This window comes from Nelumbo lutea, chromosome 3, assembly GCF_056320005.1.
Source record: "Nelumbo lutea isolate HS-2025 chromosome 3, American lotus-T2T, whole genome shotgun sequence".
Lineage (NCBI taxonomy): Eukaryota > Viridiplantae > Streptophyta > Magnoliopsida > Proteales > Nelumbonaceae > Nelumbo > Nelumbo lutea.
In genome coordinates this window covers 23387237-23531415 of record NC_142686.1, presented here as the reverse complement: position 1 = coordinate 23531415, position 144179 = coordinate 23387237, and the positions used below count along the sequence as shown (strand labels likewise).

General features: G+C 38.1%; 6 protein-coding genes and 1 long non-coding RNA gene across 9 annotated transcripts in view; 4 read left to right on the top strand and 3 right to left on the bottom strand.

The window, feature by feature from the left end:
• The window catches only part of LOC148863628 (N-terminal nucleophile aminohydrolases (Ntn hydrolases) superfamily protein), a 54458-nt gene extending 10354 nt beyond the window's left edge, over positions 1-44104 (top strand). The window contains exons 3-12 of one of the 2 annotated variants that reach the window (XM_088980588.1): positions 17871-17991; positions 18176-18260; positions 20600-20681; positions 20867-21005; positions 32228-32391; positions 33184-33347; positions 41921-42044; positions 42121-42225; positions 42364-42412; positions 43770-44104. In XM_088980588.1, the coding sequence (XP_088836714.1) occupies positions 17871-17991; positions 18176-18260; positions 20600-20681; positions 20867-21005; positions 32228-32391; positions 33184-33347; positions 41921-42044; positions 42121-42225; positions 42364-42412; positions 43770-43783 (1047 nt within the window). In that variant the 3' untranslated portion in view covers positions 43784-44104. The remainder of the gene's footprint in view (positions 1-17870; positions 17992-18175; positions 18261-20599; positions 20682-20866; positions 21006-32227; positions 32392-33183; positions 33348-41920; positions 42045-42120; positions 42226-42363; positions 42413-43769) is intronic. The other variant, XM_088980587.1, reaches the window with a different exon arrangement.
• A 7742-nt stretch (positions 44105-51846) lies between these two features.
• On the top strand, positions 51847-58433 carry LOC148863627 (NADH dehydrogenase [ubiquinone] 1 beta subcomplex subunit 10-A-like). Its single transcript, XM_088980586.1, has 3 exons — positions 51847-52213; positions 52332-52371; positions 58155-58433. The coding sequence occupies exons 1-2, from the start codon at positions 51928-51930 to the stop codon at positions 52352-52354; spliced, it is 309 nt and encodes a 102-aa protein (XP_088836712.1). The 5' UTR covers positions 51847-51927; the 3' UTR covers positions 52355-52371; positions 58155-58433.
• Positions 58434-59352: 919 nt separating this feature from the next.
• Positions 59353-59988, bottom strand: LOC148863626 (uncharacterized). Its single transcript, XR_016110618.1, has 2 exons — positions 59857-59988; positions 59353-59700 (listed from the first exon to the last, which is right to left on the bottom strand). It is a non-coding gene; the product is annotated as an uncharacterized LOC148863626 (long non-coding RNA).
• Positions 59989-73428: 13440 nt separating this feature from the next.
• Positions 73429-93801, top strand: LOC148863625 (KH domain-containing protein At4g18375-like). 2 transcript variants are annotated; one of them, XM_088976891.1, is made up of 8 exons: positions 73429-73676; positions 73883-74599; positions 87286-87726; positions 88669-88914; positions 89061-89336; positions 92858-92913; positions 93001-93100; positions 93306-93801. In XM_088976891.1, exons 2-8 carry the CDS (start codon positions 73934-73936, stop codon positions 93471-93473), a joined length of 1953 nt encoding a protein of 650 aa, XP_088833017.1. In that variant the 5' UTR covers positions 73429-73676; positions 73883-73933; the 3' UTR covers positions 93474-93801. The 2 variants fall into 2 exon arrangements, with proteins under 2 accessions (XP_088833017.1, XP_088833018.1); XM_088976892.1 differs by having other exon boundaries at positions 73505-73676; positions 73916-74599.
• Positions 93802-97143: 3342 nt separating this feature from the next.
• On the bottom strand, positions 97144-99151 carry LOC148863624 (zinc finger protein CONSTANS-LIKE 16-like). Its single transcript, XM_088976890.1, has 2 exons — positions 97876-99151; positions 97144-97625 (listed from the first exon to the last, which is right to left on the bottom strand). The coding sequence occupies exons 1-2, from the start codon at positions 98965-98967 to the stop codon at positions 97371-97373; spliced, it is 1347 nt and encodes a 448-aa protein (XP_088833016.1). The 5' UTR covers positions 98968-99151; the 3' UTR covers positions 97144-97370.
• A 6424-nt stretch (positions 99152-105575) lies between these two features.
• LOC148863623 (protein FLX-like 3) lies at positions 105576-121950 on the top strand. Its single transcript, XM_088976133.1, has 4 exons — positions 105576-105844; positions 120642-121184; positions 121387-121532; positions 121654-121950. Exons 2-4 carry the CDS (start codon positions 120652-120654, stop codon positions 121773-121775), a joined length of 801 nt encoding a protein of 266 aa, XP_088832259.1. The 5' UTR covers positions 105576-105844; positions 120642-120651; the 3' UTR covers positions 121776-121950.
• Positions 121951-129582: 7632 nt separating this feature from the next.
• Positions 129583-135477, bottom strand: HMT-1 (Homocysteine S-methyltransferase family protein). The gene is made up of 7 exons (XM_088981085.1): positions 134669-135477; positions 134440-134496; positions 134019-134224; positions 133708-133837; positions 130446-130649; positions 130266-130337; positions 129583-129930 (listed from the first exon to the last, which is right to left on the bottom strand). Exons 1-7 carry the CDS (start codon positions 134855-134857, stop codon positions 129787-129789), a joined length of 1002 nt encoding a protein of 333 aa, XP_088837211.1. The 5' UTR covers positions 134858-135477; the 3' UTR covers positions 129583-129786.
• Between the last annotated feature and the right edge of the window lie 8702 nt (positions 135478-144179).

Below are 144179 nucleotides of genomic sequence, written 5' to 3'. Positions count from 1 at the left end.
GGACAACACCATATTATAACAGATACGAAGCAAGATGTTTTTCAAAATATTCCCTGGCATTGTTTGATCTGAACACCTTTATTCGTATCCCAAACTATGTTAACACCATCTGATGAAATTGCCTTACCAAGGATGGTACCTTATCTTGGGATCTCATTAAGTAAATCTAAGAATATCGAGAAAAACCATCCACAAATAAGAGAAAATATCGATAACCACCCATTGAAGGAACATGATAAGGTCCCCACATATCAAAATGAATAACATCAAAAGGAGATGAACATCTTTTTTTACTAGCTTTAAAGGAATGTCTTCAATGTTTTCCAAGTTGACAACCTTCACACTCCAGACTTGACAAATTAACAGACTCAAAAAGCTTTGGAAACAAGAAACTCAAAGAAGAAAAAGATAGATGAACTGAACGATTATGCCAAAGCATAATCTGACTCACAGGCCCTGAATCACTACCCCTACTGACATGATGACCCTTGTTTCGACTGTTGCTATAGTAGTCCGAACAGGAAGAGGAGAAAAAGAAGAAGGGTCTGTCGAAAATCTGATGGTTACCCATTCAGTCGACCCCCTTAATCTATATTACGTTCTAATCATAGTTACAAAGACAGAAATGACCTTACTTAAGTGTGGGGCAGAGTAACTCTAATAACACTGCCACATAAGCAAGTTACTTAATAAACAGAAGAAGACTAAACTACCCCTATTCGGCACCTCTTAACACTCCCCCTCAAGCTGGAGAATATATGTCATATAATCCCAGCTTGTTACATAGATAGTTCACTTTCCCTGAGTTTAGAGCCTTTGTAAACAAATCTGCCCACTGGTCATTGTGCCCACATGTTCTGTATTTATCTCTTTGGCAAGAACCTTCTCTCTCACAAAGTGGCAATCAACCTCTATGTGCTTTGTTCTCTCATGAAAGATAGGATTGGATGAGATATGTAGTGCAGCTTGGTTGTCACAGTACAATTTCATAGGTTTATCCATGTGAAACCCAATTTCTTGTAGGAGATTCCTCAGCCACACTAATTCACAGGTAGTGTGAGCCATGGCCCTATATTCGACTTCAGCACTGCTTCTGGCTACAACCGTCTGCTTTTTACTCTTCCATGTCACAAGATTTCCTCCCAGAAATGTGCAATAGCCTGTAGTAGATCTTCTGTCACTCAATGAGCCTACCCAGTCTGCATCTGTATACCCAACTACTTCAAGTTTTCCTCCTGGTTTATACAATAGCCCACGGCCTGGAGCACCTTTCAGATACCTCACAATTCTAAGGACTGCACCCCAGTGAGGTATACGAGGGTTCTGTATGAATTGGCTCACCACACTGACTGCAAAGGAGATGTCAGGTCTCGTGATAGTCAGATATTTCAGCTTTCCCACTAGTTGTCTATACCTTCCAGGATCTTCAAATACTTATCCTGTATCACTGCTCAACTTAACATTTGGTTCCATAGGGGTCTCATTCCTGTTTCTTCCAATAGATCAAGGACATTTCCTTTGGCACAGATTCACACATTGTTTTGACCTGGCAACCTCTATTCCCGAGAAATACTTTAATGTTCCAAGGTCCTTTGTTTGAAAATGATTTTGCAGAAATACCTTTAGTTTGCCAATCCCCAATTTATCACTACCAGTGATGACAATATCATCCACATAGACCACTAATAAAATCTTCCCAGCTTCTGAGTCATAGCTGAACACTGAGTGATCAACCTGGCATTGCTTCATTCCAAAACTCTTCACCACTTCGCTGAACTTCCCAAACCAAGCACGTGGAGATTGCTTTCTTCAGCCTGCACACTTTACCACCCTCCCCCTGAGCAACAAACCCAGGTGGTTGCTCCATATATACCTCCTCCACTAGATCACCATGGAGGAAGGCATTCTTTATGTCAAGTTGAAGGAGGGGCCAATCATACATAACTACCAAGGAATTTAGGACATGAACAGAACCAATTTTAGCCATCGGTGAGAATGTCTCCATATAGTCCACACCATACCCCTGTGAGTAACCTTTAGCAACAAGTCTGGCCTTCAGACGCTCCACACTACCATCTGGCAAGTATTTCACAGTATACACCCATTTACAGCCCGCAGCATGCTTCCCAGGTGGAAGAGTAGTAAGTTCCCACGTTTGAGTATGTTGAAGAGCAGAAAGTTCCTCCTCCATTGCTCGCCGCCATCCAGGTGAACTAAGAGCTTCTTGAACATTGTTAGGTAGGGAAATAGAAGACAAAAGTGAAACAAACTGGCGATGTGATGCAGAAAGACGAGATAATGGAACAAAATTGGAAATGGGATGGAGTGTGGAACTACGTTTACCTTTCCGTAAGGCAATGGGTAGGTCAAGATCTGAAGGTTCAGCAATAGGAGCCATGGGAGGATCCACAGATGAGGTAGAAGCTGGAGGAGGGGCCGGTGTCGTTCGACGTGTATACACTTGTCGGATCGGTGGTCGTTCAGTGGTGACTTGCACTGGATGAGGAGATGAGTCTACTCCAACAACAACCTCTAGAACTGAATCACTGACAGGAAGAGGAAGAGGAGGTAAGGGTGAGGACAAGGGTGCTTAATGACTGGAGAAGAAGGGGACATACTCAAAAAATGTGACATCGGGGCAGACATAGCACTTTCGGGCAATAGGATTGTAACACTTGTACCCTTTTTGAGTCTGAGAGTAGCCAAGGAAGACACATTTATTTGAGCGTGCATCTAGCTTGTCTATTCCAAGACTCAGATTATGAACAAGGCACACACAACCAAAGACACGAGGAGTTAATGGAAACGGAGATAAAGTGGGAAACAAGATGGAGAAGGGGGACCGACCATGAAGAATAAAAGAGGGCATCCGATTAATGAGAAAACATGCAGTGAGTACAGCATCACTCCAAAACCATTTAGGAACATGCATGTGGTGAAGCATAGACCGAGCAATTTCAAGAAGATGACGATTCTTCCGTTCAGCCACCCCATTTTGTTGAGGGGTAAAAGCACACGAGGTCTGATGAATAATGCCATGCTGTTCTAAATACCGTTGAAATGCAGTAAGAAAGTATTCACGACCATTATCTAAATGGAGAACTTTGATTGGAACACCAAATTGTGTGTGTATTTCATCATGGAATTTTTGAAAAATGGAAAATAATTCACTTCTTTCTTTCATTAAGTAAATCCATGTCATTCTTGAACAATCATCAATAAAGGAGACAAAATACTTGTACCCATTATAAGACTATTTTGATCGGACCCCAAACATCTGAGTGAACCAAAGAAAAAGGACTCAACATACAACACTCAACTCTTGGACTGAAGGACACACGACGGTGTTTACCAAACTGACATGACTCACATTGTAAAACTGACAACTGACTCAATGATGGAACCAACATCTTGAGGACCTTGAGAGATGGATGTCCCAGTCGGCAATGCCATTGTAGAGGAGTAAGGGAAGTCTGAAGTGCAATTGAAGATCCACCGCCATCAAGGTAACACAATCCACCAGCTTCATGCCCCCCACCAATCTTCTTCCCCGTCTTGAGATCCTGAAAAACACAAGTGGAAGGAAAGAAGATAACAGAACAGTTAAGAGTTGTGGTTATTTTACTAACAGACATAAGATTGAATGGAAACTTAGGTACGTATAAAACAGATGATAAAGGGATAGAAGCCAAGTCAACATTACCAACACCACAGATGGGAGATGAGGACCCATTGGCAAGTGTAACAGTTTGTGGTGTGGAGGTTTCAACAAGAGAAGAGAACACACCTGGAGTCCCAATCATATGATCTGAGGCTCCATAGTCAATAATCCAGGAAGGAGTTTTAGATGACATGCAAGCGATACCTGATTGGGCATATGTGGCAGTGGTATGCTGTGAAGTAGTTTGAAGGAACCGTTCATACTCATCACGCGGAACACTCACCATCTCCCTCCCAGAAGTAGATATAGATGTGGAAGGAGTTAGGTCTGCCGGTTTACTATCACTAATAGCAACCTCGCCTGCTATAGCATGATTAGCCCATTTAGAGGGAGGGCCATGTAGATCATAACAGAAATTCACTGTGTGTCCATCCCTACCACAATGAGTACACTTCCTTGTAGAGTTATTTTTTTCCTCTGCCACGGCCTCCCCCTGAGTCACGGCCACCCCTACCAATCATGGGATTGCCACGGCCCCCTCTGGAATGACCTCCCCCTCTTGTACTATGTCCACCACCTCTAGCTGTCACAAGTGCTGATCTATCATACTGTGTGAGGTTCTCTATCTGGCCCAAAGAGATTCTACGAAGTCTTGAGAATACTTCCTCAAGTGTAGGAAGAGTAGAGCCCCCCAATATTTGAGCTCTAACTGGTTCATATTCCAACTTCAGCCCCACTAAAAATCTTGTAACATCTAGCTGCTCCTTTTGCTGTTGTTGAACTTGAATATCTGGAGTAAGGGGATGATAGACATTGAGTTCATTCCTTATATTCTTCATGCAGGCATAGTACTCTTCTAGTGTTTTGGTTCCTTGTTGTAAATCGAAGTACTCCTGATACAGCTGATATACTCTTGTTGTGTTATCTTGTCCAGAATATAGCTTCTTAGCATGCTCCCATATATCCTTAGCCGTATCTAGGAACATGAAGTTGGCACTGATTTTGGGTTCCATACTATTCCACAGCCAAGTCATGATTTGAGCATCTTCTTGTTCCCAATCATCAAACCCTGGAGAGTCAACCAGTGGCTTCTCATCTTTAACATGCTTTGCTTTCTTCTTTGCCTTGAGAAAAACTTCCACGGATTTAGCCCATGGAACATAGTTCTCCCCATTTAGCTTAATTGAGGTCATTTGTACTCCTAGGTAGTCAGAAGAAATTACTGCACTAGGTTTCTGATCATTGTAGCCATCTCCTATTGCTGCCATTGTACCTTTTCACGGTTGTCTTTAACTTTACTTCTCAGCTACAAGCTGATTGATGTTGTTCACAGTTTGATATTTCAGCCCCTATTGCAGCCTCTAAACACCACTGCTGACTTCACACACTTGTTCTTATTCACACTACTGCTGACTTCACACACTTATGTCTCACATAAGCATCAGTTTACCATTCACTAATCACAAGTAGAGGCCCTCTTACAACCACTCAAGCACCACAACACAGCCAAATCTGCTGCACCCAGTTCAGACTTATTTAACACACTTAAGAGGGCATTACACAACCACAAGGAGTTCGGCAAGGTCACTGCATTCTACCTTATACCACTCGGCTACTGCCCTACAACAACTTACTGCATTCTACCTTATATTGTATCAAGAGGGCATTACACAACAACTTACAGCAGCCCTACACATTCGGCTACTGCACACACAGCCCTTCCTAGGGCAACAATGAACCTAGTTCTCTAGGTTCTACTCAGTACAACAGCTTCTTGTAGGGTTTCTACCCAGAAATAGAAGTAACACTAGAAGAAGAAAGAACCGACCTTCCTTTGAGAATATCAATCAACCATTCACTACTGAAGTCACTTTCCTTGTTGAAGAAGGTTATGCGCAGCAGAGAGACAAGTTGTACTGTTTCTGACCTAGGGTGAACTAGTTCTCTCCATCGACTGATCAGAAACAAAGGTGAAGAGTCACGAACAGTGCTGAGTTGCTTTACCAACTGACTTAGGTCAGGAGCATTGCTCTGATACCATGTTTCGACTGTTGCTACAGTAGCCCGAACAGGAAGAGGAGAAGAAGAAGAAGAAGAAGAAGAAGAAGAAGAAGAAGAAGAAGAAGAAGAGAAGAAGATGGGTCTGTCGAAAATCTGATGGTTACCCATTCAGTCGACCCCCTTAATCTATATTAGGTTCTAATCATAGTTACAAAGACAGAAATGACCTTACTTAAGTGTGGGGCAGAGTAACTCTAATAACACTGCCACATAAGCAAGTTACTTAATAAACAGAAGAATACTAAACTACCCCTATTCGGCACCTCTTAACAACCCTAATGAGGAAGCACATCCAGGAGGCAGATTCCATTCACTTTACGACCACTCCCAATCGTCCCCTTTGAATCCAGATCCTACAAAATACAATGGCCAGGAGAAAAAATTATTGAACAGTTCAAGTTCTTAGTCAAACTACTAACAAATAATAGGTTAGTATTCAATTTGGGAACATGAAGGACAGAGGGAAGGGAAATGGAATCATTAATCTTGACAGACCCCTTCCCAGCAATGGGAACATGAGATCCATCAGCTATGGAGACTCTATCTCTGCCATAACAGAGCTGGTAAGAGGAAAAGATAGTGAAACTATGGGTCATGTGCTTTGAGGCTCCAGAATCTATAATCCAAGGAGGCCCCTTCTTACCTGCAGTAGAAACATAATTTGTAATGGCATGTGAACTACATGTGTCAGCAAAGGAAGAACAGTGTGCTCCACCAGAATCACCTGTACCTAGTTGTCCACCTGTTACTAAATTAAAATTGACTGTATCCCGCTGATTTAGGAATTGCCCATATCTCTTAAGTTCGGCCCCCACTGTAGTAGCTTCAACAGACTCTAGAGTAGTTGTAGTGGGAGGGGCTGGTATGTCACTAGTGACTGCCATGTGAGCATTTCCCTTGTTTTTGAGTCTATTCGGTACCAGATGAGGATGAAGCTTCCAGCAAGTATCTCTTGTGTGCTTAGGCTTCTTATAGTAGTTACAAATCAAATCATTTTTGTCTTCCTTCTTGATTTCACTGCCACCCCAGTCTCCACTTTGTTTAGGTCTCACAGTGCTAACCATGGCTGATTTATCAAAACCAAAATTTTTCATCATCACATTTCTCCTGCTCTCTTCCCCTGACACAAAGGCATATGCCTGGGAGAGAGTAACACTGTCCCTGAAAAGAATGTGTTGTCTTGCAATATCATACTCGGGATTCAGGCCAACAAGAAATTCAAAAACCCTATACTTCTCTAAGAGCTTCTGATAGGCAGCTGCATCCTTAGTGGTTTCCCAAACAACTGTCTCCAGATGGTCAATCTCTTGCCACAGGTTTTTAAGGGCTGAAAAGTAAACAACAATAGGTCTATCTCCATGCCTTGTAGCAATAATCTGACTTTTCAACTGATAAGTCCTAGCAACATTCTCCCTCTGTGAATAGGTTTCTGCAACCCCATCCCATATTTCCTTAGTTGTATTTGCCCACAAAAAAATTTTACTTATATGGGGCAGCATCAAATTACACAACCAAGTCATCACCATATAGTTTTCTTGTACCCACCGGGAGTTGTTAGTTTCGGGTTTCACTTCTTCACTAGTGATATACCCTAACTTCCTACGAGCACTAATGGCCATATTTGCAGATCGTGACCATTCTAAGTAATTTGAACCAGCCAACTTAACTGTAGTAATGGTTCTAGCCCCGAGAAGGCCTCCGACACCTCCCACTGGTCCCATTTCACTCTCGGGCTTGTTTTCAACTCCGTTACCCTCCATAATTATTAAAAAGGGGGTAAAAGGTTACTGTAATATGCAAGAATATCAAATAAATCACTTTTGGTACCAACGACACCCTTTTGGTGCCCTAGATGGCCCTCCCATAAAAGATTCCTTTTCTACGGGATAGGAGAAGAGAGAGAAGAGGCAACCGCTCTCTCCAGAAACCTCTAAAACAGGTAGGACTTGAACCGCCCCCCACAGAAAACTCCAAGGAACCCTAAAAAATTAGGGTGCCACTTCCTAGGTCAAAATTGAAGAGTCCAACAGAAACATGACTCTCCCCCTTTCTTCAGTTTCTCCTGATTTTGATGGGAAACCCTAGAGCTACAGGGTAAACAGATCCACCAAAAAATCCAAAAACTGGGCTTAAGGAACCTTCGGCCTGCTCTGATACCAAGTAGAAATCACTGATTGAGTTTTAGATAAATTCCTTGTGAAGAGAAAGAAGAAGGTGAAGAGTTTCAGCAGTAGAGAAGAAAAGGAGTAGGATGTTAACCAGAGTTGAATTGGTTCTGGCCGCCAACCTCTCTTTGTATTATATACTCAACTTAAAAGAATAAGAGATTACAATAATGCCCTTAGTAGGGTGGCTACTTAAGTAGCTGAATAGTTACAACTTAAAAACATAAACTAATGGGCCTAAAGGCCAATAACTTCCTAACTTAACAACTTAAAAATAAGAAATAAATAACTGGGCCCAATAACTAGAAATCGGCCCAACTCAACAATAAGAAAGCTTCAGAAATTTCCTCAAGGTCCTTCACTTCTCGTTGCCCAATTTTTAATTTTGTTATAATATTTCTTTTCCACCTACCAGATGCATATATATGGAAGAACCTAGAGTTATTGTCCCCCCTCCTTTAACCATCTAACCCTAGATCTTTGTCTCCAGTGAACTTTCTCTCCTTACTACCTTTTCCCATTCTTTTCTTAGCCCAAATCTTCTCCTTCTTTCATTCTCATCTAGATGACCAATCTGCTCCTTTTGGTCTAAATCATCCAACTCAGATAAGAGTGCTGATTTCTCTTCCTTAAAGGCTTTAAATTCCTCTTTGGCCCATTCTTTTAACTTCCTTTTTACAAATTTTAATTTTTCCAAAATTCTATACCCTGGCCAACCTTCTGTCTTACATTCCTCCCATCATGAAGCAACCATTTTGCAGAAGTCTTTGTGTTCCGTCCAAAATTTTTCCAGCCTGAAAGGGGTTTTCCCTTTAATCTCCAAATCTGTACTTAAAGTGATAGACCAGTGATCCGAGTTACATCGGGAGCGGATATCCTGAAAGGTCAGGGGGTTATGGGCTTCCCAATCTGAAGTAATTAGAAATCTATCAAGCCTACAACTCAAGGCATTCTCCTACATGTTCGACCAGGTAAAGTTACCATTCCTTAATGGGAGGTGATGCAGCCTGTGTCTGGAAATAAAATTGGAGAACTCCCTCATGCTTCTATTTACCCTCTTCCCCTTTGAGTGTTCCTGATTGAATCTCGTGACATTGAAGTCTCCTCTCACACATCAGGGAAACTCATCACGTTCATGCAAGGAATCCAGCTCTTCCCAAAACCTACTCCTATTTGATGGATCATTAGGGCCATAAACTGTTGTTAGAATCCAGGTGAAACCATCTGCTTTGTTTGTGAAAAGTATTGAAAGGGAGAATTCGCCTCTATCTACTTCCACTCCTGAAACCACATCTTCTCTCCACATGAGAAGGATCCCTCCTGAAGTGCCTATGGCTGGAAGGGCAGCCCAATTTCTGCCTCTTAAACCCCCCATATTACTCTAATTAACTTCTTGTCCACCTCTTCTTTTTTGGTTTCTTGTATCAGAATAATGTCAGGATTCTCTCTTCGACGGGTATATTTTACTAAGCTTCTCTTTATTTCACCACCCAGCCCCCTTACATTCCAGCTCAGGATCTTCATCTTAAAACTCTGTTTGTCTTACCCTTACCTATTCTTCTACTCCCTTCTCCTGCGTATTCCAAATTTTGATCAGCTATACCCCATTGTAGCCTCTTTAATTCCCTACTCGGTCCCTTTTTCAACTTTTTCTTTGTTCCTGATAACTCCCGATCAACTCCCTTACCTCTTATGTTGTTCCATTCTTTACCAGAGGCCTTGCCAGATTCACATTGCTGGAGACCTAATTTCTTTGCCATCTTTGTGGCTTCATCAATATCCTATTCCCTCCTAGGTCGACTAACCAATTCCTTAGACATTGATGTTGGACCCGAAACCTCCACATAATCACCTTTGTTTGGGAAATCCATTAGGTTGGGATATCTGGCCACCTGAACCTAGAACACAAGGACAACAAGGGTGGCAATGAGAAGGTGAGTCACGATGATGATAGAAGCAAGAAGAAAATTCTGGATTTGGCAAGGGAGTGGAGTTAGAAAGATTTGCGAACCGGTTTTGCGGTAAATTTCTTCCTCGTCCAGCCTCAACTTTTGTTGGTGGAAAGAATCCCGTAATCTAGATCTACCAAACAGACGTCTTCCAACAATTCTACACTTCTGGTGTGTCCGGAAGCACGCCATTAAACACTCCGAAACGCCAATTTAAACATTTATAGAATTTTACCGATTCTCAAACAACTACTAACATAGTAAATGGGTGAGAACGGGCCGTATCCACAGGGAAGCGAGGGAAAAATTAATATTTTCTTAGATCCAGACAAGATAACACAAAGGGGAGTTGCAAAAATATAAAATTAATTAATTAAAAAAATGGAATTCATTAAAACCAAATTCGAGCAGTATTGAGAATAACAAGTGCATAAAAATAAATAAATAAATAACAGGAACAACTATGTAGGTTGTCAAGACTGTTGTTTAGTCTTGATCACTAAGAGATTTCAGATTCGATGAGAAAAGAATGTGAAGATGTAGAGGAAAGAGTGGTGGAAGAGCAGTAGAACACAAAATTTTAGGAGAAGAACAGAATGTCAATATTCTGCTGCCGCCACTTTAAGTTAATATATATAGGTTATGCTAGTTACATGAAAGGACATATCTGCCCTTGGTGTTTACATCATAACTGTTAACAAATAACAAACAATATAAAACTGAAACCAGAAATAACATAACAGAAAAATAACCACAGCTGTGACTAGATACATTCTACCCTACGGACAAAGTGGGACCACAGCTGTAGGGCCCACATCACTGTTCTCTACACTCCCCCTCAAGTTGGGAGTATATGTTCATCATTCCCAACTTGGATAGATCCGCCTCTAGCTTCTTTCTTGATACGGCTTTAGTAAGAATGTCTGTTAGTTGCATACTGGATGTGATGTAAGGGAGGCATACTTCTTGAGATGAGACCCTCTCTTGCACAAAATGACGGTCAACTTCAATGTGTTTGGTTCTGTCATGTTGTACTGGATTATGTGCTATATTAATGGCGGCTTGATTATCACAGTACAACATCAAAGACTTTTCATACTCAATACCCAACTCCTCAAGTAGAGATCTTAGCCATAGGATTTTAGCCACTCCATTGGCCATGGATCTGTATTCTGCTTCAGCACTTGACCGGGAGACAACACTTTGTTTCTTACTTCTCCAGGAGACAAGGTTTCCTCCCACAAGGGCACAATATCCCGAGGTAGACCTCCTGTCATCAACACTCCCAGCCCAATCTGCATCAGTATAAACCTCCACCTTCATGTGATTGTTGTTCTTGAAAAGTATACCCCTACCTAGGCATCTCTTCAAGTAAACTAAGATTCTTTCTGCCGCAAGAAGATGTGTGGTTCTAGGATAATGCATGTACTGGCTGACAACACTAACAACATAGGTAATATCTGGCCGAGTGAGGCTGAGATATAGGAGCTTTCCTACTAGTTGCTAGAACATAACTTTGTCTTCCGGAGGCTCCCCACTCTCGACACTAATCCTGTGATTCTGTTCAATTGGTGTATCTGCAAGCTTGACACCTAACTTCCAGTTTCTGCCAACAGGTCTAGGACATATTTCCTCTGAGATATAAAGATCCCCTGTTTGGATCTAGCAACCTCAGTACCCAAAAAATACCGAAGTACACCAAGGTCCTTCACCTCAAATTCTTGGTGAAGAAGCTGTTTAAGAGACTCAATCTCATGGCTATCATTCCCTGTGACCACAATATCATCAACATATACTGCCAACAGTGTCAAAGAGGACTCCACCCTCTTGATGAATAGGGTATGATCTGACTGGGCTTATACATATCCAAACTTCACAAGTGCTAGTCTAAATCTATTGAACCAAGCCCTAGGTGACTATTTCAAACCATACAAAGCCTTGTTGAGCCAGCAGACCTTCTTACCTACTTCTGCATCATAGAATCCAGGAGGCAAACGCATGTAAACTTCTTCCTGCAGATCTCCATTCAGAAAGGCATTTTTCACGTCCATTTGGTATAAAGGCCAGGTGTGACTTGTTGCAAGAGACAAGAGAACTCGAATAGTAGTCATCTTGGCTACTGGTGCAAATGTCTCCAAGTAATCTATGCCATAAGTCTGTGTAAACCCTCTTGCAACTAACCGAGCTTTGTACCTCTCAATAGATTCATCTGCATTATGCTTCACCGTAAATACCCATCTGCATCCAACTGGTTTCTTTCCTTTTGGCAAATCAACTACCTCCCAGGTGTTGTTCTTCAACAGAGCATCCATCTCAACTTGCATTGCATCTTTCCATTCAGGGATGGATAGGGCTTCTTGCACTGCTCTTGGAATAGGGACATTGGAAATGGAGTTAAGGTAGGACCTATAGGTAGGAGATAGACGATCATAGGACAAAAAATGGGAAATACAGTGGGTTGTGGATGTGGTACAATGTCGTTTCCCTTTACGGACTGCAATTGGAAGGTCAAGATCATCTGTAGGGGAAGTCTCTGTGGGCTTTGGGACTGAAGTATCTGGACCTGGAGCTGCAGATGAGATTGGAGCTGGTCTGGACTGCTGATGATCAGGATCAACCTGCCTGCACCGCCTGTGATAAACCCTCAACTCCTAATCCCGCTAACCACCCTCACCATTGCAGCTTTCCCTCAACTCCTGATCCCTCTGACCACCCTCACCATTGCGGTTCTCATCACCCAATGGAATAGGTAAAGGAACTGCCCCACTCTCACTGCTCTCCCCCTGAAGACAAGAACTCAAACCCCCACTCTCACTACTCTCCCCCCGAGGGGCAACCCGAGGATAATAGGGTGTCCCCTCAAAGAAAGTGACATCCATGGAGACAAACTTCCTCCCGGAGACAGGATCATAACAGCAATAACCCTTTTGAGTTTGTGCATAACCAAGGAAGATGCATTTGGAGGCTTTGGGTTCGAACTTGGAAGGATGGGGTCCGAGAAACTGAACAAAGTAAGTGCAACCGAATGTCTTAAGGGGAATAGAAAACAAGTCCTTATGTGGGTGTAGAAGCGAAAAAGGAGATCGCATATCAAGGACCCTGGAAGGGACCCGATTAATAAGGTATACCGCCGTGAGGATAGCATCCCCCCAGAAGCGAATGGGGACATTGGAAGTAAACATGAGGCTTCTAGCCACTTCCAAAATGTGCCTGTTCTTCCTCTCGGCAACTCCATTCTGCTGAGGTGTATGAGGGCAAGAGCTCTGGTGGATAACCCCATGATGAAGAAGATAAGAGGTCAATGATTTGGCAAAGTATTCCTTTGCGTTATCAGATCGAAGAACTTTGATCTTGGCATCAAACTGGGTTAGAATCATTTGGTGAAAATTTTGGGTCAGGGAAGGTACCTCATCTCGTGAACGCATGAGATAAACCCAAGAAAAACGGGTATGGTCATCAACAAATAACAAAAAAGTATCTGTACCCACCCATGGAAGGGATATGATAAGGCCCCCAAACGTCAGTATGCACAATATCAAAAGAATTATCACTCTTTTTATTACTCAATAAATAAGGGTTTCTAAAATGCTTAGCAAACTCACAACTTTCACACTGTAGTTGAGATAACTCAATAAACTCAAACAAAGTAGGAAACAAACTCTGTAAAGATCGAAAAGACAAACGACCTAATCGGTTATGCTTTGGCATAACCGGACTCACACTCTGAGAAACAAAAGACAACTTCTCTACTGACTCTCCCTGACGGAACCGCTCCCCGAGCAGATAGATCCCATTCGTCTCACGGCCAGTCCCAATCACCTTCTGCGTCTCCAAGTCCTGAAAAACACATCGATTAGGGAAAATGGTTACTGAGCAGTTCATATGCTTGGTAATACTACTGACTGAAAGAAGGTTAGTATCAAGCTTAGGCACATGCAAAATAGATGATAGGGACATAGTATCTAAAATCTTGATGTCACCCTTCCCAGAAATAGGAACCAGGGAGCCATCAGCAATAGATACCTTATCTCTACCAGAAGACAAATGGTAAGTAGTAAACAGTGAAGGCAAGCTAGTCATGTGATCAGATGCACCTGAGTCTATTACCCAACAAGGCTCAGTAGTACTTGGAGCTAAGGCATGATAGGCTGAAGCTCGAGTACCTGAATGGGCGAAGGCAGATGTGACAGGGGCTGATGGAGGCTGTGGTGGCTGAGCTGAATTTCCAACCTCCTTTTCTAGCTGTATTAGGGCAGCCCGAACTGCAGCTAAGGTCTCCAAAGATGTTCCTTTTGTGCCAGATGAGGATGTTGAATCAGTGTTCATGGCTACATGAGCAGTGCCCTTCTTGTTTCTTAACTTTGCAGGAACCAAGTGAGGATGCAGTTTCCAACATGTCTCTTTTGTATGTTTGGGTTTCTTACAATGTTCACATACTACATCTTTCTTGTCTTCCTTCCTCCTGTCCTTCTCTGAATCACCCCCTGATTTGGGTGTAGCCGCTACAAAGGCTGATACGGGTTGCATCATAACCTTCCTTCTAGTTTCTTCACTGTGTACAAATGAGTAGGCCTGAGAGAGAGTCACACTGTCTCTAGTCAAAATCTACTGCCTCACAATATCATATTCAGGGTTCAATCACGCCAGGAACTCAAACACTCTGTTTGTCTCGATGTGCTTTCTATGGGTTTAAGCATCTTTGGGACTCTCCCACTCAAGAGTCTCTAAGTGATCAATCTCATGCCACAGGGACTTCAAGGTAGAGAAGTAGACTGATATCGGTTTCTCTCCTTGTTTAAAGGTGTTCACTTCACATTTCAATTCATATGCTCTGGCAACATTAAGGGGTTGGGAGTAAGTTTCTTTCATAACATCCCATATCTCCTTGGCTGTCTTTGCCCACAAATAGTTCCGGCTAATATGAGGCTGCATAGAATTACACAGCCATGTCATAACCACGTAGTTTTCTTGCATCCACTTGGTATATGTCGGGTCTCCCTTGGAAGGTTCTTTCATATCTCCCAGGAGGTACCCTAATTTACCTCTTCCACCAATAGCCATCATGGCTGATTGGGCCCATTCCAAATAGTTTGATCCATCAAACTTTACGGTCGTAATCTGACCACCCATCTCAGAAACACCACCATAACTGATGTTCCCAAGACTGTCTTCTGAATCTTAGACTCCATTTCTGTCAAGTCTCAAAAACAGTACTTGAGTCACCAATCACAATCAAAACAGTATAGGCCTGATCTGTATTCTCAGTGTATGTGCACAAAACCGAAGTAATTCTGATCTGAAACCAACTAGCTAACACAGCAGTAGCTGTCCGTAGATCTCTAACCCCCTTAGAACTCTGAGAACAGCTTTAAAACAAAACTGATATGATAGGGAAAGTTAGGGTTTTAATCAGTTCTGAAAGGAAGCAATTCAGTCGCACAATCCATACTGTATAGATGAGCTTGCAGTAATAAGAAACCCTAGAATCTGATCGGACCTACCAATCAACTTAAGAGTAGCTCTAGGTAGATCACAGGGTTCAGTCAACCACTAGGGCTTGCCGCAGATCACTTTCAAACCCTAGAGTAGAGAGAAACACAGTTCGGTTCAGGGTTTGCTGTAAAACCCTAGGAAATCGAAGAGAGAAAGAGCTAGAATGGTTCGGCCTTCCCCTCCAGATAGGTCCAACCTATCTTCTCTGAAAGAATTACTGTTAAAAAAGTAACAACTTACAAGGAAAAATAGTTCGCTGCCTTCTAGGGTTACCTAAACCCTAGTCTTCTTTGATCCTTCCTGACCACTAACACTCTGCAACCCTAGCAAGTTTCCAACAACTGCTAGTACCTCTGGCGATCTCCAAGAATCAGTCTGCGACTCCTCCTCTTCAGCTTTCAGTCCTAGGAGATTCTCATGTGGTCGGCCGGTATTAGACTCACATGAAAAACCCTAACTTGGCTCTGATACCATGTAGGTTGTCAAGACTACTATTCAGTCTTGATCACTAAGAGATTTCAGGTTCGATGAGAAAAGAATGTGAAGATGTAGAGGAAAGAGTGGTGGAAGAGCAATAGAACATAGAGTTTTAGGAGAAGAGCAGAATGTCAATATTCTGCCGCCACCACTTTAAGTTAATATATATAGGTTATGCTATTTACATGAAAGGACATATCTGCCCTTGGTGTTTACATCATAACTGCTAACAAATAACAAACAATATAAAACTGAAACCAGAAATAACAGAACAGAAAAATAACCACAGCTGTGACTAGATACATTCTACCCTACGGACAAAGTGGGACCACAATTGTGGGGCCCACATCACTGTTTTCTACAAACTAAATAAAAGAAACAAAATAAAAATGTCTGAGAATCCGATCAGAGGTAGCAGTTTCCAGATCTCTCCTTCCACCTTCAAACTTCTCGAGCTAGGCCTTCCGTCTTACCTGGCCGAATTTCAGATCTGCAGAAGAGAATTAAAACACAAATTAAATCTAATAAAAGTAAATTTGCATGAAGGAAAAATAAACCGAAATTAAAGAACATAAAGTAATTCTAAAACTGAAGAAAAAATGGTTGGGATTCAAATCCAGAGGTGGTAATAGTGGTGTTGGCGAACTGCAAGTAGGAACTCCTCTTGCTTGGGATCATCCTCTTCCTCTACCCTTGAACTTCTCAAGATCAGCCTTCCTTCGTACCTCGGTGAATTGGCCAACCCCTTCTACAGGGCCCCTGGGACCCTTTTTATAGAGAAGGGTGGACACAACTGGAAATAGGGAGAAAGATGGGGGGCGGCAGCTGGGATTTAGCGAAGTTAGGGACGCCCTAGGGTTTCTAATGGATGGATAAGATGGTTTTTGGGTGTTCCTATGGCTGAAAATAAAAGGAGAGGGCGCCCAATATTATGTAGGGCTGAGATTTGGGCGCCCAGAAATGGAGGGTGTAGATTAGAACATCTAGGGTTGAAGGGTTAAGATTAAAAGAATAGGTGGTGCCCTAGATTGAATGGTTGGGATATAAGATGGAGGGAGTGGCTGAGATTTGGAGATGAGGGGCTGAATGGTGAGGATTAGCAGAATAGGTGGCGCCCTAGGGTTTAAAAGCTATAAAGGAGAGCCCTAAAATGAGTGGTTGAGATTAAAAGAGATGGAGGGTGGAGATTAAACACCTAGGGGCGGCTAGGGTTTGCTAAGAGTGAAAATATTAGGTTAAAAAGGCTCCCTAGGGTTTGCTAAGGAGAGGGGAGCATGGTAATACAATAGGATGGGTGCCAACTGGGGGTTTAGCAGATTGGAGGCGCCCTCCTGTTCTCAGTTTTAGATCCTATTGCTACTAAACGGCGCATGGTTTGACACCGGTGTTACAGTCGCCGGCGCATGATCACCGGAGATAACAGTCGTCGGCGCATGATCGCCGGAGATAACTTGCAATTCCTTCTTTCCAAATTTGAGTTTGTAAAGGGAGATTTTTGTTCTTGTGTTATTCTATAAATAAATAGTCATTATAAAAAAAAAATAAAAAGAAGAAGAAGAAGAAGAAGAAGAGTTGATTTCATGAATAACAGTTTGAATAAGTGATTACTTGTTAAGTATTTTTCTCTTCCTCTTGTTTCTTCTTCTAAGTGTTCTATCTCTTTAGTTTACTTTGAACTGCAAGAGTTCTTCACTTTCTTTCTTATCTCTGCCTCATTCCTTGGTCGACAACAAGCTGTATGTTTACTTCTCTACCTTTATCTTCATCCTTAACTACCTAATCACCTTTCTTCACCCTACAAAGCCCAGCACCAGAACTAAAAGTTGTAGGACTCCCTACTTGTCCCACATCAGACCACCATATTGATTTTATCATGGAAAACAATGACATATAATGCAATAGTCTTCTGCTCTTGTGGGACTAACTGTCTCCTAGTGTTTGACAAGGGAAGGGATTTTTCATTATTAAGAGTATCATTATTTTTTTTTCCGGTTTCCTGATGGCTTGTAGACTTAGGGTTTTATTTTGAGCAAGTCAGTTCTAGATATAATTCTTTTTATTTAGGATGATCCAAGCACAAATGCAGGCCGAGGTTCAAATTTGACAGAGGATGGCCATGTAGAATGTGATGCCAGTATCATGGATGGTGATTCTGGAGCATTTGGAGCTGTTGGGGCGGTCCCAGGTATCTTATACATGGAATTACACAAATCCCCATTACAGTATTTGGATTATCTGACAGATTTAGTTGAATAGGTGAATGTATACTAATCCATTGATATTTTGTTTCTGTTTTGTTTTCTTAACTCTGAGTTTCACAAGTTTTTTCCATAGGTTACTTAGCATCCTTCTCATTAATTGTAGATCAGGTGTACGAAATGCCATCCAGATTGCTACTTGCTTGGCCAAGGAACAAATGATGGGACCTTCTTTGCTGGGCCGACTTCCTCCCATGTAATGATTGTTTTGATGTCATCAATACTAAAATCTCTATGAGAAAATTTTTGCTTTTGCTCTAGATGCAGCCTTTCCAGATATTTACATGTTATGATTTATGATACACATTTTCTTCTGGTGGTTATGATTTATCAACTGCCACACTTGCTCTGCAGAACCAATGCAAGCAAAGAGAAAAAAGAGAGAGAGAGATTGGCCTTTTCTTGCACAAGCTCCATGGTTTTGGTCTTTTTGATAAGAAATGTAAATTTTTAAATTTTCTATTGAACCATTCTGCAGTGCATTATGCACCTCTCGGAGTACTATGATATTAATTGTCCAATCCTCTCATTATTTTGGATTTTTAAAGTTCGTTCAGTGGAAATCTGGTTTTCCTTTTGACATTGCTTGGACTTGTGTTAGAGTAGATGTTGATCTCAGTCACCTGTCAGTTATCTGATTAATCAAATGATTTTAGTTAGATGACCTTATTTGTCTATATCATTAAATTGTCTATAAATTTTCATTCTTCTCATCACAACATGGAATTTACATGATTCATATCTTTTTCTTTTAATTTTCAACGCCCATGCAAATGCCACAATTCCACTTATTTGTTATATTCATGCAAAAGTAAATGACTAACCTGTTGACATTTGGGAAAATTTGGAAGCTGTAATACCTTTGTCAATGCACAAGAATTTTAAAATATGGTACAGTATCTGATTTCGCACAGAGTTTCTATTCTTCTGGGAATCATTTTGTTTAAAGATAAATAAAAAATAAGCTTTAATAAGAAAAAGGAGAAAAGAGGAAACAGCAGGGTGATAAGACATCACCCAGCAAAGAACAGACCCACTCTAACATCAAACCCCTTGGACAAAAAGATAAACATCCCTACAATCAAAAAATGACATCCTGAAAATCCCACCCCATATACAACAGCAAAAACCATGTCAAATATGGTGAAGACCCCTTCCACGAACCACCCAAAAAAAAAAACAAAAACAAAAAATAATATGCATATCCAACAACCCTCCCAACCCCTGCCCTTATACAATGAAAAAAATACCATGAACCCAACCAGCCATTTCTGATGAGAAGTGGTACTCAAGCTTTATCCATTTCCTCAGTGTATCCCTTGTCTAATACAGAGCTCTCCCTTCTTATCTGAGATGCTTTTTTTACCTTCTTCCCCTTCGTTTTTAGCCCCATCCAAATACTCCAAACTTTAGCCTGGCAAAAACTTTAGAAACTTGCACCGTTTGATTAATTTTCTTTCTTTGAAATCTTCTTACTGCATTAAGAATTTTCTCCATCTCTGAGGAGGCCTCCCTTCTAGCATTGATTCTTTCTACTTCAAATATTGCATTCTTTTCAAAAAAATTGAACTGCACTCGTATCTTCTCTCTTTGACTTCCCCTTCCTTATGTCCCCTTCACCCTTCAAGCTCACTGTTTCCTCATCCATCCGAGGGCCAGAACCAACCTCTATAGTACCTGAATTTAAGATTCCTTTATCCTTTTCCTTTGACTGAACTCTTGGATCTTCTTCCACCTCCCTGAAGGCTTCCTTTGCAAAATCCCCCCCCCCCACCCAGGAAGAATAAACCCAGGGTCTTATTAACCTTCATTTCTTTGTTCAGCACCAAATCCATATCCTCTACTTTCTCAACTTTGTGAGTCTCATCTATAATTACTTCCACCTCTGAATCTGGAGTTGCATCATCCTCATCGTCTACCTCTTCAACATCTTGTAGAGGTCTATTTCTATATTTTTGTTTCCTTCTGTACTCTTGATAATGACTTCCCTTCCTTTTCAATTTTCTCTAATATTTTCTCTACTGCTTCACTAGCACCCTAGAGATCAGCTTCTACTAACTTGGACGGTTGTACCCTTTTTTAAAGTTGTTCCACTCTCTCCCTTCTTGTATTTTATTCCCCAAAGGGCTCTCTCTTCCCTCTCCTTTTTCTTCCTCCAAAATTTCCTTCTTTTTAAAACCAGCATCTCTAACCCAGTCTTCTCCTTTTGGAGATTCTTCTTCTGCCTGAAGACACTAAACAACCTTGGGATCCACCTTCCCATCTCTGCCTTTTCTCACTGAATCATCTCTTCCTTCTGGCTTGTCCTCACCTGAACCCTTTCTTTAATTTTGATGCTTGGTTTCACCCAGTTAGATAAAGTATTCACTCTTTCCATCATGCACAAAGAATTCCTTTTGCTTTTGAATCATTGGTGCTTCAAAATTTTGGTTCATAAAGTCCCATCTCTTCTCAAGTAATAATTGTCAATGCAAATCATTCTGCACTTCTTTTCAATTTACATGAGACTATACTTGTCCGTTTCCTTTTCTGCAGGTTTTTGGTTGGTGAAGGTGCCCATGAGTGGGCAAAGTCCAAGGGCATCATTTTACCAGAGACAATTGCAGAGGCTGATGTGGTATATTTTCTTTTCTATGATACTGTTATCCAGTAATTTCCATTTTCGTTTTCATTATTCTGCTTAATGAGAATTGTGTTCATAAGTTTTGATCTTACAGGTCCTTTTGGCTGGGATTTTGATTTTTTTTTCGCTTATATTTTCAATGACAGCTTTTACTAACTGGTGTGTGTATGTTTGTTTAGTGGCTAGTAACTGAAAAGGCAAAAGCACAATGGCTGAAGTACAAAGCAATGCTTGATTGTGCAGAAGCTGGGAGCAAATCATCATCTGTGGAACTTTCCTCAAGCTCTCATGAAACTGATGTATCGAAGCCAATAACAAGTCTCTTTCTCCCTCTATCTATCTATCTATCTAAATTCAGTTCGTATATTCAAATTTGAATCAGATCGCATCCATTGAATTCATATCAGATTTAAATTGAATTCAGATTGTAATCATATATTGAGTAGCAATAATAAATAAAACAAAAAATGATCAAAATATAATATATTATTAATAAAATGAACTAAAAATGACTTTGATTTTGTATATAATGAACAAAATAAATTGAAAATAACTTGTATGAAACTTGAAGCTATGACTTGTTAATAAAAACACAACATTCAAACCAACTTTAGTAATAGAAACATTACAAATTTTTAAGTATATAAGCAAAAATATACTTACAAAGCTTAAAAACTGAATTAAATAGAATAACCACCCTTACAAAACTTAGAAACTGAAATCAAATTTCTTCCAAGTAATGGAACATAAGGACATTCTTTTAAAGTAATAGTCCCTTCTCTAAAAACTAAATCTACTGTTCCTATAACAGCAGCTGCAATGGTTGCAGATGTCCCCAAGTAAAGCACGAACTCGTCATAATTCAACATTTCGCTTTCCATGAATAGAAGCCCTAGAGTCAATACACCAAGATGTAGAAGAAACCAACATATTGGTCTCTATAACCTGAGTTTCAAAATTACCTTCTTTCTTCTTCTTGAGGGATTCCAGATATTGAGGACAATTCCTCTTCCAGTGCCCGGTCCCCTTGTAGAAGTGACATTATCTGATGACTTGTCTTTTGTTTGCCACCCTTCCTCTGAGGCCTATTCTTACCCTTTCGTTTCTTTCTACCAGATTTACCTCCTTCAACAAGCATGGCCACCAGCTTGTCCTTTCTAATCAGTTATTCGGCTCCCTGCAACATATTGCCGAGCTCTTGCAAGCTAGTTGTTAGCTTGTTCATGTTGTAATTCATGACAAACTGATTAAAGGATGTGTGCTGAGAGTTTAAGATGGCATCAATCTTGGTGTCATCATCCAGCTTGGAACCAAGAGCCTCCGGTTCATTGATAAAATCTATCATCTTCATGACATGGCCATTAGGGGTGGCAACGAGCCAAGCTTTTCACAAGCTGCTCGAGCTTGGCTCATGAAAAGCTTGGTTCGACTCGGTTTCAACTGAGCTCGAGCTCGAGCCCAATTCACTAGCTCGATTATGAAACAAGCCGAGCTCGAGCCTACTAGAGCTCGGCCGGCTCGAATATATATATATATATATATATATAAATATTATAATTATTAGTTATTATATTTCTTAATTTTTTATTTTATAAAATATTTTTTCTCAAAATCAAGCTTGAGCTCAAGGTTCTGGCTCAAACCGAGCTCAAGCTCGAGCTCGAGCCTTGTAGAACAGTATCAAGCCGAGCTCTAGCCTCGTACTATTTGGCTCGACTCGGCTTGAATCCACCCCTAATGGTCATGAACCGGCTGGTTTTCGGTCATCCTGGTGGTCATCAACAATTTGAGGACCTTTTGTCATACAAAACGATTTTGCTCCTCATACATGGTCTTTAGATTATCTAGAATATCTTTGTTGTTTTCTACTCTGTCAAACTGCCTCTGGATAAAGCTGTCCAGTAAGGCAATGATGTAACATTGGGCAAGAGAGTTTTTCTCTTCCCATTCCCGACATTCCCTTCTTGCCTCAAAGGCTTTATCAGGGGGTGTTCTAGTGCCAGGTTGATGTAACATTGGGCAAGAGAGTTTTTCTCTTCCCATTCCCGACATTCCCTTCTTGCCTCAAAGGCTTTATCAAGGGGGCATTCTAGTGCTAGGTTGGTGGCAATTTTGTTCAATTTCTTGGACGTGAGAACCAAGTTAAGGTTACGAAACTAGTCTGCGTAGTTTGGCCCCTTGAGTTTGTTGTCGTCTAACAATCTAGCAAATTGTCTGTGTACCATTTCTGACAAATAGCACAAACATATTAGTCCATGACCTAATCATTGTTTCATGTTATGTATCGTAGAAAGGACTTTTATCTATGTTCCATTTTCATTTGTTCATCTTTGAGATTTCCCTCTATCTTAGGGACGGAGACAGTATTCATATCTCTGGAAATGTGGGAAATCACATAGGTGCATGGGGCCAACTGTTTCAGCTGCATAACCCCATCACTTTCTGTGAAGAATTACGTATCCACCCATCTGATGAGCTTTCCCTTTGGCCTCCATCAGACAAGGTTCGTTGCCATTTTAGATTAAACCTTTCTAACTACTAAGTGCTGATCCATCATATCGGGAGCCCCAAGATACTGTGTTAGAGTCTTCCATTTTAGGATAGGCCCCTCCCACTAGTCTATGACGCCCCTATCATCCTATGAAGCAACCCCACTGACTGTTTCAGTAAAACGGATAACCCAATTTTATGGTGCATATCCGTCCACCAATTCAATTCGTTTTCATTCTAATGACGAAGGCTGTTAGAGATATCATCTTATGACATTCCCTATCTCATAGCACTTATATTAATCATGAGGGAACAAGTATATCAGTCCTTAGGTCAGCTTTAGGTCTTACCATAGTGGCTCCCACTGACTTTCATAAAGTCATATTCAAATGGGCCCTAAATGAGCTAGGGTTCCCATGGGGTTTCTCTTTGGAGAGGAAACAAGAGAAGGGCCCATTAAAGGGAGATCATACAATGATACATGGACATCATGGCAATGATGTGCATTTAGCCATGATGGGCATGGAGAGCCACAAAGTCTTTTCACGGGCCAAGCACTTATGGCCCATGTACGAATCACATTCACATAGCACATCACACACATAATTGATCAAAATCAAATTAAAACATGTAAAACCCAAATCCAATTAGATTAACACATGATCAACCCACTAATGGACACAATTATCAAATAATATTTATCTTGGTATATGAGCCCAACTACAAAAGGTAATTCGGCCCATATAGCTATCCATGCTGAAATGGGCTATACTTGTTTTAATCTAACTCAAATTAGGTTTTACAAGCATGGGCCGAATTCGTCCATATAATGGCCCATCGAACCCCTTGCCTAGATCCATATTTGATCACTTAATCAGTGATTTATGCGGCTGTAATCAGTCCCCAACCAACCATAGGTTCAGCCCATTAAGGTTGGACCAAAACTATGTCAAATTGGCCTAGGGTTTGGTGCCCAAACCATGCATCAATCCACATGGTTTATGATCTGAAAATTCTCAGTTATGATTCATAATCATATCATCAAACAAACAGCAATTAATCAAAATTAAATAACTAGGACTGATAGTGTGATGTTTGAATCCAATCCGGACAAATGTAGGATCCCAACGAACAACTATCTCCAAATCAATCTCCATCTTCCTCTACAATCTCCGGCAAGACTTCCGATTTAAATAAATAGAAAAACCCTAATTTTCTAATGCTTACATAAGAAAAAACCTAATACATTTTTTCTAAAAAAGAAAACAAATTAAGTACAAACCAAATAATCAAATGGTGCACAATAATCTAGCCATCATCAAAGATTTCAATCTCCATTACACTTTCAGCCCAAGAATTCAATAATTCAACATAGAACAATTCCATAATATATCAGAAATTATAAAGATTAATTTTCAAATCATTGGCCTCAAATCTAAGAACTGGATTCTCAGTTTTTCATTTTGACTATGTCAAATCGGCTAGATTAGTTCTTGTCGATTTGATCGTTCTTTCAAATCTTGTAATCTTAGGAGTTGTACTCGAAGTAGCAAAGGAGAGAAGAGAAACTCTGAAATGCAGTGAATGTCGAACTGTACTAGTCAATCGACCATGCTATTATTTATATATGAATGTAGTACAAAGTACAAGAAATTACTGGGATGCCTTTGATTAGTGATGGGACACTCAGATGACTTAAATCATTAAACAGGATTAGGCCCATTAACACAGGCCCAGTTACAAGATAAGTTAAACATAAGTATGGGCTAATAAGAACTCTTATCAGTCCTTTAGTTAATACATCTGCAATCTGCATATCTGATGGAGTATAAGGCACACAGAGTTATCTTGAAATAATTCTCTCTGACAAAGTGTCCATCAATTTCAATATGTTTTGTCCTGTCATGCTGCACGGGATTGTTGGCAATGTTGATAGCAGCTTTATTATCACAATACAGCCTAAGAGGACCCTCAGTTTTGATACCAAGCTCATTAAGAAGAGTTCTGAGCCATAAGAGTTCAGCAACTCCGTGTGCCATAGCTCGGTATTCTGCTTCTACACTTGATCTAGACACAACATTCTGCTTCTTATTGCGCCATGTGACTAGGTTTCCTCCCAAGAATGTATAGTAACCTGAGGTTGATTTTCTGTCTCCAATAGACCCAGCCCAATCAGCATCAGTGTAGGCTTCATTTTCAAGTCTGTTGTTTTTCCTGAATAAAATTCCTTTCCCTGGGCAAGTCTTCAAGTATCTGAGAATTCTTTCCACTACTCTCATATGAGGGGTCTTTGGTGAGTGCATGAATTGACTGACAACATGCACTGCATAAGTAATGTCTAGCCAAGTAAGGGATAAGTATATCAATTTTCCTACCAATTTTTGGTACCTTTCTTTATCACAGTATTCCTCACCCATTGATTCTTGTAATCCATGGTTCGGTTCTATTGGAGTGTCTGCTGGCCTGCACCCCATCATGCCTGTTTCCTCTAGGAGATCTAGCACATATTTTCGTTGACATATGTAGATTCCTTCTCTTGATCTAGCAACTTCAATCCCAAGAAAATATCTCAGATTTCCCAGGTCTTTGATCTCAAATTCTGAAGCTAAGAACTCCTTTAGCCTCTTCATCTCTTTCACATCATTTCCAGTAATCACCATATCATCCACATAAACAATGAGTGTTGTAAGTTTGTCATTCTGTCTCTTTGTAAACAATGTATGATCTGCACTGCTCTGAATGTACCCCACTTTCTTCATGGCCATACAAAGTCTCTCAAACCATGCCCGGGAAGACTGCTTCAAACCATATAATGCTTTCCTTAGTTTACACACCTTCTTTCCAACATCATATCCAGGTGGGGGTTCCATGAATACCTCTTCATGAAGATCACCATTTAGGAAGGCATTCTTCACATCCAACTGATGGAGTTCCCAAGAGAATTTTGCTACTAGTGACAGTAGAACCCTGATTGTGTTGAGCTTTGCTACTGGGGCAAAGGTTTCCTTGTAGCCAATTCCTTCCTTTTGTGTAAATCCCTTTGCCACAAATCTGGCTTTGTACCTCTCAATTGACCCATCTTCCTTGTGCTTTACTGTGAATACCCACTTGCACCCAACAGCGCCTTTCCCCTCTGGTAGGTCCACCAATTCCCACGTTCTTACTTTCATTAGGGCTTTCATCTCTTCATTCATGGCTTCTTTCCACCTTGGATCAAATGCCACCTCTGAGTACAGAGGAAAGAGCAAACACAAAGGAATGATAGGTAGGGGATAAGTGTGAATAAAAAACATAATCAGCTATGGGATGCTGAGTGGTACAAGAACGAACAGGCTTACGGAGAGCAATAGGAAGATCCAAATCTGAATTGAGTGAGTCAGAATTACCTTGGATTGCAGAGATAGATTGATCTGAGTTCAACTGGTTGCAATCATGAGGTTGAGGGCCCTTCTTCCTTCTATTGTATGTAAGTATCTCTTTCTCTTGCCTACTGGAACCTTCAGAAGCATCAGCTGAATCTGGAGAAGTAACTAGCACAGTGGGAGTCTCACAAGGTTGACCCGGAATGTTACAGCTAGGAGTAGTGGAAGGTGATGAAAGGGGAACAAAAAAGAAGGGAGAATGAGAATCCTCTTCCAACCCACTAGTCTCCCCCTGAAGAGGATTTTGAGAAGACTGGAAATAGGGTTGAGACTCAAAAAAGACTACATCTCTAGTGACATTTTTTCTTGGAGACAGGATCATAACACTTATACCCCTTTTGCATAGGTGAGAACCCCAAAAAAAATCCCTTTGTAGCCTTGGGATCCAGCTTGGTTTTCTTTGGATCCTTCACATGTATGAAGCATATACAGCCAAAAACCCGTGGGGAAAGAGGAAATTCTGGAAGAGTGGGACACAAAACAGAGAAAGGAGTCTTCATACCCAGTACCTTAGATGGCATCCGATTTATCAGGTATGATGCAGTGAGAACAGCTTGAGACCAATATTGCTTGGGCACATTATGCTGGAAAAGTAGAGCTCGAGCTGTCTCCAATAGGTGCCTGTTCTTGCGCTCAGCAACCCCATTTTGCTGAGGAGTGTAAGCACACGATGATTGGTGTAACATGCCTGCATCTTCCATGAATGAGTTCAGGGATCTTTCAAAGTATCCAGCTGCATTGTCTGAATGGAATTGCTTAATCTTCTTATCAAATTGTGTTTCAACCATCTTGCAAAACATCGTAGTTATCCGTGGAACTTCATCACGTCCTTTTAACAGATAAATCCAAGTGCACCGAGAATAATGGTCAATAAAACTGATAAAGTAACGGAAGCCATCAATGGAAACAATGGGTGAAGGACCCCAAACATCAGAATGAACCAAATCAAAAGGGGCTTGAATTTCATTACTAGAAATTGGATACATTGATCTGCATTGTTTTGACATTTGACACACATCACAAATTAAACTCTGACTTGGAATGCCCTTACATAATTCGGGAAACAACATTGTTAAAGAAGAAAAAGACAAATGCCCTAGCCTAGCATTGCCACAGGTGCAGCCTATCTATTGACTCCACACTTTCCGGACTAGTAGTAGCAGAAGCTTGTAGGGTTGAGCTGATATCTGCATCAAAATAGTAGAGGCCCCCATACTCATGACCACTCCCAATCGTTCTCCTCGTCAATCTATCCTAGAAGACACAATGAGAAGGAAAAAAAGTTATACTGCAGTTCAAATTTTTTGTAAACTTTGAAACAGACAACAAATTTAAGGTAAGACTAAGAACATGTAGGACTAATTTAAGAGAGAGATCCTTGCTTAGGTCAACCACCCCCTTTCCAGAGATGGTAGAGAGAGACCCATCAGCTACTCTCATCTTATCCTGGCCAGACAACAAATGATACGAAGAGAATAAGGAGGACATATGTGTCATATGGTCAGTGGCTCCGGAATCACCCAAGAGGTAGAATTAATGGAACTAGTTGCACTAAATGCAGAGGCTGTACCTGATTTGGCAAGAGAGGTGGAAGCTAAAGGATTGTTCTTCAGACGGGCTAATGCCCGGTTGAGAACCTCTACCTCACTAGCTATGAAGCCCAAAGTACTTGGTCCAGAGGAGTCGGCGGCCTGCCTTGTGGTGGAAGAGGACACTGTCTGAGTACTCTGTGAGTTGTCACTACTGTTGTTGGTGGCAAGATTCCCACTTGGTGTGTGGCCCTTATGTTGCCTTTTGTCCTTTCTCAGAGCAGTTGGCTTCAAATGATAGTACAAGACCCAACATTTCTCCTTTGTGTGTTTCTCACCACCACAATGGGTACACTTGAGGGATTTCTTGTCTGAAAAATTTATTTCCCTTAGTGGAGACTAGGGCTGAATGTTCTCCAGATAGTTCTGTGGACTGTGTCTGGGAGTCAACTTGCATCTCCTTTCTCCTTACTTCTTCATTCCTCACAAGGTATTAGACATGGTGAAGCTCAGGTAATTCATCTCTCCCTAGAATCTGTGACCTTATACCTTCATATACAGGGTCTAGGCCTGCCAGAAACTTGAAGGCTCTGCTTTCCTCAATCTGCTTGTCATGCCTCTCCTTATCCTTGGCATTTTCCCAATCCAAAATCAAGTGATGGTCAAGCTCTTCCCAGAGGCCTTCCAGTGTTGCGAAGTATGTTGCCACGGACATGTCTCCTTGCCTTAGGGCTGCAACATCTTGGTTCAGCCTGTAGATTCTAGCATTGTTCTTTTTCTAGTCGTATGTCTTGGATACTTTCTCTCAAATTTTAGTGGTTGTAGGGAAATGATGAACTATTCTGGCCACCCGAGGAGTCATGGAGGCCAGCAACCAAGACATGACTGTGGCATTTTCCTTGCGCCACACGATGTATTCAGGACTGCCAATTTCTGGTTCTTTCTTGTCTCCATCCAAATAGCCTGTGAGTTCACGAGAGGTAATGAACAACCTTGCTGAGACGGACCACTCTCTGAAGTTATACTCATCCAGCAGCACACTTGTAATCTATAAGCTGTGCAGATTAGGGTTTTCCAGGTTTGAGGACCTTGCGACAGGTTTGTTATCTCTAGAGGAAACTTCACCGGGTAGTGAGGACATCCTGACTTCAGTCCTAGAGTTGTTCATAGTGCTGTAGGTGGTTCTGTTTAGGGCTGGCCAAAGTGGTCACAGTGTTCACAGTGCTGGTAGAAGTGTTCACAGTGCTGGTAGCACACTAGATAAACTTCACTTGGACTGAACCAATTTGGGTACAGTAGCAAGTAAAAGTTCGAGGCTGCAACTGTGCAGTATAAGTCTTTACCACTGTGCTGTGCAGGGCTAAAGTAGGGCTGGTAACCGACCTAAAAATAGGGTTATTTACCACTGTTCTGTAAGAGTCGTGCTGGAGCACCGAAGCTGCAACTGTAGAAGAGGCTGTCTTTACCACTATTCTGCGCAAGTCTTGCTGAAGCATCGAAGCTGCAACTGTAGAGGAAGCTCTCCCCCTTTCGGCTAGTGCTAGAACTGCTGAAATCAGTCCTCAACTAGGTCTGTCCTATACAGACCTCTCTTAGTAGCCAAATAGCTACTACTTACTGGAAACAACCTAGTAGGACATCTACTTCTGGGCTTACTTCTCTTGAGTCCTACAACCAAGAGAAACCCTAGGTTTGAACTTGCTTTACTCTCTTACACCCCTAGGTCTTTACTGCAGCAACCTAGAAAAGGAAGAGAGAAGATGAAAAGACAGCAAGAGAAGAGAGTGCACCTACTGAAACCCTAGGTTTGAACTTGCTCTGATACCATGTAATCTTAGGAGCTGTACTCGAAGTAGCAAAGGAGAGAAGAGAAACTCTGAAATGCAGTGAATGTCGAACTGTACTAGTCAGTCGACCATGCTATTATTTATATATGAATGTAGTACAAAGTACAAGAAATTACTGGGATGCCCCTGATTAGTGATGGGACACTCATATGACTTAAATCATTAAACAGGATTAGGCCCATTAACGCAGGCCCAATTACAAGATAAGTTAAACATAAGTATGGGCTAATAAGAACTCTTATCAGCCGAACATCACTCTAACATTCTAACAAATCTAATTCGGTTCATTTCAAGAACTGAACCATGTGCTCTGATATCATTATTGGAAGGGTTAGAATCCATCTTATGGATGACCGAACCATGCTAGATGGTTGGGGAAATTTTCAAATTTTTTCTAACCCTTATGAGAACCGATTTCCTGGTGTTTTGAGAAAATACATTTTTTCGGATTGATCTTGCACTGAACCGAACCAAATTTGAAACTAAATCAAAAAGGGAAATTATACTTGATACAGATAACACAAGGACAGATCCCAAGGTGGAAGTTCACGCCCAAATTAGTCCTAAAACCAACCTCCACTGAAGATGGCATAGTGTATAGGTGAAGCCGGTTCAGCAACATTGTTTTCTTGCAAAAACTAGGAAAAAAACTGATAAAAAATCAGTTCTTGAAAGCCTAGGTCGAATTAGGGTTTCTTGGGAGAAAAAGAGAAGAAGAGAGGACAAGAGAGAAGTGTTCTGGTCTAGTTCACCTTCTTCTTCTTTTATCTCCTTATAGAGCACTCTCCTAATCTAATTAGGAGATTATCCAGGACTGTATTTAGAGATAAGCCTTATCCTCTTAAGAGCATAGGTGCTCCATACCCAATACCAAACCCAGATTCGACCCAAAGTACATGACAACTGACAACTTAATTAATCTTATTAATTTTGGGCCTTAGGCCCATTTGCTTCAAAGGCTCATGACCTAGGGTGTTGCATGGCCACATTAGGCCTGATATTGTATGGCGTGGGACACCACAATGATTTTACACAAGCCCACATGAGTTTGGCCCAACCTTTGAAAGAGGCTAGGCCAAATTCACTACTCAAGGCAGTGAACCCCTGACCCAATCAACATTAGTCCAGTTTGGGCTCAACATTTACACCTAAATGATCATTGGATTCAGCCACCCTATGAAGACCCAAGGATAATGGACTCATGTAAGACAGCCCATCAGGTAATCAACCCTTTAATGGTCTCTTATACTAAACTTCTCAGCCCATAATGATTAAACATTGTCCGAAAGGGAAGGACCTCTCCCTTGGCTACAAGGTGCAGTGCCACACTCTCTGCTCGGATGGATCTCGGGATTAAAACCTTTTTCATAAAATAGTCGTATATATAACATTTAAATACTTTTGCAAAGCCAAATTTCAAACACAAGCAAAATCCACTATCGACAATTTAGGTTTCCATCATAGAGTGTAAACCCTGATATTCACTTTGTCTAACAAATGGGTCGATCCTATCATTATGATCACCCACTCAAGTGAATTCTTAGACTGCCCCAACATACCCAAGTATTTGACCCTTAATGGATCTCACTGGTTGGCATATCAAAGGCAGCCCAGTCCAACACCTAGTACAGTACCATAATCAAGTCTGGGGTTATGTGTAAGTTTTTAGTTTCTCCCATCTATCTCCAAGGTCCAGGGCATAACTGGAAATTGGTCTGGGTTTAGTGCTTCTTCTGGTTGTGCTTGGGGTCAAACCCTAGCAATTGAGACATGCTGCTCCAATTCCTTGGCAGCACACTGGTGTCAGCCTTGCCTTATTATGATGAATTCCCCAAATCTATCCAATGGTTGAGAACATTCTAAACTAACATGAGTCTCTTGAGTGTCCAGTTTAAGGGGTAATACACAGAAGCATACCAATATTAACATGAAACAACAATGTACATACAAACTAATATAAAATATAGTATTTTGTACTCTACAAATTTGTATTTGTACTCCTTCCAAACTGAGCCTAAATCTTTCTAATATCTTCACTTGTATAATCTTTGATGGTTAAAGTTTTATTTCTGCTGCTTGAATTAGTCTGGATGGCAGACCAATATGCCTATTATTATAAAGCATTAGAAATTTTTCAGTTTGTGGGGATGTTGTTGGTTGACTTGTGTTCCATTGAAGATGAAGAACATGAATCTGGTAAATTTATCATAGCTATATCTTATTTCAATGTGATATTTGCGGTTATATTCCAGAAAGAGGAGCTCAACCATTTGATCCAGTGAGGGGAACTGACAGTCAGCCATCTTTGTTCAATACCTCCAAGGAGGACTGCATTATGGATACTGTTGGAGTTATTTGTGTTGATAATGAAGGACATATTGCATCTGGAGCTTCTAGTGGTGGTATTTTGTTGAAGGTGATGGAAGCTTCTTATCTAGGATCATGGATGCCACTTTTTTTCACTTAAATGTTCTCAAAAGTATATTTTTTTCATTGGCTTTTCCTAGTTGACTTTATTTTATTATTTCTTAAACAGCATTGCAGGTTGTGTTCTCCTTTCTGTTTCTCCTGAATGAATGATGAAAACTTCCAGTATTTGTGTTTGAATCTAATTTTTATAGTCTGTCAATCTTGTCTATTCTAGGGCATTGTAAAACGCAATTACATTTTTCAGTCTTGAACACTAAGGCCATTTGTGATGAAATTTAAGTTATTTAACTCATGTCGAGAGAGAAAGGTTCAGATTTAGAAGTTAATTGGTTTTTCCTAAATCAAGGCAATTGAGAAAATGAATAGAAATGAAATACTCATGCCTTCCAACCTCCAGCCGTCCTTTGAAATGCATCCTTGAGGGTTCCGTCAGTTTCTTTCACTCTACTTGTTAAAATATTGGTACTTCAGAGTGGAAATTCAAATTATGACATGATCCAGGATGGTAATTGGTAGAATAAGTTTTTCATTATGGAAAAAACTAATAGGTTTAAGGCTTCCATCTATCTGTTAGACTGTTACTATAAAAGTGATGGATTTCTTTATTTTGAAGGGTACTTACAGGGGTTAAGCATTGGGCTCAATATCATGTAGAAATAACATTAATGAGATTGTTTTTTCACGTAAATTCACCAATACGAAATTGCTTCTCTGTGATGTAAAAGATTAATTCCTGAAGCTTTGAAGTCTAAGCTTAATGCTTAATCATTTCTTACAGGTCAGTGGACGTGTTGGGTTAGCAGCAACATATGGCTCAGGGTGTTGGGCATCCTCAAAAGGTCCCTTTGGTGCTCCTTTTGTAGTTGGTTGCTGTGTATCTGGTGCTGGAGAATACCTAATGAAGGGATTTGCAGCTCGAGAGTGCTGCATTTCATCATCACTGTATGCTTCTTCCCTCTACATAGAAACAATTTTTTCTATCCTTCTGAACCAGACTACAGGTTGCCTGCTCTTCTTTTCTTCTCGTGAAAGTTCATCAATTTTATTTTCTTTGTCTAGAAGCAAGCAGCTATATAGTTAAATGAAAGATGGGAAGGGCAAAGAAGTTCATCATATACATTTTACATAGAAAAGAAAACTCAGGAGGAGAATCTTCATATCAGTTGTCATTACTCTTTTAATGAATAGGTAACTATCTAGTTGGTGCCTGTTGGTTAAGACCTGTTTTAGGTGACAACTGTGCGGCAAACAGGATTGCCATTTTAATTTGAATGTACATGTGGTTAGTTTTATAATGGTGATCGGCAAAGCATTAAACAACTAAGCTTTATTCCAACTATTTGGGTTTGGCTACAGCAGTCTAGCTCTGCCATTTGGCCTTTTAGAGCTTTCAAATTGCACTATTGTCTTAGTATTATCATTATTGGTTGTTGATGCTTTGGTTAAATCTTCTTAATACTTCATCTAATATTGTCACTCTGGCTACCTTAGTTTCTAATTTATTCACTCATTTCTAATCCAGTTTGAACCTGGTCCATGTACAGATACCAATTTACAGGGCATACTTCAAGAAATAATTTAGTTCTAATCTATTAAATTAAATGTAATACATAACACCTTACATCTCTTATTTCTTTTATCTATGTGTAAGTATAGCTCAAACTGTGAAAGTCGGAATGCATTTATGTCCACACATACAAAATCTGCAGGCTTTTAGACCCAAATAGTAACAATAGTAATAGAGTCTTACTTTCATACCAAGGTACTGAACTGGTATTTAGACAGGTCCTAATAGGGATCCTTGTAATTGGTTCAAGGTCTAGCTGATATTGGCAGGTGTAGGCCATAGGGTATGCACTGCCACCCTATTACATAGCTGATCCTATAACTGCCTTTTAAATCTGTTCTTGAATGTGATTGATATACTTTTTTTATCAGTAAATTTGATTGATATACCATGCAACATTAGAAAGGAAATCTCTACTTCATCTGCCTTCATCTCAAAAAATTAGAAAGGTCATCTCTTCTTCATCTGCTTAATTCCGCTTCTATGGTCAACATCCTGCTCATTCTTATTTTCTCATGGATAATTGACCTTAGGTGTTGAAATGGTCTCTTTCTCTTACTTTTATGGATAAAATTTCGCTTGAAATGTCCTTTCTTAGTCCTATCACATGCTTTTTCCTAGCTGAATAAATACTATTTGAATTTCTTGTTCTCTTTTCAATAAACTTCTCATTTAATCACTTAAAAGGACGGGGAATCTCCTGACATAAATTTCAAGATGAACTCCTGGTGCTATTATTTAGGCTCCATTTTTTCCATGTAAAGGAAATGACTTAGGCTCAGTTTGGAAAGAGTAGAAACGCAAATATGTGCAGTACAATACATAAAAAATTATACAAAATACAAGATTTTGCACTCTACATATTTGTATTTGTACTCCTTCCAAATGGAGCCTTAGGGGAAATTGAAACAGACAAAAATAGGTGATAATAGGTGATCTTTTCAGGAAACGCATTTTTCACATCCTTGGTTGGATGTAAATTGGAAAAGTAATGTTTTCTTTTGTTTCCAAATGATCTTAGGCTTTTATTTGTTGTTTTCTGCACTTATTGCAAACAAATGGAGTGTCAATCTTTTAATCTCTGCTCAGCATGTCCTTGCCTTAAGTTTCATCTTCCGGTTCATAAGCTTGACTGTGTGACAATTGGTGCAGCTTTATATTGTCTCCTTTGAACAACATGGTGGCATTCCCATATTCCTCTCTTATTTTCTTGGCCAAAGAAGCCTATAAAAAGAATTTCATAATTAGGACAAGTCAACCTCTCCCTGGTGCATTTTGAACATCATGTAAAAAGATTTTTTTTCAATTCCTTGATGGAGGACAATTTTGTGGTAATGACCTTTTGATCTTCATCATTTCATTACCGATTTTCTTAATAATTACCCTTTTCCTTGGGTTTTCTTGGGGGCATATTTTGCCACTTTTTTAATACAGCCCACCACCTCGTTCTTCCAAATTTTGTTTTTTCTTTGTTGTCAAATTGTCTCCAAGTAGCATTTTTTCTAATTTTAAACTTCATTAATTAATATGCTTGATCTCATATTTCTTTCTACTTTTCTATCTCTTGATACAAAAATCTGGAAGTGATAGCTTATGTTGTGTGATCAGACTCTCTTGACTTTTGAGGCTGGCCTTGAAATGTTTACATATTCATCACTTTATCTTATAAGAAAAAGGTTTACATGATTCCTATTTGATCTACTTTTTTATTGGACCTACATGATCCGCTTTTGATAATTTAAATGCTCTTCTCCCATTGTGAATTTCAAAATCACATCTCTCACATAATTTCTTTCCCTATTCCCAAGATATCCCATGTGTTCTCTTCTTATGCAACATTGTCATTTTCCATATGCTCACTTAAAAGTTAAAACCTGTAAATATTCTTCTTTTTTGAAACTCTGCAATTTATATCATCCATGTCTTTTGAAAATTGATTCTCCATTGATCCTAGGGGCCATTACTTGGTGTAATGGTAAAATCATGGGCTGTCAAGTGTAAGAACATGGATTTGAGTCTGAGAGTGGCCACTTTGTGCAAAAAAATAAAAATAAAAAAAAATGCCAAAGGTTAGGACTTGTTGAAATAGTTTATTTTATTTCTTGTTCATTATTTTCTGTCTTGTTAGGGTCTGTTTGGTCGGTTTAAAGTCTTTTTTTATTTGCTGCTATTGTACTTTATTTACAGCAGGGGCACAAGGCTCTTTTTCCCATTCTTTTGGTCACCCTATAAATATTAATATAATCTGGCACCACCAGAACCATTCCATTGTTGCCAATCTCCCTTCTTCTCTTCTACCTTCTCTCTTCTTCCTCTCTTCCCTTCTCTCTCTTATTTCCAGTCGACTTTATACTGTCAAGATGGTATCAGAGCGGGATTACTGATTGTGAAAGCAGATCGAACAAGACTTTCTTTTTAATTCGACTTGCTGAATCTGGACGGAACAAAAAACTGAATCTGGGCTGAACAAAACTGATCTATGACTGGTACATTCCTTAATTTTTTTCTTCTTTTATCTTTCTTGGTCGTGTACCAAGAGAAAAATCAAATGAATCTAGGCTGCTGAATGTTGTCAGACGTTTGTGTGGTTTATACCTCCTTTTTTCTTGGATCGTGTGATCCTGTACCTGTGAAAAGGTGACTATAGGTCACGGATGACCTATTATCCCCAGTTTTTTGTATGATTACAAGTTGTTAAGGATCTCTCCTGATGGTTAATGTACTTAGACATTCTGGAAGGTTGGTAGGTTGGGACTGTTAACCTGTATAGGTCTGAAATTAGTCTGATCTTGCCTTTTTTCTGGAAATTAGTGCTGTTTTTTGTGCTCAGTTTGAGTCCAAACCGAAGTGTGTGTGTGGACTGCTTACTTGTGTGGAGCTAAGTGTTTTTTTTGGGGGGGGTGTAAGGAGGGATCCTAAGTTGAATGTTGAGACTGAAATTCTTTTTTGACCATTTCCTCTGAGAATTCTGCTACTTCGGGGGTTTCAAGAAATCAAAATGGAGTGAGTGGGGGAATGGATATGAGTTTTCCCATGGTTGTAATTCCCTTTGATGGACTAAACTACCTTAAATGATCTAGGGGAATAAAACTCTACATCACTTCTAGGGGGGAAATAGGATATATTAATGGAAAAGTGAAGGAACCGAAGAATGGAAGTGTTGAATATGATAGGTGGAACCAAGAAAATAGTATGGTGATGTCATGGCTCTTGGTTTCCATGCTACCACAAGTAAGGAAGACATTCATGTGGGCTAAAACAGCTTGCGAAATATGGGAACAAGCAAAATCTACTTATTTAGAGTAAAGGCACTATGCCAAGATATACCAACTACAAGCTGAATCCTCTACTTGCAAGCAGGGGGAGAGGAGTCTCTCAGTGTACTACTCAGATCTGACATCAGTTTGGAAGGAATTGGATCACTATCAAAATGTGAATTGGAAATGTGATGAAGATGCAAAGGCATACAAGTCACTTGTTTCTCAGCAACGGACATTTGCTTTCCTTTTGGGGTTGAACCTTTCATATGAATCTATTAGAGTACAAATCTTGGAAAGTAAAGACTTGCTATCACTTCAGGAGGTTTATGCCTTAGTCCAGTCAAAAGAGAGTACAAGTGTGATGAATTGTGCAAAGGGGGAGGCAGTTGCCCTAACTTTCCGAGGAAGTACATATTCAAATGTCGGAGGCTTCTTTAAGATTGGTGATTCTCAGAAGAGAGTATATGACAAGAGTAAACTTTGGTGCACCAACTGTCAAAAGACAAGACACACCAAAGATACATGTTGGGACCTCCATGGGAAACCTAAATGGGCATAGGAATTGAGTAAGAAGTCAACAATTGATCAGAGTAAGAAACCAATCCAGCAAAATCAGAAAAAAATACAACTCAGCTAATATGGCATCTCAAGAGACTAGTCCCGTGGTAACTCAGGAAATGCACTCTAACTTTGACCTCAAGGAAGAGATTATCAACCCCTTTCGTGACCATTTGGAATTATATGGTAGGACTCTCTGCCAGATGGATTCTGGTCCTACTCCCTTCTACCTCCTTTGCGTCTACATCAAGTAACACTGCAACTGCTTTCCATGTGTCATCTCATACATCTGATTCCCCTTGGATAATTGACTCTGGAGCCTCAAACCACATGACTGGTAAGTCAAATTTATTTCAAGCATATAACCTCTTCTCTGGGAGAGATAAGGTAAGACTGGTTGATGGTTCATTCTCCACCATAGCTGACCAAGGAACCATATCTCTCCCACTCGGCCTTACCCTCTCTAATGTGTTGCATGTTCCTAAATTACCTATAAATTTGCTCTCCATTAGCAGTATTACTCACTCCTTGAATTATTCAATTACTTTCTTTCCCTCTTCATGTGTGTTTCAAGATTTGGCCTCGGGGAAGACGATTGGTAGAGGAAGCATGGTGGATGGTCTCTACATGTTGGAGAATAAAGCTAGTCTTGTGGCTACAAAGTCCTTGAGTTTGTTCAGTGAGAGTCAAGCCTACTTATGGCACAATCGTCTTGGTCATCTTTCTTTTGAGTCATTAAAACTTATGTTTCTAAAATTATTTAAGTCTTGGTTAGTTAGTAAGTTGCAGTGTCAGACATGCCAATTGAGCAAACATTGTAGAAGTTATTTTCCTTTAAGAAATAAAGATCTGAATTTCCATTTCATATTGTTTATTCTGATGTTTGGGGCCCTGTTACTCTACCTACTGAGGCTAGACATAAGTATTTTATTACTTTGATTGATGACTACTCTAGATATAATTGGGTTTACCCTATGCAATCTAGAGATGAAGTGCCCAAAATTGTAAAAGACTTTCAATGCATGGTTTTCACTCAGCTCCAAACTGAAATTCATATTTTCCAATTAGACCACACTCTGTTTATGAAGAAAGGTGAAGGGAAAATTGCAGCTTTAATCATGTATGTGGATGACATAGTGATCACAAGAGACTAGAAGACTAAAATACAGAATCTGAAGAAATTCTTAGCCACTCAATTTGAGGTGAAAGATCTAGGACCTTACATTATTTCCTTGGAATTGAAGTTACCCGCTCTCAAAAGGGAATCTTTATTTTCCTATGGAAATATGTACTAGATCTACTAGAGGATACATGCAAGGTAGGGGTGAAGCCAATTGACTCACCAATTGAACCCAACCATTAGTTGGGAGACTGTCAATGAGAGTTCTTGAAAGATGTGAAGAAGTTTCAGAGAGTTGTAGGGAGACTCTTATATTTGTCTATGACCAAGCTTGATATTGCTTCTGTAGTGGGTTGACTTAGTCAGTTCATGCACAATCCTAGGAGAACTCACTTTGAAGCTGCAGAGAGGATCCTTAGATACCTCAAGAAGTTTCCAGGAGCTGGTTTGCTGTTCCAGAAACATGGACATTTGAAGGTGGAAGTGTATACTGATGCTAGTTGGGCAAGGGTAGTCGATGACCGAAAGTCTACCAATGGGTATTGTAGGAGGAAACTTGGTCACTTGGAGAAGTAAGAAGCAAAGTGTGGTGGCTAAATCCAGTGTTGAAGCAGAATACAAAGCTATGTCTCGTGGAGTTGCTAAAATCATGTGGATAAGAAACCTGTTAGGGGAAGTGGGTTTTGCAGTTAACAACCCTATGTCACTCTATTGCGATAATAAAGCTGCTACCAACATCGTTGCAGTGTATGGCATTTTGTTGGGAAGTATTCCTTGGAAAAGTAAACACTCTAGATAACCTACAGAAGAGAAGACCTTTCCTCTGTATTTCTCCTAATTGGTGTATCATCTGTAGAGCTCACAGTGAGGATTGTTACCACCTATTAATATCTTGTCCCTTTTCTACAAACCTTTGGGCTTGGCTACTTTCGTTGTTTGGGAGTAGTTGGAGTCTACCAACAGGAGTTCACATGCTCTTCAACCATTCTACCTTTTATTGGCCTACAAAAATAGGGAGAATTATGTGGAGATGTGCCTGTGCTGTCTTGATTTGGACTCTTGGGAAGAAATGAATGTTAGAATTTTTCAAGAAAAGGAAAGGAGCAGTCAGGAATTGAAAGACTGTGTGTAAAATAGGGAAATACCTTGGCTGAAGACCTTGGAAATCTTTCATCAATTCTCCTTTAACGACCTTTGGAGAAATTGGCCAGCAGTAGTGAGGTGTTCACCCCTAAAGGACAAATCAATTACAAGCTGGTCTCCTCCATCCCAAGGCTCACTGAAGTTGAACTTTGATGGAAGTAGCATGGGTAATCCAAGATTATTCGGAATGGGGGGTGCTTTGAGAAATGAGAAGGGAGAAATTTTGTTGCTCTACTTAGGTCCCTTGGGAATTGGGGACTCCATCAAGGCAGAACTTTTAGCTGTTGTACAAGGGGTGCAATTTGCAAATCAGTTGGGGGTACAACACCTAACAATCGAGGGGGATTCCAAAGTAGTGGTGGGTTGGTTGAAAAATCCTAAAGAGGCTATGTGGTGTTACAAGAATGAAATGAAGAAATTTAGTTGGTTGACAAGGAATATGTTGGTCACTGTACAGTGGGTGGGGAGATCAGCAAATACTTTGCTAGATGTGTTAGCTAAGCAAGGGGAAAATAGGGAAGAATTGTTTTGGGCTCAGTTGTGATTCTTGCTTTTCTTTCCTAGTTTACTTGTAAGATTCAAGGAGGGGCTGCAGCCCGCGCCTCTCCCTAGGATGTTGTGTGAATTCACTCTAAATCTGCTTCTGAATTAATAAATTTATTATTATTCATCAAAAAAAAAAAACATTGTTGCTAATCCAGTCCTCCATGAGAGGACGAAACACATTGAAGTTTATTAGAGAAAAACTTGTGAGTGGAGAAATGTGCACTCCATATGTCAACTCAGAAGAACTTGTGGACATCTTCACCAAGGGTCTTCATTATGTGCGATATAGTGATTTGTGTGACAAGTTGGGCATGACTGACATCTATGCTCCAACTTGAGGGGGAGTGTGAAATAGTTTATTTTATTTCTTTTTTATTATTTTCTGTCTTGTTAGGGTCTGTTTGGTTGGTTTAGAGTCTTTTTTTATTTGCTGTTATTGTACTTTATTTACAGCAGGGGCACAAGGGTCTTTTCCCTTTCTCTTAGTCGCCCTTTAAATATTAATATAATCTGGCGCTGCCAGAACCATTCCATTGTTGCCAATCTCTCTTCTTCTTTTCTACCTTCTCTCTTCTTCCTCTCTTCCCTTCTCTCTCTTATTTCGAGTCAACTTTATACTGTCAAGAGGACTGTATCCAGTCCACCCCTCCCAAGACCGCAGATAGCTTGGACCGACATTGGGTAGTGGCCTTAATTCTCATTTGATCCTGTTTGTGGTTATATGTGTGTAATTATTTTTTCTCCTATGTTCAAGACCCAGTGGAACAGTATTATTTCTTGTTATATTTTGTTTCAGAGGGAGGTTTTTCTATATCTGATTTGCATGCAATTCATGCCGTTCTATGTCATTGTTCCATCAAAAGAATCATTACTCAGGGACCTTACGATTGCCTGTTTGGTTGAAGTTAACGCTCCAAATTTGGTTGACCATTCAATTGAATGAGTGTCTTCAGTTAAAAGGCTCAGTGTGTTATAGTTGATCTTTGATTTTTTGCTTTGGTTAGCACATGTTTTCTTCATTATAAGACTACGATTTTCCATGGCCTCTGCTTGGTTCTCTGAGTCATCTTGATAGGTGTTGGATATCCACTCATGTCTATGAATAAATTTTATAGATAGAAGTGTGTAATTCAGTTGGGTTGTTTGCACTTGTAAATATGATTTTAATACGTTGTCTCTTTTACCAGTCCGTTCTTTCCTTTGTTGGCTTTAGGGATTTATCAGTAAAATCTGTGTATGCTAGGACAGTAAAACATGGTAACTTCTAGGCTGATCATTGTCCATTGTATTGAGTTATTTAGGATATGTTTCTTTTTTGTAGATCACAATCAGGCCCTGCATCTGCTTGCAAGAAGGTTATTCACTCAGTTGTTCAGGATGACAATCCAAAATGTCCTGATAAAAGTGTGGGAATTCTACTTGTGCAGGCTGATGCTCCTAAAATGGTGAGCTCCCTACCTGAGACTTTTATTTTATTTTATTCTTAAAGACACTTATGCAAGTGATTTTTTTCTGCTTTAGGTTCCAGGAAATTCCTCTAAGCTGAAAGCCATAGAGATTGCTGCTGCTTATTCTTCCTTGTCTTTTGGAATAGGTTATTTTGGAAGCTCTATGGATCGTCCCAAGGTATTACAAGTATTTGTTTTATTCATTGTTTTGTGTGTGCAACTGTGCATCTGTTAAGAAAAAGGGGTTGAGATTAATGCAGCAAGAATTTTATCAATGATAATACAAATTTCTTTTGGTGGTTTTGCATGGGAGTAGAGGGGCATAAAAGTCTTACCCCAAGAAACACATGGAAATGTTATAAAAGGTGACTGCCTTGTATCCTCAAATTTATCCCAACTTATTAAGTTTTTCAAAGTTCATACCAATGTTGCTTGCTTGTTCTTTAGTGCAGGTTTTAGAAAGACCATTACTTTTCCATTTTGAGGCTAGGAACTGTGTTAGTACATGAAGCCAATAAACAATTAAGCATAATTGTCATCACAAGCAATTGACATTATAAGTATCATTTTTGTATTTAGAGGAAGTTACCATTTGTTATAGTATTTTATTTTCTCAAGTAAAATATCTGAACCATCATACCAACAAAAAAATAAAAATTAAAAAGTGGCATGCCTTTATAATGTCTTGATGCATATGATGTTTCTACCTACACGAACTTTTACTATGATCATTCTATATGATACCAGATGCCTGTACATGCCTAGTGTAACATACAATACTTGATGGATATGATATCGGATACTACACAGATACTTCTACATGTATTTTATATCATTAACACTTATAAAAATGTAAAGTGGTATGTTTTAACAAATCATATCATAAAAAGATCTGCACATGTTAGAAATTTAATGAAACTTGGCAAATCTTACATCTTGAAAAATGGCATTTGCCTTCAAAAACTAGATATAAAAACATGATGTAAGCATTACATGGGATACCATACCTATATCCCTGTCCAGGATTTTTGGAAATAGAGAGTTACATCCCTGTTTTCCATATCCATGTCCATGTTCATATCCATATCCAAGCATCATAGCTGATCATGAATTTGTTAAAAGTGGCATACCTCAAACTAAGACAGTGTCCAAGGCTTAGGTCAAGCTGGTCAGACATTCTGGCTGGATTATGAACAAAATGAATCTTTTTCCCTTAGGGTTGTTAAAACTGCTGGATGGGGATTTCTAATCCATTGGATGGTAGAATGTATTGAGGCATACTGCCATCCCTTTTTTTGATTGACACAGTCAAGCAAATGTTTTGACAATATATTAATACTTATAAACCTGTGGGGAGAAATGAGAATTCTTTTCCAGTAATCAGGTGTTTGTCGCTGGGCTACAATCCCAAGCCTGCAGTGCAATATATTTCTATCAATTTCCCAAAAGTTTGGAACAGAAAGATGTGTAACAGGACCCTTTTATATATGCTTCTCTCGGACTGTCAGGCATGCTACGTGGGATTTTCAGAAGCTTAGATCACATTGTAATCTCTGATTACTCGTCAAATATCCTAGTTGAGTGTTCTGAGATTCTGAAATCCCGTACTTCATGTTGCATATTTTATTTCTCTTCAGTTGGGGATAAGCTGGACAGGAACATAGGACATCGTGGACGTGGTTATACTGTTCTCATAGCTTTGTTATTTGTTATTTCCTGCAGGTTTCAATTCTTAGGACTACAAAAAGGCAAACTACCACGAGGATTGACCATTTCGAAGCGCGAATTGATCTTACTATCACGAAATCCTGACTTCCCGAATGGCAAGGTCAATATTATCGCCATTTTAGATTATTAAATCATACATCCTAATTATGTAAAATGGGAGATGGAGGGTGCAACTTTGTTTATAAATTGAAGCTTTGTTTCTTCCAAAGTACGATTGCACACTTGCACTCAGGTGGACCCACCAAGTGTTATGGAAAGTAGATGAATTACCTATTTCTAGATCCATGTATTTTTTTAATCTTTTTTATCAATGCATGTATAATTGGACATCCCTTTATTTGATTGGATTGGATCAAATTCCTTTGCGTTAAAATCAAGTTACGACCCATATCGAGCTCGCATTTAAAAATTTACGGACTCCCAACTGTTAACCGCAGTTTGGACTCCAAAACCCACTTCAATTTCCTTAACCGCCCAAACCACCGCTTCCTCTCTCTCTCCCTCTCTCATTACTATGTTCGTCACTTGTTCAAATGGGTAGCCATTGTTACCTACATTCAAGGTTCACCATATCTCCATAATCACTTCCTACTTGTAGATCTAAGAAGAGGGAAAGAGAAGCCATGATGTTGCAAACCTTGGAGTCCTGTGACCGAAAACCAGTGAGCATGATCGCTGGGGGGAATGTTTCTTGCCGGACGCGCTGCCCTGAACCTGAAATATTGGAGCCTGAAAGAATGCTTCTATGCCCTGAAATGTTTGAAACTTAACATTGATGTAGGCAGCTTGAAACAGAGGAGATCAAATCAGCCCCCACAAGATTCCCCCCCCCCACCCCAACATCCCATAATACATCTCTGTCATGTATTGAAAACATCTCCTGATAATGGCATCATCATTTCTAATATTATCATTGGAAGATGTTCCTAATATATGGTGGGATGTGCTGTTGGACGTTGTGGGGGGTTTTCAATGCAACTCTTGGATTTCTTCCACTTGGACACAAGATAATGGGATACAGGCATACAACATACGTGCACAAATAAAAAAAAATCTTCATTTTGTTGAATGGTTTGAACTTCCTCGGAGAGGGTTGAGCATGGGTGAAGCCACTAGATTTATTGATGAGCAAGAAGAAAGCAAAATTGGCAAGAAGCATTCTTTCAGTTTCAGTTTCATTGATGAGCATGGATGAAGCCACCGGTGATCGCCACTCTTGTTCAAATGGGTCAACGGCAATCACCTGCAAGAGAAATGGAGTGGCAAATAAAATAATGAGAGAGGGAGTGGGTTGGATGAATTAATGAAATCGAAATGGGTGTTGGAGTTCACACTATTATAACAACAATGTTTTAGAAAATGACCCAGAAACGGAACCGTTCTGGCCACCGGTTTTCGGGTGTGCATTGACTAACGTGGGTTTGAGTCATGTTTCTCTCAATTTTTTATTATGAGATGCTGTGTCATTAGTCGAAACCATGGTCGATACGCTCCTGTATCAACGTGTATCAGCCGATACAAGGCATAGTGTATCTCGTATTGGTGCAATTTGATACCAACCCCGTACGATATTTTAGCCCTTGCTCCTATTGGTGAACCCACGAGTGGCGAACGTTGCAACTTCGAACAGTACATAGATGATTTCAGCGAACAGTGGTTCATTGTTTGAGCAAATAAGGGTTTACAGATGGGCACTATCATCATTTTGAAAAATACTCTCTCTCTTCTTCACATCGCAAGGGATATTTGTACCATTCCATTTGTCTGTTAACATCTAATGATGGGCAGGGACCAAGTTGACACTTTTTGAAAGTTTGGGTACTGTAGTGACACGTTTGAAAGTTCAGATACTAACTTGACACTACCCCTAAAGTACAGGGTACTAAAGTGGAATTTTTCCTTTTTTTTAGCATTTGTAATTAAAAGCAACCTAAATTTAGAAACAAATAAGGGCCCAAACTATGCTGGCTGGTTACGTAACCTTATGTTGGTTTTAACATTTGAGAAATTGGACAATGTTGCTAAACACCCTGTTCCGGATCTCAAGGTGATATGGCTTCTGAGGCCCGTAGAAAGGAATATCAAGAATGGGAAAAGAAGAACTCTCTTGCCTGGTGCTACATCATAGCCTCCCTCGACAATCCGATACAGAGACAATTCAATTAGATCGACAGAGACAATTCGATTAGATTGAAGTGTCCAACGATATCTTGGATAGTCTGAGGATGATGTATGAAGAGCAAAATCGTTCTACTCGACAAAAGGTCTTAAAGCTATTTATGATTGCTAAAATGACTGAGAGACAAATGGTTCATGACCATTGTCTAAAGATTATGGGTTACACTAATGAACTGGAGGCACTCGGGTCAGTGCTTGACCATGTCACCAAAGTTGATGTCATTCTAAACTCTTGCCTCCCTCCTTCAATCAATTTATCATGAATTATAATATGAATAAGTTAAATGTTAGCTTTTAGAAACTCAACAATATACTATAGAGCGCTAAAGAATTGATAAAGAATGATAAGCCCATAGCCATGCTTGTTGAAGGTGGCAAGTCAGGCAAGAAGAAGAGGAGAAGAGGAGGGCAAAGAAGAAACCTCAGAAATAGGTTAGCAAACCTAAAAAGCAGAAGAATGACAAGACATCAAATGCTTGTTATTTCTACAAACATATCATCCACTGGAAGAGGAATTGTCCTCAGTACCTGGAGACTAAGAAATAAGGTAATTTCGAATCTTTTGTCATAGAGACCAATTTGTTGGTCACTTATGCTTCCTGGTGTATTGACTATGGGGCTTCAGCTTATGCATGTAACACATTGTAGGGGTTAAAGACAAGTAAAAGGCTGAGTGACGGAGAAGTTATGCTCTACTTAGGGACTTCTGTAATAGTTGCAACTACAGCTATAGGAACTATAGAATTAGTTTTCAGAGAAGGAATAATTGCATTTAAAAATTGTCTTTATGTACTGAACTCAGGAAGAAATTTGATTTCTATATCAAAGTTGTGTTTTGATGGTTATTCTATTTTATTCAGTAATGCGATTACTATCAAACGGAATAACAAATTCCTCACTTATGGAGAACTCGAGAATGGTCTCTATGTTCCCCGTCCTTCTTTGGAAACAAACTTAACCGAAAAAACATTGGAAATAGTCCCCAATAAGAGAACACGGGAAATAATTAATCCCATGTGCCTATGGCATTACCGACTTGGCCACATTAACATAGATCATATCACAAGGTTGGTGAATGATGGTCCTTTGGATTTTCTAACTATAGAAGATCTTCCAACCTGTGATGAAATGACCATTTACTAGGAACCTTGAAAGATCTACAGGTACGCTTGTCCTGATACATACTGATATATATGGTCCCCTGAATGTTAGGACGCGTAACCAGCACATTTAGTTTATAACTTTTACCGATGATCACTCACGTTATGGTTACGTGTACCTAATGAGACATAAGTCAAACATTTGAAATGTTCAAAGAGTTCAGGCAAGAGGTCGAGAAACAGTTGGGGAGATAGATCAAAGCCCTTCGATCAGATCGATGAAGTGAATATCTCTTTGATGAATTCATGGACTACCTAAGGGATAATGGGATTGTTTCACAATTAGCTCCTCCTACTACGCCACAATTAAATGGTGTGTCAGAGAGGAGGAACCAGACTTTATTGGATATGGTCTGATCACTTCTCGTACACTCAAAACTACCTACATTCTTTTAGGGGTGCGCATTAGAGACTACGATATACGTGTTGAACCGGGTTCTAACCAAATCCGTTCCTAAGACTCTATATGAGCTATGGATCGGTAAGAAACCAAGTGTAAGACACTTGAATATTTGGGGTTGTCCAGCACATGTTAAAAAAACAAGTGATGACAAATTGGAATCCAAGACCAGTCGTTGCCTATTTGTAGGCTACCCCAAATGCTCTGTAGGATATTTATTCTATGACTCAAAAGAGCAAAAAGTGTTTTGCAATCAAAATGCCCATTTCTTTGAGGAATATTACATCTTGAACAATCATCATCAGGAAATTGTTCTTGATGAAGAGAGCTCAGGGGTAGTGGGAGATGTTCCATAGGCTCCAGATAATAACCAACCTAGAAAGTCTACTTGGGCATCCAGACCTCCAGTTCGTTACGGCTATGATCAAGAAAGTTACTTGATGGAACCCACAATTAGTGAGGAGGATCCTATGACTTATATGGAAGCTATGTTGGACTCAATGAAGACCAATGGAGTCTGAACTCTAGTAGATCCACCCCCTGGGGTGAAAGCAATTGGTTGCAAATGGATATATAAGAGGAAGAAGAGCTCCAATGGTAAGGTTGAGACTTACAAGGCTCATCTTGTGGCGAACAGGTACACTTAGAAAGAGGAAATTGACTATGAGGAAACATTTTCATCCGTGGCCATGCTTAAATTCATTAGGATCCTACTAGCTGTAGCAGCATATCATGACTACGAGATTTGGCAAATGGATGTCAAAACCGTGTTCCTGAATGGAGATCTTACTGAAGATATTTATATGCAGCAACCGTAAGGTTTTATAACTGTAGGTCAAGAACACATGGTATGTAAACTTAATCGATCCATATATGGACTTAAGCAAGCTTCTAGGAGCTGGAACATCCGATTTGACTTTACCGTCAAATAGTTTGACTTTGAGCAGAATCTGGATGAGCCATGTGTTTACACGAAGACAATGGAAAATAATGTTACTTTCTTGGTTCTGTATGTAGATGACATTCTACTCATTGGGAATGATGTAGGAATGTTAACTACAGTGAAAGTATAACTTTCACAGCAATTCTCTATGAAAGATCTTGGAGAAGCCTTTTACATCTTAGGACTTAGACTTTATAGAGATAGATCAAAGAGTATAATAGGATTATCTCAATCTACTTACATTGACAAAATTATCAAGAGATAAAGCATGGAGAACTCCAAAAAAGGAAATGCCCCTTTCAGGCACGGAGTCACTCTCTCCAAGGTATGTCTCCCAAGACTTCCGAGGAGATTAAGGGCATGAGAGAGGTTCCCTACGCCTCAGTCGTAGAGAGCATCATGTATGCCATGTTGTGCATTCTGCTAGACATTACTCAGGCCATGAGTGTGGTAAGCAGATACCAATCTAACCTAGGACAAGAGCATTGAACTGCTGTAAATAACATACTCAAATACCTTCAAAGGACAAAAGAGTTTTGTCTGGTATTCGATGGTAGTTCACTACAAATCCAAGGGAATACCGATGTAGATTTCCAATCAGATCTAGATGATAGAAAGTCTATATTTGGTTACATCTTTATGATGGGGTCCTGTACAATTAGCTGGAAGAGTAGCAAATAGGAATCCATAGTAGATTCCACAACCGAGACTGAGTGCATTGTCATAAGTGAAGCTGCCAAGGAAGCTGTTTGGACGAAGAAGTTCATTCAAGAATTAGGAGTAGTTCCATCCAGTACATCACCCATTCCATTGTTGTGTGACAACACTAGAACCATTGCTCAGGCTAAGGAGCCACGAGCCCGCTCGAAGTCAAAGCACATTGAGAGGAAGTACCATGTACTACGGGAGATTGTTGGTAGAGGGGACGTCTAGATTCAGAAGGTAGCATCAGTGGAAAATGTAGCAAATCCTTCGACTAAGCCACTAACATAGAAAGTGTTTAAGAAATACGTGGAAAGTATGAGACTCCGACTTGTACCCGATTGGACCTAAGTGCAAGTGGGAACTGTTAGATAATGTATGCCATTAGCTCCAATCAACTTGATGCATTTATTGACATTTATTGTAAATGAATAAAGTACATATTTGATTCATGTTATATTGGTGTGTTTCTATGTAATACCCTTAAACTGGACACTTATGAGAATCGTGTTAGTTTAGAATCTTCACAGCCGTTGGATAGATCTTGGGAGATTTATCCTGCCAAGGCTGACACTGATGTGCCGCCAAGTTGGTTGGAGTGGCTTGTCTTAGCTGCCAGGGTAAAACCTGAGGTACATCCAATGTGGATTTTCTTAAAACCCTAAACCGGACCAAATTTCAGTACTGCCCTAGACCTTGGAGATAGATGGGCAAAACTGGAATGTTGCACTGACCCCTAAAGTTGATTATGGTACTGCACTAGGTGTTGGACTGGGCTGCCTTTGATATGTCAATCAGTGAGTGGGTGATCATAGTGACAGGATCAGCCTCTTTGTCGGACAAAGTGAATGATCGGGGAATGCACTCTCTCTGATGGAAACCTAAACTGTCGGCAGTTGATTTCAAACTTGTTGAAATTTGTTTTACAAAATATATTTATATAGAGATATACATATATATTATGGTTTCACAAATTGTTTGCAAAATGCTTTAATTCCCGGGATCCATGTGAGTAAAGAGTGCAACACTATACCTTGCAGCCGAGGGAGAGGTCATCTTTTGTCAGACAATGTTTGATCATTATGGACTGAGAGGTTAAGTGTAAAACCATTGAAGATAATACCTGATGGGTTAATCTCACATATGCCCATTGTTCTTGGGCCTTTATAAGATGGCTGGACCCAATGACCATTTAGTGTAAATGTTGGGCCCATTAAGAACCCATACTAATGGATTCAGGGGTTCACTGTATTCAGCAGTGAATTCGGCCAGGCCTTGTAACAAAGGTTAGGTTGAACCCATATGGATGATGTAGAGATCAATGATAGGGTCCCACGCCATACAAAGAGAGCCAAGCTAGTTATGATTAAAAGGAAGTGGGCCTGAAAGATTAATGGGCCTAAAGCCCATTTTGAGCTGGGTTAATTAGATTAATTAAATAGGGGCGAATCTGGGTATGGATCAATAGATAAGAATAAGAGGATAATTCTTATCCACTTAAAGAGTCCAGATCCAAATAGAGATTTGGCTCAAGAAACTTCTAATTTGATTAGGAGTAGTTAATCTTGATTTGCATATAAGATAAGAGAGTATCCTTATCACTTAAAGAATTCAGATCCAAATAAAGATTTAGATCAAGATTCGATTTTGATATTGTTTCTTGGTGGAAGAAACAATTTTGAAGTTCTGCTCACTACCCTATTCAATTATTGCTGAAGAATCTGAGGTTCTTGTTGAATAACCACTTACTGATCCTACCTCACCCTAAGTTTTGTCATTTTCAGTGGAGGAATGATTTGGTACTCTCTTTGGGTGTGAACGCCTACGTTGGGAGGAGCTTTTTGCGTGGATTTCGTATTAAGTATTCCTCTCCCTAATCTTGGTTTCAGATTTGGTCCGATTTGTTTCAAAAATAAACATTGAAAAATGCAGTTTTTCTAAATTCCCATATGGGAGAAAAATATATAAAATCTTGCCCAACCACACTGCATGGTTTGGCCATCCATATGATGGATCCTCCATCCCTTCACTTACGATATATGAGATGTATGGTATTGGATAATATTGATAGGATATTGAGATGTATTTTTTTGGCAGGTGATCTAGACTTCATTTTCCATTCCAAACACTGCCTTAAAAGAGTTCGCTTTTGCTACAAAGGGGACTGAAACTGAAAATCATAGTCTTAGATATACTGCAATGGCCCCACCTTCACTTCATCTAATAATTTAATGGGGCCATCACAACAAATCCAAGAGCTTTGATTAGTTGTTTCAGCGGAGGGCTACGATCATATCAAATGTAAATTGCACCTTAATAATGATGTCAGGTGCCCAATTTGGAATCACTACCAATAAATCAAAACATGTTCCAACACCCTCTCAATATGATCTGACATCCCCACCATGTATTGGGAACATCTCCTGATGATGATATTAAAGAATAATATAATCATTGAAAGATATTCCCAAAGGGATGTGGTATGAGACGTTGGCAATCTTGTGGGGCTGATTCGGTCTCGGTAGGAGGTTGGAATGCATATTATTGGCAGGTGATCTGCATTCCAAATATCCACGTGTAAATTATGGTTTAAGGGCACTCTTGTAGATAAAGCGTTTCTTAATCGCCCACGTGGCGTCATATTAATGGTTTTTAAATTAATAGTAAAGGGTCGAGCAGTGAACCATTGAGGAAAGAAGAGAACGAGCGTTCTGGAGGGGGACGAGAGTCGAGACGCGAGCGAGCGAGCGAGAGAGAGTGAAAGAGAAGATGGTGAGGAAGGGAGGAGTAGTGTTCGATGAAGGGCCTCCAGATGACTTCGACCCTGCAAACCCATACAAGGATCCGGTGGCGATGCTGGAGATGAGGGAGCACCTGGTGAGAGAGAAGTGGATCGACATTGAGACGGCCAAGATATTGAGAGAAAAGCTCAAGTGGTGTTACCGAATCGAGGGCGTCAACCATCTCCAGAAGTGTAGGCACCTCGTCCACCAATACCTCGAGGCTACCCGTGGCATTGGATGGGGCAAAGACGGTCGTCCCCCCGAATTCCATGGTATTGTTCTTTCTTTGTTTCTCTCGCTAGGGTTTCTTCCTGTCCTTGCTTCTCCTCGATTAACATATTCTGATTCTTCCATTGATTCGCTGTGTTTCTGAAAATTTCCTTCTTTTAGGTCCCAAGGTTGATTCGGAGTGACTTCATTTGGCTTCAAGGTTATTCCTGTTCTTTGTCTTTGCCGCATGATGATCTATTAAATTACTAAATCTCATATTTTTGATACCATAGTACCTCAGTTATGTAGAATTTGAATATGCATGTTCTTTCTTTTAGGAGTCAGGGTTTGCGTTAAAGTTTGGTTCTTTGATTGCTTTATTTATTTGTGTTTTTTCTTTGGTGGAGTGGGACCTTGTGCGAACTAAACTTAGTCCAGATAAATGCTAACTTTGAACTGAAATATAATCGTTAAGATGCATTGAGGTCCGTGGTTGTCGATACACTGAATAGATGCATTTCTGACGTTCATTGATTGCTGATATTGAGATTGTACTGAGTGCCAGTTTGAAGCCTCCATTTTCAGGTAGGGGCATAGGAGTGGTGGGAACCCAGAAATGAGGTAGTCAGTCGTTTTCTATTTTTCAGTACTCTAGGAGATGCGCAACTTAGTCTCTCCTGAAAATTCGCTTTCCATTGATGTGCATTTTTTCTTTGTTGCAATCCTTATAAGGTGTCCCTGAGTTCAACTCTGGGAAGGACAATGATAGTTGTATCAAGTTTAATTGCTAAGGATGAACCTTCCCTACTTCCTGGGGCACCAAGTTGCATTTTCAGGATATCTCTACTCTCTAAGCAGTTGAGCTTACAACTATGACTTTTCTTCACAATATTCAGACAAGATTTTTGTGCTTTTTAGGTGTCCAAGGTCTTGTTACAGTTTTAAGTGGCACCAAATATTCATTTTTTGAAGACTTCTAACAACTAATCAAAATAGTTAAGCAATTAACTTATCAAAAAACAGCAAGGAATTAGATAACTAGTTTAAGGTATAGTTTGGATTTTAGAGCAAAGCTGTCTTTGTCTAAACTCTAAAGGTGATCATGTTCTTAATCAAATAAATTCAGGGCATGTTTTTTATTATCTTACAAGTCCAGTGCCATTTGAATGCATAAAGGATCTAGAGGTTCTAAACATATTATGAATTGGGTAGGTTTAGCCAATGGAACAGTATAGCTGCTTGGTCGAGAAGATACATTTAGAGTTACAAGCATGCTAATATATCCTTTATTATGCTAATCGTGATTCATTATTTCTCCCCTTTTTTTTACAACATATCAGCATGTGAAATATAATTTGTTTTTTTATGAATATGTGATATATAATTTATTGTATATGTTATCTTACCATATCATTATTTTCATTATTATAATCAGTATGCATGAAAGTTTGTAGTTATGCATGTTTTATTTTATTCTGTAGTTTGCTTAGTTAACTGTTGTGACACTCAGTACTTGGCATTTTACATTCTTGAAAACTTTAATCATGTTATAAAATGTTAGATTATTCTTTTTTTTTATAAATGTATTAAAAATATACTCTTGGGCAGCAGCACACAAGATGTTGAAGAATATACCTTATAATTCTTTTTTTTTTATTTCAGTAATCTTTTGTATCTAGTTGATTGAAATGGGATTTTGGTTTGTACAAAGGAAATACTTGCCCAGCCAATGCCTTATTGTGCAGGGCTTTGTATATGCTGTGTTATCAATATAATGAAATAGTTGATCTTCTCTCAAAATAAATTAATAAATAAATAAAACATGTATACTAATAAATTAAATATATATACATATATAGAAAATTGATTTTACACCATTTTTACTGTATCTCTACCATATTTGTACTTAATACAGCAGTTTTTAGCACTTAGACATGCATGGTGGTGTATTTTGTTAGTTCATTTAAAAAAAAAATGTACAAGTGTAATTCCTGTACAGTGAGTGTCTATACAGGGATACTTGTATTCTTTACAAAATTCATATGCATCAGCCCATTTCCTAAATAAATCTTGTTCTAGTAAGAGCTTTAAAACAAAAGTCCCATAAAAGAAAACTAAAATAAATAAGGCTCAATTTGGAAAGAGTACAAATGCTATGTACAATATAAATACATACAAAATACAAGGTTTTGCACTCTACATATTTGTATTTGTACTCTATCCAAATTGAGCCTAAAGGAATAAAGATTAGAGAACTAACTTAGAATTGATCCCAATCATGTAAATCATAGGTTTCACAAATCAGATTGAAAGACAAAATATAATCTTATGAAATATTTAGAAAAGGATTCACATCAAGATTCAAATTTAAGCCTTTGGGTTTCAAAATTCAAATCATGAATCTCATCATAAATTATAACATTTTGAAACTATGATTTGATGCTTATATTTGAAGGATACTTGCATAATCTAAAATTTAATTATCAAATACAATGTATCATGATATAAAGTTAGGAACAATCAAAATATGTAAAGTAGCTTGTGCAGGACCTGCATCCTTTCTATTACTCATGTAATGCTCTATCAATTGAGCAACTTGGCAGTGATTTAAAAGGCGCGCCTAGGCACACATGCAAGGCGCATTTAGGGTAGGTGCCTTACCCAGGTCCTAGGCACAACACTTTCAAAAGGTGCACGCTTGGTGCGTCTGATGCGCCTTGTGCCTTGGTCCAGGTGTGCACCTGATGCGCCTTGCGCCTTGGCCCAGGTGTGCGCCTAATGCGCCTTGGCCCAGGCGTGTGTCTTGGAAATTGTACTTTTTTTGCTTTTTTTTTTTAACCCAGCAGCTGGGCTGGGGGGCTCTGCCCCCTAACCCTGACCACGCACTCGATGCAAGCCCAAACAAGTCCATGTTAGGGTCTTAATTTCTTAATTCTCACACAAAAATAACGATTTTATAATTTTATTTGCCTTTTAAGAAGACATTTTATTAAGATGAAGCATTAGCAAATAGGGGGTTCTTGGAGCGTGGCACAAAGGCAACTTGTAGAATTAGGAATGTAATATGTTTTACATCACATTAGCTACTTGAAGTAATGCAGTTGAAGAAAAAAGAGATTGTGGGCTTTACGTGCTTGAAAATGTTTTATATGTTTGATTTTATTTTTAAATTTTCATTTGAATATGCTTTACATGTTATGTTTATGTATTTTAATTTTAGATAATAGGTTTTTTAAAACCATTAATTTTAAAAATTAAGTTTATATTTCTTATTAATATTTTTTTTGATAAATGTATATTTCTTATTAATTTTATGCTTAATATTTTTGCATTTTTTGAATTTTCTGGCTTTTTTATTTTTTTAGCAATTTTTTGTATTTTTGCGCTTTACTTAAAAAAAGGTGCATGCCTCGCTTTGCACCTCTCACCTCGGGCGCAAATTGGCCCTTGCGCCTTGCACTTTTAAAACACTGTACCTTGGTTAAATGAGGCATAAGGTTAAAATCTCTGTTAAATCTTAAGCGTTGAGATATTTGCCTTTGCCTAGCCTCAGGTTTTTGCTTTTTAGGGTATTATTCTGGCTGCTTTCAGGTTTCTTTCCTTTCAAAGAGACTTTCTTTGGTGGGGGTTGGAGGAGGAGAGGAAAATCCATGCTGTAAATTGGGACCAAGTCTGCCTCCCACTTGAGGGAGGGGGCCTTAGCATCAAAAGAATTAAGGACTTTAAAGTGGCTTGACTTGGAAAGTGGATATGGAGGTTTAGGGCAGGTATGGAGGACCGGTGGAGAAGATTGATTGCTGCAAATTTTGGTGTAATAAGAGGAAATTGGACCTCAGATGACCCCTTAACCACATTTGGCACCTCTATTCAGAAAGGCATAATGAACAACAACAGTGCCTTCCTGAAGGGGGTAGAATATATGCTGTGTGATGGTGGCAGACTCAGCTCTTGGCCGGACCGCTGGTGCTCCAGCAGGCCTTTGGTTGAGTTATTCCCACACCTGTACCTGTTGGCCAAGAACAAGGACGCCCTAGTGGCAGATTCATACCAAAATTGTGGGGGTTACATCTTTTCTCCTACTTTACATAGAAATATCCAGGAGTTGGAGATTATGCTGGAGCTCCTTCTAATTCTGAGGAATCAGAACATGAGGGTGGGGCAGGAGGATGAGTTGGTGCTGGAGATGGGGAGGTAGTGGCATTTTTTTAGTTAATTTTTGCAAGGAATCTGAGAACTCCCAGGGGCATTTCCTTCCCTAGTAAAATTGTGCGGAGGTCATCTGTACCCTCTTAAGATCAGTTTCCTGCTGTAGACAGCATCTCTTAACAAATGCTTAAACAAGGACAGCTTGCTTAGAAGAGGCCTGCAAATACAAGACCAGATTTGTGTGTTTTTCAGGCAAAACCTGGAAAGTGTTGATAATTATTCATGCATTACCATGCAATCAAGAGGTATGGTTGCACTTCATCAAGTCAACCTGAACTGGATAATACCTTGTTCTCTCACTGATCTGCTGCTGGCCTGACCACTCCATGGTTTAAGCAAGAGAAGGAAAAGCCCTGAGGGAGATGATGCTTGCTGCTATAGTATGGACAATTTGGACTGAGAGAAACAGAAGAATTTTCACCAACACAAAAGGGAGGAGGAGCTAGTTGGGAAGTTGGGATGCTTGGATCTTGGGCTTCAGCCCTGAAACAATTCCATCACCAAAAAAAAAGGCAGTGCCCCTAATGTCACATGACTACATGGTGGATGATCACCCTCATTATCGAATACATGATAGGTTCTGTGAAATCTACTTGTGGTCATCGTTGACATGGATTCATATTGGCTAATGTGAATAGAAGTTCGAGAAGTTTTGTGATAATGAAGAAAGGTTTAGGGTAGGGGTTAGATTTTAGAGGTTTAGGGTATCATAGAACGTATATGGGAATTATATGAACTTAAATGGGTGGAAAAAACATGAAGGTGGAGGTGGTTTGTTGAACTTATCCTGAGCCTCCCATCATGTGCATATTCTTCCATTTGGTCATTGAATCTGACTCCTGGGCATTGTTTGATTCATTATAGATGCATGTGAAGAGTTGTCTTTGTGGCATCTGGTGTGTCCTTGTCAATATATTGCACTTGGAACAAAAGGGGATATTAAATGCTGGTTAGGAATGGTTTTTGAACCACTTGAAGTTTTCAAACATCAAACTATCATGTTGGAAACTATGTTCTGAAAAGTGACATCTCTTGTTCAACAATTTCAGCTTTCTTATTCTACAAATAAGTTCTGTCAAGCAGAATTATGGTTAAATCTTTGCAAGATAGGTATTTTTACCAAGGAGAATCCTTCCCATGTCTGCAAAATGCATATGACTTGCATAATAGGGTATTCTTCTAATTATTATAGATCCTCCCAAATATCTGTCAACCATTGTTCAGATATATATTTCTCTAGATATTCTTTCAATTGATCAAGCGCCTAGCTATAGTGCAATTTTATTCAGGAAATCAATTTTTGTGGATACCGGATACTAGTCTGTTATTTCTGTGTGCTAAAAAGAACTGTGGAGTCTATTCTAGAACAGCTGAAGTACAGGGCAAATCTTTTGGATATGAGCACCTAGCATGTTGCGTTTCTTAATCAATGTCCATGGTCCATATCCACATGGACATGGCGGCCATGCCAAGTTGCCAACTTACCTATTAACTTATAACCTGGCAGTCTGGCCCTCGTGGCACTTGTGGTATGATGATTAAAAGTTGCAACCTTTAAATAAATGTAATGCTATGTTAGAAATTTGTTGTTGATAATTTTTGTTGTTTGTGATTGAAAATGTTCTCCTTAGGTCTTCACAGTAACTATGTTTCATGCATGCTGAAACAAATTTCTTATTTGTTTTTTTCACTGCAAGACAAATTTCTTATTTGTTGTACACAACCACAAAGATACAAAACATATTAATTAAGCAATAAATATAGAGTTCCTCAATATCATTTTTTTTTTTTGTGCAGGTAACTGAAATTAGCAAGCAGGGTGGTCCAAAAGTCAAGCAAGGAGTTCTATCTCCAGCAAATCTTCTGTTGCCTAATTGATTACAATGCCAACTTGTTCTTTTTCTTGAATTAGACGGAAAAATATCCCATGATTTTTTTTCCAGTCGAGTTATGTGCAAAGTTTGCCATTTTTCCTTATCTTCTCATGAGATTATGCACTTACTGGCGTCAGAACCCTTGTGGATTAAGATAAAGGATAGATGGACCTTGAATTATGAAATAAGTTTGTTCTCACAATTCTTGCACAAGTTTAAAGTTTTACAATTATACTTGGATTATCTTCGTTTTTATAAGGGCCATTATTTGAAAATCCCTTTAACTTTTCTTTCTTTTAAAACTTACCCAGATTATTTAATACTTAAGGTGATAATCCTTTTTATTATTACCTGTGCAAATGAGTTGATCATTCTGTAATGCACACATTTCCTCATATGTATTGAACTTTGACCAGGATAGTTTATTATGGATAAGGGAATTGTTGTTTCTTCTGATGCTTTCCAGGAAAAAAAAAAAGAGAAAGATGCAACTCTACATCTGGACTTGCTATTTTTGGGTTAGTGGAGAAAACTGGTACAAGAAGGGTGTTAATAAGACAAGCGTTATATTCTTGCAGAGCTTTAGTGGTTCATAAACTTTACACGCTTGGTAGGCCAGTATTTGCAACATCTGATTTGGCGTAAATCTGTGAACTTTTTTATTTTGTAGAACTGTGAGCGTTCTTTTTATAAAAATTTGATGCTAAAATTTTCTAGCGCTGGGAACCAAACAGCCCAAAGCTAGACCCAGGACTCGGGAATCGGAGAAAAATATGAACTGCATCGTGAAGTAGTAGGTAATCTGATCAGTTCTAGAATCTGTTTTCTTTTTTGCCCCCTTTGTTTTAGAAACATTCAATCATGCACCAGGGCCACGGTACAATACAAGAAAGGCTTAGATTTCCTGCCTTCTTCCTGCCTTAATGATTAGATTAGAGGTGCAAACAAACATCGTGCAAATGCATGGCAGCCATCCAAAACCCAAATAATTGCGTTCGAATGCTTGCAGATTTTAGAAATTAAACAACTCAAAAAACTTGCCCGGTCGGTTACCAGTGAATCGACATACTTCACATTGCAGGTTTCTCACATAAAAATAATTAAAACAAGCAAAAGGAAAGTGGAAGTAAGGTCATCAGAGGGTGTAGGCCTATCTTTGTTGATCAAAACTCAAAACTGACCACATTTACATATCCAATATGGAATTCAGACGCCATTTCCTTTACTAATCACATTAGAGTTCGGGTTATAATCTGGTATCTGACCATTTTAGACCATGATGAGTTGATGACTGCGTGTCATTCGTTGGAGCCTTGGAGGCATCAGCCGATTGGTGAGCTAAGCCTCTCGTCCCCATGAATGCATATATGCATGGCACGTTACGGTAAAAACTAAAAACAGCACGGACGCTGCTTCTTCATACCTTCGGGCTTTAATTTCAGTGGGCGGATAAAACCATAAAACAGCAACTGTGTTCATCAAAAATCAAAACTCAGAAACTGAAAGCATGCAACTGTATTTATATAAATTTCAATTCTGGGTAGGTAACCACAAAAATATGGAGAAAGAACATGCTCAGATAAGTAAATAAGTCGAAGTAGAACGAAACACTACACAGTATACACCTTCTTCTGACTCCTGTGAGCAGCCTTAAAAGCTTTCAGAGCTTCTAAGTTCTACCTAGAGAAACAACATTCCTTTGGCCTTCAGCTGCAATCCATGATCTTCTTTTTCTTTTCGGCTATACCTAAACACAAAAGTGAGAAAAATAAAATATGTATATATGATCTTCAATGTTTGCCTTGTCATGTTAAAAGAAACAAAGTGAAAGGAGAAAATAACAAATAACTTAAATCCAATAGTGTGAAACGGGATGCTGAAATGTCACACACTAGTGATTCAACGGGAGCTCCCTTCAGTCCAATGAGCGAGCAGAGTAAGCGGGAGGAGTTGCTCCCACACCATGCAAATGGCTAAACTTACATATTTATCTGCTCCATCCAACGTAACTCTCACTATAGTCACCACGCACTGAAAAGAAATAATAAGGCTAGCCTACTGCATGAGGCGGCAGCTCTAACCGCTCCTTTGCCCTCTATATTGGACTGAATGGAGCTCCTTGAAACCCCCACGTTAAACCCAAACTTTTATATCTTCAAGTTCGAAAACTAGGAGAAGATCTCCCAGTGTAGATGGTCCCTCCCTCCCCTCTTCCCTTCTTAAATACTGCTTCTTGCTCTTGCTTTGCTATCTGCAGTCTTACACACACACACAGCTGGAGAGAGAGAGAGAGAGAGAGAGAGGGAAATGTTTGTAATAGCTAGAATAGCACTTCAAGTACGTACCCTGATTGTCAGCAGAAAGTGATGATATCATCACAACCTCCTCGTCTCTTGTGAATTTATGTAGTATTGATTCAGTTTTTGTTGGTATTCCAACTTTGGGTAGCAGCAACCAGTCATCCACCCCAAATTCCTCTCTTCCTAATATTGGACCAAAACTAAACTGGTTCATGTAATCATATTTGCGGTTGCGGCCTGACCAGGCCAGTGACCACATCCACATACAACATCCTTGAAAAAGTCAAATATTAACAAAACTCAAGAAGAAGAAGAAATTGTAGCAATTACTTACTCACCCGACCCATAAACCAATATATTATTATTTCTCTGCAGGAGTTTGAGCAATTATCACTTCTCGGACTCGGAGCCTGGTCTTATATTCGGTTAATGCACCAACATGGTTTTCTCACAAAAGGGGTATATGGTGAGTTCGATCTCAAACCATGTTTGGGTTGTCTATTGAGCTACCCTAGTTCTAGCTAGTTTCAGTTCATATCCAGGTGTTTGGGCCCGGCTTAATAAAACCCTTTAATCAGCTAATAATGAAATGCTGTTGTGACATCAAACAGCACAGAGAGGAGCAGTTTTATAGTTGGTCAAGTTGTTTTGACCCATTTCTTGTTTAAAGAAGAAACAAAACTGGGTCTGGAGCAGTCCCTCAGGGTTGTTTGTTTTGTTTAGACTGATGAGATCTTAAAAGGAGATTGAACGTACTATATTATTCGCGTGATCATCGATTGGCAAAGGCTTTCTTCTGAGGAACAGACCTTTTCTCTCCTTCCTTAAACAGCTAAAACCAATTAAAAACAAGGGGTCAGAAGACAGCTTCAAATTTCATCGATCTATCCATGTAGTTGTAGTTGTAGTTTGAGAAGTATAGTATAGCGGTGTACATGGTGAGCTGTAAGCTGCTTCTGCTACTGGGTCTGGGTGCATCCATATTCTGGGCTCACTGTCATTGTTTTTTTGTCTCTATTTTTTTTTTCACCTGCAACAATCAGGATTCCTCTATTCAGAAAATCTAGCTTTTCCAAAATGACGGATATGCCCCCTTTCCCCGCCCTGCAAAATAACATTATTGGTGAGCGAGCTCATGGGTGTCCAAGAAAGGCCACGATCATCATTAAGGGGTCAAGGTACGGTAGCTGAATTAGCGTTTGTCGGCATCAACTACTGTTGGGATTCTCCTCTGATCATTTGGACCAAGCCCGTGTCTAATTTAATTTCTGTCCTTTTGTTAGACTTTGCCAGAGACCAGAGGCCAGACGGAGTGATGATCAAGCGTGAAAACTCCCCGGCCCCTTTTCAAGTTTGAACTTTGGAGTCTCAAGTCTGGAATGGAGGAATTGGAATCGGTATCGAGTCAATCCACTGAGCCCTAACATGGGTCATCATCAGCCATCTCTCTCTTAACTCTCATTGGATTTGGATTGGCTGGCTGGAAAATGGGAATAGTTTTCGCCTTTGCAAGGGGCCAAATTTGTTCTTATTTGGTCCAGGGTGTTGCCATAGACACACTCAACTTTTAGGGGGTACCCACAAAAAAGAAGAATTCCTGGGATGGGGGCTCCGTTATCCAACAGGTGCGCTTTCTATTTATGTATGTGTTTGAGTGTTTCCACGAGTTTTAGGCCAAATATCTGTCAGGGATGAATCCATTTATCCCCGAAAAGTCGTTTCTTCCACCTTGTGATAAATTTGAATATGAACTAGAATTAATGATGGAAAGCTTAAAACCTGAAAAGATCCTCTCTCTCTCACAGATGGGCAGAGCTCTTTAAGGGTTTAGAATTGAAATCGGAATGGACTACTCCGATTTCAACTGTTTGATTGGATGGAATCATTGAAATGGCATTTTCTCATTGGAGGAAATGGTCATTCCCTGCCTTTTTATTGGAAATGAAATTCTATTCCTGCTTATTCCAATTTCTATTCCTATTTCCATCTGAATTCTGAACAAAACATACACAGGAATGAATCATTCTGATTCCAATTCCAACTGCTAACCAAACGGACCCTGAATAACACCCTCCATCCTCTTACTAATTTTTCAGCTGTTAGACTGATTGGAATTGTTATATGTTCAATTCGTAGTCAAACCAACCATTTAGACTGGTTGGTCCATCACCTACCCAGATTTCCAAGTCTCTTTCACACCCTGAGGCCTGAACCGCTCACTGACCCAGGTTGTACCATTGCCTTAGTTTTGATTATGTGATGTAACAACTCATATTTTACCATCAATCCTCACGTTTCATGAAAAACGTCAATGATACTTTAGCACAACCTTGCTGTTTGGCATCCATGCTCATTAGCATTATGCTGGAAAAAAAGGTGTTTCAGGAAATAGTCATCTGTTTGGAATCATTTTTTCATAGAAAACGGTACTCCAAGCATCGCCTTGGAAATTGGGAAGACATGGCTTGGTGCAATACCAAATTTGGTGTTTCCCGAAGCATTAGTACCAAATAGAAAAAGTTGTTGCTCCAGAAAACGTCTTACTTGGCAGCAATGATTTCAAACAAAAAAAAAACATCGTTTTCTCATAAAATAGTGCTTCCAATCACACATTAGTAGCACCATTTTCTCAGAAAATGGTGTTGCAATTGCAGCATCGATGTCAAACACTAGCCTAATGATTCACTCTATTACCAAAAGAAGAACAATTTGATTCAATTAGCCAATAGTGCTTGTTTATCACATTTATTTCAAATTAATATGATAAGTATATAATATTAGGTATATGTTTGACATCGATGTTGCAGTTGCACATGATGTGTGGTTGGAGGCACTGTTTTCTCATAAAATAGTGCCTTTATTTTTGTTTGGAATCGTTGCTACCAGGTAGGATGTTTCCTGGAGCAACAACAACATTTTTTGTTTGGTACCATGCTCTAGGAAATGTTTTCAGCACCAGTATCCATTATCCAGCCACATCACCGCCCTGTTGGCAGCAACGAACTGCAGCTCCAAGAAATGCCAATTTTGGCGTTGCTCCAAGCCATGGCTTCCTGATTTCCGAGGCGTGGCTTGGAACACCATTTTTTATAAAAAAACAGTTCCAAACAAATGCCCATTTTTTGGAGCACCGTTTTTTCCGATATGGCACTAATGTGCACCATTACTCCAGGAAATAACAATGATGCCAAACAGCGGCTAAAAATATAACCAATTTAATATACAAATTTTTTATAGTTTATATATTTTTATTTAATTTATGGCAACATACACCAGCTCATTTGACTTGCATGGTTAATCCACTTAGCCACCGCTATGGAAAAATATTTCATTTTCCATTAGTTTTAAAGACATTAATTCTTAACTTGTTTCAATAGCTGGCACACGACTTACAATTCCTATCACTCAATATGCTTGGCACAAAACCTGAAATGAAATCATTTCATTTACTGCTTTTTAAAGGCAATTGATCTCTCAATATCATCTAAAACAGTCATTTTCAATTGCCAAGGAAATTTTTAAATGAGCTCATTTTGCAATACCTAATCAAACACAACATCTCTCTCTCTCTGACACTCTCTCTCTCTCTCTAGAGTGCTCTTGCAAGAAATGGAATTTACTCGTATTCCTGCGAGTAGATTCTTACGTGAGATCAACCAATTTTTTATTAATTATATAAATATTATTTATATAATTACCTAATTTTGTTTATATAATAATCTAATTATATAAATATATAATAATTATTATAAATATTGTTAATAATTAGATATTGAATTGTTCGAACAGTTTTGACCTTTTCTTTAATTTTTTGTTAGAACGAGTTGACCCTCCAACCCAGTAACCGGACCCCTGCCCGGTTCGGTCTCCAGGTTGGTTTTAAAAATCATGATATTATATCATTCAAGTGTGTGACTCATATGACCCAAAAATGGAACCGTTCTAGCAATCGGTTTTCGGGTCGACGGTTCAGTCGTCCGGTTCGAATGGATGGCCCGTTCTAACAACAAAATTTAAAAAAATGACCAAAAACCATTGAACGAATCAATGGGTTGACGGTTCAACCACTCGGGTCAATAGGTCATTAACCGATTCAATGGTTTTTGGCCAGGGACTAGGATTGGGGTAAAATGAAACCGGTTGCCTGGACGGTTCCTAATTAAAAAAAAATGGATGACCCGTTCTGACAACAAAAATTACATGCAAAAATTTGAGTGTGTGAAGTCCATTAAGAAGTACGATACATGTTATGTCATTCGAGCATGTGACTCATATGACCTAAAAACGGAATCGTTCTGGCCACCGATTTTCAACGACCAAAAATAAACAAATAAAAAAATGACCTAAAACCATTGAATGGGTCAATGGTTTGACCACCTAGGTCAATGGGTCGTTGACCGGTTCAACATTTTTTTGCCAGGGACTTAGATTAGGATAAAACGGAGCTGGTTGTATGGATGGTTCCCAATTAAAAAAAAAAAACAACCAAAAACCATTTTACAAGTCAACAAGTTGATGGTTCGACTGCTTGGGTCAAGGGGTCATTGATCGATTCAACGGTTTTTTGCTAAGGACCAGGTCAATGAGTCAATGGGTCAACAGGTCAATGGCTCCATTCTAGCCCTTGCGAAGTAGGGCCCCTCTGCTGGTATATATCTATTAAAAGGATAGGGGTGGTCTCCCCTTTCGCCAAATGGCCCATTCTTACAACAAAAATTATAAGCAAAAAAATTACGGAACCATTATGGCCACTAGTTTTCGGGTCGACAGTTCAATCATCCGGTTCGAACGGATGACCCGTTTTGACAACAAAAATTACACGGAAAAGTTGAGTGTGTGAGGTCCATTAAGCAATATCATACATGTTATGTCATTCGAGTGTGTGACTCATATGACCCAAAAACATAATCACTCTTACCACTGGTTTTTTAACGGTTCGATCGTATGGTTCAAACGAATGGACAGCCCGCTCTAACAACAAAAATTTTAAATACAAAAAATGGTCAAAAACCATTGAACGGGTCGATGGTTTGACAGCTCAAGTCATTAAGTCATTAACTGATTCAAAAAATTTTTGCCAGGGACCAGGATTGGGGTAAAACGGAACCGGTTGCCTGGACGGTTCCCAATTTAAAAAATAGAAAAAATGGCGATTCGATCGTCTGGTTCGATGGACTGTCCATTCTGACAACAAAAATTATAAGCAAAAAATTGAGTGTCTGAGGTCCATTAAGTAGTATAATATGTGTTATGTCATTCAAGTGTGTGACTCGTACAACTCGAAAACGGAACTGTTATGGCCATCAGTTTTCAGGTCTACGATTCAACTGTTTGGTTCAAACGGATGGTTCGTTCTGACATTAAAAATTTTAAAAATAAAAAATGGCCAAAAACCATTGAACGGGTCAACGGGTCGACAGTTCGACTGCCCGGGTCAATAGGTCGTTGAACGATTCAATGGTTTTTTGCCAAGCACCAGGATTGGGATAAAATGGAACCGGTTGCCTGGATGGTTTCCAAGCCAAAATGTTCATCCTTCCAAGTCAATAGTGGTTATAAAACCATAGTTTTTTGTGCTTTGGGATTTTCACTATTCAAAGGTTTCTTCTACTCTTGGCTTTATTCGAGCATGCACAATATGTTCTTTTTTTTTCATTTTCTGATTTTGTTTTTTTTTTTTTTTTGTGTGTGTGTGTGTGTGTGCATTTGGTCTCCTTCTTCGATATCCTCCAAAATGATATAGGGTTTATCACCATTTTATTTCTTCCATTTTGCTTTTTCTTTGGGTTTTCTTGTGCAATGTTTTTTTTTTCTTACAAGACAATGTGCTTTGTCTCTTCCTTTGATTGCATGTATGTTTAGCTTTATTTCAAAGTGGAACTTTAAACTCGATTTTTTTATTTTATTTTTCTTGGATTTTCTAGTTTGGTGGATTTACCACTAGTTTTTTTCTGTGTTTAAGGTCACTTTGAATTTATCTTTAAAGGTTTTGGAATCCTTTGCAATGTCTACCCTTCCCATGACTATGACTACAAAGGTATTTTGTCTAATTATTGACATCTAGAAAAAATGACCCGGAAATGGAACCGTTTTGGCCACCGGTTTCCAAGTCGACGGTTCGCCCATCTAGTTTAAATGGATGGCCCGTTCTGATAATATAAAATAAATAAATAAAAAATGGCCAAAAACCATTGAACGGATCGACTGCCCGGTTCAACGAGTCATTGACTGGTTCAACGATTTTTGGCAAGGGACCAGGTTTGGGATAAGACAAAACCGGTTGCCTGGACAGTTCTCGAGCCGAATGGTCCTACTGTCCCGATCAACTAGGAGTTCTCGATTTGAAACAAAGGACAACTATGAAGTAGAACTCAAAACTATCATTGTATGATCGTATTAATTCTTTTATATAAGATGCTTTGCTGAAACAATATTTAAAAAGCAAACACATGATGATATCTTTTAAGTCTTTATACGAGTTTCAAAACTTGGGTACTTATAATTGCAAGTTTCTTATTAAAAAGACCATTGCATTTTTTTAATGTAGCAAATAGCAATGTTGCAATTCCCGGCCTCGTAAAGCAGGGGCTCTCCGATAGTTCTTAACTTAAAACAAATGGTAGGTACTAGGTGGCATTTGGATTTGATAATATTTTTCAGACTTCTGAAAAACTTTTTTTTTTTCAGAGGTAAGGAAAAAAACCTTATGAAAAACAGTTTGAGATTACGTCTATTTCTAACATCTAAAAAAAGGAAAAACAACATCTAAAATGGTAATACCCAGTCTCGTGTCTTACCATAATTAGATACACTTCTGATGTAATGAAATGATGTTAATGTCCTCATTACTATCATCTATTTAATAATAATGAATAATAATAATATTTATTTAAATAATATTATTAAATATTATTTAATAATATTAAAAAATCAATTAGTAATAATAAATATTATTATTAATTAAATAATAAATAATGATATTATTTAATTACATAAATAATAACATTTAATAATAATATTATTATTGTAAGCAAGGTTCAAAGTATCAATACAATAATCCCGATACGGGGCGTATCGTGTCATATCTTTTGGTCTTGATACTCCTATTTATAGGTGTTTCGGAACCCCCTTAATTTCAATAAAAAAAGACTTAAAAAACATTTCCATAAATCAAGTTTAAAAAAATATTAAGCGGGTGTTTTCTTTGGTACCGATACGCCCCTATTGATACACATGGGCGTATCGATACTTTGAACCTTAACTGTAAGATGCAACTCACCTTCATGGAATTTACAATTGAAGCCATTGAGCAAGATGACAGACTCATGGACAATGCCTAGAGTATTGGAATGGTCAATGAACCTCTATAAGAGCACGACAACATTCCACATAGGTAATACAAGGCTTACAAAATTGCGTTGAGCATAAAACACCATCCAGGATTTCCGACAAGCACATAATGCTATCCGGGACCCGCGATGAGACAAAGTACTATCCAAAATCGTGATGAGAATAAAATGACATCACAAGCCTGTGACGTACCTAATACGCTACCAATACCCTTCGATGAGCATAAAATAGTAGTTCACACCGTGATAAACAATGAATAAAGCCAAAGCCAACAATATATATTCACAAGCAACTCGCACACTGTACAGCCACGGCTTGCCACGACGAAAAGTTCCAAATATGACTTATGGAGACATTTGAACACATTAGTTGGTCAAAAGTACCGACATGTGGCTGCGAGAAAACCCATGAAGGGGTGTAGCCAACATGTGTTGTGTGAGAATCCTTAAGGAAAGGAAACTCTATTCCTAGAGAGTCTCGTTAGACATGTAGCGAAATCATAATAGAATTTGCTTGATAGTTGACATGATGGTAAAAATCCCTTTCCTAATAAATAACAGTCTATTTTGAGATCTTCTCCTAATAGCCTTAGGATCCCATCTATAAAAGGAGGGACAACCTTCATCCCAGATCAAACATCAATATAATCCTAACACTAGGGTTTCTCAAGGGGGACGTTTCTCACTCTATCTATCTCTCTTTCTTCTCTACTCTTCCCCTACGCCCTCCACAACAATACTTCTCCCCCTTCTTCTCTCTTCCCTGGCATCCTCTCTAGACCTTTGGAGACTTGACCATCCGTCGATCAGAGTCCATGGTACCAATAATTACATGATGTTATTTAGTAAATATTAGTATTTATTTAATAAATAATAATATCAAAGATATTATTTAATAAATAAGAACACTTATTAATAATTATTATTTAATAGCAATAATAAATCAATATTTTAATAAAAATTGATTATTAATTAGTAAATATTATTGTTCATTTATTTAAAGAAAAAAAATAAATATTACTACTAAATTATTATTATTATTATTATAAAATAACAAACAACATCATTTTTGTCTAAACAAATAACAATATTTAGTAATAAGATTATTTAATTATATGTCTAATAATAGTAATGTTTTTATTGGCAATTAATAATAGTAAATAAATACTACTATTGATTAAATAATAAATAATTATTTGTTTCTTAATTTAATAACATTTTTATTTAATATTATTTTATTTTTTCTAATATTACCAAACAAACTATTTCTAAGTGTAAAATACAAACTCTATAGGTGAGAGTAGACGAGTCATTTGATTAAGTTCCTCTCCTATTCACAAACAATGCAAAAGAATAAGATGATGAGAGAGAGAGAGAGAGAGAGAGAGAGAGAACAACAAAGAGGTAAGGGAGAAGAAGAATAAGAAAAGGAGAGGAGAAGGGAGAAGATATATATATATATATATATATATATATATATATATATATATATATATATATATATATATATATATATACTATAAAAAGCATGAATAGCTCTCCATGGTTTATGGAATGTTTTTGGCTAAAATATTCCTCTTTTAAAATTTGGTCACTCTCTATTTTGTAGGTAGATATTGTAATTTGAATATTACATTTTAATGCATTCCATTCTCTCATCAAGTCTTATATTTGAGATAATAACTCTCATTCTCTATCACTAAATCCTACATTTAAAGTATTTTTATCTATCATCATTAGATTCCATTAATTAAATCAATGAACACTGATATTAATAATATATAACCAACATTTTAAAATCGACTAAAAATGAACCTAGTTTTTCTAGGTAGTATATTAATATTTATACCATTTAGGTTAAACAAGTGATTCCATGATACCATAATTAGAAGCTAAAATTTAAAAAATACATAAATAAAAATTAGAAAATTTAGGTGCATCTTTAATGGTCACTTTGGTTGCCAAGAAAGGATGGAATGCGAAAGGATGGGATGAGAAAGGAATATATTTTTCCCATTTTTGAATCTAGTGTTTGTTTCCCGAGAAACAGTATGATCAAAATTCATTTTCCTATGTTTGTTTTCTAAGAAAATTTAACAAGAAACATATTAAACAAAGTTTTCCATCCTTTTCTCATCTTCTTCAATGACATTTCATGGTTAAACACATGAATGTGTAAAATTTCCACGTGGCAACAATGAGATGCATATAAGATATCGCAACGACATTCCAAATTGGTGAAGTGTAAAAGTAAAAAACTAAAAAAAAAAATAGGGTAGTGAAAAAAATATTAGATCTGAGATCACATGTTACCTGATGAAATCAAATGCTTTGTTGTTTGTTATTACATGAAATAACAAAAAAAAAAACACAAAATCTTAGATCCGATTTCAACCGAAACAAAAAAGAAATTGTTTGAATAAAAAGATACATTATCATGCCAGAAAACAAAGTCTAGATTTGGAACAACTATATTCCATAATCCAAGTTTGGAGATTGTGCGAATAAACTAAAATGACTACCTGATTAGAAGTTAGATCTGGTTAAATCATGCCAAATCTAAGCCTACCTTCATCGAGAATGCCAGCGATGAGGTCTAGATGACCAAGGACAGATGGAGCCGGTGGTGAGATTTTGATAGCCACCCATCAAATGGAACAAGAGAAAAATTTCTCGCCTTTTTTCCTTTCTCAGTAGGGCCTCACCAAATTAGTGCAACCCCGTACCAATTTTTGAGAACTTGCGTCCCTAGTGTTTCCTTTTCTTTCTCGGGTTTTTATTTTAAACAAACACACGAAAAAATAATATTCTTCAAATATGCTTCATTTCCCATCCATTTCTCATAAACCAAACACACCATAATATCATGTTTTTGTCATATTAAACAAAAATAGGTATGATCAATAAGAAGTATTTGTATGAAGGATGGAAATGGAATGCAATATTTAAAATTAATCCATAAATGAGACCATTGTCCTTCCTAAGTGATGGGTCAATAGTTCAAATATTGAGATCAATTGATCAACCCTTGATGTCATTGTAAAATAATATTTTCTAAAAATAAAAAGATACAAAAAATATAGAAAATAGAAAAAATTAGACACATCTCTAAGATTATATATTATTTCATATTAAAAAGACATGAGTGATAAACACAAATTACTATTATTAATGATGTAATGAAACACAAAATTTAAAACCAAGTGGGTCAATCCATGATGTTGTAATTAAATAATAAAATTTAAAGATATTGAAATACAAAAAAGTAATAGAAAATTTGGCAATATCTAGTATTATATAGCCATCATATTAAAGAAAATGTGTGTGATAAGTATGAATTATTTTTTATTAATGGTGGAATGGAATATGAAAAATAAAAGTTGTCTTGAAAAGGAAAATGTTTTCCATTCAAGGAATGGTTTAGGAATTCAATAGTTTAGGTTAACCCATGATGTCATAATTAAATAAAAAATAAAAAGTAAATATAAATACTAAAATCTATAAAAAATAGAAAATTTATAGAAAAATTAAGAGACATCCTTGATATTATACATTCATCACATTGTATAAAAAAATAATTGCTTTTATTCATGAGGAAAATGGAGTAAAATTTTTAAAAATTACATCAAAATAATTTCATTTTTTGTATTATGTCAAATGGGACAACTCATGATATCATAATTAAATAATAAAATTTTAAAATTAGATAAAGATATAAAAGATAATAGAAAAAAAAATCTAAACATATCTATGATATTGTTTTACAACTATTATAATCTAAAATTGCCACACACACACACACACACACACATATATATATATAGATAGATAGATAGATAGAGAGAGAGAGAGAGAGAGAGAGAGAGAGAGAGAGAGAGAGAGAGAGAGAGAGAGAGAGAGAGAGAGAGAGAGGATTGGTTCCAAGGAGAAAGATGATGAACAGTAAAGCTTGGAATTTTTTGAAAATTTTATCATGAATTTTTTGAGAATTTTATCGTTTTTGTGTATTTTTAAGGTGGTTTACATAACATGTCAAAATGGGTAGGTGAGGGTCAAGGTGAGTTTTGATTAGGAATTAATGATAGCTAGGTGAGTTCAGGGTGGGGACCATATTCTCCACCCCCAACTCTGATCCTTGTTGAGGATAAAAGTTACCATCCATACCCAGTCCCCAATGGAGACGAGTTCTGAACAAGGACCCAATCCCCAAAAATATGTTAATAAAAGTATTGTTTAGAAATAGATTTACTTGAAATAAAGGAAATTTTCAAAATACAAAAAAATATTTAATATACATATATAATATAAATAAAATTTTATATACTACAATATATTTAATGTATAATTGGGGTTGGTGTGGGGTCGGGACTTCACTCCCCATCCCCGCCCTTGATAAGACAATCTCCATTCTTGGCCCTAATCAGGGAGGACGAATACCTTGTGGGGTTGGAAAATTGCTATCCCTAGTCATGAACCACTAACAAGCAATCAATATGGGTCATTGATGTGTTGTGGCCTTGTGGGTCATTAATGGGTTGGTTGGTGCTCAACCCACACCTAACCCAACCCATCCCACTCATTTGCCACCCCTAATCCTATCCATCCCTCCCATTAAATAATACTGTTGATATTAACATTATATAATACCATTTATCAAATAATTGCATATACACACACATATAGAAAAGTCTATGATATGGAAAGAGTTTTGACTGATCAAAGCACCCCGTTAATTTCGATGAATAGCATTGATTTTTTTTTTTTGTATTTAGTGCCATATACCATTGATAGCCTCCCCTTGACCCCTTCTTTATTCAATTCCATAATACACCAACGAGCCAGCCCTCGGTTGGTGATGAATACCTTTAATTGGTCGCCTAGTTAATTGGCTATAAGCTTTTATAGTATCATAATTCAATTCAGCTGAACTTGTCTTGATCTCAAGTTCCCAACTATTTGCTCGTATTTATTGAAAAGGGCCATTACATCAAATTGGTCCGAGATATTCCATGTAATGAAAAAGAACAAGGCCTTAGTTTGGTGATCACGTCTCCTCCATGTCACATATACATATATAGGATGTCCACCAAAAAAATATCCATATATATATATATAAGATAAGATGGGCTGAGGTCTCATGGCCCAAGGCTAAGTATTAATTCGTGCAATGCTTAAGCCCAGTGACCAACACCATGGCCTTAGTTCGGGCCAGAGACCTAAATCTGATTTTGCGCCATGGGCTGGACTGACTTATGATAGGTAAGGCCAGGGCCCAGGCCCCGCTTTCATTCGCAAGGAATGCCCTCCACTCCAGGCCCACGATTTTGGCTTACGGACAAGAATAAAATCCCGCGACGGATCAGAGGTTTAAAAAGGTAAGTGATTCTCGTCTTCTCGATCCTATAATACTTTCCCTCCATGGTTCTACTTCTATAGACCCGAATGCCACTTTTGGCTCCTTGAGCTGGGCCACTTTCAAAATCCATTGGATTGGAATAAGTAACGAGCGATAGACCATTTAGTAGAGCAGATCAGGACTGGGTTTGATAATCCTGTATTCTCAGTCTCACAGAATCTACGTGTGGTGTGGACACTCTAAAGCAGACCGTTCTAGGGGTCTACCTACGATGACTCTCTCCCACGATCCACAACACAAGTGGAAAGGCAAAGGCCCTGAATGCCGAAGCCCTAAATGCTTCTACAGACGGAGAGCGACTGTGAGTGGGGAGGTGGCGAGGCGCGCTTCTTTTCTCTCTGTCTATGGTTCCTGGCGACTAAATCTTCTCCAATTTTCCGGTATGCTTCTTTCTCTCTCTCTTTTCTTCTTCTTCCTAGCTTTCGTGAAATATTTTAGCTCTTTATCCGAAAAGAGTTCGCTTCATGGTTAACGAGAAATTTTAATTTTCATTTTTAATGCTTATGGGGGATTAAATGGGTGAAAGAGGGATATTCCATTGAAGCTCAATTGAGCTGAATATCATGTCTTTTTTGCTTCTTCTCAGACTTTGATCCTGTTCAGATATTGTGAATTCTAGGATTTCCTCTACAACAAGATGGACAGAAACAAGTCAGGATCTTTCAAGAAACGTCCTCATGCCCAATTTAAAAAGAAAAAGGGCAATAAAAAAGGAAAAAGACAGAATTTTAACCAAAATATCAACTATGACGAAAATATTGGTGCTGCAGATACTGTCTTTCGTATTCTTTGTCCAAGTAGGAAGATTGGTGGTGTTATTGGAAAAGGTGGTAGCATAATCAATGCCCTGAGAGATGAGACTCGTGCAAAAATTAGGGTTGCTGAATCTGTTCCTGGCTCAGATGAGAGAGTAATTATCATTTCTAGCTCTGCTACAAGAAAGCCTAGAAGATATAATACTAATGAAGATACTGAGGAGGAGGATTATGATGATGATGATGTTCTCACTGAGAAAGAATATGAGCTCATGCAGCCACATTGCCCTGCCCAGGATGCTCTCTTGAAGGTTCATGAAAGGATATGTGAGGAGGATGAGCTATTTGGTGGTGCCACATTTGAAGATAATAATGAAAATGATGTAGTCACTGCACGCCTTCTTGTTCCAAACAATCAAGTTGGATGTCTTCTAGGCAAAGGTGGAACCATCATTCAAAAATTGAGAACTGATACTAATGCCAATATCCGCATCCTTCCTGCAGACCACCTCCCAGCTTGTGCTATGAGCACTGATGAACTAGTGCAGGTAATGTTTTTGCGGGCATGCTTCGTGGTTTTCTTTCATTTATCTTGTGCGGTTTTGGTGTTTTGAATTGATTTATGAAGACCGCCATTTTTTTTGAATCTTCTTTTTGTTTTTTATTTTTTAATTTATGGTATGATGACCTAGATGCCTTTTTCAGATTAAAGTATGTTCCTATATGATATTATATTGAGGCATAATTCTATACTAGCATCACCCCCAATTCCAAGGCCTTGCATTGTAAATTCTTGAAGAACATTGTTTGATATAACCGTGTAGGCATGCCTGTGGGTGAATTGCCTGCAGGTTGTTGTTCTGTGGTTTATTGTCAATTGTCTGGGTTTGTTCTGCTTGATACATAGCTGTATATGATAATCTCATGAACCTTTGATGAAATTGTGGTATTGCTTTTTTGCCCATTAAAAGAAAATTAGTGCAATTAGTGTTTCACCCATTAACTTAACATTATGTTTAAAGGATGAAGATATGCTGTATTCTATTCTGTAAACCACAGGCTTTGCATGTGGTTTTTCTTCCACATGGAGAGTTGACATGACAAGTATTGTCAACTATTCACCATTTGGGTCATCAAAGGTGATATAAAAGTCAGATTGGTTCCATAGTATATTTTGCTGAATCTTTTCACAGGCCAAGAATCAACAAGCATTGGAAACTGACAAGTTTTGGGGATAATCTATTGACACCCAAATATCTTATGGAAATGAGACCACATGCTAGTGCACATAAAGATCAGATTCTGAACATCTCTTTCCCTGGGGATGAAGTTATTGATGCTGAGAAGGTACACCATCTATATCAAAAGCATAACTTAGCAGGGAAAATAGGGGCATTTATTCAATCTCAAATCCCGATTTATTCTTTTAGGAAAATATTTTCAAAAAAATTTGATGATTTTAATGAAATATCAGAAAGTTTGGACATTCTAAAGTTTTTAACTTAAAAGTATAGTCTATGGATGGAAATTGAATATCACCAATATATTGGCAATGTATTGGGGATGGTTGGAGGAAAAGATTCTTGGAATATTTCTCATTGCCCCTGGAAAAATGGAGAGATTTTGGGGAAATTTTGCCAAATCTTGCTGATATTACAAACCAGGTTCTGAAATTGGTGTAGGAATCAGAAAACTATTTTGTTTCTCCATGGACTCTTTTCTTTCTGGAATTCTATTTTTGCATCACTGCACAATATCAGTGGATAGAATTTCACATGGTTTACAATTTCCTATGATTTTTTTCCCAGTGTTATCAGAGTGTTGACTAGTTATTTGAGGGATAGATTGACTGCATTACTAACTAGGTGGTGGATACTCAATGATGCGGTTGCCTAGGATGACTAAGCATTAGTGCCTAGAGAAACTGGAATAGACTGACTGGTTGGACTGGATAAACTGTCTCGGTCACTAACATTATGTTTAATATTTTTTTGAATTATTTTGGCATTTTTGAATTTTCTGACTTTATTTTTGATTTTTTAGGTTTTTTTTTTGTAGAAAAAGCTAAAACACTGGGTGGCACAAATTGGCCCTTGCGCCTTTTTTGCACCTTGCACTTTTAAAACACTGGTCATTAAATGAATGGAAATTTCAAAATGCTAATGGCAAGACTTGAACGTATGATTCTTTATTTATGTGTATTGTCTTGTTACCATTAATCCATTTTTTTATCTGTATTCATTTATACCTATTTATGTATACATTGCTTTAATATACATGTATTCTAAAGAAAATATGAGTTGAGAGGCTTAAACCCAGGTCATTTGCTTTAAAAATTAAGGAACTAGCCATCTATATTCATCACATTCAAGTGTGATATCATTTGCAAAATATCTTATATATGGTATTTATGTGACCCAATTTGACCTCGACTGAATCTCTGACCTGTGAACCTTCCCTTTTCCAGTTCTATGCCCAGTCTAGTTTTTTGAACATTGCTAAGCATGGACTAGGTTGACTTGTCAATTAATGCCTAGTCAGGTTAGTCAAGCGCAAAATCATTTTAAAGCTTTATTTGTTTATTTATATCTCTAATAATTTGAATTATTATAGGATATGCCTACATTTTGTTATATTTATGTTGCTGGTTCAAATATTTGTGCTGGAGCATTCTAGGATTATGGTATACAGAATAGAGCAAGGTGAAAGAACATGGATATGGCAGAGGCAATTAGGGGTGAGCATTCAGTTTATTCGGTTAAAAACCAAACTGAATAAACAAAAATTTTAAAATCTGAAATAAAGAATGAAAACAAATCGAAACTGAATTACAAGAAAACTTAAATTTTCGGTTCGGTTATTTCAGTTAAAAACCGAGTTTAATATATATATATATAATATTGTATATTATATAATGAATTTCAGTTAATTTGGTTTTTTCGGTTAACTGAATTTCTAACTCTGAAAACCGAGATTCCTAAAAACCGAATTATCCAAAAACCGAAAAACCGAAACCAAAAGGTATGAGGAGTGGCAGGGGTTTGGTGGAGGAAGTGGCTGGACTCCTAGAGGAGCTGGGTGCTACATACCCTCCAGAGAGCGATTGGGTCGCCATAGTTAGGGCTGCTACTTGGGCTGGGTTAACCAATCCAACCTGAACCTGATGTAGAGGCTGCAGCACCTTTTTGTGAATAAACATATGACAAATCTAGAAGGAACAAGACAGTGAAGCATTCTCGTGCTTGAATTTAGCTATTTTCTTGTTTTAATTTTGCTTTGATGATTTCCTAGGTTGTTTTTAAGTCAATTAATGATTTCTCGTGTGGATTATTCTTGTTAGGAAGAGTCTTACAGGGTATATAGCTATTAGATAAGGTTATTTTTGGGGTTTCCTTATTATTTTGGGACGGGTATTTTTGTAATTTCAGAGTTTTATTGGCCGCTGACCTAAACAGAACCCCTATATAGAACATTATTAGCTGCTGTTCAGGGGAGAAAAAGGAGGATATTCAATTACTTAAAGCTTAAGAAAGCTGTTTTTTTTCTTCACTCTATTTTCTTCTTTTTGTTTTTCAAATTTCTCAAACAGTTTGGGTGACTTTTGCCGTTAAAATAACTAGAACAGATCTGCTGGACCTGTTCTCCTACATTAGGTGGTAGTGTGGTACCCGAGCTTGAGTTTTCTCTCAGACATGGCCCACAACAATGCTTCTAGTAATGGATCTGAGATTCGACCATCAGAGAGTTACAACAGCGACAAGCTGCATCCTTTGAAGGTTTAGAAGTTGCTATTAGGTAGTTGACTGAAGCAATCACTAGGACTAATCTTCAGCTGCAGCCTTAAACCAAGAAGAACCTAGTGGTTTTCCTGTTGTATCAGCAAGGAGAGTTGACCTTGGGAATCAGTTTCAACCACAAGTGGTGGTTAGCCCCAAGAACCACCACTGTATTTTAGGTGGTGTTTGATAACGCTTTACAGAGGCTTGGTGTCTGAAAAACTTGCTTTTCAGACACCAGACTTGTTTGGTGTTGCGTCTGAAATTTGTTTTCAGATCTGAATCTGTAAGAGTTGGGCCACTGACTTTCATTTTCAGATGAGTTTCAGATCACATTGAAAGACAAAAATACCCACTTTTTGCGCCTCATTTAACTTGAAAAAATGGATTTGAACTTCCATTTTCTCCATTGGCGCAATGGTGAACCATTGGCGGCAAGCTTCTCTCTCTCTCTCTCTCTCCCCCCTCTCTCGATGTTCTCTGCATCCTTTGCTTCACAGATCTGCAGATCCGCCCGGAGGGAACTCGTAGGCTGCTCTGACCAAATCCTCTAGTCTGGGTGTCTTTGCTAACTACATCATTGGCTGCTTCATCATCTTCATTTAGAACACCAAGCTCTCTCACCAAATGAGAGCCTGAGCCTGGACTCTTAACAATCCAAACTGATTTTGAAAATGGTGAGAGGGGCCGGTTGGACAGAGGGGATTGATCCACAGAAACCGTAATAAGTTTGTTCTGCAAGCAGGGAAAAGTTGTGATTTCTAGGTACAATGAACAATGTTTTGACAAAGGGTTGAAGCGGAAGTAGGAATGGCAACGGGGCGGGGATCATATTCCCCGTCCCCGACCCCGATTCTGAAATTAAGCCCCACCCCCATCCCCGTCCCCGATCCCTGTTGGGGATAAAATTTGTCCTCCATCCCCAATCCCCGATGGGGATCTGAATCCCCAAAATGTTTTCAGATAACATTATTATTTTAAAATAAATTTACTCAAAATAAATAAAACTTTTAAATTATAAATAATGTTTTGATATATATATATAATATAATAGTATATTTAATATAAATAACATTTAATACACACACATATAATTGGGGTTGGCCGATCGGGGCGGGGACCTCAATCCCCGACCCCGACCAGGGATTCCTATTAATCCCCAACCTCGTTCCCATCCCTGTCTCGCCAAAACAATCCCCATCCCCAGCCTCATTGGGTCGGGGAAGTCGGGTCCCCGTTGAGGATGGGGAAAATCGCCATCCCTAAGCAGAAAGTCCTTTAATGGCAGATTAATTGATGTTTTATCGGTGGGGGGAAATATAACACAGGAGGTGTGCTCATGGAAAAAAGGACGTGTTTTTGACAATTCGTTGCAGAAAAACGAATCTGGGTTGTTTTTTGACTGCAAGAGAGGAATTTGGACTTGGAGACAACAATTCCAAGCTTTCAAAGAATCAAGGCATCTCTCCTTTTTGGCTGTTGTCGTGGTGTTTTTTTTTGTTGTGTCACGACCCTCGGGTTTTTGTGATCTTCTTTGTATTTGATTCAAGAAAGAGTGGAGGATGTACAAGAAATACTAGTGAAGTCCCCTGTTTCCTCACATTCAGAGGATTTCTCATCGGCCTTTGCTTGTTGGAAGCTTTCTTTCCATTTATTTCTCTTTTGTGAGCTTTGATTCTTGGTTGAGAAAAGATTACGCTCAGCTCTTCTTTGATTTCTTTGGTACTATTAGTTGTTGCTTGCATTGCTCTTTGTCATCTTCATTCATTGTTGGCTTGATGAAGTTGCCCATTGATCTCCTTGGATTCAGCTTCCGGAAGGAGAGGCTTGCCTGATGAAGTTGCCCATCGTTTATTTTATTAATAGTTAATAATTTATTATTTATTCTTAAATTTCAATGTTATTTTGAATTTCATAAATTATTTTTTATGAAATAGTGCAAATTGAACTCAAAATTACCAATTAGTATGTTCTAGGGGCAAAATTGTAAAATCAGGGAATTTTAGATGTTGAAGGATTGATCCAACACAAACAAACTTAACTATTCAGAGCATCTAAAAAGTACAAAAAACACCTGTTCTGCTTTTCAGATTTCAGACACATAATATCTTTTTAACTTTTCAGATTTCAGATTTATCAAACACCGCCTTAGTTATGGAAAGGCCAATTGATGCTAGACAGCCTCCTAGAAGAAGAAATCATGGTGATAGGGGTTACAAGATGAAGATTGATTGCCAACTTTCATTGACAATTGCATGATGAAGATTTCCTAGATTGGATTCATGAGGTGGATAAATTCTTTGATTTTGCTGAGGCAACAGAAAATAAGAAGGTGAAATTGGTGTCTTATAAGTTATAAGCTGAAAGGGGGAGCTGCTGCTTGGTGGGATCAAGTTCTGGTGGAGAGAGTTAGAACTGGAAAACAACCTATTAGGACATGGCTAAGAATGAAACAGTTACTTCGGGCTCAATTCCTTCGATGTGGTTATGACCAATACTTGTTCCAACTTCCAACAATACCAATGTTGTGTGTGAGGTACATGTGGGATTAGGGAATACGCATCTGAATTTTTCAGGCTTTCAGTTCATAATGAGTTGGCTGAAACTTCATCACAAAAGGCTGTTCGGTTTATTGAGGGTCTCAAATCAATCATACAAGAAAGAATTGCAGCCTAAGATTTGTGAATGCTGAAAGGGGTTGAGGCTATGGTTGAGAAGGGGAAAGAGTTTGTTAGGGAGAACTAACACTCTCTTGTGAATGCTCTTAAGGCTGGAATGCCCATTGCCCCATTCCATAACACTTTCCAACAAAAGAACTAGCCTAGAGGGCAACCGATTTAGCGTCAAAGACAACAGAATCAACCTAGAAATAACAACCCCTATGCATTTCCTTACAGGGAATAAATGCTATAGGTGTGGGGGAACTGGTTACTGGTCACACATCTAGCTCTTGCCCATAACCATGCATGAGAGGAGTCAATATTATTGAACAGGTTGAAGACAATTCAGACTTTCAACCTCAAAATGAAGAGCTTATTGTTGAAGAAGAGGTTTTGGGAGATGATGCTCATTGGGCTTTTCCAGAAGAAGAGAGGTTTTTTGGTGTGGTCAAATGTTTCTTCATGCAATTAAGCAACCAATACTTGACACACAAAAGAAGATCTTCAAGACACAATATAGAATAAAAGATATGGTGTGTGACTTAATTATTGATAGTGGGGCAGAACTGAATGTCATTGCCAAATCAGTTGTAGAGCAATTGGGCTTGCCAACAAGACCTAGCATCGATCGCTTCATTGCTGGTTAGTTGAAGAAGATTCAGATAGAAAAGGTTTCACAATAGTGCAAGGTGGCTTTCTCTATTGGTAATGCATATTTTGATGAATTACTTTTGATGTTAGTCACCTTATTTTGAGAAGACCTTGGCAATTCCATTATGATGTCATTCATAGCAACAAGGATAATCTTTATATTTTCATTATAGATAAACAAAAAATTGTTCTTGCACCTTTGGGAATGGAGGAACGTCCCAGAGCTTCTTAGGTGGAGGGTTGTATCCTTCTTCTTACTCAAAGATTCTTGGAGGAATCTAAGGATATTGAGCAGCTATATGCTATTGTTGCCAAGGGTGAAGGTTCCCCCACCTACCGCTGTACCTGATGCCATGAAACCATTATTTGAAGAATATAGAGGTGTTTTCCTTAAGGAATTACTTGATAGATTGCCTCCTATGAGGGAAATACAACATGCTACTGACTTGATTCTACATGCTAGTTTGCCAAATTTGCCACATTATAGAATGAGTCCTAAGGAGAATGAAATACTCCATGGAAAAGTGGATGGACTTCTAAGGAATGGTGCAAATCAGTACTAGCCCATGTGTTGTTCCAACCTTATTTACACCAAAGAAGGATGGGAGTTGGAGGGTGTGTGCATAATAGGGCCATCAATAAAATAATTGTTCGATATTGGTTTTTGATCCCTTGGTTGGATGATGTGTTAGATATGCTTCATGGGGGTGGCAATGTTTTCTAAGGTTGATTTGAAGAGTGGTTATCATCAAATCAGAATTTGCCTTGGAGATGAGTGGGAAAAACTCTAAATGGGACAACATAGTGAGTTTTTCTTGCATGACGGTTTTCTTTTTCTAGGAACTCGATTATACATTCCTAGAGGATCCTTGAGGGAGAAAATCATTAAAGAATTGCATAACGGGGGGCATTTGGGCAGAGACAAGACCATTGAAATGGTGGAGAAGTGTTATTATTGGCCACATCTCAAGAGGGATGTTTGAAGGTTTGTACAAGGTTGCTATGTTTGCTAGACGTCTAAGGGACACATACCCAAAACATATTTATGAAAAAAAAGACATACCCAAAACATGGGGTTGTGCATGCCATGGCCCACTCCAGAGGGTCCTTGGGAAGATCTTTCCATGGACTTTGTGCTTGAGTTGCCTAGAACTCATAGGCAACATGTTGTAGTGTTTGTAGTAGTGGATCACTTTTCGAAGATGGCTCATTTTATTCCTTGTAGGAAGATAGTTGATGCAACAAATGTAGCCAACCTATTCTTTAGAGGAATGGATAGACTACATGGCATTCCAAAGTTTATTACCTTGGATTGTGACACAAAGTTCCATAGTCACTTCTGGAGGACTTTATGTCGGTGGCAAGGATCAAAATTTCGATACGATACACCCCATATTGGGCGTATTGTATCGTATTGTTGGGTCCCGATACACATGTTTACAGGTGTTTTGGAACCCCCTCTTTTTAATAAAAAATGTACTTAAGAATGTCCACTGATGGACAAACAAAGGTGGTAAATAGGATTTTTGGTAATATGATACATAATCTATCTATTGGGAAGCCTAAACAATGAGATTTAGCTCTTGTACAAGTAGAACTTGCCTATAGTAACATGGTGAACAGATCCAGTAGCAAATCTCCATTTGAGATTGTTTGGGTGCACTCCTAGACATACTTTAGACTTGGTGCCCATGGTTTTCAAGACGCCGAGGCGAGGCTAGGCAACAGGGGGCGCCTTGTTGCCTAGTCGCCTAAGTGGGCGCCTAGGCGATGGATTTTTTTAAGTAAAAATCACATATCCTAGGGTAGTTCCCCAGGTTCCATAACCAACTTTCTTTAATAACTATCCATATATGAAAATTATAAACTTCATTTTTAAGTATAGAAAATCAACATATTTATGAGAAGAAAAAGAAGAAATGAAAGAAAATTCAAAAAATATACGGACGGAACCCCTATTTTTGTTATAGGAAAAGAAGAAGAAATGTGTTGATTAGACAAAATTTTAAGTTCTTCCCTTACTTATTGGTTCAGATTATGAAGTCATTAAGGGTTCAATACAGTAGTTAGCAATGTTTGTGTTGATTAAACCCTAACAAATAAGAAAATAATAAAAAGAAATTAGTTTATGAACACAAAAAATGAATAATTTTCTTTAATAATGTCTATTTTATAGTTATAATATCAAAAAATAGCAATATAAAAGTATTTTATTACACAGTATGCAAAACTGCTTAGCCACTAGGTGAGGTGAGCCTCCAAGGGCGCCTTGACAACTATGTTGGTGCCACTTCCTGAATTGCTAGGATATAGTGTTGCAACGGAGCACTTAGCTGACAAGATCATATCTATTCGTGAGAGAGCAAGAAACACCTAGAAGACGCCAATGCCAAGTATAAGACAATAGCTGATCAGCATAGGTGGCCAAAATTTTTTCAAGAAGGGGATTAAGTAATGGTGTTTCCGAGGAAGGGTCATTTCCCTACAAAGCAATACAACAAGTTGCAGCCAAAGAAGATTGGACCCTACAAGATCGTGAAAAAGATTAATAACAATGCCTATTTTGTAGACCTTCCTACATCCATGCAGTGATTTAAAAGGCGCGCCTAGGTGCACAGGTGAGGTGCATTTTAGGGTATGTGCCTTGCCTAGGTCCTAGGCACATACCTTTCAAAAGGTGCGCGCCTAATGCGCCTTCCGCCTTGCGCCTCAGCCCAGGTGTGCGCCTTTTGAAAATTTGGCGCTTTTTTGCTTTTTTTTTAACATAACGGCTTGGCCGAGGGCTCCGCCCTTGGACCCTCGTGCCATGCCCCTCGAGGCAAGCCCAAACAAGTCTATGTTAGGTCTTAAACTCTTAGTTTTCACACAAATTGGGGACCCCCAATTTGGTAATGTTGTTCATTCATTCATCCTAATAAAATGTCTTAAAAGCAACTAAAACTATAAAAGCATTATTTTTTGTGTGAAAACTAAGAATTTAAGACCTAATGTGGACTTGTTTGGGCTTGCCTTGAGGGGCGTGGCACAAAGGCGGCTTGTAGAATCATGAATGTAATATATTTTACATTACATTAGCTATGTGAAGTAATGCAATTGAGTGAAAAAAGAGATTAGAGGTTTTGCATGCTTGAAAATGTTTTATATGTTTGATTTTATTTTTAAATTCTCATTTCAGTATGCTTTACATCTTATGTTTATGTATTTTAATTTTAGATAATAGGTTTTTTAAAACATTATTTTAAAATTTAAGTTAATATTTTTTATTAATAATATGTTTAATATTTTTTTTTGATTTTTTTAATTTTTGGTATTTTATTGAATTTTCTGACTTTTTTTTAATTTTTTAGCATTTTTGTTGTATTTTTGCGCCTGCCTTCAAAAAGGTGTGTGCCTTGCCTTGCACCTTGCACCTCAAACGCAATTTGACCCCTGCGCCTTTTTTGCACCTTGCGCTTTTAAAACACTGCATCCATGAATATATCTAGAACTTTCAATGTTGTTGATCTCTTTGAGTACTATCTGCCCATCTCCAAACAAGACTCAAGGGCGAGTCCTCTTCAAGTGGAGGGGACTGATGTAGAGGCAGGCTATAGCACCTAATTATGAAGAAACATGTGAGAAATCTGGAAGGAACAAGAAATGAAGCATTCTCGTGCTTGAATTTAACTATTTTCTTGTTTTAATTTAGTTTTAATGATTTCCTAGGTTTCTTCTCAATGAATTAATATTTTCTAGTGGATTATTATTTTTAGGAAGAGTCTTACAGGGTATATATCTATTAGATAAACTTATTTTTGGGTTTTCCTTACTATTTTGGGACAGGGGTATTTTTGTAATTTCAGAGTTTTATTGGCTGCCGACCTAAACCGAACCCCTTATAAGAACATTAGTAGCTGCTGTTCAGGGGATACAAAGGGGGACATTCAATTACTTCAAGCTTAAGAAAGATGTTTTTTTTTTCTTCACACTATTTTCTTCTTTCTTTTGAATTTCTCAAATGGTTTGGGTGATTTTTGCTGTAAAAATCACTAGTATTTGGGATGGGTCTTGCTTATATATTTTTCCTCCCTTTTCTTAACAAGTGGTTTTTCTTGAATTTTCAACAACTATGCCATCTCAACATCGGAGTTCAAAATTTTGATAGCCTTGTATCGGGTGTATCATATCGTATCTTTTAGGTGTCAATTCACCTATTTAAAGGTGTTTTGAAGAAACTTTTTTAATAATTAAAACACAAAAATGGGCCCAAACACAAATTTTGAGAAAAAAAACTAAAAAAAAGTGCAAGGTTCAAAGTCTTGATGCACCCCTTCCAGCATATCAGGGTCTATCGATATTTTGAACCTTGCTCAACATAGGTGGCCAGCTATTAGCCACTGGTCTAAACTCACACTACTCTATTAACTTGTGCTGAGTTGCTCTCTTGTAACCCAGGGAGTTTGGCTTCAGTCAGGGCAAAGCCCATTCGAACAGCCTTTACTGCCTTGCATTGAGAATATCTCCGTATTTGTATGCTTTATTTCATGAGGAGATATTCCCAAGACAACGTTGGGAAAGGCTGTTAGAACGGTGTGGGCATAGATTTGCCCTGATAGAAGCCGATCTCTAACCCAGGTTGGTCATTGGACATGTTTGGTTTTGTTCAGGATGGATTTAACTGGGTCTGCTGGATTGCATGCCTATGCTTTTACAAAAGGCATAATATAAAAGATGGTAGTTAAGGAACTCTGTTAAGGTATTTTCCAATTAGTGGTGTGCTGGTATGAAGTTGCCAAAAACAAAGGGCACATTAAATAACCAAAGCTGCTTTTTTTTTCATTGGAAGCTTTTTCTTTGTTTGGAAAATAAAGACTAAACTAATGTTACATATCATTCTTTTCTTGTATAATTGTGGTTTATATTAACTTCTTTAAGAGATTGCATCAATTAGAGAGGCCTAAATATATTGAAGGAGAATTGAAACTCTTTATTGGATGGCTGCAAAAAGGAGACTAGTAACCTTTTGGAATCTGCTAATGAGAAAAGGGAGTTTGAATGGGTAACTAGGGGAATAGTGATTCAGCTTCAATGGGTGAAAAGAACTGCTAATTCCTTCGCAGATGCTCTGGCTAAGGAAGGGAACGATTATTTTGGGCGGTGTTGTATTTGTTTTCTGTTTTTTTGGGTGAGGATTAAGAGATTTTATCTCTCCCCTTTGCTTCCCTGATAATTTCTTTTCCTCTAATTAACAAAAAGTTTCTGTTTATGATAAAAAAAAAAGATTGTAAGCCTTGTGGCCTCAATCATTTCTGACTGGTATCCCTCTCTTTGTTACTGCCAGGCCATAGATATAAGGGAAGACTTTAAACAAAGATTTATTACCACATTTGTTTTATTCTCTTGATTGAATATTATCACATCTACTATCCTTCACAAAACAAAACTTGTTTCCTCTCCCCATAACATTGGTATATGTTTATTGAAATGAGATGAATGGCTAAGAAGAGAATGCAATATGGTTGATTTATAAGGTTCCAATTAGGGCCGATTCCAATCTGTACTCTGAACAACCATACTTGCAATTATCCTTTTTCAAGTATAATCTTTCTTGTATCTCCATGGCCATTTGTTTTTAAGCGCTTTGTTCATCAAATGGACAACCAATAGGTCAGGTCCTCCTCTTTCGATATGTAAACCTGCTTTAATTTACCAGATATAATTTCTTATTATCATTATGGGCCATTACTTGGTATAATGGTGAAAGCTTGGGCTGGCAAGTGTGAGAATGTGGGTTCGAGTCTTAAAGTGGCCACTTTGTGTGAAAAATGTCAAAGGTTAGGACCATATCCAGTTTACCCTTCCCAAGACTCAAGATAGCCGGGACGAACATTGGGTAATTATCCTTTTGGCTTCTCATCATTAGGCCCATCTTAGAGGAAGACCCTATACTTTCTTTTCAGTAATAATGATGGCAACAACAACAATTCCTTGGGCTTTATATATAATGAAGCCTTTTTTTTTTATTGAGTTTTGCTTCTTGTTCAGTCATGGTTGATGTTTGATTCTGCAAATACGCAATATGCACAGACTTTGGGAGATTGATTCTGGGGAATCTTGCATTGTGTTTATCATCCCCAATAAACTCTAATTTTGGAAGACACTTTTCAGATATCCGGAACATCGACTGTGACAAAGAGAGCTCTCTATGAAGTTTCCACTCTTTTGCACCAGAATCCACGTAAAGACAATCCTCCTTCAAGTTATCCCATATCCTCTGGTGGCCCAGGTTTTTATCCTCCAGGTGGTCCCGTGGCACCCCAAGGGAATCCAATGTGGCATCACCAGGGTGCCCATGGTACACCATCAATGCCATGGGGTGGTGGATATGGAAACCAGTCTGGATTTATGCATGGTGGATTTGGAAATTCTGAGGAAGCATCAGAGGAGTTTTCTATGAAAATTTTGTGCCCAGCTGATAAAATTGGTGGGATTATTGGCAAGGGTGGCAGTAATGTAAAACAGTTGCAGCAGGAGACAGGAGCTAACATTCAAGTTGATGACACAATGCCTGATGTAGATGAACGTGCAATTGTTGTCTCTGCATTTGAGGTAACTCCAACCACCCTAAAACCCCCCCTCCCAAAGGGTCAAAACACATACTTTTTTTCCATGGTTGTCAAGGCATCTAGGTGATTCTGGGTGACAGTGGGGCACCTAGTTGCCTAGGCAGGTACATAGGTGTTGCCTAGGCGATAGGGATTTTATAAAATAAAAAAACTAAAGTTTGGTTATTTCCTTGGTTTAGTATGCATATTAGTTGAAAAAATAGCAATTCTCTTTTTTAAGAGCATTCAATTTTCTCTTAAAACATAGTAAACCATTATATTCTAAATATATTAATTTCAATTAAAAAATACTAATATAATTAGTATTTAACTGAGCAATTTCATATCAAATTAGCAACTGGCCTCAAAAAAATATCAAATTAGCAACTAAAGGAGGCTATGATTTTTTATATGATAAAAATGTAAGATAGAGAACAAGTAACAGGAAAAAAAAAGGACAAGGGCAGAGAAACTGTTTTATTTAATGTTAGAGAAGAAGAGTAAAAAAAGAAACTCCTTTATACTTCTTTCTATTTCTCTTCTGAAAACTCTTAGATCTTTGAAATTTCAATAGTGAAAATTTAAAACAAAGTAGAATTGGCATATATGGTATATGATAAAATGTATTGACACACATATTACTATATTAGTAACATGTAAGAATATTGACAATATTACAATAAGTGTGCTTACCTTTGATCTTTGTTGTCTAGGCCTGTGCCTTATTGCCTAAGCAGGTACCTTGTTGCTAAGGCATTCAGGCAAGGTACCCAACCAAGAGTGCCTAGGCCTGCTTAGGCTATGCCTTGACAACTATGTTCTTTTCGCATCAATTGGAACACACTAGTTATTCTACTGGTGCTAATGGATTCAAATAATAATAAATTAGCTATTGTTCTAATTACAAATACACTGTCAATGGCTTTGCGTACTGGAATTCTTCTAGGCTCTATGGAATCCAAGATCTTCAACCATTGAGGCAATTCTTCAGCTTCAAAGCAAAACAAGTGAAATGTCTGAGAAAGGTATCATTACAACAAGATTACTTGTTCCATCAAGTAAGGTGGGTTGCCTCCTTGGACAGGGAGGTCATGTGATTACTGAGATGAGAAGACGAACACAAGCAGATATACGTGTTTACTCCAAGGATGGTAAGCCCAAGTGTGCATCTGCAGATGAAGAACTTGTCCAGGTGATGTGGTTAGCATCATACCTTCTATAACATCTTGTTTTCATACACTGAGGTTTAAGCTTGGTTTTCTCAATGTACTTGTCCCTTATTTCTAGAGTTTTAGATTTGTAGTTCTCTTAAATGAGTTTTGCTTTTCAATCATACAGATATCTGGAAGTTTTGCCATCGCTAGAGATGCTCTATCAGAGATTGCATCAAGGCTTAGAGTCAGAAGTCTTCGAGGCTCAAATGCTGCCGCAGAACCTCCTCCAATAGTGCCTTTCCAGGGATTTGGTCCCTCAGGGAACTTCCCAGGAAGAGGTCCAACAGGTCCATCAGGCCCACCTGGTCCACCAGTTCCACCAGGCCCACCGGGTCCACCAGTTCCTCCACCATCTGGCATGATAGGATCTGGCAGTTCTAGTGGATATGAACACATGAAGGTATCTTGTTTGTCTGATTCTGCATACAGCTCTGCTTTGTACTTAGAATAAGAATAATCTGTCTGTTGATTACTGAAGAATCCAATGCCGGAGAGACTGGCTATTTTATGAATTTTACATGAAACATATTAGTATACTACATATTGGTATCATTCACTTACGAGTCAAGTTAACCTGTTCTATTAATTGACTATTCAAAGATCTGCTAGATGATCTCGAAGGATGATTTTGCACAAAGTTTGACATCCTTTAAATTTTATTACAGGAAAGGTAGTATCTGAAACTTCAATTATAGTGTATACTTAATCTTCTTTTATTCATGTTCTACTCTCAGTTGTTAATGCATTTCAGACAAGAACTCTAAAGATTCCTTTTGCTCTGTGTGCGCCCGTGTGTGTGTGGAGTGAGACTCTTTTGACATGTTTTGTTGGATGCAAAAGCTGTGATTATGTCTTACCCAGTGATTGAAAAGGTGTGCCTAAGTGTAAATGTGAGGCGCATTTCAAGGTGTGTGCCTCACCTTGGCCTAGGTGCAGCCCCTTTGAAAAGGTGTGCCTGGTGTACCTTGTGCCTCAGCCAATTTTGTGCCTTTGCAAGCTAACCGCCCTTTTGCTAATGTTGTTCTATCTTCATTCTTAATATACGATATTCTTCATCAAACAACATTTGATTCCTAGTCCTAAAAGATAAGGAACTACAACTAAAATTACAAAACCAATGTTTATGTACAGGCAAAGATTTTGGGATCCTGCATCAACTTGTTTGGGCTTGCCACATAGGTGGTTTGAAGAATTAAGAATGCAAGATGTTTAGCATCACATTAGTTACTTGAAGTAATGCAATTGGGAGAGAAATAAACAGATTGAAAGTTTCACATGCCTGAATTGTTGAGTGTTTGAATCTGTTTTATATGTCATTGATTTTCATTATTTGTACATTCATTCTAAATATGTTTTATATTTTAAATTTATGTATTATTTTTATTTTTGATTTTTCTTGCATTTTTTTAAATTTTTAAAATTTTGTACCTTGCTCCAGAAAAGGCAAGTTACTCACCTTGTGCCTCAGGCCTCGGGGCACGAAGAGCCCCTTGTGTTTCACCTTGCACTTTTAATACACTGGTCTTGCCCCTAAAATTCAAATTTTTACTGGGGGTAGCTCATGGGAAAATTAATTTATGTGATGTGGTACAGGTGAAAAGAGATAGTGATGTTTGTCCCCTCACTTCTATGATTGTCTCTTCTTCCTGTTGCTTGTTCCTTGCTAAGGGGAGTTGGTGGATCAACTATTTGTCTGTTGAAGTTCAGTTTTTTTTTTTTTTTATCAATAGCAAGTAACTTTATTGAAATTTAAGAAACTTCAAGTACAAGAACGTCGAGGTTACTGTCTTAACTCCCCCACAAGCAAACTACAAAAGAAAACAAAATTAGAAATGAGCCCAAAACAAAGAATCCCTATTCACCCCTTGCTTGGCTAACCTGTTAGCATGTGAGTTAGCAGTTCTCTTCACCCAACTGTATTTCATCTCAATGTCCCTAGCCAGCCATTTAAAAATTTTCCTTTCATTGCTGTAGTTCCACATACCAATGTCGGTCTGTAAACTGTAAAGTGGCTAACTCATGATCTCATGTCTGCTTGTTATGCTTTTTCTATGTGCTGAATCTTGGACTTATGCGCTCACACTTTTGTCCTTGTATTTGAATATAAGTTATTTTCTGTTCTTGATCATATGAAGAGACATTCTCCTGAGTTTCAATTGATAGTTTATTTTAAAAACTTAAATGTCCATAACTCATTTATATTTGTACTAGTAAGCTAGATCTTGTAGATATGTGAGCTTGTAAAATACCTACTGGGGTCTACAATTGTATACTGAAGCCACCATGTCATAAGGCTGACTGGAAGAGACAAATATTCAATTGCACAATGTTCTTTTTTTTGAAAATGGTAATTCAATTGCACACTGTTCACAGAGTTTTAGGCAGTTTTTCTCATCTAATGGTTGTAGATAGTAAAAAATAGTGGATACTGAGATGTTAGCCGGGAGGCATACTAAGGAGTAATCCTTGAAATAATTAGAAAAAACAGTGGATAAATTCATAAAATAGCATAAATATAACATAACATTATTATATTAATCTGTTAATGTAATACATGATGGCTTTCCATATTTCCTGGGCTGTTCAATTTCTGTCCTATGCTACCATGCAGGTTATCTATGGGACCCATCTTATCCTTAGTAAACATTGTCAACATAAAAAAAATACATTTCATGTTTATCATTCTGGATTTTAATAGCCAATTCAATCTTCTGCAAATGACCATATGGATTTAACTGTAATTTTTCTATATGGTTTTTGGCTGAAGCCATTTCTTTAAGACTTTTTGATATTCAAACAAACTAAAAGAAAAATCAAACAATGGGTTAAACCAGAAATTGTAAAGAGAATAGTCTATCTGGCAAAGATGCTACAAATCTAGAATACAACCAAACTAATCTTTCTTTTATGCTAGATTGGAGGGAATAGAAAACAAGGATGGAAATAGGGTATTTTGAGAAAAAGTGACTTAAAAAGATTAACAAATATACAGCCACAAAAGAACTCATTCAGTCCTACTGGTTTCAGGTCTCTCTAGAGTGTGGAATCCATTGCAATAAGCATCATTTGATTTTATTGAGTATCAAGGAAGAATAGTGGAGAAATTGATTGGGGTTTAAGTGGCCTTAAATTGCATGAAGAGAATAAAAGAGAGAACTTGGCCTTTCATTCTTTTTTGTTTATTATCTATTTATTTCGTCTCGTTTTTTTTTTCTGTTGTAGCACACGAAGATGATGTTTCCATATTGAAAACAACAGGTTCAAATTTATTAATATATCTTATTTGTAGCAGCAAATATTTTAGAAGTTTTGGGCCTTTAGACTGTATTTCAAGAGTGTCTACCCTTCACCAATGCCCTCATTGGTCATGTGTTATGTATGGTTTGAGGCAGTTATTTGCTTCATGTGTACCTCTAGTAGTGCTCGGCTGCTCACAGCATTGGTTGTGATCTAACAATGTGCACATTTGGAATCTTAGCTGTAATATGGAGTGGAAAGACTTGATGTGGAGCAGAGAAAGATGGGGGTGTAAGGCGACTTCTCTCTGGTGGTTTATTTTTTATGAGGGAATCAAGGAGATTTTCTCCTTTTCTTCAGGTGTTGAATATTACATATGCAGGGCATTTGTTATCTCAGACAGACAATTGCTACTGAATGATATTTTACATATGAAAAAGCTTAGAAATCATAATTTTTAGCTGGTTTTTATACATGCTAATGGAAAACAAAAATTTATTTTGTTTTAGTTTTGTCTGGTATTTTACATTACAAGTTGTAAAGCGGTATTTCACATGTATACTAATTATAAGTTTGTTTATCTAAACGCTGCATTCTTATGGTTCAATCATGAACTGATTACCTTTTCCTCTTTATACAAAGATTAATGGATGACAACTAAAATACAATTGTACTATTTCGAAGGGTGTTGGAGGTGAATATGAAGCTCCAAGTTATCCATCTCAGCCTAATGCTACTGGGTACAGTAACTTTTCACTATTTTAGTCTCATTTAAATGGACATCATCTTTTCATATGGTAATGATTTAGATTGCCATGTTTTCACAGATACCAAAATGTTAACAACCCTATGGAGGTTAAGATTCCAAACAATGCAGTGGGTTCTGTTATTGGAACAGGTGGAAGCAACATTTCTAATATTCGTGAGGTAAATTTTCGATCCAATTCTAGGATACTCGAAATGTAAGAAAGCTCTTCAAAATTGCTATTAATCTCTCTCCATATTGTATACTGTTTGACCTACTGGTTACCCTTTTTTATTACTGGTATCAACTGAACTACTAGAATTTTGTAGACAGTTGTGGCTAACAAAGATTGTTGATGGGCTGCTTTTTTCTTTTGTTTAAACCCAGATTTCTGGAGCAAGAGTAAAGCTGCAGGATCCTCAGGCGGGTGGTTCAGAATGCGTTGTTGAAATCCATGGGTCTTCTGAGCAAATGAACACGGCACAGAATCTCCTTCAGGCCTTCATAGCCTCGGCTGTACAAAACTACAATGCACAGCAAGCGTCCTATCAATAGTGTTATTCAGTTTTTCAGGGGAGTGCTTTTGTACCATAACGTAATCTTGTTATCTTGGCATTCCTTTGTGGGGTGCTGGCAGGCTAATTTGTGGACAAAATGGATTCCCATTAAATCGACAAACTATTTATTGCAGGGAAACCGGCAAACTTTGAAGATGATTTAGGTGTACTAAAAATTTTTAACCTTCGTTTTCTCACTCAGTCTGTCCATGGATTAAAACTAGTAGTGTCAGACTTTTCTGGAGGTACAGATTTTCTTCTTTTTTTAATTTTTTTTTTGTTTTTCATTGGAATCTTGTGGAAGTAAATTGAGTTGTTTACAATCACCTCACCTGGATGGTAGCTAGTGAGTAGTGGCCGTAAATATCTAAAATCTTAAATCACATCATAGCACGGATGTCGTCATGTCAATGCGATAAATTGTGGTCGAAGTCGAACTAAACTTTCATGCGGTGCGTGTCACATTCCCTGCCAGAGCTTTGTGGGTCTTTTTCTTTACGTGTCCGTGTCCTGCACACACGATTCATTGTTGATAAAAGGCTAATGGATATAAATTTAATTAATTTCGTTTAACCAGGGTGAACCGGAGTTTAATCCCTTTGGACTTAAATGCTTTGTACACTAAACAATGAAAATTTATCAAAATGCACAAGTGGATTTGACTGGGTAAATTCTCAAATATCCGCAGGATCTTATATCAAGATACTACAATGGTAGCGGTGCTCATAAAAAACTGAAAAATCAAAGTGAAACTAAATAAAAAATTCTGGTTAATCCAACCAGTTGGTTCAGTATTTTTCTGTAAATTGAAGGTACTGATTTGGCTTTAGTTAACAAATGTAAAAAGTCAGCTCTCCCCCCTTTCTCTCTCTGTTATAATTTATATTATAAATATAAAAAAACTAAATATTTGAAGAACTGAAACAATCTCAACCAATCAATCGATTAATCATTGGCTTTGATTCACAGTATTCCAAAAAAAAATGGTGGTGCCGGTTCGATTTGGAAGATATGTACCCTAAGCACCCCTGGTCATGGTTTTCAAAACCGGATCGGACTGGATAGTCAGACTGGAAAAATGGGAACCGGTTATCTGACCAATTCCATTTTTCTCCAAAACCGATTTTTTCTTTAAAACTGTTGATTTTGGTCAGCAAACCGCTGAACCGGCCGGTTAATTGTTTGAACTGTTCAAATGGTTTTGACTATTTTTTAATTTTTTTAATTTTTGTCAGAACAGGCCGACCGTTCAGGTTAAACGGTCGAATCGTTTGAACCGGTAACCAGACCCCTGAGCGGTCCAGTCACCGGTTCGATTTTAAAAACCATGCCCCTGATTGTCGCTCATTGAATTAATAATCCAAGCGTCCTTCTCACTGGCAAGTAATCAGGTTGAGCGTCAGCCTGAAAATAAATTTCAGTTTTATCATTTTATGTTTGGGCCTCATAGCAATATCCGCAGTCTGCACAGGTTACACATTAAAATTAGTCGCTGTGGCATGTACACGTGTCTTTTGATTTTTTTTTACACCCGTTGCTGATGCTTGATGTTAACAATCCAAGGCTTGGACCTAGCTTGGCTTTTGGGGCTTTGGAGATTCAAAAAGGAATGTTGATTTGTAATGGTATGATAAAAAACCTGGACTTGTCAAGCTCTGTTTCTAATTTGATGTAAAAAATAGTCACATCTCATGCTAGAGCCACTATAAACGAATCAAATTTCTCAAATAATTTCTTCTTCGGGGAGTTTCTGTACTTTTCTTTTTTTTCTTTTCTTTTTTTTTCTTTTCTTTTTTTTTCTTTTTTTTTTTTTTGGGGGGGGGGGCGTGTTGTGAGTTGTGACAATTTATTCACTATCCACCACAGAAATGTTGCTCGATGAAACTTGAGGCCCGGAGTAATAACATTAACATGCATCTCAGTTTCAGTTTCTATGAATGGGGCACAGTTTCTAATAGGCAAGATGGAACATTTTAGGCCGCACCATTCATGGGCATTATTAATTTCGCAAAAGAAAACTAAAATTTTGTTCCAGGGAGTAAGAAAGAGAGAGAGGGGAGGGGGAATTAGATGTTACTGCCATTGTGGGCCTATGTGGTTATGGTTATTGTGCGTCCTGATATAAGGGGCCCTTTGATACGATACCAGCCAAATGGCTGAATTGGATATTTTTTGCTTGCTTTTTATGGATACCGGATAGGTCTCAACTATTATGACTTACGAGTTCCTTAATGGCTGAATGGAATGTGTTGGGTTGATTTACACTAAAAGTTCTATTATAGAATTTTTATATTGTATTCACTAAAAGACAGAATAATAAGCCCTTCCTTCAGACTTGAGTTCAGCCACAGCCACTTCAGAAACGGCCCCTAAGACACATTGGTCCCCCATCTCCAACAGCTAAGGATGATTCAACCGTCCACGTGTAAAGCACCTAAGCGGCCAACACAGTCTCATTTTCTCCTCATGTATTCTATTCAGCTGAATTGGTTCATTAATTTCAAGGGGTGACGCCGGGGGCCGACAACGCCATAAAGGTACGTGGTATGGGTATGGGTGGTGTGGCCACTGGCACTGCCCACTGCTCTAACCAATAACCCAGTAACCACCAAAGCCAAGAGCCAAGTAATGGAAGGCGAAAAAAAGGAAATACCTGAATTCAACCGATGGTCAGTAGTATGTCCTACATCTTGCGGGAGCTCCGAAACAAAGATGTGGGGCCAGGGTTCACCATGTGAAGCCACGCTTGCATGTTAGCCACATGTCAGTATTTGAATTTCGTACATAACATAACCACTACCTTTTTGCAAATTTGGGTCCTTTTGTGTGCAAGTTCTTGTGGCGTAAACCCTGAGGTCCGTCCTATGTCAATAACCATCCAACGCCTTAACCCTGTAGGCCACAGCCTCTCTCTCTCTCTCTCTCTCTCTCTCTCTCTCTCTCTCTATTCACTGTTTTGTCTGGTGTTTTGCTTGTGTGTATGTCGATCTCTTTGTATGTTCATAAATTTGTGTAGTAGTTAGACTAGTAGTAGTCAACCAGAAAAATTTGTGTATATGCCAATTAGAAAATTTTATTTAAAAAAATTAATCTTTCTACTAAAAGAAATGAAGTGTTAGAATCCTACAATACATGGAACTATTTTCTTTAGGGAAGTCATGGAACTGGGATTCCTGTGTTCAGATCTGCGCCCCACAGTGTTCACAGCACATCTCTGCCGTGTATTGAAACTGATACTATCATCGAGATGTTCTCAATGCACGGTGGGATGTGCTGTGGGGCGCCCCTTGTGGGGCGCAGGTGTGAATTCGAGATTCCTAATCCTAAGTAGAGTTTGCAGGAGCTAGAATCCCTACAATACATGGATTTGTGCAGAGTCCTGGGTTGATATGGAATTCCTCCAAATTAAAGAAACTGATGAAGGGGGGAGATACCCTTTAACATAGTGGATGGAGAAGCAAATTTATAATAAGGATGCTACCAAATTCATCTACAATTTCACAAGATACCCTCGAGGCAAGGGTGCTTATAAGTTTAACAACCTCTCTAGTCTCTACTCATTTGCTGAAATGCACTCAATAAGTTTGTTTCCTCTAATTACACAACTTCACCACCCTTTTGGAAATATTAGAAGCTTGTCACTTGTTCAGATTGAAAGAGAGAGAAGAGAACTAAAATTATTAACTTTTAAATTTTTTATTAAAAACGGCAGTGCATAGGCTAGTGAAGAAAAAACACTTGAAAGCCCATCCATGATCCAACTAATTAACTCATCATTTACGATTTCTTTCCCTCATCAGTTGCAAAGAAAAAAAAAACACAGGCAGCCAGGAGCAGCCTAGGATATGATTGATGACAGTCACTGGGTGGTCAGAACTCGATCGGAACACAGAATTCAGAAAGGAAAAGGAGCTGCTACTCCCATCAATGACGTCCTCTTAACGAACCGGCCTTTCATTCGGGGTCTCTTCTCCGCATTCAGCTTCCGAACTTCGTATCGTATCTTCTTGGAGAACAACCGTGTTCTCCTCTTCTCTCTGTATCTAGACACCCTCGCTTCTCTTCCTCCATTGCCCATAGTTACGTGTCCCCCAACACCTCCCATCTCCCCATATGGATGATGATGATACACCTCCATCGGGTACGTACCCTGATGAACATCAAATTACATGTCAATCTTATACATAATTCAACTTATTATTTCACAGTTCATGTCGTTACAGAGAGGCCTAGCTAGGGTGCATTAAGGATGATAGACCAACCTCAGTCTCAGACTCTCAGTGACCCGGTTTTGTCAATCGATCTACACTTCTTTCATTTGAAGACGTAGATCTATGAATGACAACACTACATGTCACTGGGTGTGACCAAAAAACGGTGGGACCAGTTAAGAGCCTCACCATGCAGTCGGGCCAACAGTCGTCGTCCGGGTTGAATTGTGGCCGTTCGCCGGTCGTCCATGGAGAGCCTTTGCTGGCCCAAGCACAGATCACCCCCTCATAGTTGAGCCTGAGCCTCAACGATATCTTGCTCGACATCTTGTCACCTTTATATCCGCTGTTCATATTGGTCACCACATTCGAATTCGCTGCTTCCTTCACCGCCTTCTCTTCTTCTTCCTCTGCAGTAGTCGGTGAATCAGAGTTGAAGTTCAAGTCCAGCGATTCTCTGGTCATGCCCAACCCTGGTTCCACCTGCTGGCAGCCCACGACAGCTTCCACTTCCTCTACTTCAACCTTCACCCTTCCACTCCCAAAGCAGTCCATATTTTCTTCCTCCTTACAGTCCAACAGCCCCAAATCCTCCATGCCAAATGAGTCATCGTCGAGCCCTCTCCCAAGTAAGGTCTCGACGTCGGCCGCAAACTCTGCAATATCCATATCAGAAAGAAGAAACACAGGTAGCTTATCCGTCTCTCTAGTCAGATCGTTATCAAAATCATGGCCGTCTGGAAGGAGGGCCTTCCTTTCACTACCCATATCTTCTGCAGTTGTCGCATCGTTTGTAGTCATCGCTGGTTCGTTGAACGTGGCCGGCGTGCATAATTCTGCGACAAAGGGATCGAATATGGGAACCCGATAGAGAAGTTGTTCTTCATTGTCGTCGGGTGAAGATTCTTCGCTGCCCATCTCTGGCACAAGAGGAAGCGGGTTAAGCAGAATTGGCTCTTCAACCTTAGGTGGTTGCAGTGCAGCTGGCTTTACATGTCGAGGGGTTCTGGCCTTGCGGGTGAACCCTTGGTGCCACGCAGGGGCCGAATTCTCAACCAAGAAACCATCGTTAAGCATAGGCTTGATAGATGCAGTCTTCAGTCGAACCCTTTCATGTCGTCGTGCTAAAGGGTTGGCTGAGTGGACTGAAGAATCACATCCTTGACAAAGGAAAGCATCGTCAGCAGCGCAATACCAGCGCGCACGTTTACGCAAACAACTATCGCAGGCTCTGGCCGTCTTACCACCTACGGCGTTGGCCGCTTTCTTGTCTGAGCTCATTGAGGAAAAGGGCTCAGAATTCAGATTCAGATCGATGGAAGAGCAAGAAGCAGAAACCAGGTGCCAGACTAGACGAAAACAAACCAAACCGTAACAGGAAAAACGCAGTCGCCTCTTATTTAGAGACGAGCTGGTTACAATAATTTTAACAGCGGATGGCCCACGTACAGGAGCGCGCTTTTGCTTTCGCACAAGACTTGTGGACTCGGTCCATGCACTTTTGGGGTGTACTCGTTCTCGTTTCAGCAGAGAGAGAGAGAGAGAGAGAGAGAGAGTTGCGCTTTTGGGCCCACCGCCCTGCCTTATCTCGTCCTCCATTGGTTGAGTTTATAACGTCCATCCTATTCTCTGCATTCTTATTGGCTACCATGCTAATTAAGTGGATTTCTTGTGGTCCCTACTGAGGTTGAGAATTGAGGATTGAAAAAGGGTCATCATCATCATCATCTCTCTCTCTCTCGGCCTCCCACCATCTCTCTCACGCTAAAATTGAATAGGACCTTCGGTGGATTTGTCTCTTCGTTTCAATTGTTCCGGTTTAAAGTTTATACTCTTGTTTGTGGTCCCCTTTTTCCTCTCTCTCTCTCTCTCTCTCTGATGTGTGTGTGAATTCGACGTGTTCTACCCATCTGTAAATATAAGAGTTGTGATGGGGCGGGTTAGTCTTGGGATGATATCAGCTAGAGACTATATATATAGTATAACATTGGAAAAAACTATGCTTCCGGAAAGATATGATACCGGAAGGGGGATTTGATCGACCAATCAAACCCCCTCCGAATTTGATAAATCACCACCCGATTACCGGTTGATTGGTTATCATAGTCAAACACCCATGTAATATTATTATATATGTAATTTGGTTTTTGGTTTGGTCCAATTTAGTTTTCGGTTCAGTAACCAAACTGGACACTCTTTGTTGACAAGAAGAATATTTTATCAACAAAAGCTAGATTGCCCATATTTATTAAAAATTTAAAATGAAAGGCCCATTATTCAAACATGACAACAGCTTGAACCCGACCCACTTCTTATGTGTTTTGCCTGAGCATTTATGCAAAGATACTTGTTGGATTTTCGGGTCTAGAACTTTTACATCTTTGTGTTAGTGTTTTAGTTCTACTCCATCCATCCCAAAAATGACCGCAACACACACAGTCCATGCTCCATGATAGTAGTAGCATTTTCTGTTCCTTTCAACAGTCAGGAAATTTGGGGAAAATGTCTAAATCAATGTCTTCTTCCGAAATTAAAAGGAAGAGAAATAAATGTTTTTGGATCATTTGGAGTAAAATGGACACCAGCTTCAATTTGACAATTAAAACAAGGATAAGGATTGTGCTTCTCCTCATCTTAATTTCCACTCTCTCTAAATGGAATTTCGTACCAAATCAATCCAAAATCTTAATAACAAGTTTTTCTAATTAATGTCTTCACATGATGTGATGATTAGGATGCTCTTAACTTTTCTTGGGGCTGATCGGACGTTCGAATTTTATTATCCATGTCACTTGTTGCAATCTTATTGAGTCATCTGTCTGTATATTTCTATCTCTTGACTTGGGTATTTCTTATACTCTACTGTAGGCCCAGCAGAGTGTAGGTTAGTGACGCTGATAGAAGATGACCCCATTTGAGGTGCAAAGTACTGGTGAGGAGATAAGAACTGGTAAGGTTTAGGTTATTGATGTGTAATACTCATATCAAGTTGGGTAAGGATATACTATACAAACTCGGGTACCCTACCCGATTTAAAGAATTTCAACTGCCAATTGTCAGTTGTGACTGGCAATTGGGCCGAACCCAGGCCTACAAAATTTAACGAGAGATTCAACACTGGCCCACCAGTCCCACTCAGTGGTCCCGCCATGCTGGACAAATACTTGTAGCTTTCTTTCATTCAGAATAAGCCACGTACACGAGGGGTGCATGTTCTCCAACTTTGTTGCAGGTTGCAATGTATGCATGTTGGTAATGGAAGAGCCCATTTCACAGGTGGCAATGTGGCATTCCCTGGTCACGAGTAAAAATGGTAATTTTGTCCGTCTCTACAGGGCTAATGGAGATAATGACGACAGTGCACTGGGTAGTAAAAGGAACCGACTACCGAAATAACAGCAATGCTAACAAGATTTATCTTAATTTTTAGGTTGTGTTTGGTACAATTGCTATTCTAGATTCAAACGTGATACAATTGTATTTTTACAATAAAAACTTGTTTGGGTAGTATTTATTGCTGATTAAGCGTTGAGTAAGTGCTCTAGGGCAATATTGTATTTGGCACCGATATTGCCAACTAAAATGTTTATACTCAGTATGGCACTTCAATAAGAATAAACTTGGAATTCAGCTGCAAATATAGACTTGTGAAGACACTTTGGGTCGGTATGTGGTTCGGGTATATTATTTGCATTTTTTTTTCTTTTTGTTTGGGCCAGGACCGGGTAGAGTGGCCAGGGGTATATTATTTGCATTTTTTTTTCACTATTTCTCTTAAATTCAGCACAATTTTTCAAAACATTCAGGGGGCCCCATGTTACTGAGTTTTATTTTCCAAAACTAACATTTTGTTAGTGTAATGTTAATGTTTCTTAACAAAAATGACCATGTCAACATAAATAACAATTTTCATGACCAAACTACCCTTGAATGGCAAGTTAGAGGAAGAAGGTCATTTAGGTTAGGGTTAGACCAAAACTCTCTCTCTATCACTCACTCAAATCTGACCGTCGCACCACCTTCTCTTGCATAGATCTTAAAGATAGTCACTGCATCACCCTCTCTCTTGTTCAGATCTTGCTGCTGTCTTAGCATCTTCTCTCTCGCTCAAATCTTGAAGATAGCCACTGCACCTCTCTCTCTCTCTCTCTCTCTCTATCTATCTATCTCATTTGAAGGTTGTTGCTGCACAAATCTATTGTTTGAAGATTTGAAAGGTGATAAGAAATTTAAAGATTTTTTATGCTTTGAAACATTTGCAATGTATTCTTTTGATGTGGGATGTAAATCCTCAACGAGGTTTACATGAGACAAAGACCCCCTTGACCGTTAAATGAAATGATGAAATACGTTAAATTACCAAAATACCCCACTAAAACTTTTTCTATTTTCTTTTTTTTGCCCCTTTCCTCTTAAAACCTATTTAACCTATTGCTTTTCCTTTCTTCTCTTCTTTCCCCCTCCCTCGCCGTCCTCTCTCATTCTTTCTCTCTTCCAACTCATTTCTCATCTTCCCTTTCTTCTCTTCTTCGTCTTCAATCTCGTCTCTATAGTCTTCGCCAACGATGCCGCGATCATGGGAAACTAGCCTGTACGACAACGTTATCGCAAGGGCAAGAGGGAATGGGGATAGCATTCCCGGGTGAGTGTGCCTACTAAGTACATGGGGTTTCCCCCGCGAGAGTTTGAATCTCTCAGGCGACGTTTGGAATTTTTGTTGCAAAGCTTGCTACCATTTCCGATGACTGGTTTCAGTCGAAAGTTGCAGCAGCACTGTGAGAGACGTTTGGAAATTTTGCTGCTCTCTTTGCCGGTTGGAAATGAAATCATTAGCTACCGTTTTTCTGACGGAAGTCGCAGCAACACTGTCTCTGCTTCATCTCAATCCACCTTTTACCTTTGCCAATGATTGCTTGCCATTGGCAAAGGTCAGTTATACAGCATGGCATGAAACTTCCATCAGCAAAGGATGAAGTTGCAGGTCAGTTATACAGCAAAGGCATGAAACTGGTTTCAGCCAGAAGTTGCAACATCACCGTCTCTGCTTGATCTCAATCCACCTCTTTACCTTTGCCGGTGACTGCCTGCCAACTGGTTTGGCTGGGCTGATGCCACCAGCGATACAGATGGCATCGCTTGCAGGGGGTTTGGGCACATGATGTCACCGATGATTTCCTGCCAACTGGTTTCGGCCAGGCCAGTTCCACCAGCGACACAGGCGCCACTGCTTGCAAGGGGTTTTGGCGGGTGATGCCTCTGATGAAATTGGGGAAGATGAATAGTGTTTTTCTTAATAGAAGGGTAGTATGGGGGTTAAAAAATGTTGCAACGGGGTCTTTGTTGCAACGGGGTCTTTGTTGCAAAACAAACTACAGGGGGATCTTTGTAATTTACCCTATTTTTGTAAATTTTTATCTAATTGACTGAAATATTTTTTGAAATTTTGTTGCAATAATCTTCGGATTTAATGTCTAATTTTTGTTTTTTTTTGAAAATTTTTATCATTTTATTAATTTGTTTGTAATTTTTTATTTTTTCCAAAATATGTAATTTAAAAAAATATCATTTTTTTTAATTTTGCTTTTTTAGTTGATATTTTTAATTTCATTTTATGCAATTTGTGTAGGTTTTTATTATCTTTTTGAAAATTTTATCACTTTCTTGTGTTTTTTATAAATTTTACCTTTTCCTATAATATATAATTTTTTTATTTTTATCATTTTATGTATATTTGCAATATCTGTTTTTATCCAATCTTTATATTTTTTGAGTTTTTTTTTGTCTCTTTCAGTTTTCAATTTTCTTGTTTTTTTTGCATCTTTAGTGTTTTTCTATAATGTCCAATGTTTTGTTATAATTTCTGTTTTTCTAAATTTTTCTATTTTCTACAATCTATAATTTTTTTCTGATTTTTTTGTTATTTATTTGCAATTTCTTGTGTTTTTTTATAAATTTTACCTTTTCCTATAATATATAATTTTTTTTATTTTTATCATTTTATGTATATTTGCAATATCTGTTTTTATCCAATCTTTATATTTTTTTGAGTTTTTTTGTCTCTTTCAGTTTTCAATTTTCTTGTTTTTTTTTGCATCTTTAATGTTTTTTTATAATGTCCAATGTTTTGTTATAATTTCTGTTTTTCTAAATTTTTCTATTTTCTACAATCTATAATTTTTTTTCTGATTTTTTTGTTATTTATTTGCAATTTCTGTGTTTTTCTATAATTTTAGGTGTTTTTTCTACAATTTTTATTTTCTGATTTTATTTTTCAATTTCTATATTTTTTGTCATTTCTGTGTTTTTATGTATTTTATATTTGAAAATATTTTTTGAACATTTTCCTTTTTTTTCTTGTTTTTGTAGTTAAAATATTAAAATCTATAGGTATATATTTTATATTTTCTATAAAGGGTAAAATGGTAATATATTAACACTTGTTAGTTTGTTTAACATCAAGTTAGTGACGTGGTGAGTTTTAGACATTTTGAAAAGTTATGGTGAATTTAAGAGAAATGTTAAAAACTTATGGTCAGTTTCACAATTTTCCTAGTTAATAACATTTCAAGGTGTCTACCTCTCCACTTGAAGTGAAGTTTAGGGTTAAAAACTGTCAGTACACTACTAACTATTCTCATCCAATGATCATAAAAACAACCTTCATATCAAAAGCTTGGAAAGCTAACTATTCGATTAGGCATAGTGCAGTCCAATCTATACTACTTATATAAGTGTGAATAGGGTCTGGTTTTTGGAATTTTCATTGGACATAAATTACCCTTGAATCACTGAATTTCTTGGGGACAAATGTGTACTTTGACAAAACTCCGTAATTAAGACATTTAATATTGTAATTTTATGGAGATTTCATTGGACATAAATTACCCCTTAATCACTAAATTTCTTGGGTACAAATGTGTACTTTGACAAAACACCATAACTAAGACATTTAGCATTGTAATAGTCATTGTTGAACCATAGAAGTCATTTATATGGATATGTGCCACCTCACCTTCCCATTAAAATTCGTCCAATCAAAAAGAAAACTATCTTTACCTTCACATACTTCATTGTAAATGTAAATTTTCCTCTCATTCAAAAGGAACAAAATTTACAGACAGAAAAATTAATTATAAATATATAACAAGAAATCATAATTAAAGGAACCAATCTATATATGATGAGTTATGTAGAAATATGAAAAAAATGTAGAAAACATGTTTTAAAGTATCAACATGATACGCCCCGTATTGGATGTATCATATCGTATATTTTGAAAATGGTACGATCCGAAATGCTTGTTTCCAAGGGTTTCAAAACCCCAACTTTTTTTTTAATTAAAAAAACATGTTTTTAGCTTCCCAAAAAACCAAACTTTGAAAAAAATAACAAAAAAAAAGAGTTTTCGGGCGTTTATGAGTACCAATACGATACTACCCAAACGCGTATTGTATCGATACTTTAAACCTTCGTAAAAAATATAAAATATTATCATTATCATAAAAAAATTGCCACATGCAAAACATGAACACACTTACTAATAGCTCTAATTGCATTAAGTGCGTATGACAGGTTTTGGGCCGATGGGCTCTATTTTGAATCCAACCGACAATGGCACATTGTAAAAACTGGAACATGCCTTGCTCCTAATTCATATATCATGATAATTTAGTACTCATTTAAGAGGGCTTTTATATATTGGGTTCTCTAAGAAATCCAAAAAGTCTTGAAATTTGGTAAAAAATTTGAAAACTGTGAAAATAAGAAGCCTAAAAATCGACTTTGCGATCGTATAGCTTATCAAAGCAATTCTATCAACGCAGCTCAGCTTATCATGCGGCAAATCTTCTTGCCTCCTTTTTCTTGGATTGACTGAGGCTGGGCTTTCTGGAGAAAGTGAGAAACTACTTTGGCCCAAATATTCTTGGCCCGTGCGGCCGTGCCTATTGGCTGAGGCTGGGCTTTCTACGGTTCACCATGGGCAATAGTGTAATTTAAAACACGAATACGCTAGGTTTGCCTTGTGCCTGAGTAAACGAAAAGAAAGGGAGGGTGGTGTATTACTATTACAAGTGGGAAACTCTCAAGCTCTGTTGCTGCCCAAATTCGGAGGCTCGGCATTTTCCAGAGAAGTTCCAAAAGAACCTTTTTTTTTCTTGTAAGTTTATTCTCTCTGTTCTCTCTCTCTTTCTCTTTCTCTAAATATGTTTTCAGCCTATTTTGTTCGGTGTTTATTGCTTTCTTTTGTTGATTCCCTTCAATTAATCTCTGAATCTCATGGCCTGGTTTCCTCTCATATCATGTTATCAGTTGGCAGCAAGTGGTTTAGCTCAAATGAATTATTTTTAGGTTTCTGTTGTTTTGGTGGTATTGACTATGATGTTCGAAAGGTTGTAAGCGTAGAAAGACCGTAATTATCTGCATAGTTGTCATTTAATACGAATTCTTTTACTAATTTTCCTTTGAAGTCACTTCTAAGTTCTCATTTTCTTATTGAGTTTGAGAATAGTGGCACTGAGCTGCTATTTAAGTTGTAAAACTTGTTCATACCTAATTATTTGTTAATATAAAGCGTCTTAGACTTTTATCGAAAGAATAAAAATTAAAACGTGATCCATTTAAGTTGTAAAACTTGTTCATGCTTAACTATTTGTTAATATAAAGCCTCTTAGACTGTTATCCGGGAAAAAAATTAAAACGTGATCCTCAAGAGAACAATTCCCTCATTTGTATCTCTTATTGGCTTTCCTTTTTTTTTTTTTTTTAATTTTACGTAAATAAAACATTTTATTATATGAAAAGAAGGTAACTTTAATCCTTCTTGGTATGACTTTTATCATTATATAATAAAAAAGATTTTGATGGTTTTTCTCATTTGCATGTTCTTGATGCAAAAAAAAAAAAAAAAAGATTTCATTGGACACATTAGATAGATGATGGCTAGTCTTTCTACTTTTCTTCCTTTAGTTTCAGATTGGAAAACAGAAGCTAAGGAATTCATTCTTTTTATGTGCTATAAATCTCTCCTCTTCTGGTATCTGCAAGAGCCCCTACCATCAATGTTGTTAACTCTCAGATCAGTCAGACGTCATGCTACACTGTTACCAATTTCTGTCAAATGTTATTTAACTTTGAAAGCTCTCTATCTGTTGGAAGTGCATGATCTTAGACCCAAAAATTTGGTTGCTTTGGTCTGGGTTATGGGGATGTTATATGCAAAGGAATCCTATGTTCGATACAGATGAACTATGTAAGACCTGAACTAATTTTTGATAAGGACTTAGTGTTAATTAGGAATTAAAATTAGGTTTCAGGAATGCACTTCAGGATTATATGTTGAGGTGCTCCCCAATGCCCTTGTCACCTAGTTGCCTAGGCGATGGATTTTATTTAAGTAAAAAACATATATCCTAAGCTAAACATCTATTTTTGTTATAGGAAAAGAAGAAAAGAAAAGGTGGAAGAAGAAGAAAATCTGTTGATTAGACAAAATTTTATTTTCTTCCTTATTGGTTCAGGTTTTTAAGTCTTTGAGGGTTCAATACAGCATTTAGCAATGTTTGTGTTGATTAAACCCTAATAAATAAGAAAGTAATAAAAGGAAATAAGTATAAACACACAAAATGAATATTTTAGTTTAATAATGTATATTTTATAATTATAATGTAAAAAACTTAAGAATATAAAAATATTTTATAACACAATGTACAAAACTGCTTGGTGATTAGGCGAGGCGAGCCTCCAAGGGCACCTTGGACACCCACCTATGTGTCGCCTTGACAACTGTTATGATAGTTTAATATGTTTCATTACTTGAGGCATTGAAAAATATATAATTCAAGGGTGGGAATTCTTGCTTCTTGCTATTAGGGATGCAAACGGATCGGGTCGGATTCGAATCAGTGTATATTCGATTATGATCTGACATTGTTCATGTCAGATCCGATCCAATCGGATCTGATAGGACTCTATTTGAATTCGAATCCTATTGGTAAGTTGGATCTTCGGATCTGATCCGATCCGACTTGTTTTCTTTAAAAATTAATAAATTATTAAAAGAAAAATAAAATATACTAATTTAAATAAAGTAAAAACAAAAAATACAAGTATTTTTTAATTATTTTCGTCATATATATACATGATTTTTATAAAAAATAAATAATATAACAAATTTATAAAAATATATTTATGAATAAATAAATAACATATGTTATATATATGCATATATATATATATATATTTATAAATATATAATATATATCGGATCGGATCTTCCCAGATCAGATAAGGGGCGATCTGAATCCGATTCGAAGATTCGAACAGGGGTGATCCAAATTTGACCAAATAGGGTTGGATCTCGGATCAGGTTGGATCATGATCCGATCCATTTTCGCCCCTACTTGCTATTGTGCTAGAAACATTTGAAGAAATCCCTTTTACTCAAAGAAGAGAGGAAGTTTTTGACAATCAATTTAATGTTCTACTTGCTCTATTAAAACAACTAAGGAGATCCCTGAAATGATAGGCTTGAAAAAACCCCAAAATTTTTGGGAGGATGGCTGTTTTTCTTTTTCCTTTTTTTTGTGTGTGTGTGGGGGGGGGGAGGTTCTTACTTGTATTGTTCTTTACCAAATTTTTGTCTTCCCTGCCTTTATTTTGGCTTAGATACTTCTTACCACTTATTATAATTTATGAAAGACCATATTATTTTTATTTATATAAACATCACCTTTAGGACCTTAGGATGTCCTTGGTTCTTCCTTAAATTTGTAATATGCGGTTCTAAAATATGAGGTCTATGTATCCCAAAGAAACCAAGTTTAATTTTTTTGTTTGCGGGTTTTTCTGGTGAAAATAGGCATTAAGTGGAACTTAACCACTGATGAAATTTGGACCTTTCTTTTTTGGATGGGCAGAACTATAAAGCAAATAATCCAATTAAAAAAAATCTATTAATCGGATGGCAGGCATATGATTGAGGAGCTGAAGTCCATCTTAGATGGGGTCCATTATTTATTTGTATTGTTAAAGTTAATGAGACAATTTATACTAGTTACAGTTCATTTTATATGGTTATTAAAGTATACTAAAAAAATTCATGCTTATGAGGCTTATTCTTTACTTTTTAAGGCTGATGGCTTCACATTTTAGTATCTTGGTGCATGTCTGGTTAATGATCTTTAGTTATGGAAGTCCTCTTGATAAACACAAGGAGCTACTGAATTTGTTAAATTTATAATAGTATGTTCAAACTGCAGAATATCTGATTTCAACCTAATGACTCTTGGAAAAAGAACTTTCACTTGGATCTCTGTCTAGGAGATTCTTGAGCTTTTTTCAGAAATTTATCAAAACTCTATGATTTCTGTGTCTGATATTCTGAATATTCAACAATCCCATGCTATCTTTGACTGTATAACCAACTCAAAATATTCATGATTGAGTTAATATTTTCTTTTTATTGTTAAATTAAAATTGATTGATTATGTAAAAGAATATGTACATAGTTTTTCTTTGATATGTAAGAATATGTACATAGTTTGCCCCAAAGGGAACCCCAACTTGTTCGGAATCTAGCCACCTGAGCCATTTTCATTTTCCATTCATTACATTTGTCCCCAAAATAATTGGTCCCGAGTTGCTCCTTATGTAGCCATCATATCAGTCAACCCATTTTCTGATCTGTAATTCCAACATGCGATTTGTGTCTCCCTAGTTAGCCATTTTTATTTCCTTTATAATTTTATTGCCAAGGTCCTTGCTTGTGCTTCAATTAACTTATCACCACCTCTGAGTCCTCCTCGACCATCAAGTTTCTGTAATTTAACATTTTTCCTAACCTTAATCATTGTAATACTGCTAATGGAGGGTAGGTTCGTGGAGGTAGGGCGGTGGAGAAGAAATCTGAAGGTGGAAGCTTTGAGGAAGTTGGAGTCCGAAGTAAGATGAGCCTAAAGATAAGGGAAGGGAGAAGGGCTATGATTCTGGTGACTGGGGTATAAGTAGTGGAATGGCTTAGGAGTTTTGTGGAAAAAGCAAGATTGAAAGGCAAGCAAAGCAACAGACAAGAGGTTGGAACCAAGGAAGGTAAGACATATATAGTCGAAAGCAGGAAGAACACTAAGGGATGTTATATAACTCTGGTTTAGTTCTTTGGCAAAGGAAAGAAATAGATGGTATGCTTCTCGGCAGGAAGACAGAGTCAAGGATGGAAGGGTGTTAGCAGGTTACTTGAGGAGTTTTTGTGCAGTGGAGGTACAACTACACTGCTACAGAGAAGAGTCCAATAAGGGAGGAGGTGGCAAGCAAGGGAACTACATTGTCTGGAAACTTGGAACAGGGGCCTGTGGTTATAGCGAAAGCCAATGGACATTGTAGACTGTTGGATTATTCGAAGAAGGAAGAATGGGAAAGTAAGTTCATAATCCAAGCAGGGATGCGGGTCACGGATTGGAGAAAGTTGCAGATCTTTTGACCTTGAATCTAAGACTGAAAAAGGAGTTCATTATAATCCCATTTGACAAATGTAAAGCTTTAGTGGACTTTCGAGAGAACAAAGTAGATCTTGGCTGTGAATTTCCAGACTGAGTTAGGTGCTTATACAATCTTCAGATGGAATCCTCTCTCTAACTCTAAGGATTACTCTGTTGAAGATGGGATACTAGTGCGCATAATAGGGCTGCCTTTTCATCTTTGGAGGCAAGAAGTAGCAGAATCCATTGCATTGATGTGTGGAGGGAGACTCGAAGGTGCTTATTGGGGAGATCTCCATTCTGCGGTCATTCTTCTAAATGGAGTGAAGCTTGAAGATATTCCAAGGAAGGTGCAAGTAAGGGTGGAAGAAGCCTTTGTTTTAGTCTGGCTGGCCTACTCCATTGAAGCAAAGCTTGTGGAAAGAGGTTAGAATGGAGGGAGGGGAAAGGGTTGAAGAAGAAGCTGTACGTGGAACAAGGAGATTGGGAGATTCAAAATCCATTGGAAATTATACCAAAATTGGGCCAACAATTACTGGGGAGCCAAAAAGGTGTGGGGAAGATGGAAGGTCAAAGGCTTGAAATACAAGAAACCCCCCTGACATGTAGCAGAACCTATGCACAGGTGGTGGGCTGGAATAATGCCATGATAGGGGTTAATACTGGTGAGGGGAGTAAACAGGAGGCAGTTGTTAGCAAAGAGGGCGGATTAAGGAGGTACGTGGGATCGGATGGCACGTGTAGAGGCACTGGGCCAGTAGGCTGTTCTCACCTGGGCCGAGGGTTAATGGGGAGGTTGGTTTGGATGGGCCAAGCACCGAGTCCACAACCAAACCTATTAAAACTTTAAAGGCACATGTTAACTTAAAACATCATGTGACCTAGGGTGTGAGAAGTTGATAGATGCCTCTAATAGTCTATCATCTTCTTCCTTGAGCTCTAACTCTCAGCCCCGAACTGTGGAAATTAGCATGAAGTCTAGCAGCTCTCTTCAGTGGATCCCAACAAGAATGGTTAATCGCCTGACCCCTGAGAGACGAAATCCAAGGTGTATGAAGCGCAGCAACATGGAGAAGTTAGAAAATGGAGAGTGGGCTGCACAAGTAGATGGTAGTGATGAATATGACTCATATGACTTAGATGAAACCTTGAGTTTGGGCAGCATAGATCTGCAAGCGAAGGAAAACTTGGTAGAGATAGGAAGTTTGAGTATGGAAACTTTATTTCTTGAAGATGAAGGGGCTGTTTCTGGTTTCTCCACGAAAGTATGTACTGATGCGGACAATGCTAAACAAACCTCACACCCCAATGACAAGAAAGTTAACCCAAAATCCTAGGTCCTACAGGATATAAATGCAGAAGAACAGACCTCTCTTTTGAGTATGGATAGGGGTTTTCCAGGAAGGGAAGAACAGATTTTGGGTTTACAAGAGTGTAGGCAAGATGATGGTGTTTGTACTACCATGTCCACATTGCAGGAGTTTCCTTGTAGGGGACCGACACCAAAGTCGGTTGCAGTTGGCCAACAGTCTAGCCCAAGTGGTCCCTGTTCTCTCCTTCCCCACTCAGGTATGAATGCCAATTTATTTTTGGGTACTAATCGGTGTGTTATGCCTGGAACAGTTGTACCAACATCCAATCTAAGTGGTAAAACATAAAGAGTTGGAGAAGGTTGCAGTGAGGGGAGGGGGGCGATAAAATATGGAGTCTGATTTGTGCAGAGCTTGAGGAACTCAGTCAATTGGAAGGTTATGTCATATGTGGAAGGGTACAGTGAGAGGGCGAAGGATGGTGGTAAGGGAGGTCACTTTGACCTTGATACAGGAGGGATTCAGACTTTGAATGAGAGTTCCACCGATGAGCGGGGTCAGTTGTGTGCAAAGGCTGAAGAGGTGAATATGAACAATGAGAAGGGGGAAGAAACCAAAAGAGTGAAAAGGAAAAAAAGATCTTAGGTGGAAAGATTAATTTGTGATATTGAAGAGGATTTAGAGTTTAGTGGTAGGGGAGATAGGAGGAAGGGGGTGAAGTAAGGAGTAGGGGTCATTAATTGGTTGAGGGCTTTCTTAAGATCTGTGTCTATGCGATTAGTTAGTTGGAATGTGAGAGGACTAGGGAGTGCAAGGAAAAGGAGGGTGATTAAGGATATGTTGAAGAGAGAAAAGCTTGACATTGTACTTTTACAAGAAACAAAATTGCTAGAATTGGATGTAAGGTGGGTGAGGAGTGTATGGAGATCTAGAGGAGTCAGATGGAGTTCAACCCCTTCTTGGGGATCTTTAGGAGGGATTGTTACACTATGGAAAGAGGATGTAGTAGAAGCAGTGGAGGAGCTGATAGGTAGACTCTTAGTATCCATTAAATTCAAGAATGTGACATATGGCTTCACTTGGGTATTAACTAATACCTATGATCCCAATACCTATAGGGGAAGGAATGACATGTGGGATGAGTTATATGCAATTCAGGGTTTGGGGGAAGGACCTTAGTGTTTGGGGGAAGGACTTCAACAATCCATCATGACTAGCATGAGGAAGTTTAATAGCTTTATTGTGGATTGCGATTTGCAGGAAATTCCACTACTACAAGCTAGATTCACATGGTACCTACAGGGAACCCCTTTGTGATCAATGTTGGATAGATTCATCTCCAAACTAGCTTGGGAGAATTACTGGGGGAACCTAGTGTCTAGAGCTTTGCCTAGGGTAACCTCGAGTCATTGTTCCATAAGATTAGGGCTGGAGAATTTTATCAGTGGACCCAGACCGTTTAGGTTTGAGAATATGTGGTTCACCCATCCGGATTTTGTGAACCAAGTAAAAACTTGGTGGAATGAGGAATTGGGGGGAGTAAATTGGAAAGGGGTAAGATTTCACATGAAACTACAGATGTTAAGGTCCAAAATAAGAGAGTGGAATAGGAAGAATTAGAAGAGGTACTGCTAAGAGAAGAAATAAGTTGGAGGTAAAAATCAAGGTATAGGTGGATTAAGGAAGGTGATGGAAACACTAAATATTTTTGCAATGTGACAAATGGGAGGAGGAGGAAGAATTTTGTGTCAAAGCTAGAGATCGGAGGGGAGGTGGTCTCTAACTTGGAAGATATTGGCAGGTTGTTTGTGGACCACTTTAAATCGATTTATAGGCAACCCTTGAATGAGAGGCTTGAAATGGAAGGGGTAGAGTGGCCAAGATTGGATGAGGAGAGGATTAAGTGGTTGGAAAGGAACTTTGAGGAAGAAGAGATTAAAAAGGCAGTGTTTTCAATGGATGGATCGAAAGCTCCAGGCCCAGATGGTTTTTCAATGGCATTCTACCAAGACTGTTGGGAGGTGATAAAAGATGATCTCTATGATGTGTTTAAGGACTTTGTAGAGAAGCATGTAGTTAGTCGAGGTATTAATGCTACTTTTTTTTGCTTTAATCCTGAAGAAATCTGATGCTATCCATCCCAAGGACTTTAGGCCAATTAGTTTGGTGACAAGTATCTATTAAGATAGTGACCAAGGTAGTGATTTAAAAGGCGTGCCTCAGGCGCGCCTAGGCGCACAGGCAGGAGGCATTTTAGGGTAGGCGCCTCACCTAGGTCCTAGGCGTAGCCCTTTCAAAAGGTGTATGCCTAGTGCACCTTACACCTCAGCCCAGGCCTGCGCCTTTTGAAACTTCAACGCTTTTTTTTGTGTCTAGCGGCTGGGTCGGGGGCTCCGTCCCCGGATCCGTATTCCACTCCCCTCGAGGCAAGCCCAAACAAGTCCATGCTAGGTCTTAAATTCTTAGTTCTCACACAAAAAATAGCGATTTTATAGTTTTTTTGCTTTTTAAGAAGATATTTTATTAGGATGAATGAATGAATAAACAACATTACCAAATAGGGGGTTCTCCGTATTCCACTCCCCTCGAGGCAAGCCCAAACAAGTCCATGCTAGGTCTTAAATTCTTAGTTCTCACACAAAAAATAGCGATTTTATAGTTTTTTTGCTTTTTAAGAAGATATTTTATTAGGATGAATGAATGAACAACATTACCAAATAGGGGGTTCTACTCTGCTCTAGTTTGCTCGTCACTGAAGCTTCATGAACCCCTTATTTGGTAATGTTGTTTATTCATTCATTCATCCTAATAAAATATCTTCTTAAAAAGCAATAAAAACTATAAAATCATTATTTTTTGTGTGAGAACTAAGAATTTAAGACCTAACATGGACTTGTTTGGGCTTGCCTCGAGGGGCGTGGTACAAAGGCGGCTCGTAGAATCAGGAATGTAATATGTTTTACATCACATTAGCTACTTGAAGTAATGCAATTGAGAAAAAAAAGGGATTGTGGGTTTTATATGCTTGAAAATGTTTTATATATTTGATTTGATTTTTAAATTCTCATTGGATATGCTCTACATGTTATATTTATGTATTTTAATATTAGATAGTATGTTTTATAAAACATTTATTTTAAAAGTAAGGTTTATATTTTTATTAATATTATGTCTAATAATTTTTTGACTTTTTATTTTTATTTTTTGCACCTTGCTTAAAAAGGCATGTGCCTCGCCTTGCGCCTTAGGTGCAAATTGACCCTTGCGTCTTGCGCTTTTAAAACATTGGACCAAGGTTCTTTCTTTGAGGATTAAAGAAGCCCTCCCGTCCATCATTAGTCAAGTCCAAGGGGCCTTCATTCAAGGATGTCAGATAATTGATCAGATCTCGATTGTGAATGAGTGCGTGGAGGAAATGAAGAGTTCTAGGAAAAGAGGTTTTGTTTGCAAGCTGGACCTAGAGAAAGCCTATTATCTAGTGGATTGGTAGTTTCTGTTAGAGGCGATGAGGAATTGTGGGTTTAGGGAAAGGTGGTGTAGTTGGATGATGGGTTGTGTTAGTAATTGTCACTTTTCCATCCTAGTAAACAGAGTGGTTAGGGACTTCTTTCTAGCCTGTAGGGGCATTAGGCAAAGGGATCCCCTTTCACCTTTTCTCTTTACCTTGGTAGCTGATGCTTTTAGTCGAATTATCACCAGGGCTGATAGGGAAGAGGTCATAAGGGGTTGGATAATAGGCAGAAACCAAGTTCCAGTTACCCATCTTCAGTTTGTAGATGATTTAATGGTATGTTGTGATGGAGGCTTTAGTGAGAAGGTGGGAAACTTAAAGGAGTTGATTAAGACCTTTGAAGAAATTTCCAACTTGAAAATCAACCTAGAAAAGTGCTGCATACGGGGATTAATTTGGAGAATGAGGAGATTGAGGCTATTGCAAATTGCCTTGAATGCTCTACTTCTCTTGGCTTATGTCCTACTTAGGGCTTCCATTAGGGGCAAATCCTAGGGAGAGTAGGTTATGGACTCTAGCCATAGAGAAGTTTGAGAAGAGGTTTGCAGTGTGGAAGAAAAACTACATCTCGTGGGGTGGAAGGATAACATTGATAAGAGCTACTCTTACAAACCTACTTATTACCTCTCGATCTTTAGGATACTACCTAGGGAAGTGAAGAAATTAGAGAAATTGATGAGAGACTTCCTTTGGGAGCCAGGAGAGGGGAAAAAAGATTATTTGATCAGATGAGGTTGTGGGTAGAAGCAAAGAGGAAGGGGGATTAGGTTTAGGAAATTTGATTAAAAGGAATTTGGCTTTGCTAGGGAAGTGGTTATGGAGATGGCCTTTGGAGCGAGAGAGTATTTGGCATGAAGTGGTGAAGAGCATTCATGGATGTTCAGAGAATGGATGGGATGCTGGTGCATCAAGAAGGGCTAACATGGCAGCGCCTTGGGAGGCAACCCACAAAATTTCTCCCAAAGTTTCTTAGTTGTGTCAGGTACGATACTTGTTTCGGGACTTTTGTTCATTTTTGGGAAGATGCTTGGGTTGGGGATCTCCCTCTTAAAGATCTTTTTCCTTCATTGTTTTCTATTTCTTGGTTTAAAAATGAGGGATTTCAAAGTTCCTTCCTTCTCTGTTAAATCCACCGGCCTTGTCTTGGGATTTGGGTTTTCGTCGAGGGTTAAGGGATGAGGAAGTTATTTGTTTGGCTAATTTGCTTTGCCTCCTTGAAAAAGTGTAGTTGGGTCCTTCTTTGCCAGACAAGAGGATTTGGGCCCCTCACCCCAAAAGGTTATTTTCCTGTGGTTGCTTTTTTAAGTCATTTTGTAATACCTCCCCTCAACGGGCTTTCCCTTCCAAAGAAGTCTGGCGTAGGCCGGTCCCCCCTAAGGTAATGGCTTTTTCCTAGGAAGTGTGCCATGGGAAAGTCAACACCATGAAGAGAAGACCCTTTATTTGTATATCTCTTAACTGGTATACCCTTTGCAGATCTCATGGTGAGGACAGTTATCATTTATTTCTATCCTGTGATGTCACTGCAGAGCTTTGGGGATGGCTTTTATCTCTATTTGGGTGTAGGTGGGAGATGCCAATAGATTTTAGTTTGCTGTTCAATTCATCTACCTTCTCATGGCCCCATAAAAGAGGAAGAAGAATGTGGAGGTGTGCAAGAGCAACGTTGATCTGGATAGTGTGGGAAGAAAGGAATTCAAGATTATTCCAAGAGAAGGAAAGGAGCAGCCAGGCATTGAAGGATTGCATTTTAAACAGGGCAATACATTGGTTAAAATCTATACTGTTTCATTCCTTCTCCTTTAATGAACTATGGAGGAACTGGACAGCAGTAGCAAGCTGCTCTTCCATAAAGGACAGGGTTTCTACAAACTAGTCCCCCCTCCACAAGGTTTTCTGAAACTGAATTTTGATGAGAGCAGCTAGGGCAACCCAGGGCCCTCTGGGGGCTGGAGAGGTTATCCTTCTCTACTCTGGCCCGTTGGAAGTTGGGAATTCTGTTAGGGCAGAATTGTTAGCCGCCATACAAGGAGTCCTTCTCGCAAAAAAATTGGGTGTGGAGAAGGTGCTGATTGAGGGGGACTCTAATATAGTAGTGGGGTGCATAAATAATTCAGAGAAGGTTGCATGGATTTACAAGAATGAGCTAAAGAAGTATAAATGTCTGACAAGAAACATGTGTGTTACAGTACAAAGGGTGGGAAGATCGGCGAACGCTCTTGCTGATATTTTGGCAAAACAGGGGACAAATAGGGAAACATTGTTCTGGGTTAAACTGTAATCTTGTAGTAGCACTCATGTACTGCTTGTTATAATTTTATAGTTTTATTTTTTGGGTTTCCTGTATTGGAGAGGCGGCATCTTGTGCCTCTCCAAGGGACTGTATCTTTTTCTTGATCTTAATGAAATGTGATATTATTAAAAAAAAAAAACCATTGTAGTACAGCTATTAATTCAGCTAGCAAGGAGTCTTCATGTCCCACTGTCCTGAAAATATGGGTAGAATTGTTCTCATCTCATCTCTAAGTACTACTATTCATCAGAGTTCTGGATTCCCAATACCGTATCTATCAAAGTTAATCTTTACCTGATTTGCCTCCAGTGGCTGCCAAGGCACTAGACCAGTCTTTTTCACTGTTGAAGACCATGCTACATTTCTCCAATTTCTTAAAAGATACCAGTCCTCTAATTATTCATGGTTTTAGCAACCTAGGTTTCAGAAATGCTGTTATGGAACTTGGCTTCCAATAAATTTGATGTTTACACCATGTGGCAATGTTGTTTTTTCTTTTCTTTATTTGTTTCATTCTTGATTCCTACTTTTATGAAACCGGTGAAGGAAACACATCTGTTATCCTATAGCCCACTAACCTTGATGAGCTGAACCGTGCCTGTTCTATATGTAGGGAAAATGTACCAAGTAACCTAGGAGTAGGATGGCCACCTGCTACCAAATTGTTATTAGAAAAGGAGATAATTTTTAAGGGGTTTTCATCCCCTTTTGGTGATTCAGGAATGTATCAGTATATTTTTTCCTCCACATCTTGGCAAGTGATAGAATTTAGATCAGAAATGTGCTGTCTAAATTGGCTTTCTTTGTCTGGTTTTCAATCCTTGATAAAATTCTGAGTAGAGAAAACTTAGTCAGAAGAGGTATAGAGGTGGTGGAGGCGTATTTTGTGCAATAGAAGTGTGGAGACCACAAGCCATCTACTGATTCATTGTGAATTTGTTTTCTGGAACTCTGGATTTTTGGAAAAATATTGGAAAATTTTGCGGTTAAGTTGTGTTTTCCAGCCAATGTGAAGGGTCTCATAAGTGCTTGGTGGCTAAGGGGGTTAAGTAAGACCGGCAGCAGTTTGGTGCAAAAGAAATAACAAAATTTTCGAGGGGAGACAGAATTCAAAAGAGGTTTTCAATGTCATTTTTTTTCGTAGTTGGCAAATCACTCTCTGTTCAAATCCAGACACACAAGTTCTTTATTGATTGGAATCACCTTTTTGTCTTAAGTATATAAACTTTGTTGGTTTGGGCTATTTGTATTTGGATCTGTTGGGTTTTCCCTAGTACAGATTCTCATTGTACAGTGGTTGCTGGGCTGATTGTATATCTTGGTTTATTTTGATATTTTTAATACAATACATTGCCTTTTTCCAAAAAAAAAAAGACATTGACCTTAGGTCATTTGATCTGTTTCTTTCTTCCATTTTACAAAGATAACTTATTCTGGGTAGGCCTAAACTTGCACCTTGCTTTCAGTTTTACTTGCTGGAATGCTTTACCATTGTTTGATCCTGATGATGAATTTCAACTCAAGAATCCACTCTGCACATTCATTGGTGTACCAGAAAAGGGAAAATAAAGAAACAAAGAAGAAAAAGGAAAAGTAGCTCTTGGAATCTAGAGCATCATATGACCTAGGTACATCTGTCAATTGGCTATGTATATTTATACATCATCTGTCTTAAGATGATACTGTGGAATTTGGCAAGGTGTATAAGAAGTTTATATTAATTAAATGCCCCTTTTATGCTTGGATAGAGGAAGTGACAAGCTTGAGAGATATAGACCAAATGATAGAGTGCAATTTCAATACAAACATAGCAAGATCAAAGATAGTATAGGGGAATATACTGACAGTGTGACTCAAGAATAGGAGGAAGGGAACATGATTGCCAAATAGTAGAGGCGGATCAGAAACATGCTTGAAAACCATTGTTTGCCAGGGAAAAGGTAGAAAAAGGAAAGTAATTCAAATTTTAGTTGGGTAAGAAGATTTGCAAACAAATTGGCTGATTGTCAAGCAAGTGGTAAACAGGGAAAATTTATTTTGGGTGAAGATGTAAGTTACAAATATTGTAATGGGTTAGGCAGTTGTCACCAGTTGCAAGGCAAAAAGGTAGAAAAAGGGCAGGGAAAAGCAAATGTTGTGAAGAAAATGAAAATCAGTAAATATTCTGATGCAAGTTTGTTATGGAAGAGTTGAGAAGCTTTTCTTGGAGTTTGTAGATCAAGATGTGACCTACCAAAACTTGTGATGCAAAAGTCCCAATCAGGGTAAAACCATAAAAGTACTGGATTTGCGTGCCTTACCTCGAGAATTATGAGAATGATGAGCAGAAATAGATGGAGACACGTTCTAAACTGCTGAAAAATGCTTTTAAGTTGCAACAGACTGGTTCAGAAATCAGAAGCTGAAATGGTTTTAAGAATTACCTAGCAGAAGTTGTTATTTTGCTTTGATTTTTTATCTACTGGAGTCATTTTGAGAGGACTCGGGATTTTATGGACTTTAAGCTTCTGGAGAACCTGTTGCACTGTATCATGTCTTGTGGATGTTGAAATACACCAACTTTCTAATGGTCTCTACAGTGACAATATCATCAAACTGGTTTTGGTGCTAGTAGGAGATATTTTTTAAGAGAACAGGCAGAAGAAAAGGGCTTTGAACATGATGAAATAATATATGGTTTCTTTCCAGATTGGTTTGGCCTGTATTGTCATGTTAACCAGGCTGGTGCTTTTGATTGCCTGGAAGGATGGTGGTCTTGCTTTCTTCTTGGCAAAACCATTTATGATTCTTTGTCTTTCGATTATTGTATTTTATTTCTTTAGATGTTTTCTTCCTTTTTCTTTCTCTGTCATTTTACTATATTTAGTAGGACTTGTCCACCTTTCTAGATGTGATATTATCTCATGCAAGATGATGGTTAACCTAATTTAAGATGGGGAATCAATAGAAGCTGGTGGGAATTTTATTGTGGACAGTCCATATATCTAATTTTACAGATATGGGGATCTGAATGACAAATCGCTTTTTGTTCTTGATTATAATACAAGGTATGTGGTTATATGGAGGGCTTTGAATGGAAGGATGTTGGGGCAATCTATTTTGTTGTTCTTTGGAAATAGGAAGCAATTTCTTCCTTCTATTTCTGTTAGATTTCCATTATTGTGATAATCAATTCAGTCTAGAGATCAAGATGGGTTTGCTAGGATTTTTCAGTGCCTTGCATTTATGGATGCCTAATCTGAGCAGTGGCAGTCCTCAGCTGAATCTTATTAAGTATTATTCACGTTTCTCTTTCCTTTTATGGTCCCACTTGGATTGTATTGCAGTACTGCCATCCAGCATTGGTGATATGGTTATTCCTTGTGCAGGATCTCAGGCATGGCAGGGAGAAACCGTATGCCTCGTCATCCTGTTAATGATGGTTTCCGAGGCTTTCATGATGGCCCTCGGCCTCTTTTGAATCGAGGACCTGGTCCCCTGCCTCTTCACCCTGCAGCTCTGGAGGAGGAACTTGAAATCCAACATGAAGATATTCGGAGACTTCTTATTGAGAACCAGCATGTTGCTGATGATAATATTATTCTACAGAGGGAGCTGACTGCTGCAAAGGATGAGATTCACAGACTGAGCCAGGTCATACCCAAACTTCGTGCTGACAAAGAGGCACAAGCTAGGGAACTTATTGAGAGAGGGTTGAAGCTAGAATCTGAGCTCCGTGCTGCTGAGCCTTTGAAGGTGGAGGTTCTGCAGTTAAGAGAAGAGACTCAGAAACTGAATGCTTTGCGCCAGGATCTTACTGCCCAGGTTCAGGGTTTCACAAAGGATCTGGCTCAACTGCAAGCTGAAAATAAGCAACTACATGTCATGAGGGCTGACATTGATGGTTTACGTCAAGAGCTAGTCAGAGCCAGGTTTGTATTTGGTCATTCTTTCAACTTTAGTTACAATCGAGTTTCTTTCCCCGTTGATGAGTGGTTAAGACATCCAAAGCTATTCTTAAGCGGGGGGTGACATAAACACTATGAAAAGGGTATAACATACTATTCTTGTCACCACCACCTTATATCAGATGCTTTCCTTAGTAGCTGAATTTGTAATGGACTATGTTTGTAGAACGGCTTTTGAATATGAGAAGAAAGCAAATGAGGAGCAAGTAGAACAGAAGCAAGCAATGGAGAAGAACCTTGTTTCCATGGCTCGTGAAATTGAGAAACTCCGAGCGGAGCATCTGAACGCAGAGAAGAGAGCAAGGGGTCTTGGTAAATTTTTCTTTATTTTTACTTGTTTGCACTTTTACTTCCTAAAGATACCATTCCTTAAAATAAAAAGAAGATAGCAAATCTATTATAATAGAGGTATGAATCTTTTACACTTTTGTAGGTGGCATGAGCTATGGAATGTTGAAGACAAGCTCCGAATTGGGATACCCAGGTGGTGCATATGGTGATACTTATGGTGGAGCATGGGGCCCTTATGATACACGCGGCTCTACCCGACGCTGAAATCTTTTTTGAGATATGTTCTGGTTGGGTTCACATTGAGGGAACTGGTTTTAGACTTCTAGTTTTAGTTTCTTGTTTGGTTAAGACGGCAATTTTCTTGGGTGAGCAAGGAATATAAGAGAAGTCGGATACTTTGCTTTCGCTTTTATCTAATCATATTGTTCTTTCTTTCCTAGTTCCTGCCACGTGTCTTTTGGTTTCCTTATGACAAGTTGAAGGCTGATTAAAAGCTATCCCCAACGTCATCAGTTCTTCACTGTCATCGTCTGTCAATTACAATGATAAAATGCCTTGTTTGTGGCATGCCCAAAAGCCAATGGTTAAAAATAAATACTGATCCCAGAAAGTGTGCTTATAGAGTATGTAAATGTAGCCTAGGGCCTCTGGATCTCACTCGATGAGAGTTGTTTATCCTAGATTTGGAAAATTTGGTTTCGTAGATTAGGACGTGTTGCTCTCTTCTAGTTCTAGACCTACATTGTGAACCCATAGTTAGGTATATTCTTATCGTGTGGCTATTAAATGGTTGAAACGACTATCTTCGCATACACCACATCGACATGAAGTTCTGCGTGCTTACACTTGGGAGTAGGAATCATGCCTAATCACTCACCTGTTTGATGGCACAAAAAAACTTTAGTATGGTGCCTTTTCTTCCCTATGTTCATGCATATTTTTAGTGCGAATATGTAATTGGATTTTTATGTACTAGCGGGACCCATGCGATGCACATGATGGGGCACCCCTGCTCGATGCACGCCAACCCTCCTTGTCCCTTGCCCCCACAAATCAAGACATTTTACTCCATCTCCATCTTGACCCTAGTGGTGGGACAGTTGGGGGTAGGCACCCATTCCTGTCAGGGATGGGGAATCTCTAAATTTTCCCCACACTGAGGCAACCACTTAAAAAAAATTAATTTATGGATATTTTACAAATAGGGTTATGAGAATTTGGAGGTATTTTAGGTATTGGATTATGACAATTTGGGGGTAATTTATAAATGAAATTATGAGATCCTACGATTATAAGAATACGATGCAACCTTAGAAATATTTTAAAAATCAATATTAAATCTATGGATACTTTACTAATTTACCATCAGGTTCAAAGAATTATATGCAAACCCCATCCCTAATTTGGGGTAAAAATATTTTTTCTATCCCCAACCCATTTCTACCTTGTCCTCATTTAAGACTTAAGAAAACTTGCCCCATTTGGGGCGGCATAGGGCAGGGCCCCGGTTTTATAGGGAAAATTTCCATTCCTACAATTTTAATAATTTTCTATAACTAATTAATTAACAGTAAATTAAATAACAATATTTTATGTTAATTTTCAAAAAAATATTGAAATTGCAATTGATTAGTAATAATGTATAGCAAATTAATTATTTACAATAACAATAAATTAATGTAAATTATTTACTTTTTAAGCCTAAATTATTTACTATTAATCAAAGTAAAATAATCTAACTATGGTAAACTACATTATTTTTAATTAAAAATAAACCATTTGTTGTTAATTAATGTAAAACCAGGTATGATTGAACTCAACCAAGTGGTCTAGATTGGTGTGGATAGATTTAATAATTTTCCCAAATTATTTAATATTATTTATTGAAATAATAGCAATGTATTGTTATTTAAATAATTATGAACAAATTTCTAATAAATTAATTTCCTAATTTAGTTTTCCTAAATTTTTTATAATTATTTAGTTGAATAATAATTATGGATTATTATTTAAATGGTTTTCGAGAACATTTTTTTCATAGATTAATTTCTTAATTTCTTAAATACTTATTTAAAAATAATTATGGACTATTAGTTAAAGAGTTTCCTTTAATTATTTAATAATTATTAATTATAATTAATAATTTTATAGAAATTAGTAAATAACGCTAATTAGTAATATCTTTTATCAATAAATTATTATTGTAAGGATTCAAAGAAAATTTATTAAATTACAATGATTAGTGTAAATTACGCTAAATTTTGAAATTTTGAACATATATTAATAACCAAAAATTATTAAATAATGGATTGTTTATTATTTTTTGGTAGATTATTAAAGTATTTAATATTTGTTAAATAATGCATTATTTATGAAATAATTATTTCATAATTTTTGTAGAATATTTTCCAGAAATGTTTAATAATTTTCATAACTAATGGATTATTTAATAATAGATTATTTAACAATAATGGAAGATGCCTTAAGGCCCATGAATATATAGGAAACATCAAATTCCTCTCTCTTTAATTTGCTTGGAATCATGTCTATAGAGATAAATATTGTTTGGTTTGGAAAACCAAATCTTAATAAATTATGGCCCTATTTTTATGGACAAGTGGAGAGAATAGAGGGGAATTAGTGATAAAAGTGAAGGAGAGGATAAAACATATATTAAGGTAATTAAGGAGAGAAGTTGGGTTGTTATAGAAAGTAAGAGACGTGAATTGTGGGGGAGACAGAGAACCTAATGGGAAGGGAGAGGAATGAAGAGGGAGGGTGCTGAGATGGCAAATTGGGAGTGGTGGGAAGGGGGAGAGGAGAGAGAGAATCAAAGAGAATGCAGGGTTGGATAATGGAGCAAGGAGAAGCAATGTGACATGTGCCATAGAGAGAGAGAGAGAGAGAGAGAGAGAGAGAGAGAGAGAGAGGTTGTGTTTGTGCTTTTTTATTATTATTTTTTGTTAGCTGAGGATAAAAAAACATTAAATTAATAATTGAATGTTTGTACATGAAGACTAGATTTGTTCATGGGCCGGGCCTGGCCGGGCCGGGCTTTGACTCTTTATTAACAGAAAAATGTTAGGCCCGAGCCCGAGCCCGGCCCGACCAACAGGCCTACAACTTGGGCCCAAGTCTGGCCTTGATAAAAAGCCTGAAGCCTGACCTAATAAAAGAAATTCAAAATTTTTCCTATTCAAATGGACTTTTTTCTCTTTTAATTTAGATGTTTTTTTCCCCTATTTAAATGAACAATGGGCCTACAAGTGAATCAACAACATTCTCAAATCAAAAAATTTATTCAAATGGACATCACATAGGGTTTTTACTTAGGTTTAACTATAGGTCGGGCCGGGTTTACTTAGGTTTAACTATAGGTCGAGCCGGGCTATTTTGGCAAAGCCCGAGCCCGGCTTGAATTTTATGTGGGCTGAGCTTTTTGGCCCGAGGTTAAGCCCGCGGGACAAAAAGTCTGTTCAAGACCGTCTAGGGGTCGGGCCGGGCAGGGCCGGCCTGTCGGGCCACCCGACCCATGAACAGGTCTAATGAAGACCGAGTTGGGAACTTTTGCTAGTGTGCAAGACTCTAAAAAGTACATGAAAAGCTATTGTTTTATCATGAATGGATTCATTTAAACAACTAAAATAAAAGACTATTGATTGACACCTTGACCTTAAACAAGATTATTAGATTTTTGGGGGTAAAGTAAAATGAATGGATTCCATGTCTGCCTTAGATCACCATCGTCAAGACTCAAGAATGAAGAATCAGAGACGGGATGGGCTTCGCACAAAGCGAGCCCCACAGCCCATCCCCACCGTGATTTGGGAATATCCTCCCATGACAAGCATGCATGGGGGATGGGTTGTGGGGCATTTTGTGGGGAGCCCATCAAGAATCAACATAGCCTGTTATTTCCACTATGATATGGAGAAGATATGATATATGAAAAACTTCTTACCAATCAACTGAAATCATAAACGTGGTAGCCAATCAGGTGTTATTTATCAAAAATCATGGGTGGATTTTGATTGGTCAAAACTTTTCCCATATCATATTTTTTCTGCATCATAGATTTTCCCTTATTATTAAATATAAAGTTTTGCTTTTATGGTTTAAATTCGGAACATCAAATGTTGGATAAAGATCTGCAAAGCTTATGCAAATTTCTTTAATGTTGGATGGTCAAAGAATAGTATGATCTAACGAATAACTCTTTTGTCATTGTCAGAAAAAATAATAATAAACAACGAATAAAATTGTAATTCAAATAACTATAAATTAGGAGAGGAGGCCTTGCGTTACAGGGGTTCACTCATAAACTATCAGGCTTGAGCTCGATTCGAATTAGAGACTTGAGTTTGAGCTCAAGCTCGGCTCGAGTCAAAAGCTCAGAAGTTCGAGCTCAGCTACCTTTGATTGTAGGTCTTTCAAGCAACCAAGGTTTCGAGCCGAGGTCTCTCTCAATTTTCGAGGTGCCAAACCAAGGTCTCCCTTAGTTGCTGAAGTGTTGAGCTGGGGTTTCCCTAGCAGGCAAGGTGTTGAGCTAAGGTCTTCCTTAGTTGACAAGGTGTTAGGTTGAGGTCTCCCTCAGTTGTCGAAGTGTTGAGTTGAGATCTCCCTTAGTTACTGAGGTGCCAAGCCGAGGTCTCCCTCAGTGGTCGAAGTGTCATCAAGCTCGGGCTCGATTTGAATTAGAGACTTGAGCTTGAGCTCAAAAGTTTGAGCTTGGCTCAGTTCGAACTCGACTACCTTTGGTTGCAGGTTCCCTAGTAGTCGAGATGCCGACTTAAGGTCTTCTCAATTGGAGAAAGAGTGGCATTCTTGTAATTTATAAGGAGAGAGAGATGGCTAGGAATGGCAACAGGATAGGTTTGGGGTGGGGCATTTACTCCCTGTCGGGTACGGGGAATCCCCGAATTTTCCCTGCTCCAAGGCAACTACTTAAAAATTATCTATTTTATGGACAATTTAAACATATGATATAGGAATTTGGGGGTATTTTAAGAATTGAATTATAATATTTTAGGGGTAATTCAAAAATAGAATTATAGGATCCTAAGATTTTAAGAATTTAGGGAAAAACTTAGAGATATTTTAAATATCAATATTGAACCTAGAGATATTTACTAATTTACCTTTGGGTTTAGGGCGGGTTCGGGGAATTATATACAAAACCTGTCCCTGCCTCGTCCCCGATTCGGAGAAAAAATAATTTTCCCGTCCCTGCCCTGTCCCTGTTTAGGGTTGGGGAAAACCTGCCCCATTCAGGGTGGGGCGGGGCGGGCCCCAGTTTTATGGGGGGAATTGCCATCCTTAGAGATGGTAGGAGAGAGAGATGGCGTTCTTGAAATTGTAAGAAAGAAAGATAGTTGGTAGGAGAGAGAGTGGCATTCTTGTAAATTGAAAAAAAAAAGCAAGAGAGAGAGATAGAGAGTTGGTAGGAGAGAGTAGCATTCTTGTAATTTGAAAGAAAAAAGCAAAAAAGAGAGAATTGGTAGAGAGTGGCATTCTTGCCTCGTCCCTATTTAGGGTTGGGGAAAACCTGCCCCGTTCGGGGTGGGGTGGGGCCCCGATTTTACAGGGAAATTGCCATCCCTAGAGATGGCAGGAGAGAGCGATGGCATTCTTGTAATTTGTAAGAAAAAGTGAGAGTTGGTTGGAGAGAGAGTGGCATGCTTGTAATTTGAAAGAAAAAAAGCAAGAGAGAGTTGATAGGAGAGAGTGGCATTCTTGTAATTTGAAAGGAAAAAAGCAAAAGAGAGAATTGATAGAGTGGCATTCTTGTAATTTCTATGAAAAAAGGCAAAAATACTGTTAGATTCCATTTCTCTCATCCTCAAGCCTTTACATACACATTTCAGCTTAATATATTTACTAGTGGAGGGGGCCCTACGTTGTAGGGGCTCGCTCATAAACTGTCAGGCTCGAGCTCGATTCGAATTAGAGACTTGAGCTCGAGTCAAAAGCTCGAAAGTTTGAGCTCGACTACCTTTGATTGCATGTCTCTCAAGCAGTTGATGTGCCAAGCCAAGGTCTCCCTCAATTTTCGAGGTGCCAAATTGATGTCTCCCTCATTTGCTAATGTGTCAAGTTGAGGTTTCCCTAGTAGGCGAGGTGTCGAGCTAAGGTCTCCCTTAGTTGACAAGGTGTCGAGTTGAGGTCTCCCTTAGTTGTGGAGGTGCTGAGTCGAGATCTCCTTTAGTGACCGAGGTGCCGAACTGATGTCTCCCTCAGTGGTTGAGGTGTCATCTAGATCGAGCTCGATTCGAATTAGAGACTTGAGCTTGAGCTCAAAAGTTTGAGCTTAGCTTGGCTCGAACTTGACTATCATTGATTGCAGGTCCCCTAGCAATCGAGATGCCGAGTTGAGGTTCCCCTCAATTGGAGAGAGAGTGACATTCTTGTAATTTATAAGGGGAGAGAGAGAGAGAGAGATGTCATTCTTGTAATTTGCAAGAAAAAGAGAATTGGTAGGAGAGAGTGGCATTATTGTAATTTGAAAAAAAAACAAAAAAGAGAGAGAATTGATAGGAGAGAGTGGCATTCTTATAATTTCTAAAAAAAGATACAAAAAATACTGTTAGATTATATTTCCTTCATCCTCGAGCCTTCTTAAGTACACATTTCAGCTTAATATATTTATATAAATATTGTTTATTGCAATGCGCCTTGCGGTTACGGTCTATTAGCCATTTCTTTATTAATTTTTTTTGAAACATGAAATTCAGGAAAGATAAGGCTATACAAGGGAGGGCTGTGACCTTATGGTCCCTTATCAGGGTAAAATTATTCCCATATGGGGCAACCGGTTTTTGCAACGTTTGCTGGTATACTAGTTAAGAGAATCTGTTTTAGTATTAAAACTAAACCATAATACAAGGGCTATGAGAATGTGTACAGTAAAAGTTTTATTGGCCAACACACTTCTCTTTTTTATAGATAAACACACCCTTAATTAAGTTTACTAGTTTCAATCCCCGAGACAGAACTCTCTCTGGTGAGGATTTTGGTATGGGTTTGACTAGAAACCCGAAAAACTTGTAATTGGTCTGTCATTCAGGTGTCATGTCTTTCTTTCTTGGAGAGCAGATTTTTCCTTTTGATAATCCAACACGCAGAAAAGGCATTACTCAACTTGTCTCTTATCTTGTGGTCTTTTTTGTATTTTATTTGTTTTCGTTTTTTGGAGAACCCACATTTTAAGGGTCAATGATGCTCAGATCCGGGGCCGATGCAGTTGAAATTCTTCAAAACATACATTTATTTTATTTCCAAGAAAGACAAATATTATTATACAGGAGAAAATCAAAGAGGCTATTTTTTGTAAAAATTGTAGAGTAGCATTGTTGGAGTTGGAGATGCATTTTGATATGAAAGCGGTGGAAAACAAAACCTTTTTAGGGCCTTCCACCTTATTTTTTTCTCTGATGTCAGTAAACTCAGTTCTCGGCCTTTGAGTTAGGATCTAACATTATAAATAGATTTTAATTAGCCATGCCATTGCCCAAGGCCGAACCAGAATCACCGCTGTATCAGAAGACTCGTAGGCTGTGTTTGGTTTCATAGGCGTTTAATGAAAAAATGCTACTAAATCAATGTCACAGGTATTGACATTTATTACAGATGAAACAAAATAAAACAACTGTTTGATTTCAATATTTATCAAATAAATAGTAAAAATTGAAATGATTTGGTCTTTGTGCATGGGGTATTTGAAGAAACATTAAATTCCTATTTATGCTGATGTGACACACTTTAATGAGTATTAATATGGGGTAGAGAGTAAAAAACGTTTAAAATAAAGCCCAATCAAACAACAAAAACAAAAAACATTTAAAATAAAAAAGTGCAAATAAACAACTTATCCATAAATGCCCATGAAACCAAACACATACTTAGAAAGCGATTAGACATCACCTTAGTAGTTAGTACCTTACCAACCTTTTTTCTACATACAGATACAATATTGGAAAATTGGTTCTTGCAAGTGCATTAATGCCGAAAAATACAAAAGCATTGCTCGTTTTTAAGGTCCGGTAGAAACTTAATAACGAAAACAACTCATGAATTGATAATAACTCATCATCATCTAAGCCTTATCCCAACCATCTGAATCCTGTTTTGCCATTTTGTTCCATTGAGTGTCACTCATATCCAATGTCAAAAAATATGAATCAATTAGCAATAACTAAAAAACTTATTTTTTTTTCCTACGGCAAAGAAAATAAGTAAATAGGGAACTTCCTTTTATTAATAAAGTGGGAATGTTAACTCAGAAACTTCTTTTAAGAGCCCGTGAGATTGCTCCAATGGTGGAAGGTGTAGTTCGACAACATCCTCCAATGAGTTTGGCTCCTGAATCACGCCATCTTGTTGAAAATAGTTCAAATTTGTTGTCGTCAAAGCACTTCGAAGGCTGTTAATCCAATTCACAATATGTAAATAATTTATTAATGAATATACCAATACATTTAAATCACAGCGAGAGGAAAAAATCAGATTAATTAACTAATTAAGCTCTTGAAATTGCACTTAGTATTTTTTTATAGGTATTAGTATTTCGGTATTTTCCCCCACCAACCCCACCTTGCTCTGTCGGTGGACTGTGGATATGAGAAAATTTTCAACTCGTAGTGAGCCCTCTAAGAAAGATAACAAGAGAATAGTTTTACTTCTAGGTGTCGCATGCATTCCAGTGATTAGTCAGCTTAATTCACAAAGTGATATTAGGTGGTTCATTCTTTCACTCACCAGCCATCTCTTAGCTCTTCCATCCCATACCTCCCCACTATTGGGATAAACAACTATGGCCTTTTCAGTTAACTGGGAAAGAGAGAAAATTGCAGTTCAATGCCGTGATCATGTAACAATGTTAGATAAACAATGCATAATAGGAAAAGAGTGAGTAGTTTTTGTCTGTTTGGTGCTTACCTCCTTAAACCTGCAGATGAGGTTTTCTATGAAATGGGGTGGTGCACAATTTATTCCCACAGCATTCACTTTCTTACTCTTGTTTATTATACCAAGGCACTCCTCAAAGCTCTCTCCCGAGGGAGCATTCTCACCATCTACAGAGCTGAAGCAGATCCAAGATGGAATTTGGATATTTTCTTCATCCAGCAGCTCAGCACATGCCTATGTGCAGATTTTCATATAAATAACAAATGGAAGAACTTTGAAGATAATTATGCTTTTCTGGAAACACTCATCAGAAAAAAAAAAAATCATGCTTTTCTGGAAAGGGTTGTGGTGCATCCTCCTTTGGTGGAAAGCAGAAAGTGTTCTTTAGGCTTAGTTTGGAAGGAGTACAAATACAAATATGTACAGTGCAAATTCATACAAAATAATACAAAATATAAGGTTTTGCACTCTACATATTTGTATTCGTACTCCTTCCAAACTGAGCCTTAAGGGTTAAAAACTGGTCAGAATTTTTCATTTATGAGATTGATAGAACGTATTATATTTTGTGCCAAGGATCATAGGCCAATGTATAATGGCTTTTGTATTGGAATATTCCATCTCAGTTTTTATAGAGGCTACAACCTTGTAGTAGCAGAGATATAACACATTTTATCAATCTCATATCAGAAGAGCTGATCAAATGGTTCTGTTCTGAGGACAGCCTCTGCTATTGACCTGAGGATCCTGCACAGCACGTGGAAAACAATTTTTTGAAATGAAAAATCATGACAACATTGACCCATATATGAACAACTATTCAAGGAAGTGATATTTTAAAAACAATTTACCAATTAGTCCAGGAGAACTACTTTTCCGCGTTATAAGCATAGAATCATATGCCAATACACAAGGTTAGACTGTCATCATTATCATCCTAGTGCAACTAATGAATCATGTCACTCCATTCCAATCTATCTAGGGCTATCTTTATGGTAACAAGCATATATCTTTAATTTAATGAGCTAGCATCTTGAATTTAGCACTGAGAAAAATCAATTATGATCATCCATGAAAAGAAATTTAACCCATGGTGAAATACACCGGTATACACAGACCATCTAATAAAGAAGGATAAGGTACATAACAATGGAAATGCCTGGTTAAAAAAATGGAACATTTGTTAACAAGGACCAAGGATGAGATAACCATTTAGCTACTATTAAAGAAAAATATACAACAATAAGCAATTTATACAAAAGTTTCTCCAGAGTACCTGAATCGATACCTCTGAGTAGAACTCTGTTAAAATAAAGCACTGCTACAACATTTAAAGCAATATTCTAAAATATGGAAGCATGAGGCATAGCACTAGGATCTTCTAATGTGTTTAAGCCTTATGAAATATCGTTGTTTGAAGAAAAAAACATATGAGTTAAAATGACAGGGAGTGTAGAATTATGTGAAAAAAAGAACAACAATTTTATTTATAGTATGGTTAAATTACTCATCATATAAACAAGAAATTGAAAATAGTAAGGGCTTTCCTACAAATCCTTGTAGAAAATTAGAAAGTTCTTAATATAAATCAAGACCTCAATGAGTGTTGAACATCCTGAATATTTATAAATAAAAAAGCACCTGGAAATCTTCAATTGTTCTTTAAATCATTCTTGTGATGAGAACCCTATAGATGTTCTTGGCACAAGGCATCTCAAAGTGTGATGCATGTACTTTTAGGCATGAACCTCAATGTTGAGCCTCAGGGTGTTTTCCTTAAGCCTCAACTCAAGGAGATCCTAGGCAAAAGTGTCACATACATTTTAAAACATTGGCCGGATATTCTTATTGCTTAGAATATAGTGTCTGATCTCAACATTGAGTTTAGTATACAAATACCCCAACTATCATTCAACAGTTTCATTCAATTTAAACAACCCAAACTTAATGTTTCCTTTTAAGTTTGATAAACTCAAGTGTAACCAAACACCATTAAAATTAAATCCCCTATGGGACCATTAGGAGGAATAGGTCTAAAAAGGAAAATAACCAATTGGCTATACAAGTAGGACAGAGGAACAAATTCAGAATCATATAAACTCAATCCAAGATCAAGCAACAAAAAGCTGCCCATTTTTATCCACTAGAGTTCAATTAGGTAGACGGTAGACTAAACAAAGACAAACAAAGAGATCAACAAATTCACAGGAAGAGGACCGGAATGAGAGGGAACGATAATCCAAGGAATGGGGGTATGGATGATGAATTATCAAGTATTGACAAGCAGACTGTATCTTCTCTAGTATTTTTTCAGCAATAGGAACAATTGTTTTGGGAGACTTCAATACCACCACAATACTTGTAGTTTAGCTACTTTAAATTATTTTGTATCCCTATAGCTACAAATCTTTCATGATCATATGTGACTTTCGAAGAAGAATAAGCTATGGCTTATTATCTGAAAATTGCATTAAGAATAAGAGTGTTGAATGATGGAGCCTGGTATTGTATTACTGACTAAATGTAGGAATTCAAAAAAAAAAAAAAAAAAAAAAGAAAACAGTTTTCTTGGATTGAGAACTCTGTCATAACTATTTAATATGCACAGTAAGCATTTTTAAACTTTCCATTTCTGGCACTATTAGCGGGTGGATGAGAAAGAGGAACAGAAAATGGTGGTGTCATTTATTACTTCTATCAATTACCAATTCTATCTGTTGAGCATTAGTTTACAATAAAAGTAAGCAGAGAATGTAGCAAACTTATCATTTGTTCATAGATTTAATTCTTTCACTAGAGTTTGTTAAAAGGGCTTTCTCCAAGTCTCCATACCATTTTGTACTTGTATCCAAATTGAGATAAGAAAAGTTGTTAATCATCAGCGAAATAAATGCCAAGCATATCCATAAATGAGGAAGTTCTCCCAGTACACAAACTAAGGTTATACACATGGCATTATAATAAAATGGTGGAAGTAAGGAAAAATAACATTAACATTTTCTCAGCTACTATGGAAGAATTAATAATATCATAATATAAGTCTAATAAATGATATGCTTTAAGAATGGTTGACAACTCAATCAAGTCATCCCCCTAATAAGAGTGCATAAGATGAAAAGAGATTATGAAACTCAGGACACTGGCATCTGTAATGACAAAAGAGGGGCAGGTTTTGGCTAACGTTCTTAGTTCATGAAGTAAGATAATGTCAAACTGTTCTATTAAAACTATTCAACCATCTATTGTCAAAATACTGAGAAATCTACAAAACAAATTTGTGCAAAGAACACACCTGTGCTTCAATTTTATTTGGTATGGTTTCAAACGCCAACAAATCTGGACCTGCCTCAACAAGGACTTGTAATCTCCGCCTGTGGAAATCCTTCAACTTATCCAAGGTAACATCTGGCCCATAACGCCCACTGGATGCACAATGAATAAACAAAACCAAGAAACCTAGATGAATTTCCAATTGATCACATGTGATAAAACTGGAAGCAAATTGGAGAGGTTGTTTTAATTATATAACTGTGACTGAAAAATAAAATAGAAGAAAACATTAGCTATGACAATGAGATGCTTAATCTAGAAGATTTCAGGCACCTGTATTCTGAACCATCAGCAAGATAGGCACCATAGCTACCAACAGACGCTGCCACTAATGCCCTATTATAACTATGTCCAGGAATACTCTGCACTTCATCCCAAAACTTGTCACGGGCTTCTACAGCCAATTTGACACTCTTCTGGAGTAAAGCCTCTCCTTCTTCAATCGACAGTCCTCTAGATAAAAATCCTGGGATTGTTGCCTGGATACCCGGAACAAAAATAACTAGTTACTGATAATGTAAGCCTACAATTAAATGCAGTATACAGAGGGTATGCCAGAGAATGCTAGTATATGTAGAAAAGATTAAAAGAAGAAAAAAAAGAAGAAAAACAGAAAGATAACAGGTAATGCCCCCTCAAAACAATTCATAGAATTGTATGATAACTTGAGATTCGTCAGGGTAGAGGCCCAAACCTGATAGGATGAAGTTACTAGTATATCTGCACCAGCCTCGAGATATTCCAGGTGAACCTGCACAATGACAGAGCTTCTTCAGATCCGTCCATTTTCATTATTAGGTATAGTGCCGCTATATTATGCCATTAAAAACAGAGAAAGATGGGTTAAGTTTTAAAGATTTGTTCACGCGTAGATTGAGAAAAGAATAACAAGGGAACATCAAGAAGAGAGAGAAAGAGTGTACCCGTTTGACGAGTTCAGGGTCTTTGATCAAGCAAAGGGCGCTCCAAAGAGGGTCATTTATAGAGGCACCGTGCTTTTCAAGCTGCGTCGCAAATCCTCCGTCGACAATGGCGCATCCTCCTGCTCTCTCTATCAGATCCTCTAACGACGTTGTGGTCGCCCCTGCTCCCGCAACCGTTCCCAGACCCATTTCTGTGTGTCTGACTATCTGGGTAGTGGATAATAAACGAATGGACGCGTAATGGCGCCGGAGACAGGAGTTGTCAGTCGTAGAAAACTTCTCCGCCAAAAGATGTGAAGTTGGGTTGGGCTGTGATGTATCTTGTATGGAAGAAGCGTGAAGCAAGACAAAATGACAGAGCCTCAGGTTAGAATATTGACATATTTCCCAACCCCGAGCCACGTTTATATATATAGACTAGAGAGAGAGAGAGAGAGGGAGATTGTTTCAAGGAATTCAAAGGGTTTTGAAGAAATTCCATAGTTTGAGTGTGACAAATACAAATAGGGAAACTCGTCTTCTGATCCTGGTCCTGCTGCATGAAGATTGGCGGTGGCGGGGACAATTTCAGTTTGGCACTGGTAGTGGTAGGTGGGTCTCGTCGCCTCTTAGACCTAAATCGATCAGGGCCCAGGAAATGGTCTGCTATGGCCGGGACACCTATGACCTATAGTTGGCTAAGCTAGCCAAGCTAGCTGGCCTTACTAAGCAAAAGTCAAACCTCCATAGACTGGTTCTCACTGCTCCGTCTAATCTAGGACTAGGAGTAGGATTACTTGCAGGCTGAGGCTGCAGCGGGTTCTTACTTCTAAGCTGTGGGACTGGGAGTTGTTTGTTAAATTATTTTTTTTGATGGTGCAACCTGTAAGCTGGCTGTAATTGGCCTGCTGTTCTCACTAAAATTCCATTTCATCCAAACGACGATAAATCATAAATCTGAATCGAAATGAAATTTTACGTCAAACGCATACGCAGTCTAATGTATGTATGTAAATTAAGGGAGTTGTTTGCCTTGCCTTGTCATTAATCTAGTATAAATTAAATCAACTCAAAATGGTTTAGGTAGAAATAGCAGTAATATCAAACACACTGACACAGCTGTGTTTAATTCTGTCGAGAGTCCCATGATGCCATGAACCTTTTATAGCCCGCTTTATTTCCTTTAGGCTGTATTTGATTGCAGTGCAAATTTATCTGCACTAGTACAAATTCATAAAAGTGTAAATGAAAAAAATATAAAGTGTAAATGAAAGCAAATTTTCACTTTCATATTTTAGTCCAAATTTCCTGGTTCCTTTCACATACTTGAGTATTCTCTTTGCTACCCCAAAATGAATTTTACTTGGCTTATTCATGTATCTTGAAACAATGCTCACAACAAGAACAATATATAGCCTTGTGTTCGTGAGAAAATCATGAAACCAATAAGGTTTTTGTAGATTGATGCATCTACCAATTCTGCTCCATCCTCATTTGACAACTCTTCATTGACAACCATACAAGTAGTTAGGGGTTTACATGTTGACATATAAAACATTTTTAACAAATCATCAACATACTTCTCTTGGGATATAAAAATTTTACCTTTTCTTTGCTTCACTTGAATTCCAAGAAAGTATTTCATTAACCCCAAATCACTCATCTCATATTCCTCGGTCATTGCTAATTTGAATTCATTCAACAATTTTGGGATGGTATTTATATAAATCAAATCATCAACATAAAGGCAAACAAGAATAAAATCATGCATACATTCCTTCTTGTCATAGAGTGATGGCTCATTTAAACTTTTTTCAAATCCATTCTTACAAAAATATTTATCAATCTTGCTATTCCATGCCCGAAGTGCTTGCTTTAGTTCATGCGAAAGTTTTCGAAACTTGCAAACCTTATCCTCATTTCCTTCTATCACATATCATTGTGGTTGTTCAACATAAGTTTCTTCTTTTAAATCTCCATTTAAGAAGGGTGATTTCACATAAAATTGAAACACTTGTAGTTTTAATTGAACAGCAAGTGCAAGCACAATTTTAATTATTTCCATTCTTACAACTGGTTCCAAAGTCTCAAGGAAATCTACCCCTAGTTGTTGGGCATAACCTTTAGCTACTAGCCTTACTTTGTGCTTTTAAATTGAACCATCTTCATTGAACTTTGTTTTATAAACCCATTTCAGTCCAATAACTTCTTTTTCTTTGGGTTTATTAACCATTTCTCGTGTTTTTTCTTCTCTATCATTTCAATTTTTCCATCCATAGCTTTCACCCTAACTTCTTCTTTTGAAGCTTTCTTAAACTTTTGTGATTCTAGAGCAAAAAATGCAATATCACAAGAATCAAAGATTTCTTGAAGTGAACGTACCTTTCTTGGTGGAGTATCCAAATCTACATCACTTAGGCTTACTTGTCATAGATTTTGATTTCTTGAACATGAGTTTTACTTTATTCTGTTTTATGTCTTAATACTAAAATTTAAAATAAAAATAGTTCAGAATTTACACTTAAATTATTTGCATTGCCACAGCTGCATCAATGCAAATTTATTTGCATTCCAACCAAACACAGCCTTATGGACGTGGGTTTGAACGAATAATCCTTAGAAAGAAATGTCTCCAGGAAGCTGGACTAATTAAGCCCCATGCATGTTTAGACCTCACACCTACACAAACAAGTAACAACTGTGATCCCGTTTAAACAATATGGAATAGTAGCTACGGGCCGGGCCCCTTTGACACTTGTGGGTAGTGCCAATATGAAGCTTAGAATATCCCGTTCAAACACCGAACCGCATCTCCACCTTGTTGTGTACTACTGTAACAGGAAATACAGATGAGCTGTGACCATCTTTACTTTGAATGAGTTGGTCTTCTCAATAAAAAAAAAAAATAATAAAGGAGAAAAGAGATGTATAAGACAGACCGGAGTTGGTGAAAGTTGATGACTTGGGATTTTGATGGTCAATCTACTTACCTTACCTACCCAAACATTCCATCTTTGGACTAGAACCGATGTAGATGTAAATCAATTTTTCTTGTTTGTGTTTGATTTGTTGGAATTGGATGATTTCACAGGCTTTAGAATCATCTTGATTAACATCTCATGGAAACCTAAAGCCAATGACTTCAATGGAGACTGGAGTATGACTTGGTTAATCTTATTAAAAGAATCCTCCTACCTCCTGTTGTTGACTTGGTTTAGAGGTGCAGTATGTCAAATCAGATAACCACCACGGGTTAGGTTGGTTGACAAACCATAGATATGGTTGTTTGCGAATTCAATATCTCCAAATTTATTATGCATCTTTCCTTTCATCTATTAATTCGTTGCCCTTGTTTCCTGAGCAGAGGTCCACCCGCACATCAGCTGCATTTGGACCCAAGTAATATGGTGATTGGAGCCAAACTTGTCCTTGTTTATAAAGTATAAAACCCTGTTTTCTATCTCTAAAACAAGAAAAAAGAAATCTTTGAACAAAGTATATTTGAGTTTTTTACTGAAATTATTAAGTATGTGTTTGGTTTTATTTATGTTTTTTCATTTAGTGTTTATACTTTATTTGTTTGCAAAATCAAGAAAGATAATAATTACAACTGTTTATGATAATTAAGCACCACTAGGCACCATATCAGCATAACAGTAAAAAAAAAACTAACCATCGTTAGGGGAACTTTAAAAAATAACTTTCCCAAACAGTAGGCGTGCACAGAAACTGAAGTCATCTTTTGCTATTCTCAATGCATACATAAGAGCATGAGAGGGGAACTACTGAAGTGATACCTATGTGGCAGCGTTTATTAAATTAACGCCCATGGTTCCAAACACCCTCTAAGTTGTGAAGGTATCAGTAGATGAAAAATTTCAGCCCATTCTGATTCAAAGTAAACCAATTTTTTTTATACCTTTCCTTTAAAATACCCCAACCTATCATTGAAAAAGATTAAAGACAACTTTTAACAATTGTCAGAATAGTTATAAAGTGCTCACTAAATCTGCTTCCTATGTTGTGCTACTGGATCTGGTCCCAAATTTGATTCAATCTCCAGAATAGACTGTTCAACAATAATGTTCGGTAAGACCCTTATTGGTTTCCAGTAATAGGAGTTGCAACTTTTCTTTTTTCTTGAAAATCGGAGGTGTGATGCGAATTTAATGGGGCCCAACTCCAACCTAGAAGGGTAAAATCCTAATGTTTGCAAGGATTGGGCTAAGATTTTGAGGCCTTTGGGCTGGGCCTTGAGGAACAATATTTTCCTACCATGCAATAAGGAAATGTGAAGCTAAGACCACGCTTCTTTGATGTGGAAAATTGAACTGGGGTAAACTTTAGACCCTGGTTTGATTTTACGCATGTTTGGTAGAGGTGTTAATATTGCCTCATAAGTCAATGTAAAAGTCCATTCTCGCCAATATTTACATTGAAAATCAATTTCCTTCTTCTCCATCCAATGGTTTCCTCTCTATACAAAGAGTCGAAGAGAGCGTGAGAAGACCTCCTCTCCTCTGATCGTGAGAATACCTTCTCCATCCAACGGTCTCCTTCTTCATTTCGCCCACACATATTCCCAACCTCGGGCGAGAGAGCATGAGAAGACCTCCTCTATCCAATGGTCTCCTTTTGCATCCTTTGTTTTGAGAGAGATCTCGTTTAGTTTCTCCAAATGTTGCATTTTCTAGAAGGGAAGGAGCTTGCCTTCGAAGAAGAGCTCGTTGGCCGTTAACATCCTATCAACGGTAGAGTTGCTAGAGAGAAACTCGAAATCTACATTGTGCTCTAGCACCTTTTCCCGTTCTGTGTCAAGCTTCTTTGGCGACTCAGAGCACGAGCTTATGGAGATGAAATCATTGTTGTCGATGAAGTTGACAGAGAAAGAGATCCGCGGGCTCGATGTCGGCTCCATGGAGTTTTAGAGCAGAGTTTCAAGAGGCATTACCAGATCGACAACAAAGAGAGTTCTAGAGCAGAGTTTCAAGAAGCTTTACCAGAGTAGAGTTTCACTTTTACATCAAAACAACCAATTTTCCATCGATCACTAAACCGGGATCAAATTTTCCATCAGTGTAAATTTGAATTTACACTTAAAACAAATGCAACCTAAGGGATAAATACCAAAACCTAAAGAAACAAGAAACGAAAGAACAACATAATAACGGAATTAATTAAGGCTCAATTTGGAAGGAGTGTAAATACAAATACTCACTATGTAAATACATACAAATAATACAAAATACATAGATTTGTACTCTACATATTTATATTTGTACTCCTTCCAAATTGAGAGGCTCAGTTTGGAAATAGTGTAAATACAAATATGTACAATACAAATACATATAAAATAATACAAAATACAAGATTTTACACTCTACATATTTTTATTTTTACTTCTTTCATACTTTAGTTTGGAAAGAGTGTAAATACAAATAATGCTCACCCATAATTTTGGTGCAAATTTATCTAAAAGAAAAGGTAATTAGAATATAATTAAATGGAATGGTAATTGGTTATCATGTGCTAAGTACTTTATAGCTGGGCAGCACTGATCTAATGCAGTTCCTTTGTATTTTACGCATCTTTAGGTCATAAATATCCTATGGAAATCATTTATCAAACAGATAGCCTGGGAATTCTTTTTCAGTGTCTAGGTACCAGAGTCGAACCTTCTACAAAAAAAAAAAAAAAAAAAAAAAAGAAAAAAGAAAAAAAAGGAAAAGAAAAAGAAAAAGAAAAAGAAAAAGAAAAAGAAAAAAAACGCACCAAACTCTAACTCAGCCCCTTCCCTTCTAATCCAGCTTTTTTCTAGATCTCCGTACGTGGGTTAGCCACCTGTGTAGTATCCTTGTCCACTTCAACCTATGATGTACCATATTTTATTAACCTCAGTTTGGGAAGAGTGTAAATACAAATATGTATGATGTAAATACAAGGCTCAGAGATACCATATGCTAGGTTTCAATGTTATATATTCTACATATTTGTATTTGTACTCCTTCCAAGGAGAGGGGTTGTTTGATTGCACTTTTCAGAGGTTTGTCTGAAAATAATGCTTTTTAGACCTCACCTCTTTTTTGGTTTTATCTCTTAAACTTGGTCTGAATTATATTTTCAGATCTGAAAATAAAAGAGATTGGGCCAGCTCTTAATGTGCTTAGACGTGTTTCAGATCTGGTGCATAGTCCAAAATACCCTTATAATATTTTGGAAATGGTGCGCACTACCCCTGTCTTCTTGTGCACGACTCATTTGGTTTTCTCTTGCTCTTGCTCTCCCTCTCTCTCTCACTCTCTCCCCTTATCTTCTTGCCACCATCGCTACAACTTGCAGCAGCGGCTCTCTCTCTCCCCTTGTTCCCAATTCTCTCTCTCTCTCTCTCTCTCTCTCTCTCTCTCTCTCTATCGCTCGCTCTTAGGGGATTGAGGGTTTTATCATGCTCTTGGAGGTGGGTTATCGACGACCAATCCCTCGAGAGGGCTTTTAGTCCTTAAGGCGAGATCACCGAAAAATGAATGTGTTCATCTGTATTCTGTGAACACAAATGGCTTTGTCAGTGGGATCGAGAGGGCTTTGTCGGTGGGCTCGCATGGTTTCTACTGAGCCGAACCTTCTACAAAAAAAAGTGTGAACACAGATGGCTTTATCAGTGGGATTGAGAGGGCTTTGTCGGTGGGCTTGCATGGCTTCTACTGAGTCGAACCTTCTACAAAAAAAAAAAAAGAAGAAGAAAAGAAAAAAAAAGAAAAAGAAAAAGAAAGAAACAACCAAAAAAGAAAAAAAAATGCACCAAACTTTAACTCGGCCCCTTCCCTTCCAATCCAACTTTTTTCTAGATCTTCGTATGTGGGTTAGCCACTTGTGTAGTATCCTTGTGATGTACCATTTTTTTTCACCTCAGTTTGGGAAGAGTATAAATACAAATATGTATGATATAAATACAAGGCTCAGAGATACCATATACTAGGTTTTATATTCTACATATTTGTATTTGTACTCCTTCCAAACAGAGGGATTGTTTGATTGCACTTTTCAGAGGTCTGTTTGAAAATGATGCTTTTCAAACCTCACCCCTTGTTTGGTTTTATCTCTTAAACTTGGTCTGAATTTTATTTTTAGATCTGAAAATAAGAGAGATTGGGCAAGCTCTTAATGTGCTCAGACGCATTTCAGAGTCGATGCGTAGTCCAAAATACCCTTACAATATTTTGGAAATGAAGCACACTACCCCTATCTTCTCGCGCATGACTCATTTGGTTTCTCTCTTGCTCTCACTCTCTCTCCCTGTCTTCTCACCACCAACGCTACAACTTGTTGCGGCGACTCTCTCTCTCCCCTTGTTCCCAATTCTCTCTCTCTCTCTCTCTATCTATCTATTTATCTCTCTCTCTCTCTCGCTCTTAGGGGATTGAGGGTTTTATCATGCTCTTGGAGGTGGGTTATCAACGACCAATCCCTCGAGAGGGCTTTCAGTCCTTACGGTGAGATCACTGGAAACAGTATGTGTTCATTTGTATTCTGTGAACACAGATGGCTTCGTCGATGGGATCAAGAGGGCTTTGTCGGTGGGCTCGCATGGCTTCTGCTGAGAGGGCTTTCGTAGTGTTCATTTGTGTTATGTTCCCCCTGTCTCTGTTACCTTAATTGATCACCAGAAATGATAGGTGTCTTCGTATTTTCAGAGGCATAGATCGATCGATTTGGGTTCAGATCTTATTCTTTTTTTTTCTCTCTGTCTCCGCCCTGTCTTCTTTCCACCGCCGCTGCAACTTGCAGAGGTGGCTATCTCTCTCCTCTGTCAGTTCTCTCTCTCTCTCTCTCTCTCTCTCCCCCTCCCTCCCCTGTCTTCCCACCACTGCCACTGCCGTTGCAACATGCAACAACAGTGGTTCAGTGAATAATAATAATATTTTTATTAATTATTGATTATAAATTATTTTTTATTAATTATTAATTATTTTAATATTTTTATTAAACATTAGTTATTTTTTATTAAATTTATTTGTGTTATTTATTAATTATTATTTATTTTTATTAACTAGTAATTTTAATTATTTCATTAATTTTTAAAAAGTATTTTAATTTTTATTTGTGTAAATTATTAATTATTAATTATTTTAATATTTTTATAGTCATTGTTTTTTACTTTTAATCATTTCATTTATTAATTAGTAATTATTAATTTATTATTTTTATTTGTATTGTTTCAATATTATTTTGAGGTTGAAAACTATTTTTTATGAGATAACGCAAATTGAACTCAACATTTTCAAATAGTATGTTTTAGGGGTAAAATAGTAAAATTAGTAAATTTCAGATGGTAAAGGGTTAATCCAATACAAACAAACTTATGGGTTCAGATCCTCTAGAAGACATTTTAAATATCTTTTTAACTTTTCAGATCTGAATTTTCAAATTTATCAAACGCCACATGAGTCTTATATTTCATTTCGGAAGAAATGCAAACATAAATATGTTCTTTGCAAATACAAGATTTAGAAATACAAATATGAATCATATACCAGGTTTTGGGCGAGAGTATTATATATGCGCTCTTTCAAAAAAGCCTTATGAACGACATCTATTAGAATTAAGGGTAAAATACAAAAATTTCCGCTGAATTTTCTGATTATCATAAAAACCTCGCCTAGATTTTTAAAAAACTAAACAAAAACCTCCCTTCCGTCATTTACCTAGACCAGAAACGGAATAAATTTATAAAATTACCCCTAACTAATCTGCAGGGCGTCATTTAACGTTTTTTAAAATCCCAAATTAACCTCATTTGAGCGACAACACTTCCACAACTGGTTACAGTTCTTTTTAAAACAGACACGCAGATGGATGTGATAGTTTTAGTTACCCCTAACTAATGTGGCCTAACAGCAATTCATGGATCGGACATGCGCAGGTGCAAGGTGATATTTTTAGTTATTATTTGAGTTCAGGCCACATTAGGCCCATGTTGAAATCTAGGCCCAAGCAACCCAGACAAATTCAAACCCAGCAATTAAGAGTCCGGTGCATCTCAGCCTTACGGCGAGATGGATGTGAGGAGCCGGAAACAAATCATATTGGAAAGTGAGGGAAGAGATCCCAATTCAGCAATTAATTAAGTATAGAATATGGCCTTCTACACAAGATCAATCCTTCTTTGAGGGAAGGGATGCCTTAAGCCCTTAACCAAGGAAAATGCCTTTTCCACACTTGCAATTTCTTTGTATCCTTTGCTACTTGTAATTAATGTGCATATGATGATAATGATGTATATGGCCAATTTAGGTGGTTTCGCCTCGCCACAATGTATTATTGCGATTTGCGCATCCCCTTAAGACTACAAGCTAGCTAATAGGTAATTTGTGTAGGTTGGCCCATAGATAGATCAAGATCAGCTCTATACCCAATTGCCCACTGGACTCTTCCACTCCTCCCTTGGCATGGATATATAAGCTGAAGAAGAAATGCTCTTACAGGCAGCCAAGGATCGATCAAAGTATATATAGATAATACGTATCATATCGTAAGT

Excerpts from the sequence above, each read along its gene's own strand:
- LOC148863627 (XM_088980586.1), top strand. The coding sequence starts at position 51,928 with ATGGTGAGGAAGGGAGGAGTAGTGTTCGATGAAGGGCCTCCAGATGAC. Across the intron at positions 52,214-52,331 it reads TCGTCCCCCCGAATTCCATG|GTCCCAAGGTTGATTCGGAG; the intron begins GTATTGTTCTTT and ends TCCTTCTTTTAG.
- LOC148863625 (XM_088976891.1), top strand. The coding sequence starts at position 73,934 with ATGGACAGAAACAAGTCAGGATCTTTCAAGAAACGTCCTCATGCCCAA. Across the intron at positions 74,600-87,285 it reads GCACTGATGAACTAGTGCAG|ATATCCGGAACATCGACTGT; the intron begins GTAATGTTTTTG and ends GACACTTTTCAG. Across the intron at positions 87,727-88,668 it reads TTGTTGTCTCTGCATTTGAG|GCTCTATGGAATCCAAGATC; the intron begins GTAACTCCAACC and ends GAATTCTTCTAG.
- LOC148863624 (XM_088976890.1), bottom strand. The coding sequence starts at position 98,967 with ATGAGCTCAGACAAGAAAGCGGCCAACGCCGTAGGTGGTAAGACGGCC. Across the intron at positions 97,626-97,875 it reads ACTGTTGGCCCGACTGCATG|GGTACGTACCCGATGGAGGT; the intron begins GTGAGGCTCTTA and ends GATGTTCATCAG.
- LOC148863623 (XM_088976133.1), top strand. The coding sequence starts at position 120,652 with ATGGCAGGGAGAAACCGTATGCCTCGTCATCCTGTTAATGATGGTTTC. Across the intron at positions 121,185-121,386 it reads CAAGAGCTAGTCAGAGCCAG|AACGGCTTTTGAATATGAGA; the intron begins GTTTGTATTTGG and ends CTATGTTTGTAG. Across the intron at positions 121,533-121,653 it reads GAAGAGAGCAAGGGGTCTTG|GTGGCATGAGCTATGGAATG; the intron begins GTAAATTTTTCT and ends ACACTTTTGTAG.
- HMT-1 (XM_088981085.1), bottom strand. The coding sequence starts at position 134,857 with ATGGGTCTGGGAACGGTTGCGGGAGCAGGGGCGACCACAACGTCGTTA. Across the intron at positions 134,497-134,668 it reads ACCCTGAACTCGTCAAACGG|GTTCACCTGGAATATCTCGA; the intron begins GTACACTCTTTC and ends GTCATTGTGCAG. Across the intron at positions 130,338-130,445 it reads TCATCTGCAGGTTTAAGGAG|TTAACTGAAAAGGCCATAGT; the intron begins GTAAGCACCAAA and ends TCTCTTTCCCAG.